Here is a 144179-nt window from a genome sequence, read left to right on the forward strand (position 1 = left end):
TCTGAGAGGTTTTCCCCAAATGTAACCTTCTCTCTCAACCAACATGAAACAGCAACTCCAGTCAATTAGCTTCTTCTCATGTCCATCCACAAAAGTATTTTTTTTTATATACTGATGAACATATTTTATCACTTGTAAGTTAGCCTCAGCAGGATCCCTCACTATGGAGAAGCCATCATCAAGCAATAGGCAGATCAAAAAGTTTTGCATAAATTGTGTGTTCTAGCTGGTTAAGATCACACTTACTATATATTTGGGTTCTGAAGGGTGCCTGAGCCCATTCCTCTCAGTCAGGGGATTGTCACCTTGATGTTTGATCATATAGGATGGGGATATAAATGAGAGGGAAAACCTGTGCATAAAGGTTCATGACACCATGGGCTGGTTTACAATTGAACTGGAATTCCAATTAAGCAGTAGGAAGCTTCTAGACCCAAAAAAGGTAGATAGTTTGGCTGTTGTGTTCGTACAAGTGAATGCACAGGAATAAAGGTTAACAAACTACAGACCAGTGAGCCTGACTTCAGTGCCAGGAAAAATAGTGGAAACTATTCTCAAGATCAAAATCGTAGAGCATATAGAAAGACATGGTTTAATGGATTTACCCAAGGGAAGTCTTGCCTAACAAATCTGCTTCATTTTTTTGAAGGGGTTAATAAACATGTGGATAAAGGTGAACCAGTAGATGTAGTGTATTTGGATTTTCAGAAGGCGTTTGACAAAGTCCCTCATGAGAGGCTTCTAACAAAACTAAAAAGTCATGGGATAGGAGGTGATATCCTTTCGTGGATTACAAACTGGTTAAAAGACAGGAACAGAGAGTAGGATTAAATGGTCAATTTTGGAAAAGGGTAAACAGTGGAGTGCCTCACGATCTGTACTGGACCGGTGCTTTTCAATATATATATATAAATGATTTGGAAAGGAATACGACGAGTGAGGATATCAAATTTGCGGATGACACAAAATTATTCAGAGTAGTTAAATCACAAGCAGATTGTGATACTTTGCAGGAGGATCTTGCAAGACTAGAAGATTGGGCATCCAAATGGCAGATTAAATTTAATGTGGACAAGTGCAAGGTGTTGCATATAGGGAAAAACAACCCTTGCTGTATTTACACGTATGTTACGTCCATATTAGGAGCTACCACCCAGGAAAAAGATCTAGGCATCATAGTGGATAATACTTTAAAATCATCAGTTCAGTGTGCTGTAGCAGTCAAAAAAGCAAACAGAATTTTAAGAATTATTAGGAAGGGAATGGTTAATAAAATGGAAAATGTCATAATGCCTCTATATCACTCCATGGTGAAACTGCACCTTGAATACTGTATACAATTCTGGTCACCACATCCCAAAAAAGTTATAGTTGCGATGGAGAAGGTACAGAGAAGGGCAACCAAAATGATAAAGGGGATGGAACAGCTCCCCTATGAGGAAAGGCTTAAGAGGTTAGGGCTGTTCAGCTTGGAGAAGAGATGGCTGAGGGGGGATATGATAGAGCTCTTTAAGATCATGAGAGGTCTTGAACAAGTAGATGTGAATCGGTTATTTACACTTTCGGATAATAAAAAGACATGGAGGTATTCCATGAAGTTAGCAAGTAGCACATTTAAGACTAATCTTTAACCTTCATTTTATATACTTTTTAAATTTTATTTAAATGAGAAAATTCTTTTTTACTCAACGCACAATAAAGCTCTGGAATTTGTTGCCAGTGGATGTGGTTAGTGCAGTTAGTGTAGCTGGATTCAAAAAAGGTTTGGATAAGTTCTTGGAGGAGAGGTCCATTAACGGCTATTAATCAAGTTGACTTACGAACAGATTTCAAAATTTATGCACGGGCGTAGATATGTGCGCGCAACCCGGTGCGCACAAGTCTAAGCCCAATTTTATAGCATGCACGCGCAGCTGCACACATGTTATATAATCCAGGGGTCAGCGCACACAAGGGGGTGCACATTTTTGCACCTTGCACGCACCGAGCCCTAGGGAAGCCCCGATGGCTTTCCCTGTTCCCTCCAAGGCTGCTCCAAAATCAGAGCGGCCTCGGAGGAAACCTTTCTTTGCCTCCCCTCCACCTTTCTCTCCCTTCCCCTATCTAACCCAACCCCCAGCCCTATCTAAATCCCCCCCCTACCTTATTTCAGAAAGTTACGCCTGCCCAAGGCAGGCGTAACTTGCCACGCCGGCTGGTTGCCGGCATGCAAACCTCCGGCACGACTGCTGTGCCGGAGGACTCAGGAACGGCCCCACCCCGAACCACCACCACACTCCCGGACACGCCCCCGGACTGCCACCGCGTCCCCGGACCGCCCATTTTGGAAAGCCCCAGGACATACGCGTGTCTCGGGGCTTGTGCGCACCGGTGCATGCAGAGACAGCTTGGGGCAGCTTTTCAGGGGTTACTCGCGTAACCCTTTGAAATCTGCCCTTAGGGAATAGCCTCTACTATTATTTGCATCAGTAGCATGGGATCTTCTTAGTGTTTGCATAATTGCCAGGTTCTTGTGGCCTGGTTTGGCCTCTGTTGGAAACAGGATGCTGGGATTGATGGACCTTTGGTCTGACCCAGCATGGCAATTTCTTATGTTCTTAAAAAAAAAAAAATATATATATATATATATATATATATATATATATATATATATGCTGGTTAGTCCAATAAAAAGGTCTCACTTTATAATTTGTTGATTTTGTTTTTATTTATTAACCTTTATTTTGGTCCAAAAAAGTAAACTGATATATTTTAATGAATCTGCATAAACCATGCAATAAAAGCTCCTGTACTCAGTCATGCCATTTCCATGTTCTTTTCTGATATTTAACAACTGACATATTCCTTTTCTTTATGCTGTGAAATCCTTGTTATTCTGTCATGTCAATTATGTATCTTATTGCCAGCCTAACACCAATACCCTGGTGACAGGGGAAAATGTTTCTTAAAATGAGTTGTACTGAACTGAATAATAAACAAGTATTCATGAATTTGCATTGAAAATGGAACAAGGTAATAACACATCTGGTATTTACCATAATAATTGCTATATTTTAGGATATATATGCCTATTCTTATTATATTTTGGGGGCCCTTTCTTTATACAGCATCCAGCATAGTATTTCCTCTTTTCATAAATGTTCTAGAACAGCACTTTAGGCTACAGCAGCAGGAAATGTAAATTAATTTTATGTGTGGTATTTGCTTTGGTCACCCTTTACTGATGTGCGGCCAAGTCTGTGAGACAAATGTCTAGATTTTAAAAAAATGAGAGGAAGAAAGAACCAGATATTGCAGCATAGCAAAAAGGTAGAGACCTTCTCCAGATTCTAGTTTCATCATTTTAACAAACCATAGATCAGCCTTAACATGGAGTATATTCCCCTTCTCCTTTTTCTGTTTGATGCTCCCTCAGTTTGGAAATTCTTTCTGCGATATGCAGGGATGGAGACAATTGTGGGTAGGGTTTGGGGAGCCTGAGGGCCAATACAGGAAAGTCTCATAAGAGGCAGCACATTCCTCACTGCATCCTCTTTGAGCTGTGTGGCCAACAGCACAGTTCACGCACAAGGAGACACCCTAGCCCATACACTTATTTGCCCATGTCAGCTTTCCAGTCAGATAAGGCTGACTATAGTTTGGCTGGAATGTGACAGCATACTAACTATGAATACACCCTGCACTTAATGATGGCAGCCCAGTATAGACCAACAACACTAGCCAGATCACTCAGGTAGCTTCTAGAAGCAGTGCACTATAGTCAGTCATTTATCCACAGCGGGATGTTTCCTAGAGTTCAAACTGAGTCAAGGGCCATGGACCCGATCCAAACAATAGACCCGGTTGCAAGTACAACAACTGGAGAGTGGCCTTGGAGTGGCCTCAGAGTGAACTTTCCTTCTGCCCCCCACCTTCCCCTCCCTTCGCCTACCTAACCGCCCCCCAGCTCTACCTAAACCCCCCCCCCAACCTTTATTTTGAAAGTTGCGCCTGCCTCCGGATTGCCCAACCTAGTAAGGGACTTTGCGGTTAGTTCTGTCCTTGTGGGTTGAGCCAAATACAAGCCATAAATCCCTGATGTGCACCATCCTATTCTGCATGATTACCTGCTTGCCCTATGGTACTGTTTGCCTTTGGCGATTCTGGACCATTTTGAACTGGTCTTGTTTCAAGCCACCTTTTGCATTGTATTCTTTGCAATATGTCACGTGAGCAAACTAGTTGCCAAGGTCAGTTGTAGACACGACCATACCGGGCTTCGAGCTTACAATGTTTCCATCACTGATGGAAAACTGACTCCAGATATGGAGATCTGGTTACATGTCCCGTTGCCAATGCAGCACACTATGGGGCACTCAGGCCCCCCGAGAAGATACATTTTCTATTGCATGCCAACTCATTCCCTCTGAGCAAGTATCAATTTAACACTATCCTTAAGCACACCTTGGACATGGCCAAACTGAGGTAAGAACAGTTTGGAACTCACTCCTTCCGAATTGGGGTGATCTCCAGTGTGGTGTAATCTTGTTTGTCGGGAAGTACCATCCAGCTTATCGGCAAATGGTGCTCCCTGGCATATCTGTCTTATATTAGACAGGAAAACAGATCCCTGGGACTCGGCGCACTTCAGCAATTTAGGTAAGGAATCTCACAAACCGGTCTTGTCCCCAACCTTGGCAATTTCTGTTAACACCTTCTGGCTTTTGAGCCCCCACCAGTGACATTGGGTGATATGGATCACTGGACACTCACTTGTGTTTTAGGTGGAGCAGCACGTAAAGAAAAATTCCATTGGCGGACAGCTTGGTGTAGTGCCAATGAACGGGATAGTGTGATGGCTGGGTCGGAGAGGCATGCATTGGGACCAGCTTGTCCCCCCATTGAGGCAGCAATTAACAAGATTTGCCTCTCTAGAAGTATTAATCATACACCTAAGCAGCAATAATTTGGAATCCATACCAGGGCACTTGCTCCTAGACAATATGAGGAATGACATTGCAATCATTTTGTCCTTAATGCCCTGCACCAGGCTCATTTGGTTGGAGATCATCCCTTGTTGCCAGTTCCTGAACTCTGAGGCAGTAGATGAGGAAATTAAACAAATTGGCAAATTCATTGAATGATGGGGTGGCTTTTACATGAGGCACCATGACTGGATATGCATGGAGTTGTTCTACAATGATGAGGTGCATCACTCAGACATGGGAGAAGATCTGTTCATGAACAATTTGAGCATGTTGTTGGGCTTCTAGTCTTTGGCTGTGATTTGTGTGAGGGAGGGTTCCTGATAAGCCATATGGCTATCTGAACCCTATGGAGGGGGTACCTGAGCCGGGGGGGGGGGGGGGGCTGCCAGTTAGAGGCAGTGCACAGCATGTGGTATTTCCTACTTTGGTGTGATGGGACTGTCTGTTGCCAGGGCCCACTGGACCCAGAGCAGTGGCAGACCGGACGCCCCACCCTTCACTTGGACAGTCACCTTCCTTGGGCAAGGCGGATGACCAGAATAGCCTGACAATAACTACCTCCTGGAGGGCAGGGCCTTGCTCGATTGCGGCAAGCTTTGGGACAGAAGTGACATGCTGCCTGCCCAGAAGGGGCACTTGGTCAGCTGTATCTGTGTTATTGCTCAGGTATACAGTTGTGCTTGTATATTTGTTATTGTTATTAATAAAGTTGAGGCCAATTTTACTCCACATCTGATCTCTATAGTACTTTTAATCCATGAGTGTGTGCTGCTGTCGCTTCACTCCGCGGCTGCCCTGCATGTAAAAAGCAGTCAATCTAAGGGTTTTCTGGGGCAGATGCATTTATACACATAAGTTGCTATTTTTAAAGACATGTAGATTTTCCAGTGTACTCATTTATTTATTTATTTTGAGTTTTTCTATACCGGCATTCGCAATGAGAATCGCATCATGCTGGTTTACAATTAACAAGTGGTGAAGGAAGATAAAAATAATAAGAAACATTAACATGTGCTGAAAAAAGGTTGCAGCTACAATAAAACAAGGGAATTACACAACTTGGAGCAGTGAAAAGGAGATAGGAATTTAACAGAGAGAACAAATTTGCCAATTAATGGTGTGAACAAAGTTATGGAATTTGCAAAGTTATTGAATTACCATGTTGAGGTAAAGTTATTAATTTTACATGTAATTTTTACTCATGTAATTTTACACCTGCTAATGATGTAACATAAGTAATATTAAACATGCTTATTGTGTACTATTGGCTGGATGGAAGGTCTGGGTGAACTGCGGGGAGTACAGGCTGAAGAACCAAAATGGTCTCAATTTATTTTTATTTTATTTATTTGTTTTTTTATATCGACATTCAAAAAGGAATATCACATTGGTTTACATGATAACTTGTGGGATAATGTGGTAACAGGTCATATTATCTTTACATTGTAACAACAACGGCGTTAATGACCTGGAGAAAGATTAGAAAAACTAGTGGAATAATTGGTAAAATTGGTAATATCAATTATGCATGCATGTTTTAAAAAGAAACTGATTTAGAGTGAGTAATCCCTACTTTATTTTTGCACATAAAATATATGCTTGTATATTTTTGAAATAGGTAGGAAAATTGTGTACGTTCAATCCATTGAAATACTTACTTTCAGTGCATTGCATATATTCACACATAAGCATAAATATGCATATTTTATAATATGCTCATTTGTGATAAGTATGGGTTATAAAATTCTATCACAAATTTTCATATAGACATAAGCATGTGTATGCCACCACATGCAGTTGTTGGAATGTTATCCTCCTTATTTTGTAAAATATATTATGCCCCCCAAACTATAGAGGGGGGAAAAAAAAGGAAGGTCTATGTGACAGCTGTTAAAGCAGACACTGAAAATGTGTCACAGTGAGTTTTTTGGAACAGTGATATAGAAAATTTATGCTTGAGAAACAAATTTCAGTCCTTTTTGAATCCATTATCATTTTGGGTTAGTGAGAATGGATCTCTGAATCCATCTTGTCTGTTCATATATTCCCTTTGAAAATTGCGGCAAAATCGATGGGTAAAAAGTACCTACAGACTTTGCACCAATCTGGGCACTTTTAGAATTACCCCAAATTTTTCAGTGCTGTCTAGCTATTTTTGTTGGTTTTGAATGCTCTTCCAAGCATATTCCTTCATTGCAGGTTATAGGGCCTCATTTTCTAAAGTATCGCAGGCCTGCGATACTTTAGGGAATGAGGGGCAGGGGCTGAAATGGTGGGTGGGCCTGCGCTTCCGGTTTCACACCCAATAGCGCCACCTTAGACGGTGTAGCTATTGGGTGCTAACTCGGATGCGAAAAGGGCCTTACCATTTCGTCATCCATGGCATCTTCACGGAGTTGGCCCCAGTGACATGCCGACTCCTCCTCTTCCGGGGCCGACTCCACCCCCATTTTGGTATCGCACGCGATAAGGGACATTTTGCGTGCAAAACGTCCCTTATCGCTTGTGATCCGGGTGGAAAATGAGGCCCATAGTGTTTTATATATGAGTGTGTAAACTATCCAAAAAAGTGTTTGAACTTATCTAATTAGTTTGTCAAACTTTTGCCCCTCCCAAAAATAAAATAAATGAACATTCCTCAAATTGATAAACTTGTGCTGGCCTGGTTCCCCATGGATCAGATTCAAAGGATGGCCAAATTAAATGGAGCCATTACAAAGGCAATAAATCTATAATGTTAGAAAAGTAAACAAGAATAAGAGGAATAAGAAACTGGTCTGGTTCTCAAAGGAGGTGGCTGAAAAAATAATGGCAAAAAGAACAGCGTTAAGAATTATAAAGACCCCAAAAACAGGAGCATAGGGAAGAATACCTGGAGAAACTGATGGAGACGAAGAAAGAAATCAGGAAAGCAGAAGGTCAAGTGGAAGAAAGGATTGCCAAAAAGTGAGGTGATAAAACTTTTACAGATATATCAGAGAAAGGAGGAAGGCCCAAAGTAGTATAGTAAAATTGGAAAGTGACAAGGAACTATGTGTGGACAGAGTTGAAGAAATGGCAAAAATATTAAACAAATACTTCCAAGACCGGTGCTAGCTTTTTTGTTGCCCTGGGCAAATAATTACTGTGCTGACCCCCCCCCCCCCCCCCCCCCCCCCCCACACACACACACACGCACTCCTTCATTCAGTCTCTGTCCCAGGCCCACCAAAAAAAACCCAGCTCCCTTCATTGATACATACTTTAAAAACTGACTCCAACCCCCCTTCCCCCATATGGTATTAGCCCTACTGTGATGTGTATTGGGTGTGGGCATGACCAATAAAATCCCAAATACACTAATAACTTCCTATTAGGAAATTGCCTCCCCTTAGTCACACATGCAGAATATAAACAGACCCTTACCAAATACAGAATAGAGCAACCATAAAGTAGAAATACAAATACCCAGACAAAAACTGGTGGAAACCGCAAGAAGCCAGACACTCTATACAATACAACAATGAAAAAACAGAACCATCACCATTCCTCAAACATCAAACAATAAAATCAAGAAATAAAATAAATACATAATCATAATACTAAAAACATACTAATAAAAAAAGCTGATGAATAAAAGATCAAATAATTTAAAAAACTCATATACAAGTTTTTTTTTTAATGTTTCAAACACCAATAAAATATTTCAAAACAGCAGACACTTCAAATAACACCTGAGAAATAAAACTAAAAAGGATTTTTAAAATTCACATTCTCCAGACCTGGGAACTTTGATTTACAGTCACCCTGAGATTGTCATGGAATAGTGGGAGTGGAATGCACAAACTTTCTTCTCTCTTTCTTATATATACATACACACACACATGCTCATATACATGCTTTCTCTCAGATACACTCACAGGTGTCTCCAGTTCTTCTTTGGTTGTGATCTACCAGCAGTGCCAGGCCGTCATCTTCATTTCAACTGCTGGCAGGTTTGAATCCACCTTCAGCACCCATTCTCTCTCTCTCTCATACACAACAGACACACACTTACACAACCAAGGCAGCTTTCATTCTCTCTCTCTCACATGCACATACACACACATACACATATACACACACACACACACACACACACACATACACACACACACACAACCCAGGCAGCTCCCATCCTCTTTTTCTCCCTCTCACACACACCAGCACACAACCCAGGTAGGCACCCATTCTCTCTCTCTCTCTCTCTCTCTCTCTCTCTCTCTCTCACACACACACACACAAACAAACATCAGACTAGCTCCCACTTACACTCACACACCCCAAGCCGGTTCCCATTCACATCCACCCAAATCATAGGCAGTCTCCCATTCTCACACATAGACTCCTTGCCCATCCCAGTAAGGCTCCCATACATACATGTGTGCATACACACGTACACCCCCACCCATCCCAGGAAGCCTCCCATCCACACATCCAGTCATCTGAGGCATCCTTTCATTCACATATACACATCTATCACATGTAGCCTCCCATTCACATACCATCTCATCCCAGGCAGGCTCCCATTCACACAAACACACCCATCACAGGCAGCCTCTCATTCACTCACACACATGCAGACCAGGCAGTTAGAGTCCATGGGTCATTCCTCCTCCGCCACTGCTTTCAGCCTTATTTGTTGGTGAGATCAGCCATTCTGCAGCTCTTCTTCATATGCTGACCCAGAAGTAATTCAGCACTCATGGTGCTAGCACTTCCTGTATTCTCATCTCATGGATTGAGACAACCAGTGGCACCAAGAGCCTCCTGCTTTTCTGCTGCCTGTTGGATCGAGCCACCCGACTGCACTGCAGGCCTCCTGCTTCTTTTGCAACCAGTGGACCGATCCCACTGGCAGCACCATAGGCCTCCACTTCTGCTGCCGCTGGTGGAATCAGGTCCACCAGTGGCAACATGGCCCTCTTCCTGCTCCCGACACTGTCCCACCAAGTGTACCACCCTTTGCAATTGCATGGTTTGCACACCAGTAGTTCCAGGCCTAAATAATTCAGTTCAGTGTTCACTAAAGAAGACCCTGAAGAAGGACTGTTGCTGGTTGACAAGAATGTAGATGGGGGTGGAATAGATGAAACTTAGTTTACAGAAGAGAATGTATGGGAAAAGCTAGGTAAACTGAAAGTGGACAAGGCTGTGGGGTCGGATGAGCTACAGCCCACAATACTGAGGTAGCTCAGAGATGTGGTGGCCAGTCTGCTGAGAAACCTGTTCAATAGATCCCTGGAAATGGGAGTGGTGCCACAAGATTGGAGAAGAGCACTGCTGGTCCCACTTCACAAGAGTTAGAGCAGAGAGGAGACTGGAAACTATAGGCCGGTTAGCCTTACCTTGGTGGTGGAAAATTAATGGAGACTCTGATGAAGGAAAGGATAGTGAACTATCTACAATCTGGTGGAATCCTGGACCCAAGGCATGCTGGATTCACCTGGGGGAGGTCATGTCAGACATATCTGACTGATTTTTTTTTTATTGGCAGACTACAGAATTGGATCGAGGAAGAGTGCCAGATTTAATTTACTTGGATTTTAGCAAAGCTTTTGATATAGTCCCACATAGACTAGTGAACAAAATGAGAGTGGGCACCAAGGTAGTGGTGTGGATTGCAAATTGGTTGACTGACAGGAGACAGTGTATATTGGTAAATGGAACCTGAAGAAAGAATGGTGTAAGCTGGAGGGCGACAGGGATCAGTTTTGGGACTGGTTCTGCTCAATTTCTTTGTGAGCAACAGTGCGGAAGGGATAAAAGGTAAAGTTTGTCTATCTGCGGATGATACTAAGACCTGCAACAGACTAGATTGCCTGAAGGAATAAAAAGTTTAAAAGTGTTTTAAGAAAGCTTGAAGACTGGCCAAGTATATAGATGCTGGGATTTGATGCCAAGAAGTACAGAGTCTTGCATCTAGAGTGTGCTATTCCAAAAGAGCTATATGTAATAGAGATGTGTATCATACCAACGATCATTTCTGGGTTTTTTCGGCTGTCCCGATCCGAAAAAAACCCCACCCAAATCCTTCAGATTTAATTATTTACAATCCCCCATCCTCCCGACCCCCCAAAAACTTGGTTAAAGTCCCTGGTGGTCCAGTGGGGGTCCCGGGAGCAATTTCCTGCTCTCGGGCTGTCGGGTACCAGTAAATAAAATAGTGCTGTGGCCCTTTGCCGTTACTATGTGATGGGCTATCGGTGCCTTTGGCCGGCCCCTGTCACATGGTAGGTGCAATGGATGGCCCGCACTGGCCATCCATTGCTCCTACCATGTGTCAGGGGCTGGCCAAGGCACCAATAGCCCCTGTCACATGGTAAGGACAAAGGGACATTGGTGCCATTTTGATTAGTGGCAGCTAACAGCCTGAGAGGGGGACATCGCTCCCGGGACCCCCGCTGGACCACCAGGGACTTTAAGCAAGTTTTTGGGGGGTCGGGAGGGTGGGGGATTGTAAATAATTAGATCTGAAGGGTTGGGGTGGGTTTGGGGTTTTTGTTTCTGTGTGCCCTTTCTACCCCCCCCCCCCCCCCAAAACCATTAGAGATGTGCTTCGTTTTTTTCTACCGGGTCGTTTTTCGGTTCGAATACTTCGTGGTATAATTCGGGTCGTCTTGTTTCGTTTTCGGGTCGTTTGCCCGAAAACGAAACGAGAAACCCGAAACCGGACCGAAAACGAAATCGCTTTCGGACCCTTGCTGGACCCCCAGGGATTATTGGCAAGCCTTGGGGGGGTCAGGAGCCCCCTCCTGACCCCCCCAAGGCTTGCCAATAATCCCTGGGGGTCCAGCAAGGGTCCGAAAGCGATTTCGTTTTCGGCTGCCAATAACCAAAATGGCGCCGATAGCCTTTGCCCATACTATGTCACAGAGGCTTTCGGCGCCATTGGTCAGCTCCTGTCACATGATAGGAGCACAAGATGGCGCCGATGGCCATGTGACAGGGGCTGACCAATAGCGCCGAAAGCCCCTGTGACATGGTCGTTCGGGCTATTCGGCACCATTTTGGCGCGCGGCTTGCACTGGCACGAACTAGGGCACGGAGGGCATGGCAAATGGAAGCCGGGACTCCGCTGGACCACCAGGGATCTTCGTAAGTCTTGGGGAGGGATCGGGGGGTGGTGTATTATAATTAATTTAAATTTGGGGTGGTTTTTAATAAAAAAAAATAATTTTTGCCCCTCTCCCCAGGCAAACCCGAAAACGAATTTTCCCCCGAATTGCGGGGAAAATTTCATTTCCGGTTTCGGGGGCTCCGAAATAACGGCGTTTATGTCGTGTTTCGGATACTCCGAAACAGAAACGAATTAGGAAATTTCGTTAAATTTCCTAAATAGGGCGAAAAACGAACCACATCTCTACAAACCATAAGAAAACTTACAACATTTTGCGGGGTTTTCCTATCATTTTCAGGGACCCCCGATACATGATGAATTAGGAAATATCATACGATATTTTAATTCGTCAAAATAAATGATGCACATCCCTAATATGTAATGGGGATTTAATACTAATGTGCACAGACTGGGACAGGGCTCTTGGGATGACAGTGTCTGGCGATCTGAAGGAGGCAAAACAATGTGAGAAGGCAATAGCTAAAGCCAGAAGAATGTGGGACTGCAAGATAAAAAGGAGGTGGTGATGCCCTTGTACAGGTCCTTGGTGAGACCTCCCCTGGAGTCCTATGTCCAGTACTGGTGCCACATCTCAAAAAGGATAGAGGCAGGATGGAGGTGGACCAAGAAGGAATACCAAAATGGTATGGAGTCTGTATCAGAAGACTTTGGAGAAGAGGCTGAGGGATCTGAATATGTACACCTTGCAAGAGCTATCAGATATCTTAAAGGTTTTAATGATACACAAACTTCAAACCTTTTGTGTTGGAAAGGAAACAGTAGAGCTAGGGGACATGAAATGAAAATTCAAGGTGGAAGACTCAGAACCAACATAAGGAAATATTTTTTTTACAGAGAGCGAGGTGGATGCCTTTAATGTCCTTCTGGAAGAGGAGGTAAGGACAAAAATAGTAACAAATTCAAAAGGGCATGGGATAAACACTGTGGATCCCTAAAGGCTTGTGGATGATAATGAAGGAAAGGGTCCATGGGGGTAACCAGAACAGAGTGACCATTAGTACTGTTATCAGAAGGCATAGAGAATTACTACCCTTAACCAATCAGTCTTGATTATTTTGATGCAACTTCAACTTCATTCTCTGCTTAACAGAAAGGGTCGGGGAAGGGGTATTGGATTCTGAAGACAGCCAATGCTGGGCCCTGACGTTTACAATCTGGGGGTACTAATATGCTGACATTAGGGATAAAGCACAAGACTGCTTCTACAGCCAAGTCCAAAAGCAAAGCATGTTGAATCAGCATTGTCTGAATTATCAGGAAGGTTGCTCACTATGTAAAAATGTTGCTAGCAGAAGTTTTGTTATGGATTTGACAGTTGTTTGGTTTTGATTGTAAGTATTACTATCCTTAACATAAGGCATGGGGTAACCTGTACAGAGCGGCAGTTACTACCCTTAGCAGACTCATGGGGGTAACCTGAATGAAGTGGCAGTTTATACCATAAGAAACTTGCTGAACAGACTGGTTGGACCATTTGGTCTTTTTCTGCTGACAATACTATGGGGCCGATGCAATAATTTTCGCAGGAAGCGGGCACTGACTTTTCAGCGCCCACTTTCTTAATGCATGTATGGTGCCGGCAAGGGGGGCACCATGTAATAGGCAAATCAGTGGATCTCGCTAGCAAGGAGGTGCTAGGGTCGCTTGTGTGACCTTAATGCCTCCTTGCTAATGTGACCCTGCGGCGCCGAGTTTATCGGCGTCGGTCTTCATTACTCGGCGGTCTGTCGAGGTATTTCATTTTTTGTTTGTTTTTTTACCGGAGAAGTACAGAAAAGCAGTCTTTTCTGCTTTTCTGTACTTCTTTTCTATGTGCTCTACAACATGCGCTCAGCTATTAATGCCTGCTCAAAAGGAAATCTAGGTAGCATGCCTTAAAATATAGTTCTGAATAAGCAATTTTAAAATAAATTATTAGGATAAGTTGTTATATTTGCGCACAAATCATTATTAAATTACATTGAAGAACCATAAACTAAAATTCTAAACTCTCTGGTAAACTATAGTAACTTAAACACCGAGGGGCAGATTTTTAGAGGAGCGTGCATGGGGTACATTTGTGCGCGCACCCAGTCTGAGGAGAGACCCGATGGCTTTCCCCGTTCCCTCCAAGGCCGCTTCGAAATTGGAGCAGCCTTGGAGGGAACTTTTTTTTGGTGTCCCCCCCCCCACTTTCCCCTCCCTTCCCCTATCCAACCCACCCCCCTGCCCTAACTAAATCCCCCCCTACCTTTGCTTCCGAAGTTATGCCTGTCGACCGGCTGCCAGCACGCCATCACCCGGCAGAGGCCACTGTGCCGGAGGACTTGGCCCTACCCCCGGACCACCCCCAGACCACCGCCACACCCACAGTCCCTCCCCTGGTCCACCCCTTTCTCGAAGTCCCAGGACATACGTGCGTTCCGGGGGCTTGTGCGCGCCACTGAGCCTATGCAAAATAGGCTTGGAGCGTGCAGGGGTAGGTTTTCAGGGGTTACGGGCATATATTACATGCGGTAACCCTTTCAAAATCTACCCCTAAGAATTTCTAATAAGTGCTATGCACAATGACTTTTCTTTGTAACAAGAGATGTGGATGGCATTTAGACTTTTGATAAAGAAATCAAATATTGCATTTGCATCTGTAAAATGTCCCAGACACTTGTTTAAATTAGCATTGTCCTTTTGTTAATACTAGATGTGAAAATGTCAACCCAATCGAATATTTTATGAGGACAAAGTTTTGTAGAGGAAAAAACTATAGGGATATGTATGGGAAATGTTTTCCTCAAGTTGTTTCATTCCCTTTATTATTGCATTTTTTAAATTTAATTTACATTTGTTTAATTACTTTATACATGTAAATTCAGTATTGCACACATAAAGTCAAGTTTTATCAGTGTAAGTACAATTGTATGCATGTTAAAAGGTTATGGATGCAAAACAAGCAAAATGAATGAAACCTCAGAAAATTCCTACAAAACTGTAGGCATGTTTTGTCATTTTAAAACAAATAACATAAAAATATCAAGGACATATGATATATCTTTTTTTTTTTTTGTTTGCCATCTAAATGTTACAGGGAAGTGCAAAAAAATTATAAAGATGATGGAATGGATCTCTTATGAAGAAAGATTAACTAGGTTAGGGAGTAGCTTGGAGAAGAGACAATAGAGAGGGGATGTTACAGAGGTTTATTAAATCATAAGTGGGTACAACAGGTAAATAGGGAATCTAAGACTATGGGAACCCTCCATGAAACTAACTGGTAGATGATTTAAAACAAATTATAGAAAACAATTGTTTCACTGAATACAAAATTAAGCTGTGGAATTTGTTGCTAGAAGATGTGGTCAAGGCTTCTACCATAGCTAGGTTTGGACACATTTCTGGAGGAAAAGCCCATAAACCATTATTAGCCAAGTAGACTTGGGGAAAGCCATTGCTTGTAGCTGGGAGTCAGCCAAAAAAAAAACAAACAAACAAACAAACAAGGATCTAATAAGAACATAAGAACATGCCATACTGTGTCAGACCAAGGGTCCATCAAGCCCAGCATCTTGTTTCCAACAGTGGCTAATCCAGGCCATAAGAACCTGGCAAGTACCCAAAAACTAAGTCTATTCCATGTTACCGTTACTAGTAATAGTAGGTAATGGACTTCTCCTCCAAGAACTTATCCAATCTTTTTTAAACACAGCTATGCTAACTGCACTAACCACATCCTCTGGCAACAAATTCCAGAGTTTAATTGTGCGTTGAGTAAAAAAGAACTTTTTCCGATTAGTTTTAAATGTGCCCATTGACCAGACCTTTCAAGGTTTATGCCACTGAATACCATTCAACACTTCCTGTCAGCAATGAATTGGGATATTGATGTCTTTGCTGCTTACTTTACCTTTCAGTCAATAATTTTGCTGCTTCTTTACCCCATAGGCAGTCTGTGCCATCCTCTTTTATGCTGCCTTTGTTGCTTGTTTTGCCCTTCACTCAAAACCTAATGTCATCTGGAGGGAGAGATGGACAGCCACAATGTCGTAGCCAATAATGTCATGCTCATTACATCTCTCAATGGTTTTATACAAACAATATAAAAACAAAACAATTTAACAACATAAAATGATAAAACACAAACATAAAAACATAAAAACAAAAAATGATTTTTTCAAGCCAAAAAATTTGACATCAACCAATATCAATATATATCACTATTCAAGTAAATAGAAAAAGGCAATATCTGACCATATGGATGGCATTCTTCAGTTGTCCATAGAATGGCTGTACTATCCAGAAGGAAATCACCCAAACTTTAATTTTTATGCCAATCAATCCTTTTTCAATCAATTTGAATAATTTTAAATAATTTAACATTTTCATATTTATATAACTGCATCAGCAAGACTGACAACGTGCCTTATTTCATTCAAAAGTCCATCTGGACAGCTCAATCATTTGCAGTAACAGTCTCAATTTGTGTACTTTTTGTTATGGCTGAATTCACATAATTCCAATCTACGTTTCATGGCAAACATACAGAAACATCAAATCACAATTTTAGACATACAGATTTCTAAGGTTGCTGATGGTTTTGTGATGTCTTTGTATTGCAAACCAGTTAGTGGTAACACACTTCTTCATTTCTGAAGTGCTCATCCACGCTCATTTAAAGAAAAATTACCGATGGTCCAATTTTTTAGGATTCGGAGATTATGTTCCTCTTTAACAGAATATCACCATCAGACAATAGAATTGAAAGATAGGTTTCTTGCCAAGGGTTAACCTAAATGTTGTATTAAAAGAGCCTATTTAAGAGAGAGATATTAGACATGTGCATTCGTTTATCACGAATTAGGCAATTTCGTTGAAATTGCCTAATTTGTCCTGGTTCGGCGGACCCAAACCCCGAAACAGATTTTCCCCAAACTTCGGGAAACATTTGTTTTTTGGGTTAGTGCGGGGGGGGGGAAGGGGCACATTTATTTAAAAAAACAACAAAAAACACCCCAACCTTTCAAATTTACTTATTACAACCCCCCATCATCCATATCCCTCCCCAAAACTTACTAAAAGCCCTGGTGGTCCAGTGGGGTCCCGCGAGCGATCTCTCCATTTTCTAAGATGGCGCCAACTGTCCATTGCTCCTACCATGTGACAGGGGCCAACCAATGGCACCAGTAGCCCCTGTTTCATCATAAGGGCAAAGGGCCACTGGTGCCATTTTGATTCCTGGTAGGCCCAACAGCCAGATGGCCTGAGAGGGAGAGATCACTCGCAGGACCCCGCTGGACCACCAGGGCTTTTAGTAAGTCTTGGGGAGGGATTGGGATGGTGGGGTGTTATAATAAAATAAATTTGAAGGGTTGGGGTGGGTTTTTTTCGATTCGTTTTGTTTCCGATCTGTTTCGCCGAAAAACAACCCACAGGAAAACAAAATTTTCCCATGAAGCACCCAAACCGAAACCTGACCAGACACTGAAAAATGAAGCTCATCTCTAATAGATATATCTACCATGACTGGTTATTTACCGCGATTGACAACTGAAGAAGATACACTAACGTGTTATTCCATTTTCTCCATTCATACAGACAAGAGTTTTCTGTCAAAATTGGCATATACTGAAAATGTATAATGAATTTCAGAAAATGCCATGATTTACCTATACAATCAGGTTTGAGAGATCAACTTGTACATTCAGATTCTATTGTTAGGCTTCCCCAAAATTTGAAAGGTTCACACAAACCATGAGACACATGTTCAATTTGTCACATTATGATGGACACTTCCACTATATATTTTCAGTCATCTAAATACACAGGAGATTTGTGACAACATACGACATGTTTATTGGCTGGAGTAATACATGTTATAAGATGCGCAAGTGACAAGTTCTATGTGGTAAAACACAGCGGTCGCTAAAAATGAGAATAATGAAACATTGTTAAAATTTGCTAATAAACTATATCAATGCTCGCCTGGTTTCACATTGTGCAGAACATGCCCATAGGTTTAATGAATTGAAAATGTGCATGTTACAGCAAATCAAACCACAGTGGTGACAGGTGATTTGAATTTTAAATTTTTACGAGCTAAACAAAGATGGATACATTTTTTGAATACTGTATACCCTGATGGCCTTAATTCAGGACTGGAATTGAATGTTTTTTTATGATCAACTTTTGCACAATTGTATTGTTTCACTTTTCCTTTGGTTTTTAGAATGCTCCATCTTCAAGCAACTAGACATTTGTCAATAATGGCTTATAAAGACAATTGCTTGGAGTTTCGATTCAATTCTTATGACATCATCATGGCAGTAGTTCTGATTGGTTAGGTGCCACTCAGCGTTGATTTAAACTGATGGTCAGTGCGCTGGCCATTTCTGTTTCTTTAATGAAGTAGGATGAGAAGTGGAGTCTAGTGTAAAGGGTATTTGTGCCAGTGGAAAGATAAGTAACTTAAGGCATGTGCGACTAATTGTTCTAATAGTTGCTGTTGAATGTTGGTATTTTTAGAGCACTTTATTGAGTCGGATGAATAATTTTTAAATGACTGTGTGGCTCCTGAGGAAGCAGTTTATGTGAAACATCAGCCATTGTAGAGTCACAGTCATTTCCAATGCTAAATTTTAAATGCAAAACAAAAAGTACAAAAATTGAGACTATTACCACAAATGACTGAGCTGACTGGTTTGCCTTTTGAGTGAAATAAGGCACGATGTCAGGCTTGCTAATGCGGTTATATAAATATTCATTTTAAATTATTCAAATTGATTGAAAAAGGATCGATTGGCATGAAAATTAAAGTTTAGATGATTTCCTTTTGCTTTGGTATATGATTGGTTGAATCTGGAAATCTTTTTAGCTCTTTTTTGTTTGATCTGCACTATTCAGAAACAATGTACTTATTTATGTACTTATTAATGCTTATATTCCAAATAAATCATATTGCAGGAAAAGTAAATAAGGTTGATTCATTCAAATGTTAATTCTTTGTTGTTCTCTCACATGTTTTATTTTGCCTTGCAGGAGAGAAGAATTTATTTGACAGCAGACCCACCAGAAGGAAAATGTTGCATGATCTCTAGATTATTGCTAATTTATATTTCTATTGATTTATGACTTTCTTTTTCATACAGATAAATTATTTGGTAATCCTGTACCTCCCTGAGAACTCTCATAGAGGCAGACTTTAAAACATATGCGTGGGTGTACATTTGTGTGCGCAACCCGGCATGCACAAATGTACACCTGATTTTATAACATGTGTGCCCAGCTGCACGCATGTTATAAAATCAGGGGTCAGCGCACGCAAGGGAGTGCACACTAGTGCAAATTGTGCGTGCCAAGCCCTCGGGGAGACCCGCTGGCATTCCCCATTCCCCCCACCTTCCCCTCCCCTCCCTTCCCCTCCATGTCCTGCCCCCAGCCCTAAAGAAACCCCCCGTACCTTTGCTTTAGAAATTACACCTGCCAGAGGCAGGCATAAGTTGAGCATGCCAGCCAAGTACGGCGTGATCCCCTGGCACAGCGGCAAATGCCCGCTGTGCTGGAGTCCTCAGCCATGCCTCCTGCCCTGCTCCCGGAGTGCCCTGCCATGCCCCCGGAACGCCACGCCATGCCCACGGACCTTCCATCCCACCTCCGTCCCGCCCCGCCCCGCCCCCCCCCACCCATTCAGAAAAGCCCTGGGACTTACACGCATCCCGGAGCTTTACGTGCATCACCGGGCGTTTTGAAAATAGGCCCAGCGCGTGTAACCCCCCTAAGTGTGTAAATCATCCTGAATTTACGAGCGTAGGGCTTTTAAAATCTGCCCCATTGTGTAGCAAGCAGCATATCCTTGTAATAAATTTTAAAAAACTAAACTTGATAATTTTATGAAACTTTTATGTAGATTTTAGTTACTGAAGTTATTAAAGGAAAGCTGGGATATAGATGGACATTGGCAACTTGAGATTTCATAGAATAGTGAAATACACAGGCCCCTTTCCAATCAGTTCTCCTGAAGAAATTTAATATTTCATTCTGGGTGAAAGAAAAACACTTTTGTGAAAATACACCTGCAAAAAGAGACAGACTAAAATAACCAGGAGCCAATCACTAAATATCTCAGAATTTTAAAACTCAAATCTTCAAAACATATCACACTGTTTTCTTTCTTTTTCTTTTCTTACATCATTACCATTTTATGCTGTGCTCATGCAGCCTAAAAATGTCACGTTTTACACCTAAATTATACTATAAATGATGAGACACTAAAGAGAAAAGAACAATCATATTGCAATTAAGCATCGATCATCAGAAACTCACCACAAAAGGTGATCATAATGTTCATAATCAGCAAAATGAGAAGAAAATCAGGAAATGCAAGAATTAGAAGGCTGGTCAAAACAAAGTATGCTGGGATTAAGACTATTTTGTTTTTCATTTGTTTTTCATTATTTTTCATTTTCTTTTCCTAGGAAAATTGGTTTCATTTGAATTTCAAGGATACCTATGCATTTCTGGATTCCATTGATGGATTATGACTGTACTTTTCTCTATTTCATATCATTTGTAGCAGCATTTACATGTAAAATGTGACCTTTTTACCATAAAAACATTAGGAAAGTGAGTAAAGAAAACAATGCAATATGAGACTTGTTTTGAAGATTAATTATTTTTAGGTGGCAGAGAGATTAAACATTTTTAGATATTTTCAAGTGATTGGTGTTCTCACTGTCATAAAGAAGGAGGTTAAATTAATTCTATGCAGGAGACAGTGAGATCTCACAATCTTGCAGATGTGCAAAAAAACCCATCTGCAACAAACAGCCATATCACTCTCTTTGTACATGTTGCCTTTTTTATATTGCTTTAATATAGTTACATAGCTGCATAAGTTCAAATAAGACCAGAAGTCTGTAGAATCCAATCCTCTACTGATTGTCTAACAGTTATTTTTTTTAATATGACAATACAGGATGAGTCTATAACAAACTATTCATTGGCAAGCAATTCTCAAGAAAAAAAAATAAACATACTTCACATACCCAATTATGGTGATTGACTCAGAAGCACTGAATTAGCACTTTTCCCCAGTGTACAGTCATATCACCATAACCACTGAACACTTATCCAATTTACTTTTGAATTGATTTTATTCTGTAAGCACAACTCCTTCTACTTGCAGCATGCTCCATAATTCCCCCACTTTTTGCACCATATGTATAAAAGGAGCATTCCTTGTGCAAAAAATGCATGCTTGATTTTTCAGTCCATCAAGTCTCTTCTGTATTCCTCTTGCCTTTCAAACTCAGAAGTTACAATACAGAGTAACCCAGGGATAGGCAGCCTAAAACTTTAATTTTTGTCATTTTAAGGTGTTTTAGTGCGTGAAAATATTTTTTTTAGCTAGCACTAATATCTGTATAGCTTGAACTAAATCAAATTAGTGCACACTAATTCAATTTAATGTGCACTTACAAACTCTGGTGTGAATTTTCAATGACTTAACCTATTTAAAGGCAAATTTTAAAAGTCCTGTGCATGCCAAAGCTGGGAGATATGCGAGTATCTAGGGCCGGTGCATGCCATGTGAATTTTAGGAAGTGTTTGAGTACGCACATATGTACTGGTATGTGAAAAAATGGGAAAGGCAAAAAAGGGGCGTGGCATGGGAAGGGTCTCGGCAGGGCATGGGCAGGACATGGGCAGTCTGAGTATCTAACATGAAATGTGCATGTAAGTATTTATATTCACAATTGCTTGCCGGGGTCCCCTAGTGCGTAACTTTGCTTCTGCTATGGATGGCATGTAAGTAATTAAACAAAAAAAACAATGCTAGTTAGTTGCCTTTTAAGGACTGGGACTAAAAGTGTAAATAGGAGCTATATTAACAAGGTGCTTAGGAAGTCCTATCGTTTACCTGGGTGAACTGGAAATGGATGGGGAAACTGGAAATTGTGTCAGCTAATGTATCTAATAAAATCCCCCCATTTCCGCGGTAGAGCCAACATTTGCATGCACATGCGCATGTCCATATAAAATTGTGCGCACATGTACACGCATACAGCTGATGTTATATCATAGATGCATATAAAAGGGCTGCTTCTCTGGGGGCGAGCTGGCATACGCCTGCGCAATTGTCGCAATCATGCTATTTTATAAATCTTAAACATACACATGGATTTTGCTTTCGCGCTCACATTTGCACCCATAAATAGGGGGTGGTCTAGGAGTGGGGCAAGATTTAAGCACATAACTTGCTACTTTAAAAGACATGTACATAAATTTTACTTACGTAATTTTACACTTGCTATTTATCTCATGTAAGTGGTATTAAACATGTTTATTGTATACTAGAGTTGTGAATCGTGTCCTCGATCGTCTTAACGATCAATTTCGGCTGGGAGGGGGAGGGAATCGTATCGTTGCCGTTTGGGTGTTTAGAATATCGTGAAAATCGTTAAAATCGTGAACCGGCACACTAAAACCCCCTAAAACCCACCCCCGACCCTTTAAATTAAATCCCCCACCCCCAAATGCCTTAAATTACCCTGGGGTCCAGCGGCGGTCCGAAACGGGCCGAAAACCGGCACACTAAATCCCCCTAAAACCCACCCCCGACCCATTAAATCCCCCCCATCCTGAACCCCCCCAAATGCCTTAAAGTACCCTGGGGTCCAGCGGCGGTCCGAAACGGGCTCCTGCTGTTGAAGCGTGTTGTCTTCAGCCGGCGCCATTTTGCAAAATGGCTGCCGCAAAATGGCGGCGGCCATAGACCAACACGATTCAACCGCAGGAGGTCACTTCCGGACCCCCGCTGGACTTTTGGCAAGTCTTGTGGGGGTCAGGAGGCCCCCCCAAGCTGGCCAAAAGTCTCTGGGGGTCCAGCGGGCGTCCGGGAGCGATCTCCTGCCGCGAATCGTTTTCCGTACGGATAATGGCGCCGGCAGGAGATCGACTGCAGGAGGTCGTTCAGCGAGGGTTCCGGACCTCCGCTGAATGACCTCCTGCAGTCGATCTCCTGCCGGCGCCATTTTCCGTACGGAAAATGGCGCCGGCCATACGTGTATGGCCGGCGCCATTATCCGTACGGAAAACGATTCGCGGCAGGAGATCGCTCCCGGATGCCCGCTGGACCCCCAGAGACTTTTGGCCAGCTTGGGGGGGCCTCCTGACCCCCACAAGACTTGCCAAAAGTCCAGCGGGGGTCCGGAAGCGACCTCCTGTGGTCGAATCGTGTTGGTCTATGGCCGCCGCCATTTTGCGGTGGCCATTTTGCAAAATGGCGCCGGCTGAAGACAACACGCTTCAACAGCAGGAGCCCGTTTCGGACCGCCGCTGGACCCCAGGGTACTTTAAGGCATTTGGGGGGGTTCGGGAGGGGGGGGATTTAATTTAAAGGGTCGGGGGTGGGTTTTAGGGGGATTTAGTGTGCCGGTTTTCGGCCCGTTTCGGACCGCCGCTGGACCCCAGGGTACTTTAAGGCATTTGGGGGGGGGATTTAATTTAAAGGGTCGCGGGTGGGTTTTAGGGGGATTTAATGTGCCGGTTTTCCTGCCCTCCCCCTTCCCCTGATTTAGCTATGGACCACTGCTGGACCCCAGGGTAATTTAAGGCATTTGGGGGGGGGGTTTCGGGAGGGTGGGGGATTTCATTTAAAGGGTCGGGGGTGGGTTTTAGGGGGTTTTAGTGTGCCGGTTTTCCTGCCCTCCCCCTTCCCCCGATTTACAATTTTTTGACGATAAATCGGGGGAATTGATATTGTATCATGGCCCTAACGATTTTTGACGATTTAAAATATATCGGACGATATTTTAAATCGTCAAAAAACGATTCACATCCCTATTGTATACTATAGGACCAGGTGGGAGGTCTGGGTGAACTGAGGGGAGTTCAGGCTAAATAACCAAGCATGACTTCGAGAAAGACAGGGGGAACTGATGAAGTAATTGATAAAACTTATTTCACTTACACACACATGTTTTAAAATATAGAGACGTACACACATAAATCTTGATTTACATAAGTCCCATTTTATTTTCAGGTGTAAAATATATGTGCTTATATGCATTGCATGTGTTTGAACTAAGTATACATACTGAATGTATGTTGTTGGGTATAAATATGTATAGTCTGTGATACATGCAGGTTATAAAATACCATGGTATGCATATATATGCCACTGTGCACGGTTGTTTGAAAGATAGCAGCTATGGCTTAGATTCATCAAAATGCTATAATTATCACATGGATAATGTCCATGATAAGGAAAAGGGGTATGGCTATGATAATTCAAGTTACCATGCCACATTAGCGCTTTGCATAGATACTTTATCGCGCCGTGCATTAAAGTTAACATACCCAGTGATATTTGTACTTCGCAAGTCGCAAAATCCCCATATAGGCATTTCTCACCTTTGGGGAGGAGAGAGAGAGAGAGAGACAGACTCTTTATAAGGCTTTCATAGTACTCAACTATTTAAACCACTACTAGCGGTACCCGGCCACGCGTTGCAGTGGCAGAGTCAGGTTCTTTACCCTCCCTCCCCCTTCCCCTTGCTCATTTACCTCAGTCACTCACTTGTGCAGTCTGGTGAAAATGTTTTGAGTATAAACGATTTTGAGGTAAAAATTGGTTTAATAAGTATGGTGGTAAATGTGTCCTATGATCCTGTTCCTAAAATTTAAATTTGGTTTTCTCAGTGGTTGCAGTCCCCCTGAGGAAGCAAAAGCATGTGAAACAGGGGCTGCTTGTCGGGGTCAGACCACGCAAATTTACATCCACAGTGAAGTTGAAAACGGGCATTCGAAGGATAAGAATTGCATAATAGTAGCCAGCTTTGCCATCAACTTGCATTATTAATGTGTTAATTGGATATACTATGCTTATTAGAATTAGAAAGTAGGAGTGGGAGTTAGGTATACACAGATTGTAAGTGGGTATATCCACAAGGAATTTAAGTACATGTTGTATTAAAAAGGTATTGTAAAATTGTATAGGCTCATTGGAGCCTTTCATGCTGGCACTACTGTGTATTCTGATGTTTTTAAGGTGTGAATGAGTGTATGTGTGATTTTATATTTTATGGACACATTTCCAAAACATTTTTGAAATTTATGAAAATAAAGCTTTGCACTTTTCTCTTAATGGTTGTTATGGTATATAATATAGAGAAAATAGTTCTCGTTACCCTGTGAGTGTACTTTCTATGTGTTAAAACATTTCACACATCCAGTCATCCTGGGGCTGCCCTGGCTCCAGGTCCATGAACCCCAGTTTGATTAGCATTCCCTGCAGTTGGTGCAGTGGGGTTCCAAATGCCAGAAGACATGTCTACCTCAAGTATCTCCAGCTGTCTATGTCTTGAAGTCTACCACCCTATCTGGTTTGCCTGCCCACTATGCTGAGTTCGAAGACATTTTCTCGAAGCAGAAGGTGGACACTTTGCCTCCACTATGCAAGTTGAATTGCTCCACAGAAATTCTGCTGGGCACGATTACTCCCAAGGGCAGAACTTATCCATTGTCTCATCCAGAAACCCTAGCCGTGTCTGAGTATATCAAAGAGAACTTAGAAAATGAGTTCGTTCGTCCCTCTGATTCTCCCACTGGAGCAGGCTTTTTCTTTGTCAAGAAAAAGGACGACAGTTTACGCCATTGTATTGACTATAGAGGGCTCAATGCCAGAACCCACCCTTATCAGTGAACTGTTTGACCGTCTTCAAGGGGCACGGATCTTCAACAAGTTGGATCTGAGGGGTGCATACAATCTAGTACGCATTCAACCTGAAGATATCTGGAAAACTGCATTCAGTCTGAGGGATGGTCACTATGAATATACCATGATGCCCTTTGGGCTATGCAATGTCCCAGTGGTCTTTCAATGCCTTATGAATGAAATCCTCTGAGACCTCTTGTACTCATTTGTAGTCATATATCTTGACAACATCCTGATCTTTTCCAAAGACCTTGAATCCCATCAAGATCATGTTCAGATTGTCCTCCAACATCTAAGAGAAAATCACCTTTATGCCAAGTTACAAAAGTGCCTCTTCGAGCGAAATCGCTAACCCTTACTAGGGTACTTCATATCTGATTGATGTTTCTCCATGGATCCAGATAAAGTCCAGAGGATCCGAGACTGGCCCCAGCTAGTAGGCTTATGGGCCTTACAACATTTCCTTGGCTTTACTAATTTTTATAGGAGCTTCATTGCCAATTATTCTACCCTAGCTGCTCTGCTCACTGTCATGACCAAGAAAGGGGCTAACACTCATGTGTGGACTCCCAAAGCACAAGCCACCTTTCAGATGCTTTAAGAAGCATTATGTTCTGGTTCTTGTCTTCAGCATCCATACCCAAGATGCCCATTCGACATCAAAGTTGATGCCTCTGCAATTGGAGCAGGAGCCATCTTAAGTCAGTTTCTCAAAAGGGTAAATTGATACCTTGCTCATTCTACTCGCACAAGTTCTCTCCTATAGAGCAGCACTACACCATTGGTGACCGAGAACTTCTAGCCGTCAAGTTGGCACTCCAAGAGTGGTGCCCCTGGTTGGAAGGGGCGCAACATAAATTTACCATTTGCACTGAACATAAGAATCTTGAGCACCTTAAAGAAGCTCAACTCTTGAATCCTAGACAAGCTCGATGGGCGCTATTCTTTGAATGCTTCAGTTTCATCCTATGTTATCGCCCAGCTTCCAAGAACCTCTGTGATGATGAACTATCAAGATCCTTCAAACCAGAGGATGTTCCTGATGTTCTCAGATACATCATAGATCTTGCCTGCATGTCCCTTGCTATGACCTCTACAGTTCCAGTTGGGAAAACTGTCGTTCCACATAGATTACGTGAACGAGTTCTGAAATGGGCCCATGATTCCAAGTTGGCAGGATACCCGGGTCATAACAGGACCCTATAGATGTTTCGGAGATATTACTGGTGGCCCAATATGGTGCAAGACTCTTGTAACTACGTAGATTCAAGTCCCATATGTGCCCAATAGAATCCATCCACCGGACAGCCTTGGGGCCTACTCCAAACACTTCTAGCACCTACCAAGCTATGGTCCAGCATCTCAATGGACTTCATCACAGACCTACCTTCATCTCAGAACAATACCGTAATCTGGGTCATCATCGACGGTTTTTGAAAATGGGTCACTTCATTCCCCTGCCGGGCCTCCCATTGGCCCCAGAATTAGCCAAGTTGTTCCTGAAGCACATTTTCCATCTCCATTGACTCCCAAAGGAAATCATATCCGACCGAGGACCACATTTTGCCGCCAGGTATTGGCACTCTCTATTCAAAAAGTTTAACATTGCCTTGAATTTCATGTCGGCCTATAACCCACAGGCCAATGGTCAAGCTGAAAGGACCAACCAGACCTTGAAAACATTCCTTTGTTCCTACATGAATGACCAGCAGGACAACTGGTCTGATCTGTTACCCTGGGCTGAGCTATCACATAATACCCACGTCGCTGCTTCCACCGATGTATCTCCATTCTCTGTGGTATTCGGACGACAACCTCGGTTTCCACTTCCACTTCCAGTTCCTCTGACTATTCCTTCTTCAGCCGTGCAATTCATGGCCCACACCATTCACCAGGTGTGGAATCAAGTCAAAGAATGCCAGCTGGCCCACCTTTCTGCATCAAAACTTCATGAACTTTGGAAGTCTACCAATGCTCAGCTGTCTCATGCAGCGGCCGCCTCCAAGAGGATGTCGGATAAGCATCGTCGTCCTGCTCCAGTATTTAACACGGGAGACCGTGTTTGCCTGAGTACCTGTTACATACGTCTCCGGGACCCATCTATGAGACAGGCTCCTAAGTTTATTGGACCTTTCTTGGTCAGCGAACGCTTGGGTCCAGTCACTTATTGCTTGCGGCTTCCAACCAGTCTCCGTATCCATAATTCATTCCACGTCTCCTTGCTTAAACCTGTGATCCACTCTTCGTTCCATGCTGCCCCCTCTCAACCACCCACAATAGCATCTGAGGATGGCCAATTTATCAAGTACGGGAAGTTCTTGATGTCCGTCGTAACCACAGGCGATGGGAATATCTGATTGCTTGGGAGGGCTTTGGTCCGGAGGAGAACTCGTGGGAACCATCCGTAAACATCCTGGATAAGACCTTACTCCAGAACTTCCATCTTTTACACCCCAGTAAGCCTGGTCCTTCTAGAAGAGGGCGTAAGACGGGGGGGGGGGGGGGGGTACTGTTGCGATCCCGGACCGAGGCGTTCCCGGCCGGGATCTCTTAACAGGCCAGACAGGTCCCTCGTCAGCGGCCCGCGCATCGCGAGGGCCACAGCGCGTCTCTCCCCACATCAGGAAAGCAGCATCGGGGAGAGTGCGGCAGGACCCGCCCCCTTAAAGGGGCAGAGGCGGGAAAGTCAGGTCGGCCCCGCAGGTGATGTCAGACGCCCGGGGAGATTTAAACCTCTCCCCGGGAAAAGCTCTCTGCCTTTGCAACAAGGTTCTCCTGGTGCTGTTGGTGTTTTGCTTTGACTTCGCCTACCTTGACCCTGCCTGGATTGGACTCTGCTTTGCCTGCCGCCTGCCCTGACCTTTGCCTGGAACCGGACTCTGCTTTGCCTGCCGCCACCCCTGACCTTTGCCTGGAACTAGACTCTGCTTTGCCTGCCGCCTGCCCTGACCTTTTCCTGGAACTGGACTTTGCTTTGCCTGCCGCCTGCCCTGACCTTTGCCTGGAACCGGACTCTGCTTTGCCTGCCTCCTGCCCAGACATTTGCCTGGAACTGGACTTTGCTTTGCCTGCCACCTGCCCTGACCTTTGCCTGGAATCGTACTCTGCTTTTCCTGCCGCCTGCCCTGACCTCTGCCTGGAATTGGACTTGCCTTGCCTGCCACCTGCCTTGACCTTGCCTGGAACTGGACTTCGTCTTGCCTGGCAACTGTATTGAGTTACTGCTCCGCTTTCCAGGAGGGAATTCATCTGGACATCTCCCCGGTGAGTACCCCCCGGACCAAGGATCCACAACTGGTTGAGTTTAGAACACTCTCTACTACTGTTAGATTCTGCAGAAGGGATTCTCAAGTCTACATCCGGCAGATTAAAATCTCCAAAAATCACCACTTTTCCCTTCTTTCCCATCTTTTGGATGTCTTCAACCAGATCTCTGTCAAGTTCTTCCATTTGATTTGGAGGCCTGTAAACCACCTGGTTACTGAAGGAGCTGAGAAACTACCAGCCTTCCAGAAGTGAAGCCAGACAAGAGCTCAGAGCTCTTGGAAGTTGAGGAATCACAGCAGCCATCTCAATCACATGAAGGTTTCTTGCCCTTCAGAGGGACAATGCTGAAAGGGAAAATAAAAACAACAAAGGTGCTGAAGCCACAGAAAAGCCTATGAATGGTATGAAAAGAAATGAATATGTTCACTGGTTCCTCTCCAGGCTGGCAGAAGAGAAGCTTGACTTACAAATATAGACACAGCTGAGTCCCAGGAAAGAGAGAGAGAATCATCTGATGGGTGCTGCAGTGACTTTTGGGCCAGAGAGCTCAGGGAGGAGGTTTACAAAGTGCCCTGAAGAAGCCAGTGTAGAGTTGCCAGTTGAAAGACACAGATTGGCTGGAGGAAGCGAACATGAGGAAGCCAATGAGAGGTAGTGTAAAAAGTCCAGAAAGAAGTGTGGAGAAGCAAGAGATTGGTATTGCAGAGTGCCCAGAGAGAGGCACCTCTGAAATCCAAGCAAGAGGTGCTGCAAAGAGAACATAAGAACATAAGCACATGCCATACTGGGTCAGACCAAAGGTCCATCAAGCCCAGCAACCTGTTTCCAACAGTGACCAATCCAGGCCATAAGAACCTGGCAAGAACCCAAAATCTAAGTCTGTTCCATGTTACTGTTGCTAGTAATAGCAGTGGCTATTTTCTAAGTCAACTTAATTAATAGCAGGTAATGGACTTCTCATCCAAGAACTTATCTAATTCTTTTTTAAACACAGCTACACTTAACTGCACTAACCATATGCTCTGGAAACGAATTCCAGAGTTTATTTGTACGTTGAGTGAAAAAGAACTTTCCCGATTAGTTTTAAAAGTGCCACATGCTAACTTCATGGAGTGCCCCCTAGTCTTTCTATTATCCGAAAGTGTAAATAACAAATTCACATTTACCCATTTCTAGACCTCTCATGATTTTAAACACCTCTATCATATCCCCCCTCAGCCGTCTCTTCTCCAAGCTGAAATGTCCTAACCTCTTTAGTCTTTCCTCATAGGGGAGCTGTTTCATTCCCTTTATCATTTTGGTCACCTTTCTCTGTACCTTCTCCATCGCAACTATATCTTTTTTGAGATGCGGGACCAGAATTGCACACAGTATTCAAGGTGCGGTCTCACCATGGAACAATATAGAGCATTATGACATTTTCCGTTTTATTCACGATTCCCTTTCTAATAATTCCCAACATTCTGTTTGCTTTTTTGACTGCTGCAGCACACTGAACCAATGATTTCAATATGTTGTCCACTATGACTCCTAGATCTCTTTCTTGGGTGGTGGCTCCTAATATGGAACATAACAAATTTGATTACCTCACTCATCGTATTTCTTTCCAGATCATTTAGAAATATATTGAAAAGTACGGGTCCCAATACAGATCCCTGAGGCACTCCACTGCCCACTCCCTTCCACTGAGAAAATTGTCTTTTAGCCAGTTTGTAATCCACGAAAGGACATCGCCACATATCCCATGACTTTTTACTTTTCCTAGAAGCCTCTCATGAGGAATTTTGTGAATTGCCTTCTGAAAATCCAAATACATTACATCTACTGGTTCACCTTTATCTACATGTTTATTAACTCCTTCAAAAAAGTGAAGCAGATTTGCGAGGCAAGACTTGCCTTGGGTAAAGCTGTGCTGACTTTGTTCCATTAAACCATGTCTTTCTATATGTTCTGTAATTTTGATATTTAGAACACTTTCTACTATTTTTCCTGGCACTGAAGTCAGGTTAACTGGTCTGTAATTTCCCAGATTGCCCCTGGAACCCTTTTTAAATTTTGGGGTTACATTAGCCACCCTCCAGTCTTCAGGTACAATGGATGATTTTAATCAAACCGGGCCCAGGTCTCCAGGAGAAGGCAGCTCCTGTTTAATATTTCTATCCTACCAGTCAAGAGAAGGCTGTTTCTGTCAACTATACTTTCCTCAGGTAAAGTTTGTGCCTAAATACTGTTGATGTGTATGTTTGCTGCTGAAGGTAAGCAGCTGTTCTGTAAACTTTGTGGTGATTTAGCTAATATACACATAACTTTGATAAGATTGTCTTGATGCTACCGATTATTCTATCTGTCTTTTTTAGAAATCACCTTTCTATAATATACAGGATCCAATAAATGATGTAATTTCATTTTCTGATGGCATATGGCAGTTATAAGGACTTCTCCCATGGTTCCTTCTATTGAGATGCTGTGAGACTTTGTGTTCATGAAGATTATGGTACAAGTCCACTTAAGCTAAGTACGTTTATTTTATTTCATTTATAAGCTATAATGACTGACAATATGCATTTGTTTTTACATATAACGGTCTATTGAAATCTACAGATTATGATTTTTATTATATAGAACTGAAGCAGCTCATGAGGAAGCATTTTCGAAACATTGGCCAATGTTGGACTTTATTAAGGAATTTTCTGTGACTGTTGTCCTATGCTTTTATTATCTTTATATAAAAAATCTTTATAAAAATTTTAGGATTCAGTGTCCTGATACATGACTGAGAAGACAGAGTGGCCCATGCAATGAAGGGCACACTGACTGGCTTGCTACTATCTTTTAGGACTTAATTTTTTCCAAACAAAGAAAATGTCTTCAAATATCTCAAATGCAGGATGGTGGGATTAAAATTCTTGGCTTTTGGATGCCCTGTATTCTGTATATTCCTTTAAAAATGCCACCAATAGGTGAGGAAACCTATGGTCTCATTTCAGAAGCCTGAGATCTGGCCCAGTCCCCTGGTTCTTATTCCCCAAAGCATAGTGCTCTAAGGAAAAGGATATACCAAATGTTTGCACTGCATAACTTGCTGCCTCATGTACGGGGTACTATGGCACTTCTTGGAGGTTCTCTGTTGTGCTCTGCTTTTGGCCATGGTGCCAGCACACCACATTTAGGTGTATGAATGGCATTCAAAGAGCTATGCTACTCACTTTAGATGTCAGTAGTATACACTGATACAGACCAGTATGGAGGTCATACTAACAGCTACAGGGCACACTCAGCTCTGGAATCCTATTTCTCTCTATGACTGAGAACCTCAAGAAGAAGGCATTGGACCTCTGCTGGAAGCACAGGAGATGGCTGGACTGTCTTTGAGCCTGGTGGGATAGGGCTGAAGGTTAGTTAATGATATGACGATCAGAGAGATTTATATAAGGTCTGTGTATATCCTGTTTTCATCACCAGCCACACTATAAGCCTACCACTCTGCACCTTCCTGTTGCTGCCTTCAGTGTTACCAATCCCTCATTCACAAATGCCTACATATAGGCATTTCTCAGGATCATGGGACTCACAGTCATGCAGTGTTACCAGGATGGCACTCTGACCTAGCAGGAAACCCTTCAGGGTTTTCATATCCGCTCCTAAAATAGGCATACTGAATGGATGTGTCCCTATCATATACATGAATGTGTTGCCTCATGGATCTAGATGCCTTGCCATATTGACCACAGCCCTATGCTTTCAACCATGCAGAAAGTCAAACTCTGTGCCCATATCACAAGTGAGGAACCATCATGTAACAATGTTGAAGTGAAGCTTCTGTTTGGCAACAAATTATTGTATGGCCTTGCCAGCTCATGTCTGATGTGGGTGTCCCATAGCTATAAGCACTTCTCTTTGCCAACACCTCTCCAAAAAAAGAATGTCCTCTTACTGCCTGCATGTCACATCCAGGAGCATATGAGCACACCTCATTACATACATTTGCTATACCTTGGGCAGATGAAGCCACCTTGTCACTGCTGTCAGATGATGATAGAAAGGATATGCTAGACAAGGAAGATGGCAATGATGTCCTGGCCTCTCTCACTCAGCCAGCCAATGCCACCACTGGGGAGGAACATGGCACTCCTCCCCCTCCACTATAAGGGGATGCAATGGTGGTGGCCCAACCTCTCTACCCCCAACTCGACTCGTGAGTCCTAGGCCTAAAGGAGAAGAGGAGGAGGAAGTTGATATCCTTTTCTCCATCCCTGTAGGGTCTCCCTGTTTTGCTCAAGGTGATATGGATGCCAGGACTCAAAACAGCCATCCCTTGCTGCCAAGGGAGGTCCACATCCTTCTCATCCTCACCTACCTTCCTCTGCTGCTTTAACTGCTCCAAGCAATGAGCCTCTTTCTCTGCAATTTTTGAAGGAGGGGTGGAGATCATGATGGATGAGATGAGGGGGATACAAGTTGACCACAGGACTCTGCTGGTTATGGTGGAAGATCTTTTACACAGCCACCTGCACCTGACAGTGGCTGTGCAATTTATTTTTATTTTATTTCTAATAATTTATTTCCCACTCCCTCAACGTTCAGGGTGTGTTACATGTGTTATATAAAAACATACATAATAAAATTATCAAAATCAAATTAAAACATCAATATTGTAGACAATGACATATAAACACTACTTCATGGCTACCATCTGCTAGCAGCAGAGAGCTGTAATAAAGAATGCTTGAAATAATCATAAAAGTTGAGGTTAACTATATCTAAGCTGTTCCCTATGTCCATTATAATTTCATGATTGATGCTTTTACATGTTAACTTCAGAAAAGATGTAAGATAATCAAGAGAAATTAAACCTAGTGCTGGAACAAAGTTTTTCAAATTGTATACAAGGACAGATGTCTTATTAATGCTCCAATTACTTAACACATATTGACAATCTTCTTATCAAAGTTTTATGCTGCCTGAAAAGCCATCTTAAATAAGAGTTTTTTTCAAAGAGTTTTTAAACACTTTAGGCTCTCTTATATTATGTACTGCAGCTGGGATGGTTTTCCAAAATATAAGACAAGCTATGAAAAAGTCCCTTTGTCATAGGCAACTCATGGAGAGGGAATCTTGAGAAAACTAAATGGAAGAACATAATGTTCCAGAGGGAACATATAACTTCAAGGCAGAAATGATCCAAGGAAATGTAACATTATGAAGAAGGTTGTGGACAATAACAACTAGTTTATATTGAATATATGCCATTGAACTGGCAACCAATGGAGTGATTGCATGGAGTGTATGTTCACGCATTGCTGCTCTTGTAAGTAAACAAGCAGCAGCATTCTGAATTAATTAATGTGATTTTATAAGATTCTATGGAAAGTCAATGTATAAAATATATAATGAATTGCAATAATCAATGGAATTTAATACCAAAGATTGTAAAACTATTTTGAATTCCAGAGGCTCAAGCAATGGTTTAATATGATGAAGTAAACATGCAGGAGCTTAGCAATTAATTCTGTACATCCATTTTAATGTGGGGTTGCATTGATAATGAGGGATCCAAGATAATTGTTATGTTATGAGTAAAGTCAATAGTGGACCCTTGGGCCGGCTGAGGTGGACAGCGTCCACAGGAGTTAATAAGCCGGGAGGCGGCACTCAGCTGGAGCGGACTGATGGCGTCTTCACCCTGGAAACCCAAGACCCCCCCAGGAGGAGCCCGTAGGGGTCCGAGTCGCTGGGACTTAGGAGAATCGTGAATGAGTCCAAGGTCTGTGGCTGGCTGAAGACAAAGGAGAATTGTGAAGACGACCAAGGTTCGAGGCTGGCAGAAGACAAAGGAGAATCGTGAAGAAGACCAAGGTTCGTGGCTGGCTGAAGACAAAGGAGAATCGTGAAGAAGACCAAGGTTCGTGGCTGGCTGAAGACAAAGGAGAATCGTGAAGAAGACCAAGGTTCGTGGCTGGCTGAAGACAAGGAGAATCAGGAACCGGAGCTGGAGTCAGGATATGTAGACAGCAAGTAGAGCCCAGAGCTGGAGCCAAGGCACAGCAGGACCAAACAGAACCTGACCTGGAAGCAAGGCACGGCTGGGACAAGCTGGAACCGGAGCTGGAAGCAAGGCACGGCTGGAACAAGCAGGAACCAGGGCTGGAAGCAAGGCACGGCTGGAACAAGCAGGAACCAGGGCTGGAAGCAAGGCACGGCTGGAACAAGCAGGAACCAAGGCTGAAAGCAACGCTGGGAAGCAACTAAGCACACAGTAGAGTGACCTCGTTGCAAAGGCAAAGCAAGGAAGTCAGACGCTGGTTTAAATAGCCGGCCAGCGTCTGACGTCAGGAACGGGGCGGTTCAGCACTTCCGGGTGCTGGACCTTTAAGAGCCCCCTGCTCGCGCGCGCGCGTTGCCTGGCAGTGGGAGGAGTCTGAGTCGTCCCTCGGCAGCGTCTCCACGTGGAGAGAGACGCTGCCATGCGGCCCTGCAGGCCCCAGGAGCAACGGAACGCGGCGAGACCGGGAGAGGCAGCAGAAAGGTAAGGACCCGGTTGCTAGCCTAGCGACCGGGACCGCAACAATAATGCCAATAATTTGGATAGTTTTCACTATGATTAACTCATGATTATCAAAATGAAGTGAAAATGGTATATAATATGATGGATATCCTAAATTAAATTAACACTTCAGGTTTATTTTGGGATTTGTTTTTTTAATTCAATAGCAGTTTATGATTGGACAGCTATGTTCTGATTATAGTCAAACATAAAGAGGCAAATCTAACAGTGTTTATCCAAGTGGATTTTAGTGGGGAGTAAAAATGTATATTATCTGCATAGAATTTATATGACACACCTAAAGTGGATAGTAAAAGACCTAGTGCTGTTAGACATTGCAGAATGTCACTGATACTTCAGATCCTTGTGGATCTCCTATGGGAATGGAAAATCAATTGGAAATGGTAAATGATATTCTGATCTATTTCATACAGTTGTATAGGTAGGACTTAAACTAGGATAGTACTGTTTGTGAGTTCCAAGTTTCCTTAAACAAACAAGAAGATTGTTTTGATTCAATTTGTTAAATGCTGCTGTAATATCTAATAGTATTAGCACATATGCCGTGCCAGATTCAAAACCATGCAAAATAGAATCACAATTGGCCAACAGAAGAGTCTCAGTGCTATTAAACTGTTAAAAGCCAAATTAGTACTGATCAAGAACTAAGTTATTATCAAAAAATTAGGATTGTTTCAGTCCTACATTTTTTCAATTATTTTGGCAATGAGTAGTAATAATTTCTCAAATTTTTGTCCAATCTCTTTATCAGCCAAAGGTTTCTTTAAAAAGGATTGAAACAATACTTGTTTCAACATAGGTACTGTGCCTGATGATAAAGATACATTTAAAAATCCTTGCTATTGATTATGCTATATCATCTCTAACAACTTTCAGAAGAACAGTAGGGTATCGACTGAGCAGACATGAAGGGGTATTTAGTCTGTTAATGGTTTTTTTGTACTATTTCAAGATGTGAAACTTCTTCAAAGCTGTCTGATACTGTTACTGCTGCAATATTATGTATTTCCACAGCACGATCAGCAATTGGGAAAATACTGCTCAAGTTTGCAATTTTATTTGTGAAAAAGCTAGTGCATGAGTTAGAGATCTAATAATGCGTCTGTTTTGGGAGAGCTTGTCTATGGAACTTGAAATCTCTCAGCACTGACTCATCCAATATGGTTTCTAGAACACACAAGCATTTCTGTTTATCCAAAAAACCAGGTAGTAGGAGGATAAAAGGAGCTATTTGAGATACAAATGGAAAATTACTGGCCGCTGGATTACCTTCAAGTGTTTAAATAACAATGCCTCACACTAAGTGGAAGGCAAGAATTAGGGAGATGTCATCATCTTCTCCCTTGTCTGAACCTTCCCAAATGCAGATTCCAGCTTTTTTCACTCGAGCATCATCTGCATTGAATGCAGAGGAGGTGGCCGCTGTGGGATCTGATTTGGAGCAGGTATCAGACCCACTGGCAGAAACATCTCTGAGCCCTGGAGCATCAAGTATTCCTCCTCCACCTCATCATTTACCCATGGACTTTTTTAAGATTGGAACTGTATTAGAACAAAATGGAGTAGGAACCCAATCTACCGTGGGAAAAAGGGAATCAGGTGAAGCAGAGGTAGTGTGTTGCTTCTGGATAAGCCTGCAGAAATCACTTTAGAGTCCCTATGGACCGCAATAAAATCCCTAGAAGGGGCAATTATTAACTTGACAAAACTGACCATGGACTCTAATCAACGCTTCAACACCATTGAAGCTTCCCTTGAAAAAAATAAAGAAAATGTTGAGCAGATGGGGACAAATGTTGAGCAGATGGGGACAAGATTGTGCAAGTTAGAGAATTGGCAGCACGATTTGTAAGAGCCGAGATTCTCTATGAAAAAAAGTTTGAGGGGATCGAGAATACATTAAAATATCTAAATCTCAGAATCCTAAATTTTCCAAAGCATGATTTAATATCGGCTTATGAAATGTTTAAAGAATATCTTGTACAAATATTGAAAATGCCATTGTAAACTTTGCCGGTTATATCTAAAATGTATTATGTATCTTTAAGAAGTAATACAGTTTCAGGGAATAAGTCAGGTGAAGGCCAATTAAATTTGTCTGAGATAATTGAGTCTAATTCTGAGACTGTTATAATGAATAGATCAATATTGCATGATTCATTTTCGTTTGCCTCAGATAGAAAATCAGTACTTAGACTATACATGCGAAATCAATTGTTATCGTTTCGTGGGGATAAAATATGGATCTATCCTGACTTTTCTAGAGTAACACAAGTAAGGATAAAGAAATTTCTTGATATGAGAACAGAAGTAGAATCCATGGGAAGGAAAATGTTATTAAAATTCCCTTGTAAGTGTGAAATTTCATATCAAAATCAAAAATATGTATTTATGTATAAATAGATTATGGTATCTGAATACTGTAAACAAATGTTTGTATTTGTTTATTTTGAAATAAGCATTAAAAAAAAAGAAGCCCAGGTAGGTCAGGAGGCCTAGGGGAGGTAGGCCCTCCTTGTTTGCACAAATGCTCTGGACCTTTACTGGAAAAGGTTCAGCTATAACCCCAAAAGACTGGTGAATAAAATGAGAAGCTTAGGAGTGAGTGCCGAGGTGGTAGCATGGATTGCAAACTGGTTGACGGACAGAAGACAATGTGTGATGGTAAATGGAACTCTCTCTGAAGAGAGAGCGGTTTTAAGCGGTGTACCGCAGGGATCGGTGTTGGGACCGGTCCTTTTCAATATCTTTGTGAGCGACATTGCGGAAGGGATAGAAAGTAAGGTATGTCTTTTTGCGGATGACACTAAGATCTGCAACAGAGTGGACACGCCGGAAGGAGCGGAGAGAATGAGACGGGATTTAAGGAAGATGGAAGAGTGGTCGAAGATATGGCAGCTGAGATTCAATGCCAAGACGTGCAGAGTCATGCATATGGGGAGTGGAAATCCAAATGAACTGTATTCGATGGGGGAAGAAAGGCTGATGTGCACGGAGCAGGAGAGAGACCTTGGGGTGATGGTGTCTAATGATCTGAAGTCGGCGAAACAATGTGACAAGGTGATAGCTAAAGCCAGAAGAATGCTGGGCTGCATAGAGAGAGGAATATCGAGTAAGAAAAGGGAAGTGATTATCCCCTTGTACAGGTCCTTGGTGAGACCTCACCTGGAGTATTATGTTCAGTTCTGGAGACCGTATCTCCGAAGAGACAGAGACAAGATGGAGGCGGTCCAGAGAAGGGCGACCAAAAAGGTGGAAGGTCTTCATCAAATGACTTATGAGGAGAGATTGAAGAATCTAAATATGTACACCCTGGAGGAAAGGAGGAGCAGAGGTGATATGATACAGACTTTCAGATACTTGAAAGGTTTTAATGATCCAAAGACAACGACAAACCTTTTCCGTAGGAAAAAAATCAGCAGAACCAGGGGTCACGATTTGAAGCTCCAGGGAGGAAGATTCAGAACCAATGTCTGAAGTATTTCTCCACGGAGAGGGTGGTGGATGCCTGGAATGCCCTTCCGGAGGAAGTGGTGAAGACCAGAACTGTGAAGGCCTTCAAAGGGGCGTGGGATAAACACTGTGGATCCATAAAGTCAAGAGGCCGTCAATGAAGAGTGGGTGGCTCGCCAGAATTACGGCTACTGCCTGGAGTTAATACCCTTATTCAATAAACATACACATGGTTACTGTGACTCCAACATCGCTCTAAGCTTCAACAGCAAGAGGAAATGTGGAAAAAAGGATTTGCACTCACAAAGCGGGGAGTAGCTGGCTTGTTACTGCGGTTACTACCCCAAACCAAATAAGCCTGATACTTCACTTTCAATGCATATCCAGCATAGCTCTCTGCTTCAACGGCAGGGGAGAAGAAAAACTGATACTTCACGCATATCCAGCATAGCTCTCTGCTTCAATGGCAGGGGAGAAGGAAAACTGATACTTCACGCATATCCAGCATAGCTCTCTGCTTCAACGGCAGGGGAGAAGAAAAACTGATACTTCACGCATAACCAGCATAGCTCTCTGCTTCAACGGCAGGGGAGAAGAAAAACTGATACTTCACGCATATCCACCATAGCTCCCTGCTTCAATGGCAGGGGAGAAGAAAAACAACCAATAAGGGCTGAATAACATAGTCTGGGTAAAACAAATAAGCATGGGTGTAGCTTGCTTATTGCGGCGGTTACTACCCCTACTACCTCAAACTAATCAAGCTTGATATTTCACTTGGATGCAACTCCATCACTGCTCTCTACATTAATGGTGGGGGTGGAAGGGAAATAGAACCAAAGAGCTAAGAGAAACAGAGAAGTATGAGAAAAAAATGTGTGAAGCTTGCTGGGCAGACTGGATGGGCCGTTTGGTCTTCTTCTGCTGTCATTTCTATGTTTCTATGTAAAAGCTAAAAGATATATAATAGATATAGGCAACCTTGAAATAGTACTGTATGTGTATACATTGATGTATGATATGTGCATTTGTGCGTACAAGGAGGGCTTAACTCCCCCCCCCCCCCCGGGCTTCCCTAGAGTAAGTAGTGAAGCAGAAGGTATAACAGAGATCAAAGAGCTGTTCTGTTAGGCAAACAGGATGGTCCACTGACTGTGAAGAGAAATACCCCCAGAGCATGCGTCTGAAGTCTGTACACACTTCATTTTTGCATGGTTGCAGGTGGCCAAGACTCGAAGTATTCATTATCTAGTGGCCTCCAAAGGGCCAAGTGCATATAGGTGCTGCATGGTGTCTCTGAGAAGGAGACAGAGGAGGGGAAATGGAGCTGCTTAGGAACAGCAGCAGTAAAATCACACCATGACGCTAAAGGATGAGGAGGAGATTCCATGTGAAACCACTCTTTTGGGCACACCAAATCTGAGGCAGCTAGCTGGTAGCCAGTAGGAGGCCAGACCTTCTGAGAAGATCTTCTCATCTCAAGATAAGATGCAACTCTTGCTGCGAGAAGCATAATGGACATGGACTAAAAAGTGGTTGAGAAGATAGGAGGCCTCCTTATGGAGATACGGGGCTTGCATGAAATAGTGAGGAAGGAGATGTGAAGCATATGTGATACCATCAATGTCCAGACTGCAGTGCGGAGGAAGATGCTGCAATGAATGCCTTCTTGGCAGCTTCAGCCATCACAGCTCTCTACCATTTAATGGTCCATTGGATGCAGCCGCCACCACCAGCTTTTGCTGCACCACCAAGTTCAATGTCCCCTTTTCAGGCTCCTCATCTACCTGCACCAGTGACAGATACTCTACTTGCACTCATAGTGCTACTACCTTCTGATATGGGACCACCACCACCTCCTCCAGCCAAGCAGCCTATAGCCTCACCGCCATTTCTACTTGATAAGAAAGATGCTACCACCTCTCACAGGGCATAGGCATAGGAGGAAAGGCTGACAGCAGCTGTAGACGCATCCAGCACCTCTAAGCTCTTAAAACTATGAGCTCCTGAGCCATCTGAAGACAGTTCCTCATATCACTGCACAGGAGTGCTAGACTCTAGATCCATAAGGCTCCTAAGGTCCCCCCAGGCCAAAAAAAGGGTGGCCATAGAATTACTAATCACATTTTTTATACTATTGATCACCTGCAGCACATTATGCAAATAAATTCACATTCACCTGCAAAAATGTCTTTGTATCACAGTGTTCCTTTACTTTATAGCCTGCTGTTGACTCATGCAATGTATCTCTTGTAATTCCTCCTGACTTAGCTCTTATTCTTCCTCTTCATCTGGATTTTCTTCCACTCCCTCTGGAGAAGGCAGGTAGCAGTATGAGGCAGGCAAGAAAGATCTCACGAACTTAAGGGGAGTTATAGATAAGACATCCCCCAAATCATTCCAGGCAGAGGAAACACGTTTTAAGTAATCCAAAGGTTCTCTCAATGCAACCCTGGACTAATGGTAGGCCCTGTTATAGAAAGCCTCTACAGCAGTCTGTGGGTTAGCCACTGGATGCATGAGCCAAGTTTTCAGTGGATAACCTCTATTATTTATAAGGGAGAAGACAGAGAAGAACATTTAGATATGCTGTTGGGTTGGCAACAGGGCAGGGTCAGAGCAGTTCTCCCAAACCTAATCTGTAGTCCACCTATATATTTATTTATTTATTTATTTATTTATTTATTTGAGGTTCTTTATATACCGACATTCGTTTAGTAACATCATGTCGGTGTACATTCAACAAAACTTTAGCAGCAGCGCTGGAACAGAAGAAAATAGCGGCAGTGCTTTACAATTAATATTCAACTTAAGAGGACATTAGGAGATTATAACCAGGAAAAATTGGAACAGGGAATGCAAACAGGGAAGGGGAGGGAGAGGGAAAATAAAAGGAAGAATTAAGAAGAATATATTAACGTTAATACATAGGGTAAAAACATTAAATACATGAGGTATGATAGATTACTAGGCATCAACTTTATAGAGATATTAGAGAGGAGTACTTTATGTAACTCGAAAGGATAACGCATAATTACAAATTTACATAAGTTTGGTCTCAGGGAAAAGCAAGGGGGGAGTAGCTGTAGGTGAAGGTGGTTGCTTTATGTGAAGGCTTTTAAGAATAACCATGTTTTAAGTTTCTGCTTGAATTTTTTTGGGCATAGTTCTTGACGAAGGTCAGGTGGCAAACTGTTCCAGCAGGAGGGGCCAGCTAAGGCAAAGGCACGTTTTCTGGTTATATGAGGTTATATATACGGGTTGTTTTTTTTTTTCTGGTTATATGAGGTTATATATACGTTTTCTGGTTATATGAGGGAGACAAAAAAAAAAAGGTTAGTTGGTGTGCGGTGCTGGTGATTGAATCATTCCTATCTAGAAGCCAGTCTCCAGTGATGCCAGTAGCACCATGAATTTCTGACTGCAAGTGGATGTATTCATTGTGAATGGATCCTGAAAAGCTGCACAATGTTCAGTATAATACCCTTAGCATCACAGACTACATGCATATTGAGGGAATGGAAGTCTTTGTGTTTGCAGTAGGCTGTCTTATCAGCTCCCTCTTCTCAGATAGGGGTGTGAGTGTAATCAATAGCCCACAAGACTGAGAGGAAGCATGCTATTTGACAGAAATCACAAATCAGTCATGATTTTTTGTTGGTGTCTTCTCCAAGGGACAGATATAAAGTATTGAGTATTCCTGAGCAATGTTGACAGGAACTGATCTATGCACAGAGAGGTGGCAGCTGGTTTATTCCAACCATGACTTCTAGAGGATCTGGAAAGTACCCATGGACAAAAATGCCACAGAGTAGTAGTGACTATGATGTGTACTGGTAAGGCATGGCCCCTTTGGGTGGTAGGATGCACGTCGTGCTTTAATTGCTGGCAGAGGTACAGTATGCTTTCTAGGGTTGTGCATTCATGTTAAATTAATTTACAAAATTCAGTGAAAAGGGAACAATTCATTACATTCAAGGGGCATGAAATGAATTGTTTAATTCATTTAAAACTTCTGATTGGGCCTAAGCTTAGGCCTGAGGCCGAGGCCTCACCTAGGGCATTGGCTGAGGCTCAAAGCAAGGGCTATGGAGTAGGCCCAAGTGTGACACTGGGAACTCAGACGAGACCCAAGCAAAGGCCCTGAACCCTCCAAAAACGTATCTAATCTATCTGCTATCCGAAGTATGACCCAGTGCCACCAGTGGCAAAAAAAAAAACAAAACAGGACACCATAAGAGGGGCAAAGCAGCATGCTGCTTTTCCCCTCTCATATTGCCTTTTGGATGTTTATGACACTTTTCCCCTTTTACAATGCTTTGGGGTGTTCCTGCTACTGTTGGAGATTTAGAGAGCACGGGAGCGAGTGAGAGCGAGAGAGTTACACAAACAGGCCATCCACTTAAAATACTAAAGTCCTCCTTGATATAATATAGCAAAGTGAAAAAATATTGAACACTTATAATTAAAAAAATCTTTTTTTACATATACATGTATTAATTTATAGCAAAAAAGCATTATCAAAAATATTTTTTTTGCAAAAACTCACTGTCCATAGATATTGTTATACACATATACAAAAATAAATAGAATCCTTGACCAAAACTAGTTGTAGTTCATAAAGATATTATCCAATATTTAGTTTCTATGGTTCCCTTCAGTACATAAAAGTCAAAGAAATCATGAATATGCACGTATGCAACTTGGTTCAAAGTGGTTTGCAATTGGAATTTGTTTCTATAAAAAAAACTTGCTTTATCATTGGATTCCTTAGACAGCCTTGCTTTTCCAGTTGCTCTTGCTCTTTAGCTTCTTAAATAAACTTGCTTTCTCGACAAAAGGACCTTTGTTTCACCATTCTACTGTCATCCTCAGGAGGAACACAATACTGCATGTTTAAACTAAAAGAAGAAACACGCACAATTATCCCTCATCTATCCTGCTCCCAAAAAATAAAGGTTTCATTAAATATTCATTATGCCTACCCTAATATTGCAAAAACCCTTATAAGCCTCACAGCATCATGACTCACAAAAACAGCTTAAACAAACATCAATTGCAATCTCTGCATTTAGGGATCCTACTATACAAAACTAACTTATCAGCACCAAAAAAGACGAAACACATTTATACCCGAATAAATTTTAACAAAAGATATACCCACACAGAACTTACTATATTAACTCTTCTAGTATACTTCTTTCAACAACTGAGGAATGCGTTCGAGCTGACTTGTGACTCTTTAAATATATCAAAATGTTGGTACGTAGCTCATGTCACGTAGCCTCAACTTCAAAACAAAATATCACTGACTTTTTTACTCTAAGTTTATTTATTTATTTATTTATTTAGAATTCTTATATACCGACATTCTTGAAAGAAGATATCAAATCAGATCGATTTCCAATAAAAACTGAACTATTGCAGCTGTGGCGTTACATTGAAACAAGTTATCATAAACAATAACATTATGAGTAAAATTTATAAGTTTATTAAAGCAAGTACAATGAATGTCAAAAAAAACTTTAATTAAAAAAGAGTACATAAAAAAACTATTCGTAGTAAACATGCAAAGCAGCACAAAAAGAGGCATGAGAAACCCTAAGGTGAAAAAAGAGGAGCAAAGGGCATGAACAACAGTGGCATTAACATCTCTTGGCATTGTGAGATGGCAATGCAGCCTAAAAGAGGCATGAATTCCTGAAAGCAATGTGAGAGGTGAAAAGTAGGACCAACAATGGCATAGCAATACAAGCAGTTAGAGGGTAAACAAAGAACAGACTACAGGCTGGACTCTGGTAAAATAATTTTGTATTTGTTTAAGTTCACAACAAAAAAAACTTTGGAATTCTATGCAGTTTTACCAAAATAAATGTAGCAGTGCAACTTGCAATTCAGTAAGGATCTCTCTATGGAAGCTTCTTTCTTTCTCTTCCCCTTCCTCCCCTCTAGGCCTTGCTTCTTAACCCAGGCTAAGGCATACTGCTCTGGACCAGAACCCCTTGTGCTGCTGGTCCTTAAGAAGAACTGGACCAGGCACCTGTGGTTGGTACTTTAAGATGTTCTGGGGTATTTTCTTATAGACTCCCTCACATACCTTTCCCCTCAGCTTGGCCTTGTCAGGCTGTGTGTCAAGCTGTATATGGGCTCAATTCTGGTTCCTCCTCAAAGACATCTTCACTCTGGGTGAACTGCTCTGGTTATCCATGAGCTGGCATTATAAGGTTAAAAACTAGGGACAATCTCATAAGAAATGCCATACTGGGTCAGACCAAGGGTCCATCAAGCCCAGCATCCTGTTTCCAACAGTGGCCAATCCAGGCCATAAGAACCTGGCAAGTACCCAAAAACCAAGAAGATCCCATGCTGCTGATACAATAGCAGTGGCTATTCCCTAAGTCAAATTGATTAATAGCAGTTAATGAACTTCTCCTCCAAGAACCTATCCAAACCTTTTTTGAGCCCAGCTACACTAACTACACTAACCACATTCCCTGTCAACAAATTCCAGAGCTTAATTGTGCGTTGAGTGAAAAATAATTTTCTCCAATTTAGTTTTAAATGTGCTACATGTTAACTTCATGGAGTGCCCCCTAGTCTTTCTATTATCTGAAAGAGTAAATAACTGATTCACCTTTAGCCGTTCTAGACCTCAACCCCCCCCCCCCCCACCCCCCCACAGCTGTCTCTTCTCCAAGCTGAACAGCTCTAACCTCTTTAGACTTTCCTCATAGGGTAGCAGTTCCATCCCCTTTATCATTTCGGTCACCCTTCTCTCTACCTTCTCCATCACAACTATACCTTCGAGATGCGGCAACCAGAATTGTACACAGTATTCAAGGTGCAGTCTCACCATGGAGCCATACAAAGGTATTATGACATCGTCCGTTTTTATTCACCATTTCCTTCCTTATAATTTCTAACATTCTGTTTGATTTTTTACTGCCACAGCATACTGAGCTGACAATTTCAAAGTATTATCCACCAGGGATGTGCAGAGCAAAATTTTATGTTCATATTTCTTATGTCCGAAAGGGGGTCCCACTTGCGGCCAATATGGACATAAAAAAAATCCAATGAGTTGGGTATATGTACATATGTGCAAAAAAAAATTTAAACCCCCTCACCCTCCTTAATCCCCCCCCCCAGACTTACCACAACTCCCTGGTGATCGAGCGAGGAGTGAGGACGTCATTTCTGCAATCCTTGGCGAGAAGCATGTGACGTCGGCGGCACGTCGAGTGACGCGGCGTCACGTGATTCCCGGCGAGTTCGCGCCGGACGGCTCGTTCGGCCCAAAAAGAACTTTTGGCCAGCTTGAGGGGGCCTCCTGACCCCCCCAAGCTGGCCAAAAGTTCTTTTTGGGCCGAACGAGCCGTCCGGCGCAAACTTGCCGGGAATCACGTGACATTGCGTCTGAGTGACGCGGCGCCACGTGATTCCCGGCTCGTTCGCGCCGGACGGCTCGTTCGGCCCAAAAAGAACTTTTGGCCAGCTTGGGGGGGTCAGGCCCCCCCAAGCTGGCCAAAAGTTCTTTTTGGGCCAAACGAGCCGGGAATCACGTGACGCCGGCGTCACTCGACGTGCCGCCGACGTCACATGCTTCTCACCAAGGATTGCAGAAATGGCGTCCTCACTCCTCGCTCCATCACCAGGGAGTTGTGGTAAGTCGGGGGGGGGGGGGGATTAAGGAGGGTGAGGGGGTTTATATTTTTATTTTGGCTCAACAATCGCGATTTCCCACATATCGAACATATCTATGTTCGATATGTGGGAAATCCGATCGTTTATGTCGAATCAATTTTTTAAGTTAAAAAAAAATATGAGTTGCGTTTTACTAATGCGGTCAATCCGAATGCACACCCCTATTATCCACTATGACGCCTAGATCTCTTTCCTGGGCATTAGCTACTAATATGGAACCTAACATCGTGTAGCTACAGCATGGGTTATTTTTCCCTATATGCATCACCTTGCACTTATTCACATTAAATTTCATCTGGCATTTGGATGCCCAATTTTCCAGTCTCACAATTTCCTCCTGCAATTTATCACAATCTACTTGTGATTTAACCACTCTGACTTGCCTTGGGTAAAGCCATGCTGACTTTGTTCCATTAAACCATGTCTTTCTATATGATCTGTGATTTTGATCTTTAGAACTCTTTCCACTATTTTTCATGGCACTGAAATCAGGCTAACTGGTCTGTAGTTTCCCGGATCGCCCCTGAAGCCCTTTTTAAATATTGGGGTTACATTGGCCACCCTCCAGTCTTCAGGTACAATGGATGTTTTTAATGATAGGTTAAAAAATGTTAACCAATAGATCTGAAATTGTATTTTTTAGTTTCTTCAGAACACTAGGATTCATACCATCTGGTCCTGGTGATTTGTTACTCTTGTCAATCTGGCCTACTACATCATCCAGGTTCACAGTGATTTAGTTCAGTTCATCTGATTCATCACCCTTGAAAACCATCTCTGGAACATCTCCCCAACATCATCATTAGTAAACACAGAAGCAAAGAATTCATTTAGTCTTTCTGCAAATGCTTTATCTTCCATAAGAGCCCCTTTAACCCTTTGGTTATCTAACAGTCGCTGGAACAGCCACTGGAACAGCTGCTGGAACAGAGAGTGCATGTTGTTTGGAGATGAGGATTGAGTGTGGGTTGGATTTGCATGGAACCAGCATCCACAAGAACATAAGAACATAAGAAATTGCCATGCTGGGTCAGACAAAGGGTCCATCAAGCCCAGCATCCTGTTTCCAACAGAGGCCAAAACTAGGCCACAAGAACCTGGCAATTACCCAAACACTAAGAAGATCCCATGCTACTGATACAATTAATAGCAGTGGCTATTCCCTAAGTAAAATTGATTAATAGCCATTAATGGACTTCTCCTCCAAGAACTTATCCAAACCTTTTTTGAACCCAGCTACACTAACTGCACTAACCATAACCTCTGGCAACAAATTCCAGAGCTTTATTGTGCGTTGAGTGAAAAAGAATTTTCTCCGATTAGTCTTAAATGTGCTACTTGCTAACTTCATGGAATGCCCCCTAGTCCTTCTATTATTTGAAAGTGAAAATAACCGAGTCACATCTACTCGTTTAAGACCTCTCATGATCTTAAAGACCTCTATCATATCCCCCCTCAGCCGTCTCTTCTCCAAGCTGAACAGCCCTAACCTCTTCAGCCTTTCCTCATAGGGAAGCTGTTCTATCCCCTTTATCATTTTGGTTGCCCTTCTTTGTACCTTCTCCATCGCAAGATGGAGGCTAATATTCAGCAGAGAAGCGTTTTGAAATTGTGAGATCCATTGATGGCTCTGTGAAGCTGGTCTGAACACAAATGTGATAAATAAACTTTCCCCTGATACAGGTGGCAAAAGAGCCGCCGAAACGCCATGGCATCAGATATTTCTGAATAAGGAAGATTCATGTTTGTTTGAAATCAAGGTGATTTGCACATCTCATAAAGAAGGATTGTATTGCCTACACAGGTGATATGGATAAAGTTGGAGCATTGACGGTGATTTGGATACCTTACAATAGAAAGCATTTGGAACTGTGGAGGTTTCACGGCAGCAAAGTATTGAATTGCTCCTCTATTTTGAGGGTTTTAACAAATGAAGGAGATAATGATGTTTAAATAATCAGTTGTATAGTAATATTGTTAAAGCAAAAGGGTTTATTTAAGATATTGATTAGATCACCCTTTACTGAAAGGGTTTTTTTCCTTGAAAATAAAGGTTAAGATGCAGGGGTTGAAGGGATTATAGGTATGTGGTTTGTGTGAGTTTGAATATGAATCGGGAGAATTAATGAATGGGGGTTTTATAGAAATATGAACATTATTGATTGAAAATTTATACAGTTGAAGAAACAATAATAAATTGACAATTAAAAGAATTAATATGAGTATAAGTTCATTTGGTGAGCAAAAAATAGGGACCTTGTTTTTTTATGTATTTCTTGTACTATTGGATGACAGGGTTAGTCGTTATTATATAGAAAGTATATGCATCTAACAGTCCAACCAACTCCCTCACAGGTTTCTTACTTCGGATATATTTAAAAAGTTTTTATCAGTTTTTGCCTCTATGGCCAACTTCATTTCAAATTCTCTCTTTGCCTGTCATATCAATGTTTTAAACTTAACTTGAAAATGCTTATGCTTTTTCCTATTTTCTTCAGATAGATCCTTCTTCCAGTTATTGAAGGATGTTTTTTTTGGCTAAAATAGCCTCTTTCACCTCACCTTTTAACTATGCTGGTAATTGTTTTGCCTTTCTTCCACCTTACTTAATGCATGGAATACATCTGGATTGTGCATCTAGAAGCAGTATGCAGATGAGCCTTCCGGTCCTCTTTTACTGCAAAGGGTGTGGGCCTTCTGGAAGTTGAGGCTGTAGAATTCAATCCCTGGATCGCTTGCTGTGACCTCTGACATCCTCTCCCAGGGAATGCTGAAAGCAGTATGCAGATGAACCTTCCTGTTCTTTTCTACTGCAAAGGATGCAGGGCTTCTGGAAACTGGGATTGTGGAGTTCAATCCCTGGATCGCTTGCTGTGACCTCTAGAGTCCTCTCCCAGGGGATGCTGGGAGCAGTATGCAGATGAGCCTTCCGGTCTTCTTCTACTGGAAAGGATGTGAGGCCTCTGGATGCTGGGGCTGTAGAGTTCAATCCCTGGCTCGCTTGCTGTGACCTCTGACATCCTCTCCCAGGGAATGCTGAAAGCAGTATGCAGATGAACCTTCCTGTTCTCTTCTACTGCAAAGGATGCGGGGCTTCTGGAAACTGGGGTTATGGAGTTCAATCCCTGGATCACTTGCTGTGACCTCTGGAGTCTTCTCCCAGGGGATGCTGGGAGTAGTACGCAGATGAACCTTCCGGTACTCTTCTACTGCAAAGGGTGTGGGGCCAATGGAAGCTGAGGCTGTGGAGTTCAGTCCCTAGATTTCTTGCTGTGACCTCTGGACTTCTCTCCTGGGGGATTTTGGGAGCAGTATGCAGATGAGCCTTCTTTTACTGCAAAGGGCATGGGGCCTTTGGAAGCTGGGACTATGGCGTTCAATCCCTGGATTGCTTGCTGTGACCTCTGGCGTCCTCTCCCAGGGGATGCTGGGAGCAGTATTCAGATGTGCTTTTTGGTCCTCTTCTACTGGAAAGGGTGCGGGGCCCCTGCAACCTGGGCTGTGAATTTCAATCCCTGGATCGCTTGCTGTAACCTCTTGAGTCCTCTCCCAAGGGATGCTGGGATCAGTTTGCAGATAAGCAATCTGGTCCTCTTCTGCTGCTGGGAACTGCTGGGTAACAATAGCAAGAATGGAAAATGGCAAGATAATAACAAGACAATGAGTACAAGAAGTGTGGGCATTAGCTTAGTGTACTATTCAATCAGACCTCCTGCCTCCATATGAAAATTCAAGCAAACTCATAAAAGAATGGTTTATCTTAAGAAACACCAAATGTTCTACCAACTCTGGTGCCAGTCAAGCATGTTGAGAACTCATGATGTCTTTTACCATTAAGAATTTCTATTTACTTTTCCTGCCAATTGTTGGTCTTTACTGAGGGCTTTGATGCTCCTGATTAGAGACACCAAATACTCTTTAGTCACTAGCTGTTTAATATCCTGTGATTTAGGGAATCCAGGGCATGATTCTCCTGAAATAGTTTTTGCAAATACTGCCTTCTTTACCTCAGAACAGTAATGGAGGAGCATGGTCCTATCTCTGGGTGCTGCACATCTGCGGCTCTTGTTTTTTGTTGTGATATAAGACATCAAAGATTATTGGATAAGACCAATAATCACAAGAGCAATAAGGGAATGGAGTTTGAAGAAAATGTCCAAGAAGATATGAAACCATAAAAAATAGCTGGGAGCTTAAGTTAAAAACATTAGATGGGCAGGACAAGACCAAACATCATCAAGTACCACAGAGGAGAGGGATTTGAAAAACACAAAGAAGAGAACTGGAGCAGCAGAGGAAGCACTAAGGTACCAAGACTGGCTTGGAGTGATGAAGGCAGCAATGGCAGTGGTGGTTAAAATCAGAAATAATAGGATTACAGCAATATAGCAAGGAGAATAGAAATAGATCCCCAAGGTATACCTCGAGGGATGAGGAAGGAGGAGGAAGAATTACATCAAAATCAAAGGCACCAAGAGGGGCAAAACTGTACCTAGAATGTCATGAATGAACTAAGAAATTGTTCAGCAAGTATGCAAAGCAATAGATGGCTACCTGGTTGAAAGTAAATTTGTATAGGTTCTTGTTACTGATTTATATATATATATATATATATATATATATATATATATATATATATATATATATATATATATATATATATATATATATATATATTCTCTGGTTTAGTTTCCTATAACATGATATAAGCCAAGGTAGTACCTAACTGCCCAGGTTTCTCCCATTACCCACTTAAGAAATTAGGTGTCTTGTACCATGACCAGTGATCCAAGGGCTGTCAGATGTCTCTTTGATGCTGGGGTCTCTTCCTCTGTTCTCACGTGCTGGGCTGACTGCTGTCAAAAATCTGTCCTCTGCCCTGGTCCTTTATATAATGCTTTCCATGCAATGAGCAGCAAGGAGTATGTGTCTCTTGATTCATTGGTTAGAGCCTGAACACAAACCTATTCCCCCCTCAAATGTCAGGGTGCCCAATTTGTTCCAGATTACTTTGGTCAAAAGAGACCAAAATGGTTCATTGCAACATTCATGTTTGCTGATTTCATCTCCCATATTATGGGGATGTAGCAAGTCATTTTAATAAAGGGCCATTTCTGATAGGTTCCATATAATGCTGTCTCTTATTAGAATCAGTTTTTGCAGCATCATGGGCTGATCAATATCTGGCAATTCATCCATGACTTCAGCCATAGCTATTTGCCTGTTTCCAACTCTGTTATATTTGCAGTGACCACTTACAGTAAACAGTTGCAGTTAAAAATAAAAAACTGGAATCATTGCAAAAATGTCTCTCATGGAAAGTCCTAAAATATACAGTCTTTGGGTTTTAAAGAGAGAGAGAGAGAGAGGCCTTAAAAAATGACCAGGATTTTAGGGGTTTTGGTACATAATGGGACACCTCAAGGCTTCCCTATCTTCCTGTCTCTTTCCCATCAATTAGTAATCTCCCCCAAAACTTACCATAACAAAACCTTAAAGACTGTCAGAGTAGAGGATGCCTTCCTTAGTAGAAGGAATATGGTTGATCTTACCAGTGGACTAGCATATACTTCTGTCAAACTGTAAAGATCAATTCATGCATTTGTTATATTTACAAAGCAAGAAACTGTAAATAGCTCCTTAAATCAGTTAGTTGTATAACTGTGGTGATTAGAGAACTATTACATGCTGGTGAGCACTTACCCCCAAGGTTACAGTACAGGAAATTGCAAATATTTCATTTCATTTCATAAAATGTATTGATCGCCTAACACAAAGTAGGCCTAGGCAATGAACAAAAATACATACATAGTAAAAACAATAATAAACAAACACTTCAGTCAAACATTTCTGTTTCACAGAAACTGGAGAAAAGTACTACCAAATACTAGTATCTATGTCCCTAGATCAAGTTATATATTATTCATCAGTTGACATTAACGAGAACTCATAGCAATTACTCTACTCACATTATTCTCATTTTTCTAATAACCATGTTCTCACATTCTTTTCTTTGATAACTGAATTACACATACTTCAGGCTGTTACATATTATAAGCACGATGGAGTAAAAACTCTTTAAATTCTAATTTAAATCTTTTAACATCATCCAAAGACCTCAATTCCACATGAATGAGATTCCACTGAGTAGGAACTGCTATGGAAAAAGAGGTCTCCCTTGTACTAAACAACTGAACATTTCAAACTGAAGGGATCTCTAAAAGATTCAGTTGAGAAGATCTCAAACCTCTTACAGGTTTATAAATTCATAATAATGCATTCAGCCAGTATGAAGAATGAGGCAAGAAGCTTATAAACTATCATGCCAATTTTAAACACAATCTGCTCGGTAACTGGCAGCCAAACTGGCAGCCAAACAGCACAAAGTTGTCAAAACCTCCAAGATGTACAGAGTGGGGAATCACAAACTGCACAAAATGATCAAAACCTCTAAGGCCTGGAGTGTAGAGAATGTCAGACAGCATAAGGTCATTAAAACCCCAAGGCATACAGTAGAGGAAATCACAAACAGCACAAAGTAATTAAAACCCCTAGGGTATACAGTGTGGGGAACCAAAAACAGCGCAAAGTTGTCAACACCCCCAAGACAAATAGTGCAGTCCATCACAAACAGCACAAAGGTGTCTAATAGGGGTGTGCATTCATTTGCAATGTATTGGTAATCCGCAACGTATAGGGCCATATTTGTTGTATTCGTGGGGAAGCGAAACGTATCGTGATTCCCCACGAATACAACGGATTTTCACTGAATTATTCGGTCATCTAAAGGAGCAAATTTAAACAAACCCCCCACCCTCCTGACCCCCCCAAGATTTACCAAAACTCCCTGGTGGTCCAGCGGGGGTTCTGGGAGCCATCTCCTGCACTCACGCCATCGGCTGCCGGTATTCAAAATGGCACCAATAGCCTTTGACCTTACTATGTCACAGGGGTTACCGGTACCATTGGTTGGCCCCTGTGACAAAGTGAGGGCAAAGGCTATCAGCGCCATTTTGATTACTGGCAGCCAATGGCGTGAGTGCAGGAGATGGCTCCCGGACCTCCCGCTGGATCACCAGTTAAACACTGTGTTTCACTGAAAGGAGTTACCGTGTTGAAATAAAAGAACTTTAAATGCTACACTATGACCAAGAAAAGTCTTATTTGTGCTTTTGGTGTATACAATGAAATTGTCTATGACATTTGTTGTTTTCAAAATGAAACAATAGAAAAAAACACAATTTAATGTTTTTTCTTCTATTGATTTTATCTTCTTCTGAATAGTGCATACTGTTTGGAAACAGTGTGCATTATTTGCAAAATAGTGTGCACTGTTTCTGAATGGTGCATACTATTCAGAAATAGTGTGCACTGTTTCTAAAACATTATTAAAGGAATGGAGAATAACATGAATAATGTCATTATATTTCTGTATTGCTCCAAGGTGAGACTACACCTAGAGTACAGTGTACCATTCTGGTCACCACATCTCAAAAAAGATTTAGCCAAACTGGAAAAGGTCCAAATAAAATGATAAAGGGGATGGAACATCTCCCTTAAGAAGAAAGACTAAAGAGGTTAGAGCTGTTCAGCATGGAGAAGAGATGGCTGATGGAGGATATGATAGAGGTTTATAAAATCATGAATGGAATAGAAAAGAAAAATGTGAATTGGTTATTTACTCTTTCAAAAAAATCAAAAACTAGGGGGAACTCCATGAAGTTAATAATTATCACATTTAAAATAAATCAGAGATTATTTTTCACTCAGTGAACAATTTATCTCTAGAATTTGTTGCTGGAGGATGTGGTAAATGAAGCAAATACAGCTAGGTAAAAAAAAAAAGGGGTTGGAAAAATATTTGGAGGTGAAGTTCATTAACTGTTATTAAACAGATTTGGGAAAAATGACTACTTATTAGGGATGTGCGAAGCCAAAACCTATCAGTTCTGGATTTGTTTTTGGCCCGCCACAGGAAATTTCGTATTTCCTGCGGTTCGGGCCTTTAAAATTTGGGGAGACCCAACTTTCATTTTAGTGTGCACTAACGGGGTTAGTGAATGCTAACATTTTTTCGTTAACGCGCACTAAACCCAAAAATGAATTTTTCACAAAAATCGAGAAAAATTCCTTTGGGCCAGGACGAATTAGGCAATTTCGTTGAAATTGTCTAATTTGTCCTAGACAAATGCTCATCCCTACTACTTATCCCTAGCCATTAACAGTATGGGATCTATATACTGTTTGGGATTCTGCAATTCCCCCTTTTAAAGTACCTTAGGATGTTTGTGCCAATCTTGGTGCCCATGTGCCCCTTTTGTACTTCCTTTGACGGCACATCCCACTGTTATAGGTGCCCTCTTTCGAAGCTTTGGGATGTTCTTGACATGCTTGTATTTGCTTTAGTCCTCTGACAGTGTTTTGTAGAACTGCCATTGTTGGTACCTTTTTATAGGGGTGTGCATTTGTTTCCTACGTATTGGTAATCCGCAACGTATAGGGCCATATTTGTTGTATTCGTGGGGAAGCGAAATGCATCACGATTCCCCACGAATATAACAAATCTTCGCTGATTTATTCAGCCATCTAAAGGAGTGAATTTAAACAAATCCCCCTCCCTCCTGACCCCCCAAGACTTACCAAAACTCCCTGGTGGTCCAGTTGGGGGTCCAGGAGCCATCTTCTGCACTCACGCCCTCGGCTTCTGGTATTCAAAATGGCGCAGATAGCCTTTGACCTTACTATGTTACAGAGGCTACTGGTGCCATTGGTCAGCCCCTGTCACATGGTAGGAGCAATGGATGGCAGGCGTCAGGGTCAGGAGGGTGGGGGGTTGTAAATTCAATTTTAGCCAGGAAACGAATAAGAATTAAAGCATGAACATATTGGGGGCCCCCCTTGCCGAGTGCAACATATCTGCCCCCCTGACGAATACGAATCCCGAATGCAACGTATGGCGTCCCTCTGCACATCCCTACCTTTTTACACCTTTATAGTGCTTTTAGCTATTCATACCAGTTTTGGTGCCTCATTGCCACAGTTTTGGGGTCTTGGAGACCTCTTCTCCTTCTGATGTTGCCTACCTACAAGTTTCATTAGAATTCATTAGGGATGTGAATCGTTTTAGGACGATTAAAATTATCGTCCGATAATTTTAATATTGTCTTAAACCGTTATGGAACACAATACAATACAGATTCTAACGATTTATCGTTATAAATCATTAGAATCATGAGCCGGCACACTAAAACCCCCTAAAACCCACCCCCGACCCTTTAAATTAAATCCCCCACCCTCCCGAACCCCCCCCCAATAACTTAAATAACCTGCGGGTCCAGCGGCGGTCCGGAACGGCAGCGGTCCGGAACGGGCTCCTGCTCCTGAATCTTGTCGTCTTCAGCCGGCGCCATTTTCCAAAATGGCGCCGAAAAATGGCGGCGGCCATAGACGAAAAAGATTGGACGGCAGGAGGTCCTTCCGGACCCCCGCTGGACTTTTGGCAAGTCTCGTGGGGGTCAGGAGGCCCCCCACAAGCTGGCCAAAAGTTCCTGGAGGTCCAGCGGGGGTCAGGGAGCGATTTCCCGCCGCGAATCGTTTTCGTACGGAAAATGGCGCCGGCAGGAGATCGACTGCAGGAGGTCGTTCAGCGAGGGTTCCGGCGCCTCGCTGAATGACCTCCTGCAGTCGATCTCCTGCCGGCGCCATTTTCCGTACGAAAACGATTCGCGGCGGGAAATCGCTCCCTGACCCCCGCTGGACCTCCAGGAACTTTTGGCCAGCTTGTGGGGGGCCTCCTGACCCCCACGAGACTTGCCAAAAGTCCAGCGGGGGTCCGGAAGGACCTCCTGCCGTCCAATCTTTTTCGTCTATGGCCGCCGCCATTTTTCGGCGCCATTTTGGAAAATGGCGCCGGCTGAAGACGACAAGATTCAGGAGCAGGAGCCCGTTCCGGACCGCTGCCGTTCCGGACCGCCGCTGGACCCGCAGGTTATTTAAGTTATTGGGGGGGGGGGTTCGGGAGGGTGGGGGATTTAATTTAAAGGGTCGGGGGTGGGTTTTAGGGGGTTTTAATGTGCCGGTTTTTCGATTTTTCGATTTTTAACGACCCGCAGGTTATTTAAGTTATTTGGGGGGGTTCGGGAGGGTGGGGGATTTAATTTAAAGGGTCAGGGGTGGGTTTTAGGGGGTTTTAATGTGCCGGTTTTTCGATTTTTCGATTTTTCGATTTTTAACGATTTTTAACGATTTTTCACGATATTTTACCCCCCCAAACGGCAACAATACGATTCCCTCCCCCTCCCAGCCGAAATTGATCGTTAAGACGATCGAGGACACGATTCACATCCCTAGAATTCATTAGAAAACCCCAATTTTGAATCTCAAAATAGGCTGCATTGCTTCCCTCATTGACTTTAATTGGAAACAAAATAAATGAAATTAACAAACATTTCTTTTTTTATTTAAAGCAAATGAAACAAAAGAAGGTAACCTACAAAACAAAGAAATAAATGGAAACAAAAAATATGCTTCTGCTCATCCATATGTGTGTGTGTGTGTATGTGAGAGTATATATATATATATATATATATATATATATATAAGATTTATAATTGCCAGTTTATTGCCTACATTTCCCTGTAAAACGAGGCATATGCTGCATCTTTGATAGTATGTTGGCGATTTATTCTTGCCATGATACTTCAAGAAAAGAAATCCTGTACTAATGTGTGTAAGTGCACTCTCATTGTATTGATAAAAAAAAAAAAAAATAAAACTGCAACATATTTCTCTCTCTGAAGCCCAAGCAGATATTTTTCTTACCAGAATGTGTTTACTGTTCATTCACAACAGGGGGGGCATGTTTTGCATGTAAATAGCAGGTGGTTAGGGAGAGTTACTTTGACAGCTACTGTCTTGAGCTGCCTCGACATCTGTGGTTTAATAGAGTGGCTCTGTATTAAGTGAACTTGCTGATGAAAGGCAACCAAATTAAGTGAATTTTTCATCTCAGTTTCTAGCATGCTATACTGGGACCATTCAAGGTAGAATGAAGAAATGATTAAAAAGAAATTGCACTGTGATTCCACTAGTGATTGACATAAATGAACCTCTAAAGGCAAACAGGAGGGTAGTCATTTTAAACAGTGCATCTCCACTATCAAGTACCAGTAGAATTCCTTTACATAAATAACCAAGGGCCGAATTCGAACAAATTTTGGACTTAGAAAAATGTTCAACAGAAAAATATTTGCAGAAATAGTGCACCAAAAATAATACAAATTCTGTGTTAAACAAACATGGTTCAATGTGCATTCATATCTATGAAATATCACATAACGCTCCTTTATCCAAGGCTTTAGCAATGCTCCTATTCCACATTTCACATTATTAGTTTCATTTCTATATGGATACGTTTCATTATCCTTCTCCTTATATACCTCCATCAGTCCCGAGATGATCATACTTATCAGAAATGGGCGGGGGCAGGGGGGAGCACAACAGTAAGCTTGCTCAAACTCTGCTGTCATTATGAGTAAAAGGCACGAAGTAAAGCGGTATGGCCTCATTCCAACTCTAAGAAAACCTTTTCATAACTTTATAAATGTACTTTCAGGTTTGTTACTATAGAAATCAATAAGAAACAGAATAAAAAAATAAAACACAAATCCATTTTTCTGTGTTCCAAAATATGTCAGTTTAGAAATGATGTTCTGTATTTCAGAATACATTCATGCTGCAATACAAACAAATATTTGAAAATTAAATAAAAACAATATGCATACTGTTACATATGTCTTTGCCAACAAAGAACAATGTATATGGCCTTAATAATCATGCATGTAAAAGAAAACACATCTAACATAATAGACATGACAGGAATTATAGATCGAAGAAGTTGTTGGGATGGGAAGACAATACAGGCTATATCGTCTTTTTCTGCAGTTATGTTTCTCTGTTTCTTTAAAGCATGGAATAAGCATAGAGGATATCTGAGGGAGTAAGAGGAACTGTAAAGCTTTTTGTAATGTCACTAACTATTTTATGTTTTAATTTTAATGTTTTATGTATGTATGTTATCTGTTTAGAACAAATGTTATTGTATAATGTAGACTATATGTATTTTAATAAAATAAAATAAAAATAGTTGTTTTACATAGGAGACAAGATAGGCTTTCTATGCCATCACATTTCTTTCTTTCTATGTTTCTATGATAAATGCTATCAAAAGGGTACATTAACCCCTTCACGTAATAAGACAAAGGCCAACTGGTGCCATTTTTTAAAATGGCATCGACTGGCCAGGGGCCTAGGAGGTGCTTTGGAATCCACTAGACATCAGAAATTTCTTCACAGGTATGGGGAGTCTGCAGGGTGGGGGTGGGCCACTAGACTATCAGGGTCTTCTTGCATAGAAGGGGTGGGGTAAGGAGCCACTAAATTACCAGGGATTTCTTGTAATATTGGGAGAGGTCTAGGGATTGCCAGGGAACAGGGTGGTAGGTTTCCTTTGGGGGGTGGGGGTGGGAGAAGATTGGGGAGGTTGTTGGAAACCTGGGGGGATTTTTTGAGAGAAGATAGGGTGTTGGGTAGGGGGACAGGGCCTCACTGTTCAATTTTAACCTTGCAATTTATGATTTTTTTTTTTTAAGCCTCCTCGAGGTTTTGCACATGGCAGTGTATCTAGGGCTGATGCTGGCATTTTTAGAATAAGGCAGTCCTGAATGAAGGGAGCCAATATCATGGGCCAGATTTTAAATGCCCTGCGCGCATAAATCCAGCCAGATTTATGCGCGCAGGGCCCTCGCGCACCGGCGCGCCTATTTTGCGTAGGCCGCCGGAGCGCGCACAGCCCCAGGACACGCGTAAGCCCCGGGGCTTTGTAAAAGGGGCGGGGAGGGGGCATGTCCAGGGCGGGACCGGGGTCAGGGGGTGGTTCGGGGTGGGACAGAGGGCATGGTCGAGGCTTCCGGACCAGCCCCCGGGTTGGGTGATGGCGCGCCAGCAGCCCGTTGTCGTGCGCAGATTTACGCCTGCTTTCAGCGCCGGGCTCAGCACGCGCAGGTTGCACAAATGTGCACCCCCTTGCGCGCGCCGACCCCGATTTTATAAGATACGCGCGGTTACGAGTGTATCATATAAAATCCAGCGTACTTTTGTTCGCGTCTGGTGTGCAAACAAAAGTACGCCCTCGCGCAAATTTAGAAAATCTACCCCCATAAGTTTTTGCCCTTTCCCCACAATATTTTTTATTCCTGCTTTTTCTAAGATGAAAAATATTGCAAGGAAAAAGTTATGATATTTTACCAGGGAGGGACCAAATATCAAATCAACACCCCCTGTAGGGGTGTGCATTTGTTTTGAACGAATACACATTCCGCAACATATAGATCCCTATTTGTTGCATTCATGAGTCCGTGAAACGCATGGCAAACCCCACGAATGCAACGTATCATTACCAAATTTTTCCCCATCTTAAGGAGCAAATTTAAACAAAACTAACTAAACCCCCACCCTCCTGACCCCCCCCAAGACTTGCCAAAAGTCCCTGGTGTTCCAGCAGGGGTCCTGGAGTGATCTCCTGCATTCGTGCCATTGGCTGCCGGTATTCAAAATGGCACCGATAGCCTTTGCCCTTACTTTGTCACAAGGTCACCGGTGCCATTGGTCAGCCCCTGTCACATGGTAGGAGCAATGGATGGCCGGCGCCATCGATTGCTTCTACCATGTGACAGGGGCCGATCAATGGCACCAGTAGCCCCTGTGACATAGTAAGGGCAAAGGCTATCGGCGTCATTTTGAATACTGGCAGCCGACGGTGCGAGTGCAGGAGATCGCTCCAGGACCCCCACTGGACCACCAGGGACTTTTGGCAAGTCTTAAATTTAAACGGTTGGGGAGGGTTTTTTTTTTTTTTTACAACTTTAATGGGAAACGAATACCGACTTCAACTAATGGACGGATCGGGTTTCCTTCCCATTGACCGAATGCAAAGTATTTGGGTCCCAACGAATACAAATACTGAATCCAATGAATACCTTCCGTCTGCACATCCCTACCCCCCTGAGATACTTCTCCTTTCCCATGGTAAAATATAGCACCATAGTAAATGACCCACCAAAACAGCACATGACATCATTAAACAACTCTAAAGCTAAAGAAATCAATATTCAAAGCCATAAGTTATCCATCTAAACAGCAAGTTTTGAATATTCCCTTTTCTTAGCAGGCTAGTGGTTAGGCAGATAAGTCATTAACTGACTAAGATTTAGCTAAATAAGAAAGGGGCATAATGGGTTGAAGTTGAATTAGCAGAATAATTTAATTGGCTAATTTCAATATATCGAGTTAGCCAGATGCTACTTGGCTAACTCTAGAGATGCCTGAGAGCAGGTCTAGAATGTATCCATTTTCTGATTACGGTCAATTAGATATAAAATTATTCCGCTATTGTTAGCTAGATAACATTAGCCTTAACCAGCTGTATTCAAAAGAAAACAGCTGGTTAAGTGCAGAGCAGAAGAGTTAAAAAAAAAAAGATAGTGAGCCTTGTGCCCTATTATAGACACCTTCATTCCTCCCTCTGAGCTGCAAATGATCGGCTCTGCAGGACTGACCATGCAACCTTCCCCCCAAACCCTTTCCATCCTTGGTAAGTTAAAAAAAAAAAAAAGTGGTTTTGATCTCTCATAACTCCTGCCCCACCCAAGCCACCCACTGGGTTAAGCAATTTCTTTAAAAAAATTTTCAGGGTCAGCCCCACAGGGCCAATCATTTAGAGCAAAGGGATAGGGGCAAGAGGGCCTATAATAGTTTTTTAACAACTCTGCAACTCAACACACGTGGTAGATTTTATAACATGTGCACGTAGTTCCCGGCGCAAGCACATGGATCCGCCAATTTTGTAACATGCGCGCACATGTTATAAAATCGGGTGGCCGTGAACGCAAGGGGAGGTTAACATTTGAAATTTCCACGTGGCAACGCATTCCGGGCTTCCCCAGTTCCCTCCCAGTCTGCTTCAATTAAGGAGGGAACTTCTCTAACCCCTGCCTAACCTTCCTTCCCCTTCACTATCCTCCACGCCCCCTAAAATTAATCTACTTTGCCTGATTTTTTTTATTGTATTATTTGCTGCTCCTCAGGAGCAGAAGTAATTTAGGCGCACCAGCTAATGGGCCGCTGTCCTAGCTGGTCTCCAGCCTACCCCTTTGAAGAGTCCCATCACTTGTGCACGTTCCGGGGTTTACGTGCATGGCTGGGCCGATTTGGAGCAGATTTTAAAAGGCCTATGCACATAAATCCCAAGGTTTACATGCAAGGCTGGGCCTTGTGCGTGCCGGGCAAATTTTCAAAGGGGCCTGACCACGTGTGTAAACCCTGGAATGCGCACAAGTGCCGGAATTCTTTGAAGGGGCGGGGTCTGGGCGGGGAGGGGGGGCAGGATGGAGGCCGGCCGGGATAGTGGCTATTAGCCGCTGCCCCAGGGAAGTGTGCACAGCAGCCGGCCGCTATGCGTAAATTACTTCTGCACCTCCTCTACTTTCCCCTCTATCAGCGATTGCTCATGCGCTGCTTTACACTCACCTGTCTGTAATTGGGAGCCATCCTGTGCCATCACTCCCACCAACATGGGGTCCTACATCCACTCACACCTCTTCAACCTCCTCTCATCTACTCTCAGAAACCCCAGGCGAGAAATTCCTCTCCCTCCAGGTCTCCTATAGCGATGTACCCGGGACCTGTAGAAAAGAAGCATAAGAAACAGCCACAATGCACCCCACAAATGAAGTCCCTACCCTAACAACAACCCCTCCTTGGACCCCCACCCCATCCCTACCAAACCCTCCATCTCTGTGAATGCCCTCTGAGTTCCTCTTCCCCCAGAGCATCCATATCCAACCACCAACACCTCTCCCTCCTCTACTTCCAGCTCCCTAAACATTCACGGACCCATTCCATTCCAAAAAGAACCACCTGCCCCTTCCAGCCACCACCTATGCTATTCTCCCTACTAGTGTATATGTTAAAAAGTATTGGAACCAAAATGGATCCCTGGGGAACTTCACAGGAAAGTGATTGCACGATACCTTAGATAACTTGGTGCCACAACTTTCCTGAATAATATAGTATAGTTGATTAAATAGGACTCACACCACTTGAGGGACATCCTTCTCACTCCTACATCAAAGAATCTTTGAGGATCTACAGTATCAAAAGACACTTTCATATCTATGAGGCCCATAAAGACATCTCTGTCACTGTCCATTTTGACTCATGATTCATTAGCCATAGCCAATGCTATCAAAGCTGCCTCCATACTCTACCCTTGCCTAAAGCCTGACTGCCTTGGACACAAAATATTTGTACTCTCCAAAAATGTTAACAGTTGCATAAACATCTCTTTTTCTATATTTTTTGCAATAAACAGAATATTCAAAACTGGTCTATAGCTATTCAAATCAGCAGAATCAAAGGAGCCTGAAACACAAATCAATAGAAAAAAAGGGAGGAAGAATGACATTGAACTCTGTTTCAGCAGACATGAGTACAAGACACAGTTGCCAATAATTCTCATTTTGACTTTAGGATAATCACTTCTATCTATTTTGCTATCCAGAAACTATTGAAAACAATATATTATTTTTCTATGACTTACCCATTCAAAAATTCAGTTATTTCAATATTATTAGCAACTACCCAACTATATAACACACACATTCTCACAGTGCCAATGATTTCCAACAACAGCACTTGCATTTTTGAAAATGTCATACCTTTCTTAATAAATCTGCTATGTACTGAGTCACAGCATGGAGTTTGTGGGATACAGGAATCACCTCATCATATCAATCTTTTTTTATTTGCATCTTTAGAGTCAGATGTTTACCAACCATGCCTTTATTTTATGCCACAAACTGATTGATGATGGAGACGTGGTTTATCATGGAGCACATCATAGACATGTAAAATCAGGGGTGGGCCCTCTAACAGTTTGGGTTTTAAGGAAATCCTTAATGAATATACATGATATAGATTTGCAGACAACTGAGAGAGTGTGCATATAAATTTATCTTGCCCATATTAATTAGGAATATCCTGAGAACTCAACCTGTCAGAGAGCCCTTAAGGGCCAGATTTCCCATCGCATAATTAGATATTTTTGAAAGTAAGAGCAAGAGTAGTGAAACTTTCTCCTGTGTTTCAGAAATTAAAACCTCATTTTTAAACATTCAAAGGTACACTAAACAACTGCTCTGTAGATCAAGTGTTATGAGTTTGCATAAAAATAAGTAATGCATTGTTCAATGACCTTTGTATAACATGAATACTGTCAATATTGTCAAATGTAGGATAAACATTAATAAATGATCAAGTGCTCTGAAAACTCATGTGAGCAGCCCATAGCTGCTAGAGATGAGGTGTGCTTCAGACAAAAATATTATTTATACCAAAGTAAACAGAGAAATGACTGCTTACCTCAGCACTAATGAAACAAAAGTGATAAAAGTTACACATACACAGTTTTGACATAGTCTCTCTTTCCTGTTGGAGGATAGTGGCCTTAAGTGTTCCATAGCTGGACCTTCTGTCTGGGTTAACAGCTTGGAAGACAGCTTGGCTGCTGCCTGTGAGCAGATTGCATAGATAGATTGTCCATGAGTCTTATGGCCTACCTGTCAGCTTACCAGTTCTCTCAAAGTTCATGAGGGAACAGTCAGGATATTCTCCTGGCACCATTTTAAGTATTACTAGAAATACAGGTGTCGGCCAGGATGAAGCAGCTTCCATTTCTTATGCTGATGCTGGTTAAATTCTCTTCTTAATGTTATGTACTTTCTCTTACCGTGCTATGCAATCTAATCGTTCCTTGTAATTCCTCTCTCATTATTATATGTTCAATGTAAACCGATACGATGTGCAAACGGTTATTGGCATATAAAAACCTTTAAATAAATAGATAGATAGATAAATTGCTCTTGCGGCACTTACTGCCTGGTGTATTGATTCTTCAACATTGTTTGTTGCTGATGTTCTCCCTCTATGAGGGCCTGCAGAATTTGCTCCATTTAGGCTTACTGGACATTGGCGACACACAGAGGCTTTCTTGGAGGTCCTTCTCTGTTCAGGTGCTCACACAAACTAAAATTTTTCCCTTCTTCAGGGTCAAGAAGACAAAAAAAAAATTCCTGTCCTGTCCAGCTCTGACTACCTGGGCAGGACTAGACCCTTTAGCCCACTGTACAAAACTCCTAGACTGCTGCTGCAGTGAAGTCCCCCCCCACCCCCAATGTTCTCTTTTGTTTTTCCTGCTGTTGGTGTGGGACCCTGTTTGTGCAGCTGCTTAGAACAGGAAAACCCACTGCTACCACTATATTTAATGCCATTGGAGCAGCCTGTGGCTTGGGAATGTGCTGGAGAACAGAGGCACCTAGAGTTCAGCTGTATCTTCAGGCAAACTTTTATTATTTACACAAAAATAAACAAAGAATAGGCTGCTTATCTCAGCAGTAATGAAACAAAAGTGATAGTTACATATATATATTTTTGTCATAGTCCATTCATCCTACATCTTTCTGAGGCCTATTTCTTCCCTCCTGAATCTGACCAGTTATCCCCCTCTTAGGGAAAGGTTCCTGGGACCAGGATTCCATGCTGGCGTATGTTTTAAGATAGCCTGGGCCAGGTACTCTTAAGTTGTTCTGAGCTTGCATTCGGTGCACTCCTTCATATGCTCCTATAAAAATCCTTGAAAGAGAATGGAAATAAGAATAATATGCATTTCCCGTCGATAGCAGGGCTGAATTAGCCATGCTGTCATGGGGATCTGTCAATCAGGCCCGGGAGGCGGAGCTTGTCAAAGCAGAGAACAGAGCTTTGCTCTGTGCGGCTGCGCGTGTGTTCCCGCGCAGGAAAGTAACGGTATCTCCTCAGTCTGTTTTTTCCGCGAGCGGGATCGCACGCGGAGCTATTTTTTCTCCTCAGTTAAAAACAGAAATAAAATGTCAAAACCGGGGTTCAAACCCTGTCTCTGTGGAAAACGGATGTCGGTCACGGACGGACATGACCGATGTTATCAATGTCTTGGACCACATCATCATACAGAGAATTGTGAGTTTTGCTCGAAAATGTCACCAAGAGCATTAAAACAAAGGGCCTATAGGCTTCAGGAACGTTTTGCCTCTCGCGATCCGTCAGAGGCTCATTCATCGCCTGGCCCGTTCACTTCATCGGCTCCATCGAAAAAGAAGTCTTTGCCGTCTGTTCCTAAGTCCTCCACTCTAGGAGGTAAAAGGAAAACAAAAAATCAAAGGCCAGTGGGTTCTCATAAATCCCCTGTGCCCATAGAGCCGCAACATACCTCATCGGAGGAGGAACCCTCGGCGCCGAAGACTTCTGCGCCTATGGCACCAAATGCGCATATACCGGCGCCGAAGACAGAGTCTGCGCACAACTTAGCGATTCCGGTGCGCATGGCGCAGAAGAGACCACCGCGCCGACCAGTTATGCGCACGGCGCCAGAAACACCTATGCGCATGGCGCTGGAAACACTTACGCGCATGGCGCCGTAAACACCTGCACGCACGGCGCCGACTGTAAGGAAACTTATGCGCACAGCGCCGAAAAACCCTGTGCGCTTGGGATCAAAGAAATATGCGCATAAAACTACAACCGCGCACAATTCTACTTCCGCGCACAGATGTTCAAGTGCGTATGAGTCTACAGTCGCGCATACGCGCATACCTGCCCATACCTCTACATCTGCGCGTAAATACATATCCGCGCATAAATCTAAATCAGCGCATAGATCAAGATCTGCGCGTAGAAACCAAAATTACTCGCCTCAAAAATTAAAGAGAGAGTTGAAGCGAAAACGATACCCTTCACACAGCTCTTCTTCCGAGGCTGAAGTCACAGATACTGAGTCTTCATCTGAGGGCTATCATAAGTACTCACATCACTCCCATTCTAAAAGATTAAAAAAGAGGAGTGCTACATGGGAGATGAGTCCTTCGACTTCTAAATCATCTCATAAAGTTCCGTCTACTACGGCTCATTAAGAAAACTGGTACAAATTATTTCCTCTACCACTTTTTCAGATTCGGAAGACTTAAGAAATACTCCAGTCAATAAGACATGGAGAGATAGGGAAGTTCCTGCAACTTCACCTCCAACAACTATCTCACAACAACAAGACAATCGTATGATAATGCCCTCTCATACAAGAGAAGCATTTTTTCAATTGTCGCAGTCTCTAGCAGGATTTTACGAGACGCTTCAATCATCATTTAAAATGACTAATACTTCTGAGGACAATGCTACAAAACATAAAGCACAGTCTAATGAAGAGCAGTCGGCAGAACCACCGACATCTCCCAGGACAAACCAACCAACCTCGCCTACTCACATACAGGATACATATTTTGATTCTCCTTCAATACAAACATCCCCATCATCATCGGTGGGATGTCTGTCAGATACACAGGACCAACTACAGGAGCCATATTCCCCTCCTGAAGACCTTACGTACCCAAAATTCATAGAAAAAATGGGTACCATTCTGTTATGTTATGAGTAAAGTCAATAGTGGACCCTTGGGCCGGCTGAGGTGGACAGCGTCCACAGGAGTTAATAAGCCGGGAGGCGGCACTCAGCTGGAGCGGACTGATGGCGTCTTCACCCTGGAAACCCAAGACCCCCCCAGGAGGAGCCCGTAGGGGTCCGAGTCGCTGGGACTTAGGAGAATCGTGAATGAGTCCAAGGTCTGTGGCTGGCTGAAGACAAAGGAGAATCGTGAAGAAGACCAAGGTTCGAGGCTGGCAGAAGACAAAGGAGAATCGTGAAGAAGACCAAGGTTCGTGGCTGGCTGAAGACAAAGGAGAATCGTGAAGAAGACCAAGGTTCGTGGCTGGCTGAAGACAAAGGAGAATCGTGAAGAAGACCAAGGTTCGTGGCTGGCTGAAGACAAGGAGAATCAGGAACCGGAGCTGGAGTCAGGATATGTAGACAGCAAGTAGAGCCCAGAGCTGGAGCCAAGGCACAGCAGGACCAAACAGAACCTGACCTGGAAGCAAGGCACGGCTGGGACAAGCTGGAACCAGAGCTGGAAGCAAGGCACGGCTGGAACAAGCAGGAACCAGGGCTGGAAGCAAGGCACGGCTGGAACAAGCTGGAACCGGAGCTGGAAGCAAGGCACGGCTGGAACAAGCAGGAACCAGGGCTGGAAGCAAGGCACGGCTGGAACAAGCAGGAACCAAGGCTGAAAGCAACGCTGGGAAGCAACTAAGCACACAGTAGAGTGACCTCGTTGCAAAGGCAAAGCAAGGAAGTCAGACGCTGGTTTAAATAGCCGGCCAGTGTCTGACGTCAGGAACGGGGCGGTTCAGCACTTCCGGGTGCTGGACCTTTAAGAGCCCCCTGCTCGCGCGCGCGCGTTGCCTGGCAGTGGGAGGAGTCTGAGTCGTCCCTCGGCAGCGTCTCCACGTGGAGAGAGACGCTGCCATGCGGCCCTGCAGGCCCCAGGAGCAACGGAATGCGGCGAGACCGGGAGAGGCAGCAGAAAGGTAAGGACCCGGTCGCTAGCCTAGCGACCGGGACCGCAACACCATTCTACACCTAGAGGTCCAAAAAGAAACAGACCCTACAGCGGAAACTCTTGGACTTCTAAAGATATTTGATACTCAGGTGGAACCAACATCTCTTCCACCACAAGAAATCCTGCACTCCGTCTTACAAAAATCCTGGGAAACGCTTTATACAACTGCAGCTGTTTCCAAGGAAACAGACATGAAATTTCGTATGAAGAAATCATCACTATACACTCTACCACAATTACCTCACGCATCAATCGTAGTAGAGTCAGCGATGCAAAGGTTCAGGAAAACAAAGTTGCACACTACTTTCCCACCAGGGAAAGACAACAAATATTTGGATGAATTTGGTAGGAAAATATACCATAACTCGATGTTAACCGCAAGAATTATGCAACATCAGTTCTACATGGTACAATATCTGTATGAGGGTATGCAAGCTATGAAAGGTATACATTCCTCAGTAGCTGAACAGATACCTCAGCCTCTTCATGACATGGAAGAATGTTCTCGACACCTCTTGAGGTCAATCTATGAGGCACATGAAACATCATCCAGAGCATCTGCAGCAGCTATTGCAGCCCACAGACTAGCATGGTTACGTTCAAGTTCCATAATAGACGACTTACATGTGAAACTAACAAACCTCCCATGCACAGGAGATAACTTGTTCGGAGAAAAGTTCCAGGACGCAGTAAGTAAATTAAAAGAGGAATCTCTAGCAGTACAATCTCTAACATCGAATCCTATTTACTCGACTGCACGTCGTTATGTGGCATCTACTCGTATACAGCCTTATGCCAGACAACCCTATAGAGCTTATCAAACGTTTCGTAACTAGCCATACCCTTCCTACCAGCGTCCTGCTCCACAAACCAATACATCAAATCAACAAAGAGGTAAACCATGTAACCAGAGACAACAGGCACAACAGCTGCAAAGGCGACCTCATCTTTTTAGTTATTCAGCCGCCACCACAACATCAAGCTCCTCCAGGCAGAATTTGTTCTTGCCTGAAAGTCTGGGAAACAATAACATCAGATCAATGGGTTCTGGAGATAGTACGTCAAGGTTACCAACTCCAATTTCTCACAAAACCCAAATTGCCTCATCTTTCCACACTCAAGATTCACAATTCCCATCCACAATTGGGGGAGGAAATTGCTTCACTTAGCAAACAACAAGCAATTCGACAAATCCACCCACATCCCAATTTAGCAGCATTTTATTCCCCGTACTTCCTCATACCAAAGAAGTCTGGGGGCCTTCGCCCAATACTAGACCTAAGGGAGTTGAACAAATTTCTCATCAAGGAGAAATTCAAAATGGTATCGTTGAAGTCAATTCTTCCTCTCATTCAAACCAACGATTGGATGTGCTCCATCGATCTGAAGGATGCTTACATGCACATTCCAATCCATCCTTCATCGTGGCGTTACCTGTGCTTTCGCTTCAGACATCAACACTACCAGTACAAAGTTCTTCCCTTTGGCCTTTCGGCTGCACCCAGAGTTTTCACCAAATGCATGATAGTGGTGGTGGCTCATCTCAGGAAACAAGGTATAACCATCTTTCCATATCTGGACGATTGGCTCATAATCGCCTCAACTCCGAACATCTTACAGGATCACCACAATCGGGTGATACATTGCTTGCAAGAACTAGGGTTGGTGATAAATTTTCAGAAATCACATCTACAACCAACACAGCAGTTACAGTTCATAGGCGCATGCCTGGACACTAAGTGCAACAGAGCATACCTCCCAGACGACAGAATATCACATTTCCGTCAACTTCTACATATCTTGAAACATACTCACAGACCGTCAGCAAGACAAGTCCTGGTAATTCTGGGCCACATGGCAGCGGTGAATTTCATGGTTCCCAACACCAGGCTACACATGAAACACCTACAATGGGGTCTAAAACGACAATGGAAACAACATTCACAACCATTGACGCAAAAGGTATTGCTGACCGCAGAAATGAAAAAACATATAGCATGGTGACTCCTAGACTCCACCTTGTCCAAGGGAGCATTGTTCAGCCCCCCTCCTCACAATGCAGTTCTAACCACAGATGCGTCTCGCAAGGGATGGGGTGCTCACCTAGAGATTTACGAAACCCAAGGGTTATGGACACTATCAGAACAAAATCTACAAATAAATTTACTGGAACTCAGAGCGATTCGCAATGTATTGTGAGTCTTCCAAGACCACCTGAAGGGCCGCAGGGTCATGATCTACACAGGCAACCAAGTAGCGATGTTTTACATCAACAAACAAGGAGGGTCCAGTTCATGGTCCCTCTGCAAAGAGACCCTGACAATCTTCGAACATGCTCACAAAAATTGCATACATCTACAAGCAACTTACCTACCAGGAGTTGCAAACACAAGGGCGGACAGACTAAGCCGCATTTTTCATCCCCATGAATGGACACTCAATACAGAAGTAGTCCAGGATATATTTCTGCAGTGGGGGACACCTTCCATAGATCTCTTTGCAACAGAGATCAATTCTCAAGTTCCCAAATTCTGCTCGATAAGACCAAGCCAATTCAGGATTGCTCAAGATGCCTTCCTCATTCCGTGGATGACAGGCCTTCTCTATGCCTTTCCTCCCATACCTCTCATAACAAGAACAATTCAGAAGTGCATAGCGGACAAAGCTCAACTGATACTCATAGCCCCGGCATGGCCGAGGCAACCATGGTACAGTTTCCTACTTCGACTATCTATCAAGGATCCAATTCTATTACCAAATCGTCAAGATCTTCTCAGCCAAGATCAAGGAACACTACTACACCCGCTACATTCATCTCTACACTTGACAGCTTGGAGATTGAAAGGCTCCTTCTAACAGAACAAGGAGTTTCCACTTCAGCACAACTCATTTTGTTACAATCAAGGAAACTCTCCACCAGGAAAAATTATAGTTATAAATGGAAACGCTACTCTGCCTGGTGCACTTCCAATGGTGTACCACCATTGGACTGCTCCCCGGAATTGCTCATTGATTATCTTCATACACTATATGTAGCTGGTCTAGCAACATCATCCATCAGAGTTCACCTCAGCGCCATAGGCGCCTATCATAGACCAATCAATGACATTCCTATATCCAATCACCCATTACTGACTCGTTTCATAAAGGGTTTAACACACATTCGTCCTCCGGTATCCAAACCTCCAGTTCCATGGAACCTCAACATAGTTCTGGAACAACTCATGCTTTCCCCATTTGAACCTATGGACTCAGCACACATTAAATACCTCACTTGGAAGGTGGTATTCCTGGTTGCGGTAACATTATCCTCCATACTTGCAATTTCATGAACAGAAGGTAGTTCTACGAACTCACCCATCCTTCCTACCGAAAGTAGTTACCCCATTCCATCTCAATCAGACAATGGAATTACCAACCTTTTTCCCTAAACCTCATGTAAACGATAGGGAAAAACTACTGCACACACTGGATTGCAAAAGAGCTTTAACACACTACAAAGAAAGGATGAACTCGGACTCCCGTGTTTCTCAACTCTTTGTTTCCTACGACCCTAAGGCACCTGGACTGCCAGTGGCTAAACGCACCAGTTGGATAATGCAGTGCATCAAATTCTGCTACGACAAGCAGAATTTACCTTTACAGTCTACTCCTAAGGCTCACCAAGTCAGAGCAGTAGCAACATCCTTAGCACACCTGAAGGATGTGCAACCCATAGACATTTGCAAGGCAGCTACATGGTCATCACTGCATACCTTCACATCTCATTACTGCCTTGACCAACAAGCAGCCACGGATGCGAAGATAGGGCAAGCAATACTGCAATCTCTATCCTCCTGTCCTCGGTGACTGCCACACTGTCAAAGATCACGTCCAACCATATATGTCATAATGACGTGATCGGGAGCTTTGGACTCCCATGACAGCATGGCTAATTCAGCCCTGCTATCGATGGGAAAAAGCAAGTTTGCTTACCGTAAACGATGTTTCCGTAGATAGCAGGATGAATTAGCCATGCTGACCGACCCTCCTCCCTGGCAGTCACCAAGTCTTCGACTATACTACAGCTTTATTACAGACTGAGGAGATACCGTTACTTTCCTGCGCGGGAACACACGCGCAGCTGCAGAGAGCAAAGCTCTGTTCTCTGCTTTGACAAGCTCCGCCTCCCAGGCCTGATTGACAGATCCCCATGACAGCATGGCTAATTCATCCTGCTATCTACAGAAACATCGTTTACGGTAAGCAAACTTGCTTATATAGCTATGTGAAAGTAAAAGGCATCTGAAATAAAGTGTAATCAAAAGACAGAATCATGTTATGGAAAGAGTGCAAAAGAGGTTGACAAAAAGGGAAGATAAATAATTTTAAGGGTAAGACACATTCTAGAGTTCTCAGGGAGAATGATAAGAAACTGTTAAAAGGAAAATGGTCTTAAACAACTGAACTGATTATATAAAAAAATGTAATCCACCTTGAAAATATGTACTTGGCAGAATATAAAGTGGGATAAATAAATAAGTGAAAGGACAAATAAATACATAAATAGATGAGTTTTGAATAGACCAAAAATAGGGAGATTAAGGGAAATGTTTCTAAGTGGCTTTTTTCAAAAAAGTACAAAAAAAAAACCATGAGTAAAATAAGAGGATGTACTTATAGAAATTCAAGGAAATATGTATAAAGATTTTGAAAAATACCTGTGCATATTAATAGGGATGCTGTATGGCATCAGGTCCAAAAATTGAAGCCAAAGACCTTATTGAATAATATTTATAGTAGTCCATCCTTCTAAATGACATGAATATGCTTTACAAAGACATGACAAATACATTTAGGCCCCCAAGCTGTGTGATGTGTTTATTTATATACACAAATAATTTTTGACAATTGCAAACCATGAACACAAACCATTTAGAGACCACAACATAACTGGATGATTCAAACACCAACTGTGTAACACTATTAACTTGTATTAGAAGTAGTGGGCAGTATGTAGTGATTTGCTTTTATATGAAATGAAAGAAAAAAAGAAAAAGAAATGTTATTTATTTTTTCAAAAGGCCACTGCTGCTGCCACCACCAAAGCCAGCCACAGCAACTCTACCCTATCCACCCCTCTCCCAGTTGCTGCTGCTCCATGTGGTCTCTGTTTAAAAATGGCACTGGGGTCCCTGGGACCTGTGCCTTACAAAGATACCAATAGAATCTAATGTTCTGTGCATAGTGTGAAAGTGGCCCTCAAAGCCCTTTGAAAATTAACTTCTGAATATTTTTTTGAAAATTAACCTCTGTATGGACTAATAAATCAGAGTATAATTAGAACTCTATGAAACTCTTGTTTCTAAATAAAAGCAATTCCACGTTTGTTTTTTATATCAGATCTCTCAGTTTGGCTGTAATTCTCACCTCAAAAGTATTCTGTGAGACTACTTTAAAGTGCAAGAGTGAGTCTCAGGGAGCCGTATTAATATGCAAACTTCCTTACCAGATGTCTTAATGATTCTGTTCATAATATGCTTGATTTCATCAGAGGATTTAGTACATCAAATCTTTCTTTCAAAATTTCAGATTATAACTTAAAGTTTCAGTGCAGATGTTTAAAAACAAGTTAGAGACCAATAATAATTATATTAAGCTTATTATTTAATTCCCATGTCACCAGGACAACCTATAAAAGTCAGAACACATTTATTGCACCAGGCATAATCCTGTTTAGTTTCTTTTTCTAAAATTATATATATTAAGTATTTTGGCATCTAAATATAATAGATAATTCAATAACCCAAACAATTGCAAAGTCCTTCTCTTTGTTTCTGCTATTAAGTGGTGTATGGAACAGAAAGATATAGGAAACTTTGCAGTCTGTATATGCCATTTCTAGTTAAGAAAATGCCATACTGGGTCAGACCAAGGGTCCATCAAGCCCAGCATCCTGTTTCCAACAGTGGCCAATCCATTCATTACAGTTCATTACAGTGCAGTTATCAATGAAAAGCAGAAGGCACTAAACTGAAATTTATCTTAATTAATTTTATTTTATTGACCTTATTCAAAACATCAAATAATATTTTAATACAAAATGCATATAGTTGTACAGATGCTTATGTGTTTAATTAGGTTTCTTTAAAGTAAGAGTTTAGACAAGAAAGACTAGAAGAATCTGTTTTGAAATGCAGCCAGATAGATTAAATATGCTGCAGGATCTCTAATGTTCAGAGGGTAAAGAGGGAAATAGTTCAAAATCTCAGGGAAAGACAACATTTTTAGCAACATAATGCTTTCAATCAACATGTTATGACATTTGCATCATGCCACATGACAAAGGAGAGTATCCCATACTGAGCTGCCAAAAGTACTAGTAGGGATGTGTATCATTTTTATGACAAAAGGAAATATTGTACGATATTTCCTTTTTCGTCATGTATCGCGGGTCCCCGAAAATGATAGAAAACCCCACAAACGATTGTGTGGTTTTATCATTTTTTTTTTGTGGGGGGGGGGGAGGGAGAAAGGGCACACAGAAAAAAAAACCCCCAAACCCACCCCAACCCTTCAGATCTAATTATTACAATCCCCCACCCTCCCCCCCAAAAAAAAAAAAAACTTGCCTAAAGTCCCTGGTGGTTCAGCGGGGGTCCCAGGAGTGATCTCCCGCTCTCGGGCCATCGGCTGCCAGTAAACTAAATGGCACCAATGGCCCTTTGCCTTTAGCATGTGACAGGGGCTATCGGTGCCATTGGCCGGCCCCTATCACATGGTAGGAGCAATGGATGGCCTGTGCCATTTTTTAAGATGATGCCAACCGTCCATTGCTCCTACCATGTGACAGGGACCAGCCAATGGCACTGATAGCCCCTGTCACATGGTAAGGGCAAAGGGCCACCTGCGCCATTTTGTTTACTGGTAGCCGACGGCCCGAGAGTGGGAGATCGCTCCCGGGACCCCCGCTGGACCACCAGGGACTTTAGGCAAGTTTTTTGGGGGGTCGGGAGGGTGGGGGATTGTAAATAATTAGATCTGAAGGGCTGGGTTTTTTTTGGTAAATAATTGTAAATAATTAAATGTAAAGGATCGGGGTGTTCGCTAATGGGTTTGTGTTAGCGTGCACTAACGGGAGCTAGCACGCACTAACAGGAGGTAGTACGCGCTAACTTAGTGTGTGCTAAACCGAAAACAATTTTATATGATAAAAAAAATGATGATCCGCAGGAATACAAACTTTTCCCACAGGTACACGAAACCAAAAGCGGAAACGATCGGGCACCCGATGCTCATCTCTAAACAGTGCAGTACTTCCTGATGTATCAAAGGTTTCTTGGCTCTCTTCTATTTTGACTGCAGTGGACATTCAAAATCTTTAAGGACAAAAGCTCAAAGTGTTATTAATGTTTCTTAATTATCAGCATCTTGTCAGCATGCCATTGTAATAAGGGCAGCATTACAATTTGAAGTAGTTGTGCTATATTTTCATTCTTAATTGAACCAAAAAGATTTATTATAACTTGACAATTGTTAATTAAGGAAGTGCAACACACTAAATGGAATGGGATCAATATTCATCTGGGGACATGTGGCTCAAGTAACTAGTTATTTTCACCCTATTATCTTTAGCCAGATGTTCAGTAGCAGTAATTGGCTAAAATCTGGCTGATTATCTGGATAAATCTGACCACATAAAGGCACAGATTTTAAAACATACGTGCGGGTGTACATTTGTGCACGAAACCTGGTGCGCACAAATGTACGCCCGATTTAATATTGTGTGCGTAGCCCCCAGCCCTAAGCTAACCCCCCCTAAAAAATGTATCTTACTGAGTTACACCTGCCTTGGGCAGGAGCAAGTTGCACGTGCTGGCCGATGGCCGGCCTGCGATCCCAGGCACAGCATCAAATGGCATCTGTGCCTGGAGGCTCTTGCCCCACCCCGCTCCACCCCTTTTTCAAGCCCCAGGACTTGCACGTGTCCCGAGGCTTTATGCGCGCCTTTTGAAAATAGGCCCAGCACGCTTAACCCCCCCTACGTGTGTAAATCCTCCTGGATTTCTCCATTTTTTTCTTCCCTCTGCTGCACTATTATGCATTCCTCTACCTGGTGTTTAATGGACTTTACTTAGGCCATGTAGAGTCCCTCCTGCACTCTTGTGGTTTGCGTTGTCAAGTTTTGAGCCTAAAGACACTGTAACATTCACTTTTGGGTTTTCATAGAAATAAATACATATAGAATAAAATGGAAGACAAGGAGCCTGAAGTCCATCTATCTGCCACCCTACATTCCTGCTGCAGTGCCATTCATCCCAGTTGATCTTTAACCTTCCTCCAGTTTTTCATGATCAGGAATCTCTTATGCTTATCCCATACTTTCTTAAATTCTGCCAGTCTCCAACACTTCCCCTGGGAGGCCATTTCCATAGATCCATCACATCTCCATGAAGAAATATGTTGTGATTATTCTTCTGAGTCTATTCCATTGGAGCTTCATACAGTGGACTCTGGCATTAGAGCATTGTTTCCTCTGAAAATGCTTTGCTTTGTGTGCAATATTGATACCTTTGAGGTATTTAAATATTTCTCTTTTCTTCTAGAGTTAATTCTCATTTCATCAGAACTTTTGGTCCTATACCATGTTGGTACCTTTCATTCAGAGCTATGGTCTTCAGAAATAGACACGATATTGAAAGTGAAGCATGAGTCATCTTAAGGATGTGCAACTGCTTGTATTTTAAAATAGATCACATCCAACTGAGGACCACTTTTGGCAATTCATCTACCAGTTTGCCCAGTGTTCATCTAGGTCCTCCCAACTCCCCTGGTTCTTTAGCCTGCACCCTACCCAGTTTCCCCAGACTCCTCAAACCCCTCACAGATGGCTATAATTGTTTTTAACTTACACTTCCTCCGTAGCAGAAGTAAAGTTATGCAGCACTGGACTTGGGCACTTGTCCATCTACACAGCTACTTGTGAGCACATGTCTTGGTCCCATCCCAGAATGCCCATGCCCCACCCACATCATGCCAACACAATCTTACACCTGGCCCCTTTTTTCTCCGATGCCAGATATTAGCGCATCAGCAGTTGTGAGCACAGTGCCCACTTTATAAAATCAGGTGGATACCCACTAGTGCTAGAGGTATGAACATCTTCTTATTTTAGAGTGCATCCAGCTTTTAAAATTCACCTTAAAGTGCTTACTGTGTGGTGAATTTTAAAAGCCCAGCGCATATGAATAAGGCAGGCTTCTGCGCAAAGAGTGGATTATAAAAGTGTTACGGCACCGGACGAGAGTGTAGCCCCCTTGCCCGAGGTGAGGTTGGCATAACCTCACCTTGTCTAATACTAGACAATAATAGACAATCTAATACTAGACAATCGTCTAAACCTTAAGAAAATGGTCAACACAACCTCCAAAGACTGTTTCTTCAGATTACAGATTCTAAAACGACTTAAACCACTCTTATTCTTCCACGACTTCAGGGCAATCCTCCAAGCGCTACTGTTCGCCAAAATAGACTACTGCAGTGCCCTTTTCCTAGGCCTTCCCAAATCCACTACCAAACCACTGCAGATGTTACAAAATGCGGCTGCGAGATTGCTGACCAGTACCAGCCGCAGTGAACACATCTCTCCCATCCTCAGGAACCTACACTGGTTACCAGTTAATTTCAGAATTCTATACAAATCAATCACCGTAATTCATAAAACTATCCATCATCATCTTCAACTCGACCTGGAAATCCCATTCAAACTCCACTCCTCTAACAGACCAACTAGAGATACTCTCAAAGGCACCCTGAAATTTCCCCCTACTAAAGCTTCACGCCTCTCGATGACCAAAGACAGAGCTTTTTCGATAGCTGGCCCATCTATCTGGAATAGCATCCCTTCAAGTCTCAGAGTGGAGCCTTGCCTGTTAACTTTTAGAAAAAGACTTAAAAACTGGCTCTTTCACCAAGCCTTCACCGACCCACCAGACAATCACTAGTTGTCCTTCACGCTTACCCGTTATGATGATTATACTCACGAATGGACTCTGACTCTCACAGGTTAAAGCACCATTAAGCTTTAACCCATACGCCCTATGGCATCACTTCATATTTATTTCCTGCCTTATCTTCTTTCCAGCTTGTTGCAAGCTTCCAAGTTCTCTTCCCTGTTGATTGTAACTTTGACTCATTCCTACTTACTGTTTATCTTTCGTTTACTTGAATAGTTACCCCAGTTTTTTATTCTTGTTAATTGTATACCAATCCGATATGGTTATTTACTATGAAGGTCGGTATATAAAACTGTTAAATAAATAAATAATAAATAACCTGAGAGGGCGAACCCCCACAGGTCCCCACCATTGGAAGGCGAGGCGAGGCTGGTGCAGAGGGCTAGCTGGAGCTTCACCAATACCAACCCCATTCCCCACAGTTTGAGCCCTTGGGTTCAGGGGCCGGCTGGTCTTAGGTGGGCCCCTGTGAAGAGAGTGGTAACTGCCAGCAGAATCGTCCAAGGTCAGTCCAAGATCAGAAGCCCAAGAATTGCCGATAGCCAGTCCGGAGTCAGAAGCTAGAGGGTCGCCGATGGCCAGTCCGGAGTCAGAAGCCAGAGGAATGCCAATAACCAGTCCGAGGTCGAAGCCAGAAAATCCGTCCGCAGGAACCAAGGATGGGAGCTGGAGGAGGAAGAAGGCACAGAAGGCAGGAACAGGACTCGGAAGGCAGGAAAAGGACTCAGAAGGCAGGAACAGGACTGAAGGTACCACCGAAGCAGGAAGGATTCCACCGAAGTGAAGCAGACTCATTGCCAAGTCTCAGAGAACCCGGGGAAGCCTCCTTTTGAATACAGGGAGTCTTGATGTCAGCTAAGGGCTGGGCTGGAATTTCCCACCACGGCCCCTTTAAGAGGTGAGACTCTGGCATGCGTGTGAGCTAGGGGAGGCCAGGAGGAGCCGGGACCGGTGGCTTCAGATCCCAAGCAGCGGCAGGACAGCCTGGGGTGTGGCGGCACCGGCTAGCAGCTGCAGCACAGAGTCCAATGGAGAGCAGGAGACGCGGACCACGGGTAAGGGAAAACGCCCGCGGCCCGATCATGTCGGTGACCCTAACGAAAAGCCATCTGTATACACGCTTATCTCCTGCAGCACACATCTCCAAAGATTTAAAAAAGGAGTGGGGCATGGACATGGTCTGGGAGGAGCATAGGCATTTCAGGGTGTGAATCAGATATGTGTGCGAAAATACTCACACGCTCTGGAGAGTGCCAAAGTCCCTTGCCACTTTATTTCTGCCATGGATGGCATATAAATTAAAAAATCAAGAAAAATAGGCAGATCTGCCGGGTTTTAAGAGTTGGAGCTAACTGGGGGGAGTGAAAGCTATTAAACTAGTGGAGTATGGAGGACCTATCTCTTAACGAGGCGAACTGAGCACAATGGCAATGGCAACTAGGGATGTGAATCGTTTTTCAACGATTAAAATTATCGTCCGATAATGTTTATATCGTCTTAAATCGTTATAGAACACGATACAATAGAAATTCTAACGATTTATCGTTAAAAATCGTTAAATCGTGTTAGTGCGCACTAACTCCCCGTTAGTGCGCACTAACTCGATTTAGTGCGCACTAACTGAAAATGATACAAATAAACACTTTCCAGGTCACTGAAGGTCAGTTAGGAATGAATATATGTTCCTATTGGCTGGCTGCCCTCTTATCTATTGATATTACCAAGGTTACCACTGAGGTGATGGTTGGGGGGATGGGAAATGGAACTGGAAACTAACGAACACCAACAGAAAATGAAACAAAGTGTTCACACTTCCCAGGTCAGTAAAGGTCACTTAGGAATGAATATGTATGTATGTATTCCTATTGGCTGGCTGTGCTCTTATCTATTGATGTTAACAATATGGTTGGGGGGATGTGAAATGGAAACAGTTGGAAGCTTGACAAAAAAAGTAATGTAATGATCAGCACTCACGTGACTAGAACTTGTTTGTTTATTATTTTTGTTAGCAGGCACCTGAAATGCTAGTGCATGTTGAATTTGCCAATCACTGTGCATTTTAGAAAGGTGGTCCTGGCTGGAACTGTACACAGTTCAAATATATGTAATTGATTGTTGGTAAGTGTATTTTTTAAGTAGCCACACTGGCACCAGTATGTTTACTTTTCCTCCTACTTAACTCACTAGCTCAGCTTTGTAAGAAGGGCTTCTCTGCTTGTGTGTTGTTTTTGTTTGGTGTGAGGAGAGCAGAAACATCAGATCTTTATTCAATCTTCTACAGTCATCTCTTACAGTGCCCTATCCCTATTAATACCAGGAGTGTTGTGATCTTCCTGCACACAGTGCCCTAACCCTGATACCAGTCTGAGACAGCTCCCTCCCTGCATTACTAGTGAGAGGCTGGCTTCACAGACAGGGGGGAGCTGCCTGACCCTCACTCCTGACTTCCCCCATGTCCCAGCTAGTGAATGGTGTGTGGGTGAGGGGGGGGGGAGGATGGTGAAGTCTGAGACAGCTCCCTCCCTGCATTACTAGTGAGAGGCTGGCTTCACAGACAGGGGGGAGCTGCCTGACCCTCACTCCTGACTTCCCCCATGTCCCAGCTAGTGAATGGTGTGTGGGTGAGGGGGGGGGGGAGGATGGTGAAGTCTGAGACAGCTCCCTCCCTGCATTACTAGTGAGAGGCTGGCTTCGCAGACAGGGGGGAGCTGCCTGACCCTCACTCCTGACTTCCCCCATGTCCCAGCTAGTGAATGGTGTGTGGGTGAGGGGGGGGGGGAGGATGGTGAAGTCTGAGACAGCTCCCTCCCTGCATTACTAGTGAGAGGCTGGCTTCACAGACAGGGGGGAGCTGCCTGACCCTCACTCCTGACTTCCCCCATGTCCCAGCTAGTGAATGGTGTGTGGGTGAGGGGGGGGGGGGGGGAGGATGGTGAAGTCTGAGACAGCTCCCTCCCTGCATTACTGGTGAGAGGCTGGCTTCACAGACAGGGGGGAGCTGCCTGACCCTCACTCCTGACTTCCCCCATGTCCCAGCTAGTGAATGGTGTGTGGGTGAGGAGGGGGGGGGAGGATGGTGAAGTCTGAGACAGCTCCCTCCCTGCATTACTAGTGAGAGGCTGGCTTCACAGACAGGGGGGAGCTGCCTGACCCTCACTCCTGACTTCCCCCATGTCCCAGCTAGTGAATGGTGTGTGGGTGAGGGGGGGGGGGGGGAGGATGGTGAAGTCTGAGACAGCTCCCTCCCTGCATTACTAGTGAGAGGCTGGCTTCACAGACAGGGGGGAGCTGCCTGCCCCTCACTCCTGACTTCCCCCATGTCCCAGCTAGTGAATGGTGTGTGGGTGAGGGGTGGGGGGGAGGATGGTGAAGTCTGAGACAGCTCCCTCCCTGCATTACTAGTGAGAGGCTGGCTTCACAGACAGGGGGGAGCTGCCTGACCCTCACTCCTGACTTCCCCCATGTCCCAGCTAGTGAATGGTGTGGGGGTGAGGGGGGGGGGAGGATGGTGAAGTCTGAGACAGCTCCCTCCCTGCATTACTAGTGAGAGGCTGGCTTCACAGACAGGGGGGAGCTGCCTGTCCCTCACTCCTGACTTCCCCCATGTCCCAGCTAGTGAATGGTGTGTGGGTGAGGGGGGGGGGGGTGGATGGTGAAGTCTGAGACAGCTCCCTCCCTGCATTACTAGTGAGAGGCTGGCTTCACAGACAGGGGGGAGCTGCCTGACCCTCACTCCTGACTTCCCCCATGTCCCAGCTAGTGAATGGTGTGTGGGTGAGGGGGGGGGGAGGATGGTGAAGTCTGAGACAGCTCCCTCCCTGCATTACTAGTGAGAGGCTGGCTTCGCAGACAGGGGGGAGCTGCCTGACCCTCACTCCTGACTTCCCCCATGTCCCAGCTAGTGAATGGTGTGTGGGTGAGGGGGGGGGGGGAGGATGGTGAAGTCTGAGACAGCTCCCTCCCTGCATTACTAGTGAGAGGCTGGCTTCACAGACAGGGGGGAGCTGCCTGACCCTCACTCCTGACTTCCCCCATGTCCCAGCTAGTGAATGGTGTGTGGGTGAGGGGGGGGGGAGGATGGTGAAGTCTGAGACAGCTCCCTCCCTGCATTACTAGTGAGAGGCTGGCTTCACAGACAGGGGGGAGCTGCCTGTCCCTCACTCCTGACTTCCCCCATGTCCCAGCTAGTGAATGGTGTGTGGGTGAGGGGGGGGGGGTGGATGGTGAAGTCTGAGACAGCTCCCTCCCTGCATTACTAGTGAGAGGCTGGCTTCACAGACAGGGGGGAGCTGCCTGACCCTCACTCCTGACTTCCCCCATGTCCCAGCTAGTGAATGGTGTGTGGGTAAGGGGGGGGGGGGGAGGATGGTGAAGTCTGAGACAGCTTCCTCCCTGCATTACTAGTGAGAGGCTGGCTTCACAGACAGGGGGGAGCTGCCTGACCCTCACTCCTCCGGGGTATTGTGATCTTCCTGCACACAGTGCCCTATCCCTGATACCAGGGGTGTTGTGATCTTCCTGCATGCAGTGCCCTATCCCTATTAATACCAGGAGTGTTGTGATCTTCCTGCATGCAGTGCCCTATCCCTATTAATACCAGGAGTGTTGTGATCTTCCTGCATGCAGTGCCCTATCCCTGATATCGGGATGTGTGCAAGAAGATCACAACACCCCCGGTATCAGGAATAGGGCACTGTGTGCAGGAAGATCACAACACCCCTGGTATTAGGGATAGGGCACTGCATGCAGGAAGATCACAACACTCCTGGTATTAATAGGGATAGGGCACTGTGTGCAGGAAGATCACAATACCCCTGGTATCAGGGTTAGGGCACAAGTTCTAGTCACATTGACTGATCACATTACTTGTTTTGTCAAGCTACCAACTGTTTCCATTTCCCATCCCCCATATACTGTCAGTAGGAAACTTGGTAACATGAATAAATAAGAGGGCAGCCAATAGGAATACATATTCATTCCTAAACTGACCTTAACTGACCTGAAAAGTGTCAAATTGTATCATTTTCAGTTAGTGCGCACTAACTCCCAGTTAGTGCGCACTAACTCCCGTTAGTGCGCACTAACTCGAGTTAGTGCGCACTAATCGGAAAAAACGATTTTTAACGATTTTTTAACTAAAAAATCGTGCCTAAGACGATTTTCTTGCCCTGCCACACGATTTCTATCGTTAAGACGATATGGAAAACGATTCACATCCCTAATGGCAACAGGAAGCACCCTTTTTAAAAAACCCCGAGTTACGCGGTAGAAGCTGGATTTGCACTCACAGGCATGCACCCACTTAAAATTCAGAGCACATGTATGCATGGCTAGGCTATTTTATAATACATGAGCATATGTTATAAAATTGCCATGTCCCTGGGCATGGGCTAATGTGCGCTGGTTTGAAAGTGAGCTTATACGCTGGTTTGAAAGTTATCATTCCTTAGCATTAGTGCACACTATAAACAATTATTAAAAAAAAAAAAAAGCCCTATCACAGGAAAATAAAGACACCATAAAACAATAATATTTATGTGAAATAACAATTTTCCACATGCAAATACCTAAATTGGACATTTATGATGAAGATGTAATCCACCTAGCTTGATGGACTCACTGTGGGTAACATCAAGCTAGGTTGCAAGAACATTGTACAAATTTCTTTCTTGTGTGAGTTTCCTCACTCCGAAGGACATCAAATCTTCACAAGAGTGTACTGTTCTTTTCGTACGTCTCGCTCTGCATGTAAAAGTGTCCCCCTAACCCATACACTACTACCTAAACCTCACATTGAGTTACTAGGTGGGCCTCCTATAGAGATATAAGTAGCTAACTACTAGAAGGGCCTCAAAGATACTCTCTCTTTTTCTCTCAGTGTGCATTATGGCTTTGCAAAGCAAGCCCACTTTCACAAAATTACCAACTCCATCCCCTTTAAAAAATTAGCATCGTGTTATAGTGTTTTTCACATGCGAAAACACCATAATTTGAGTTGATAAATGACCCCCTTAGCCAGATTTAACTTACCTGACTAAGTAGCACCTTGTAACTTAGCCGCATAAGCCATATTTGGTTGGGTTACTTACCCGATCAGCGCTGAATATTGGGCCCAATGTTTTTCCTGTTGGATTATTATTTTACCTGTTTCATTTGAAAGTGAGCACATTTCCTCTTAATTCATTGTATGGTATCTAATTGTTGCATTGAACTCAGTTATTGGTACTCTATTCATGTAACTGAATCCATTTGGCCTTTGGCCTGGGCATCCCACAAGACTTGAGACATACTTCATCTGTGAATGTCAGATCATGTATTGTAGCTCAAACATCATTACCTCATAAAAGTATTAAATAACTGAAATGGAGCTGTTTCATTAATAGGATGTTTGCTTGCATATGCTGCACAGTAGAGCTAATATTAATTAAATTGAGAAAGTTTGATGGTGACTAAAAATGAGTGGTTCTCTGACCACTATTATGAACAAAAGCCTATACCTCAAGGAACAAAATTGTTTCCAATATTGCTAAATATGAATAGTATAGAGCAAAACTGCATTATAGAATATGGATATGAATTTGTTTATTTTTTTTATTACATTATGTGTATAAATTGTTAATGTTCATAAAATCATTTGCATGCACATATACTTTATGCACATATGTCATTGCATAAAATACATTTTGCATATGTTAGTAACAAAATGAAACAAAAAGTATAAAAAATGCAATGAATTAAAAAGAATCTGAAATAAATGAAGCAAAACAATTTGTTTCCCATTCATACCCCTAATATAGACTTTTCACAAAATGCTGATTTTTTTATACAGCAAGAAGAAAATGTTCAATCAGTTCTAGTGATTTAACCAAATCTGACCTCCCAAAACTTAGCTCTTGCTAAGTGGCAATAGCCACTTTAATTCACTAGGTAGCAATATTTATCTTTTGAAATTCAAGGTATGCTGTTTGGTTGCAATTGTGTCAGGGGAAGGAACAGTTGGCCAGAGTATTTTTTTTTTAGTTTAACGTACTATATCAGTGAGCACAGATAGCAGGCTTAAAACATATCCAGCTAGATTTATCTCAATTTTCAGCTACAGTCTAGCTAGCCTAAAACTCTCCCCTTTGTGCACCCCTTCGTGCAAACCTTTGTGTATATGTAAAAATGTATTTTTATGTTTCCTTTGTTAACTAAGCTGTTTCATTGTATTCGACTAAGGAATTTTTTCCTGCTTTTTCTGTTTCACTGTAAACCGGCATGATTTGCATTTAATGCAAGAATGTCGGTATATAAAAGTTAAAAATAAATAAATAACATAACAACTAACTGGGTTGTTTTCCAAAGTGATCTCTCACGAAAAGTCCCTTTTCACGTACGATCACTAAAAAGGGGCGGCATCAAGACCGGAACCACCTTTTATGATGGGGTTATTGGGTACAAAAGCTGGCAGCGACAGGACCGCAGAGGTGCGATCGCTGCCGGCTTTTGCAGGCCCGCCCCACATTAGCGCATGATTCAGGGAGCCCTGCAACATAGGAAAATCTAGCCCTAAGTCAACAATTGCTAAAAATGGACCCCTAAGTATTTGAACTAACTAGCAAAATGGAATGGTATCTACACAACAAAATTCTAAAAGCAAATAAAAACAAGAAACTAAAGTATTCAATAACTTTTATGAACATTGAATTGTTTATTAGACCAACATTTAATGTACAAGATCTTCCTTACTTGTTGTTGAGTTGCAATCTTGCTTTTGCTTTTCCATCTTTCTACCTTTCCCACTTTCATGCAAACATACTTAAGACAACGTAGAGAGTCAAATAGAATGAATACAACCACAAAGTATTCAATGTCCACACACAGCATTCAGCCTTGTTTTAAATGTAGTTCATATCGATAGAGCTTTATCACAGGGACATTTCAAACAAATAGCTGCAATGAGGCCATATGCGCAATGCTTGGAATGCACGAAATGACCAGGTCATCTTTAATCATTGGTCTATTACTTTAAAAAAATAAAAATCTATTTTTTTTGTTTTTTTTTTATTTTTAAGTGAAGAATAAAATTAGTTACTTTCCTTTATTGTTGGAAAGAATGGCAGTGGCAGCAGCTAACAGTCACAAAGCACCTGACATAATGTCATGTTTCACAAAGGACTGCATCAGGGGCACAAGGGGTTGATGAAGGTTTCAGATTTAAATGATCTTAGTGGTATCATCGGCTATGATGTCAAAGCATTTCCAGGTGATGCTTTGAATTTCCAGATCACAGATGGCTTCTTTGTTGTTGAGAACGCGGCCTTGGCAGGCCTTGCATTCTGTTGAGAGCGGGGGTGTTTAGTGTGCCCTTGGGCCTCAGCCTGGGCCTAGACCTTCGGGGCCGAACAGAGGGTTGACGGTGGCTCCGCATGGCTGACGGGCTGACCCTCTGCCAGGCCTGCAAGCTCCCAAGGCCAACACCCGAGGATGTTGGAAGTTGAATGGTCCTCCGACCATTCCGAGCCCTTTTGGACCTGCTGCGAACAGCATGGAGCAGCAGGCCTGGCCTGAGGTTGAGGGCAGACGGAGGCCTTGACACGTAGACAGGACTATGATGGATGCGGGGGCATCTCGGACGAGACTGGGTTGATGCGACGGCATCACAAGCATGACGAGGAACTTGATCCAAACAAGACAAGACATAAGGCAGGAGGGCATTGGCACTGTCTCTCAGGGCGCCCTACTCAGCCCACCCGCGGGACTGAGTCATGGACCACCCTGTCCCAGGAGAGAGGGACAAGCGCAGGAAAGACCCAGGCAAGGAGGAACTCCAATGACGAACCGGTGTCATCGGAAGCTTCCCCCAAGGCTGGCGGGAACAGAGGCTCAGGAGCACAGAGACAAATCCCACCTGCACGCCACTCCATTCTCGGGCACGACATCATCCGAGAACCACGGCTGTGCAGGGCGGAAGGCTCAGGAGTACCAGACGAAGACGCAGGGAAGAACATCCTGGCAGGCAGACACATCAGGATAAGTAAGATCATGGCGGAACATCAGGACATGGTCAGGGACCTCAGGCAAGACATCAAGACATGAAGATGTAGTAGCTCCACGAAGAACGGAAGACCTTACAATGCTCTGGCAGGCAGGAGCCTCCAGAGGGAAGTCACGATGATGCAAGGCAAAGACAGACTGAAGATGAAGTCCTTTTATAGGGCTGCAGACCAGCGACTCCCTGGGAGGAGTTTGGCAAACCCACACCTAGCTGGCCCTATAACTACGGAGAAGTGCTGCGGGCCAGCCCCTAGGGAGAAGGGTGTGGCACAACCAGGAAGTCCATGCAAATACAAGTAGCCTCAGGCAGGCCCCACAGATATCGAGGCCTCCCAGGCTCTGGAGCAAATCCTGGAAAGTTCGCAGGTGAGACCCTGGCTTGGAGTGCCCTCCAGGAAGAGTTAAGGAGCCTCCCGTAGCACCGCTACAGGAGGGTTCATACATTTGTAAGCTGAATTGTTAAAGGTGCTAATGACAATTGCTGTTTTATTGGTAAAGTGAGTGATGAACATTTCAGCAATGTTCATCCTTGGGATGGTGAGAGGAAGAGTAGAGGAGGTTGAGCTTGTTTGTCATTGTATAGGGTTTTATTTATGTTGGGTGGGTCTTTCCTCCATTTTCTCTCATATTTTCTCAGCTCACATTTTAGGGTTTGAAGTGTCATGTTGTACCATTTTGTGGATTTTGTTCTATTAGTTGAGTAAGGTTTCAGAGGGGCCAGTTTGTTGAGCGTTGAACTAAGGGAGGTGTTGCAGTGTTCTAAGAATTCCAGTGATCTAAGAGTTCTTCAGGAAATATTGTTTAGGATCGGAGTGAGGTTGGTTGCAAGATATACAGGGTCTATATGCCCACGTTTCATGATTATGATACTCTTTCCATGGGTGATCTGATCACAAGATTTGGGTTTGAGAGTGAAGTTGATAAGGAAGTAGTTACTCCAAGGTATTTCAGATATATTAGTAGTAAGATAATTTATATGAAAGCCTGAGGGGTTAACAAATACTAGGTCCAGGCAGTTACCTTTCTTATGCATAGAGGATGAGATGATTTGTTTCCAGCCACATGAAAGGAAGATATCGAACAAAATATTGGTGGAGGTTGAAATATGTGAAGCCAGTGGGTGGAGGTTGAAGTCACCTAGGATTATGGTTGTTGAAGGATTCAGGTTAGCTTCGCAAAGGGGGAGAGTGTTTTTGGCAAGGAGCCCAGGGGGGCTGTAGGTCAGACAGAGATTAATATGTTGGGTATTAAAACTGTACATCATCTGCATACATGTAATAGTTGATGCCTAGCCTGGCTAGTAATTTATTCAAAGGCAACATGTATATATTAAAAAGGATAGCTAATAAGGCTGATCCCTGTGGAATGCCTGATTCCATATTTATTTTGTCTGGGATGGAATTGCCGATCTTTTAAGGAAGAGGTCAACCACTTTAGAGTTTTACCACCAAGCCCAATTTCAGCTAACCTATCGAGTAGCGTGACATGATCAACTAAGTCAAAGGCCGCAGACAAATCTAGCAATATTAGTAAATAAAATTGACCAGAGTCAAAGCATCTCAGGACAGTGTCTGTCAAAGATAAGAGCAAGGTCTCAATGCTGAAATTTTTTCTAAAAATGTATTGTGCTGGGAAGAGAATATGATTTTCTTTGAGGTAGTTATCTAATTGTGACTGTACTAGTTTCTCAACAATTTTTGCTAATAAGGGCAGATTTGACATGGTCTGTAATTACTGAGGGCCTTCAGATCACCGTTTTTATTTTTTAATGTTGGTATAATAAATGCACATTTCAAAATTGCAGGTATATTGGCTTAAAATTGGATGTACAGATATGCGCGCCTAGGCTATTTGATAACATGCGTGTGTATGTGCACATATGTTATAAAATAATCATGACTCTTGGCACACCAACACACACATGTATATATACACCTGTGAGCCCATTTGAAAGTTACCGTTCCTTTGAGTTAATGTGCACTATTTGAGTGAACACTAGGGATGTGCATTCATTTTAGACGAAATAGTAAATATAGATGATATTTCCTATTTCGTCGCAGTTCGGGGGGGCCTGAAAATGATAGGAAAATCGTACGGAATTTTGTGTGGTTTTCTTATCATTTGGGGGTGGGAAGAAAGGGCACACAGAAAAAAAAAAACCCAAACCCACCCCAACCCTTCAGATCTAATTATTTATAATCCCTCACCCTATCGACCCCCCAAAGCTTGCCTAAAGTCCCTGGTGGTCCAGCAGGGATCCCGGGAGCAATGTCCCTCTCAGGCAATCGGCTGCCACTAATCAAAATGGCGCTGATAGCCCTTTGCCCTTACCATGTGACAGGGGTTATCAGTGTCATTGGCTGGCCCCTGTCACATGGTAGGAGCAATGGATGGCCCACGCCATTTTTTAAGATGGCGCCGGCTGGCCATTGCTCCTACCATGTGACAGGGGCCAGCCAATGGCACTGATAGCCCCTGTCATATGGTAAGGGCAAAGGGCCACTGGCGCCATTTTGTTTACTGGCAGTCAACGGCCCGAGAGCGGGAGATTGCTCCTCGGACCCCCGCTGGACCATCAGGGACTTTAGGCAAGTTTTTTTGGGGGGTCGGGAGGGAAGGGGATTGTAAATAATAAAATCTGAAGGATTGAGGTGTTTTGTTTTTTTCTGAATCGGGATAGCCGAAAAAAAAACTGGTCAGAACCACGGGAAACAAAATTTCCTGCGGTTCTACAAAAACAAAACAGGAAACGATTACCGGTACGATGCACATCTGTAGTGAACACACACTATTTGAAAAAAATGTGCACTACTTAAGTTGGTGCACACTTTCTCAATAGTGTGAACTAACTCAAATAGTATACACTAGAAGTGTTAGGGTGCCCAAAGATTTATTTATTTATTTATTTAGTTAGATATTTTATATACCATTGTTCCAAGTATAGATCACAATGGTTTACAAAAGTAACATTCATATTCTTGTTCAACACATACTTTGGGGAAACACAGACTTAGGTATACATGTTTAGGTATAACAAATACTTCGGTATAACATACTTGGTCAGCGCAATATTTATTTGGTTATAACACATACAAAGATGGTAACTTTTAAAAAGTCGCGGACACACATGTGTGCACATTCATCAGTCTGTGCACAGAGATGAGGCCATTTTATAAAATATGTGAATATAAGCACGAATATTATAAAATAGCCCGAACATGCACACATGTTCAAGCATACCTATGTACACAAATGCCCCTTCTACCATGAAAAGGAGAGGTGGGTTAAAAGATACATGTGCGTACACCATTATCAGTTTTTCCTGTTACCCCTAATTTAATAGCCTCTCTTCTCACCTCTTAGTCCTTACCCTCAAAACCGGCTGATCTATCTATTAATCTTCATTTTTTTACTTACACATCCTCCATAGCAAAAATAAAATTACGCAGTAGGGGACACTGGTGTGTCTGTGCGCATAAGTATTTACGCGCAAATTTGAATTTGAAATCCAGGAATGACCTTGCACTGCTCAGACCACAATCATTCCCCATCCCTTTTTCGGAATTTTTCATATGTGCATGTAGTGGGAGACGCGCGTTTACACAGGTAGCTTTTAAAATTGGCTCAGCATGCACCGGCCTGAATTGTGTGTGCATCTCCTGGTTTTGGTATGCACCAGGCTTTTAAAATTCAGCTTTATGCATGTGTAGAGGAACAGTGATATCGATGCCATTTTTTCTGCAGCCTGGAGCCACAACTGATCTTCGGTAAGTATTGCTATATTTGCTTCTAAACTTCCTGTAAACTGGAAAGTAAATATTGTATTTATATTTTTATATATATTTATATTTTAAAACTGATGCTAGCTCTCCAGGGGTGATTTGGCATATTGGGCCTATGGATATGCTCAGTATGCCAATCAAATGGTCGCAGGGGCCCCATGCCTGCTTGGCTGCTGTGACCAATGCCAGCCCCGCAGCATTTATTTTTTTAGTGAGCAGGAGCCTTGCAACCTGTTTCCAGGCTTCTCCATCCCCATCACTGTGTAAGCATTGGGAAAAGATCCCAGAGGTCTCCCCTTGCTAACTACTTCCTGGCTCGTTTTGGATTCTTGTGCCGCTACCTCCCCCCCCCCCCCCCCCCCCCTCAAAATTATCCCACTATGGTAAATAATAATGAAAGGGGAGAAAAAACATCTGGGCCTAATTATTGTATGTCATTATTTAGAGGAATTTCTATGCCACATATCCACTCTCTCTTTCTCTCTTACTTCTGTAATGTCCCTTCCTAAGTCTCTTTAGGTGAAATCTCTCTCTCTCAGAGACATCTATTTTGTCTGTCCTGAACTGTGAACCTAGATTCACAGACTTACAGCCCTCTCTGCCCTGCAAATCCCGGGTCATAGCCCCGAGTAGTTTCTGGCCCAATATTCCAATTCAACTTTTTAGTTATCAATCTAAATGACTTTTGAATATTGACATCACAGTGGCAGTTCACCAGCAGCAGTGCCTGTGAGAATGTGTCTGGTTTGGAAAGTTTTCCCCTTTCAGTTACTTATTTGCTGCTTTCTCTCTCTATATTCTATCCTTATTCAAAAGCCAGTTAGACAGCTAATGTAATAGTTAACCATCTAAATAGCTTACCCGGCTATATACAAACTTTATCTGGCTAAATTCTAGCCAGCTGCTCAGAGTTATCTGGATGACTTAGCCGACTAAGTCTGGTCGAGTCAAAAAGCTGTCCTAAAGTTAGCCAGCTATCTCATTATAAAATCCAGCTATATTCAATAGTGTGGCTGCACTGTTGAATATGCCTCCAAAGTTAGCTGGAAAAGTTTATCTGGCTAACTTTGCTATCCGGACTGTGTCTGAATATAGATCTCCTAATGTTTTCTTTATTTTTCTTAACAGGTGACATTGAAAATGAAGAATGATGCTATGTATCCCCTGTTTCTTCCCCATTTTATCTCACCCTCTTGCACCCTAGGGCAATCAGGATGTTAGTCCTGTCCTTGTGGTCTCACCAGTACATCCTGCAAGATTGCTGCAAATGTTTTTATATCTCTCTTGCAAAGGTTCCTGCAGGTGGCCTGGGGCATTCATGTGCAGCAGAAGTTGTTGAAGATGAAGGTATAGGGCCTGGAGTCCACTTTAGAACAGATGGCATCTCGACCAAAGGAGATGTTTTTGACTGTATAGTGGAATTCCAAAGACTGTGCAGCTTCACCTTCAGCATCTTATCAAGAAGGCTAACAGAATCAATGCTCCTGATTACCCATGGGATTCCTTTTTCCCCAAAATGTTTCCCTTCTCCATCATTTGCCTGTTTTAATTTTTCAACTCACATATTTATAAATGTGTAACACTTTGTAGGTAGCTTAATTCCCAGGGTACACAATCCAATTTATAGCTTACTTTTCCACAGCTTAGCTCTCAATCCCTGGGGAGGGGGATTCTTTTTACTGGGGGAAGCTCTTTCTTACGGCTCAGATAATGAGAAACGTTTGCCAGTGTGTGTCTTTAGAATGCAGGTGCTTCCCACGATAGGGGTGTGCATTCGTTTTCACCGTATTGGCGATCCGCAATGTATATTACACTATTCGTAGTATTCGTGGGGAAGCGAAACGTATCGCGATTCCCCATGAATACACGAATCTTCCCCGAATTATACAGCCACCTAAATAAAAGTTTAAACAAACCTCCCACCCTCCTGAAGCCCCCAAGACTTACCAAAACTCCCTGGTGGTCCAGCGGAGGGTCCCGGAGACATCCCCTGCACTCACACCCTCGGTGCCGATTTCATCATGGCGCCGATAGCCTTTGTCACAGGGGCTACCGGTGCCATTGGTCAGCCCCTGTCACATGGCCATCGGTGCCATCTTGTGCTCCTACCATGTGACAGGGGCTGACCAATGGCACCGGTAGCCCCTGTGACATAGTATGGGCAAAGGCTATCGGCGCCATTTTGAGTATTGGCATCAGACGGCCGGAGTGCAAGAGGTCGCTCCGGGACCCCCGTTGGACTCCCCAGGGACTTTTGGCCAGCTTGGGGTGGCCTCCTGACCCCCACAAGACTTGCCAAAAGTCCAGCGGGGGTCCGGGAGCGACTTCCTGCATGCCGGCCGTCCGATGCCAGTACTCAAAATGGTGTTGATTGCCTTTGCCCTCACTATGTCACAGGTACCGACGGTCGGCCCCTGTGACATAGTGAGGGCAAAGGCGATCAGGGCCATCTTGAATACTGGCAGCAGATCGCCTTTGCCCTCACTATGTCACAGGGGCCGACCGTCGGTACCATCGGTCTTGGGGGGCGGGTCAGGAGGGTGGGGGGTTGTAGTTCATTTTAATTTTAGCTGGGACACGAATAGAAATGCCCGTATTAACGCATCGGGGCGCCATACGGCCGAATGCACTGTATCTGCTCCCTGACGAATCCGAATCATGAATGCAACATATGGCGTCCCTCTGCACATCCCTATCCCACGATGCCAAGGATTCCAGGAGCATACGCATTGCCCATGTGTAGATGCATGAAGTGCTGCAGGTAGTCTGAACTCAAAAGATAAATGTGTCAGTGTGCGACTCGGTGAATGACATGCTGTGTTTCCCTCTGTCAGACTCTGTCTCTGGGGGTGCAGATGAACTCAGAGGTCCCTCCCTTACCAAAGCTAACCATACCTCAGAGCTTGCAGTGTATATTCATCCATTTTGCACACACTGCTTTTGGACAGCAGTGATCGAGTGCTTCCACCTTGAGAAGGGGCACCTCTGTGAGTTGACCCGACCGTATGTGCTGCAGTATGCATGGCCTCTGGCCTTCTACTCTAAAATTTCCCCTAGTCTGCTCATTGTTTGTACCTAGCATTGAGAGAGGAGCAGAGATGTGAAACTTGACAGTGTGACACATCAAATATGCAAACTTGCAAGTGTATGAATTAATTGACATTTGCCTGTAATACACACTGTTCATCCCCTAGTACTTGGCCTAATAGTCCAGTTATTTGGGGATGTACAGACTATCCTGAGCTTAAGCTGCCACTAAGGCTTGCCACTTTAGGAAGGTGTTAAAAAGCTCTCCACTGATTGTGGGTATGCTGGGATGGCAGGAATCTGGAGTGGCAAGGACCACCTAATGGCTTTGATGTTGTGCTGATTCAGATGGTTTGGATGAGGGTCTAGTGGCAGCATGTAGTAAGATACCCAGTGCAGGGGATTGTGTGTATTGAGGATGGCATTTGTTTGCTTGGCAGGTGGCAGAGACTTGGCGGCAGTCCTATTTGAGAGTCTCTTTTTGCAGTCATTGGTCTCCTTAGCCTCCTCTCTGTTGATCATATCATGCACAATAGAGATAGAGTTGCTCACTCCAGGCCGCATCATTTGACACTAACTCTATACTCTGTATATGATATGCTGGCAGGGTAGGGCTACCTTTTTCTGCCTTATGTAGGTCAATAGCTTTCCTGTGCATACTTAGAGATGGTGTGGCCATATCTGCTTTAGAGCCTAGGGGATTGGTTTTGCTTAGCACTTTCAGTGCTTCACTTGTACACTAACCAACCTTTCCTTTTGACACTGCTATGTACTTGGTGACTGTTGAAACAGAGTGTCGCCAAGAGAGGGAGAAGTGTTTTGTCAAGAATGTCCACAGGTGAAGAGCAGAGGGCCTAGAGGGCTGCTGCTGCTGTTTGGGACCAGGCAGACTTCCACAGACTGACTGCCATCCATGTAGTGGGCTGCCTTTGGGATCTGAATAATACCTGTAAAGTCATCCTTAGCTTACACATATTATACAGGTCCCCAAGCCATGACAGTACAGGGGTGCCAGCCAGTCTGTAGAAGTTTGCCTGGTCCCATGCAGCAGCAGTCTTCTAAGCCTCTACTCTTGGCCTGTGGACATTCTCAACATGACAATACTCCCTCACTCCTCCTCCCTATTTGTCACATAGCAGCTTACACTCAGTTCCAATTATCAGCAAGTAGACATCATAGTTGGTTTAGTGTGAAAGGTACAAATGGTTGGGTTCAGATAGCCTTGAGTCATGATACAAGTGAGGTGGCCGAAGATCAAGTCTTGTGTGATGATGACTCTAACTTCCCTTTATCACACACAAGCTGTACATGTACACAGTTTATTGTGTTGGGCAGCTAGCTCCTGTCCATCTCACATACAGGCCCAGGTAAGCAGAAGTTAGCTAAGAGTATGCAGTGTGAAGAAGGCAACCCGAGGCGATACTGAAGGTCCTCAGTAATAAACTTCTTCTTTAGCTTTTGCTGTCTTCCTTTTGAGCATATCCTGAGCATCCAGCTGAATGGCCTAGCCCATATGATCTTGCCTGCTACACAAGTGCAAGTTGGAATGTGCAAGGGCATTGTAGCATGTAAAGTCATGTGGCGGGCAAACCTTGCACCTAGTGAACCATTAACACACAAAAACAACCCACACACAATGAATGAAGCCAATCAGGAAGTGTATTTTTCAAACTAGTGACTACTTTATTAGCGAATATATGTAGTCCATTGTTTGAAATAAAATCAAAGTCTTCAGTAATCACACTCTACAAGGACAAGATAGCAAATAGCACAAAAAATTGTAAATTACATGAACAGCACATTCTGTGTAGACCTGTGCATACATAGTTTGAAATGGCATCATTACCTATACAGGCTTAGCATCTTATCCTTTTGGCACAATCATGATTACAACAAAGAAAATACAAAGCGGAAGAGGCACCCCAATAGCTACAGTACAGCTCAAATTTTGAAGCTGATAGCAGCCTTGCTATGTGATGGCTAGGAAAAGGCCCAAGATAGTCCTTGTTGAAAGATTGCCTAAGGATCAAGACAGCAGAGTTCAAGTGAAGACCCCAGACAGTCCATGATGAAAGAGTACACTCAAGGGGCAGCCTAAGGGCCAAGGCAGAAGAATTCTGCAAGAAGGCAGTAGGACCAGGACCAAAGAGCACAGCATGGAGGCAGGACGCCCAGGAGGAGACACAGCAGCATGGAGGGCACAGAACCAGGACCAAAGAGCGCAGCATGAAGGCAGGAGGCCCAGGAGAAGACACCGCAGCATGGAGGCAGGAGACCCAGGAAAAGACACAGCAGTATGGAGGCAGGAGGCCTAGGAGAAGACACCACAGCATGGAGGCAGCAACAGGATGAGATGAGATGAGATGAGATGAGATGAGACACCAGCATTCAGAGCAGGAGATGAGACATAATGGGAAGAGACAGCAGCTGGACCATGACTGGTGGCCGCATCAAGGAGGATGGAATACAGGCAAAGCATCGAGGATGGCTTTAGATTTAGGCTGCTGGACCACAATGGCTGACAGTAGAACATCGCTCCTGTGTGCTGGCACAAGAAATCTGTAGTGAGTATGGGCGTAGCAGGCTTCTTCCATCTAGCCAGTACAGAAACTCTGTAATGAGGACTGGCCCAGCAGGCTTCTTTCATCTAGCCAGCACAGGTACTCTGTAGTGAGGATAGGCCAAGTAGCCTTCTTCCATCTAGCTGGCACAGGTACTCTATAGTGAGGATGGGTCCAGCAGGCTTCTTCCATCTATCCAGCATAGGAACTCTGTAGAGGGGCCTGCCCAGGATTGTTGGTACAAATCTTCTGATTTGGTATTCAAGGCCACCTCCTTTGGTCCTTTATGGCCCCTTGCCATGTCGTAGCTTGCCACTTGAGGGGGGGGGGGGCATGTCTTTTGGGGGCCTACCTCTCAGGCATCTGTCAGCCCAGGGTCTGCTGTGGGGTATGGACTCTACTGATGCTGGGGAAGAATCCTATGGTTGCCCAGGCATCCTTTTCAGGATCTATGTCAGCACGTTCATCACACTATTGACTGCTGTGGCTAGCGTCGTAACATTCTGCATGTTTGCGGCAGTCTGATCTCACAGGATCTGGTATTGCCTGTTGATAGCCCTCCTGAGGTGCACTGGGTCTGCCCATATGTGTTGGAGGTTTACCCCATGCTTCTTTTCCAGCTAGTCTAGCTGCTCATGCATGGACTCCTCTGTTGGTGGCAGCGATGTTGTTAGTGCTGGTGCCAGGCCTGGTGTGGGAGCTGGTGGCGGTGATGGTGGTAGTGCTGTGATGGTGGTGTAGAGTGCATGAATTTGGGCCTCCAAATGTGGAATGATGGGGCTTCTGGGCCTCAAAATGTGGCATGGCAGGGCTTCTGGGCTGCTCCTGCTAAGTGAATGGTGCTTCAGGCTGGCACTATGGTGTGCTGGCTCAAGGTTGTGATGAATCTATTGGATCCATTCAAGGCCAGGTTCCTCCATGAAGCCAGAGGGGTTAGGGACACTTTGATTGGCTGGGTGAACCCAGGGATTGCAGTATCTACAATGCCCTCTGAGCCTGTGGGTGCTGCAGCTCCTCTTCCTCCTCACTCACCTTGGTCTGTCCATCAATCAGGAAGGCCCTGTGCAAAAGGGCTATTGTGCTGCTCATCCCTGGGGCTTGCTGCTTGGTCTCAGGGGCTTTCTGACTGGTTTCTGGGGCTTCCTGGCTGGGACCAGCAGCTTCATGGGTGAGAGCTATGGAAACAAAACATAAGACATAAGTACCCATGGCAGCAAGTATCTTTTTTTTTCATTTGGCATCAGAGGTGCACTTTGTTTCTTAAGCATTGTGATCATCTTATGCCAAATGATGTGTACACCCGTTGCATCCTGCCCACTTACAGGTGAAGTGAACTTACCAACTGCAGCTTGCATGGTATCCAGCTACTCAGCCATACCCTCAAAGACATCCAGTCCCAGACTTTGCATGAGGTACTCCTCCATGGGGATGAGGATGATGGGACAAGGGGCTCCTCCTCCAGTCCACTATATATATTTATTTCTGGCCACCACCTTGGCTTTCAACTGTATCTAGATGTCCCGGTACCTGTGGGCCACCTGATCCCCACTTCATTGGAATCCAGTACGCCTGGAGATGCCCTGGGCTAGATTGCGCAGATCTGGCCCTTGGATGCCTTTGAGGTCTTGGCCGCCCGGTTGCCAAACAGCATGGCATAATGCACCAGGACCCATGCAATGACCATCTCATTATCCTGCACACTGAACTTGATAGCCCTGAGATGAGGGCATCCTGCTGCCTGCCTGTCAAAAGGGGGTGCCACTTCCGCTTCCGGAGAGGTGACCTCCCTTTCCTCATTCTCACTCCCACTCCGCTCTCCCCTCTCCCCTCCCTTTCTCCCCCCTCCTGCCCCTGCCTTCCCCTCTGCCCTCTCTCTCTACTCCCAGCCTGCCATTCTCCTCCTTTCATCCTCACCTGCCTTTACCCCTTTCCCCTACTGCCTTCTCCTATCCCTTCCCTCCTGCCTACTCTTGTCCCTGTCCCTACTCCTACTCCTAGCACTCCTGCCCTCATCCTCCTGCCTCTGCTCCCTCCTCCCACTCCTCTCCTCATGCCTCTTCTTCCTCTCTCCCCACTCTTCTCATGCTTCATAATCCTCACTCCTCCTAAACACAAACAAAACTCCTCTACACTCCTCCACCAACACCACTCCTCTACTCACACCACTCCTCCTCATTTCTCCACTCACACCACTCCTCACTCCTCTACTAATGCCACTCCTCTTCACTCTGCCACTCCTCCCCCATGACTCCTCCACACCAAAAGACAGACAAACTGGACAAACAAAAATTTTCATTCCTACTAAGAAGACAAAAGACCAAAGTAAAAGGAAAAAGATGGCAAGAGAAGACCAGACAACACACTCAGGTAATTGAATCAGAAAAAGCTCCTACTCCTACTAAACTATTCACTAACTCTCTTCTCTTCTCTTTCCCACTCCTGTCACATCCTCAAAGAGCTAGCTGCAGGAAGCCGGGATATTTAAACTGGAAAAATAACACACCATGCAGTAATTTACGCTAGGTGCTTAAAATGATACAGCATGCGGTGATGCAACATGCAACACACTGATGCAACGCACCTGCACTGATTCAATGCACCATGTGTTATTTACCCATGCAACATGGGAGACTGCAAATTAGCCTATCCACGCCCCTTTTTATTGTGGGTGCTATTTTAACTTTATTTATAGCTTTTTGATATAACTAGGCCTACATTTTTAGCCAGCTAAGACAGGAGCTGGGGATGGGCAGATCGAGAAGGATTCTAGTTGGCTGGATAAATTAACTGGCTAACTGGATATTCAGAGACAGCCAGCTGATTTAACTGGCCAACTCTGGTTGAACCAGAGGACGCGTATAAAGAGCAGGCAGCAAAACACTGCACGGAGTGGCAGTAGCCACAGAGGCATTCACGGAGCGGGATGCCAGTGGCCAGTGGTTGGTGTTCACCTTCACGGAGCGGAAGGATGGAGGGCTGCCATCTCCCAATTAAAAAAAGAAAAAAAAAACAAACAAAAAAAAACCAGGGATGGGTTCATGGGCTATAGGTATTACCAATTATTAGGCTTATTCAATTACCAATTATTAGGCTTTTCAATATTTGATGATAGTTAATGTGACTTTCAAGGCATACTTCACTTTCAATGCATATCCAGCATTAGAGGTGTGAATCGTGTCCTCGATCGTCTTAACGATCGATTTCGGCTGGGAGGGGGAGGGAATCGTATTGTTGCCGTTTGGGTGTGTAAACTATCGTGAAAAATCGTTAAAATCGTGAGCCGGCACACTAAACCCCCCTAAAACCCACCCCGACCCTTTAAATTAAATCCCCCACCCTCCCGAACCCCCCCAAATGCTTTAAATTACCTGGGGATCCGGCGGTGGTCCAGAATGGCGGCGGTCCGGAACGGCCCCCTCAATAGAATCGTGTTGTCTTCAGCCGGCGCCATTTTTCAAAATGGCCGCCGCAAAATGGCGGCGGCCATAGACAAAAACGATTCGATGGAGGAGGTCGTTCCGGACCCCCGCTGGACTTTTGGCAAGTCTTGGGGGGGTCAGGAGGCCCCCCCAAGCTGGCCAAAAGTTTCCTGGGAGTCCAGCGGGGTTCCGGGAGCGATTTCTTGCCGCGAATCGTTTTCGTACGGAAAATGGCGCCAGCAGGAGATCGACTGCAGGAGGTCGTTCAGCGGGGGTTCCGGACCGCCGCTGAACGACTTCCTGCACTCGATCTCCTGCCGGCGCCATCTTCCGTACGAAAACGATTTGCGGCAAGAAATCGCTCCCGGAACCCCACTGGACTCCCAGGAAACTTTTGGCCAGCTTGGGGGGGCCTCCTGACCCCCACAAGACTTGCCAAATGTCCAGCGGGGGTCCGGAACGACCTCCTCCGTCGAATCGTTTTTGTCTATGGCCGCCGCCATTTTGCGGCGGCCATTTTGAAAAATGGCGCCGGCTGAAGACAACACGATTCTATTGAGGGGGCCGTTCCGGACTGCACCGTTCTGGACCACCGCCGGATCCCCAGGTAATTTAAAGCATTGGGGGGGGGGGGGTTCGGGAGGGTGGGGGATTTAATTTAAAGGGTCGGGGGTGGGTTTTAGGGGGTTTTAGTGTGCCGGTTTTCCTGCCCTCCCCCTTCCCCCGATTTACGATTTTTTAACGATAAATCGGGGGAATTGGTATTGTATCGTGGCCCTAACGATTTTTTGACGATTTAAAATATATCGGACGATATTTTAAATCGTCAAAAAACGATTCACATCCCTATCCAGCATAGCTCCCTGCTTCAACGGCAGGGGAGAAGAAAAACTAATACTTCGCGCATATCCAGCATTGCTCTCTGCTTCAACGGCAGAGAGCTATGCTGCCGCTTACCCAACTAATCAAACTTAATATTTCACTTGGAAGCAGCTCCATCACTGCTCTCTACATTAATAGTGGGGGTGAAAGGGAAATAGAACCTAAGGTTACTAAGAGCCAAGAGAAACAGATAAGTATGAGAAAAAAGAAGTGTGAAGCTTGCTGGGCAGACTGGATGGACCGATTGGTCTTCTTCTGCCGTCATTTCTATGTTTCTATGAACCAAAGGACTAACCTAAAATGTTACTGAATCTTACTTGTTGCATTTGATAAAGACAGAAAAGAACAAAACCATACAAATAGAGTTCCTCCAACTCCAGTTGATTCAAGTCTATTGAGTAGAAAGTTATGATTAAGGGTGTCATATGCTGTTGAGACTTCAAATAAAACAAGAATTATTGAACCACCATTATTCATTTCACAAAGAAGAAAATCAGTTACTGAAACAAAAAGATTTGGTTAATCCTAAATCTTTATTGTTTCTTATCAAGAATGTTCTGTTCCTCTAAAAATTTCTGAAATTATTGTAAAACACATTTTTACATAATTTAAGGCAAAGACAGCAGATGTGAAAAAGGTCAAATCTAGACTGGTTGCATTATGGGGCAGGTATTTTTATATCACTGGGTGAATACTTGCTCTCCTCAACAATACTGGGATCAAACCTTCTGGCAGGGAAGTGTTCACAGTATTAACTATAGGTTCCATGAAAACTTTCATAAGGCTTGGATTGAGTCAACAATTTTATTGATGACAAGAATCCTATTACATCTGTTTTAGTCACATTATAAAATGAGCACCAACAGGCTTTGAGAGATTTATCATTCAGTATCTTCAAAGGTGATCTGGAATATGAAGGAAACAAGGCATAAAGCAATTTTACTTATCTGCAAAATGATTAACCAATGCATCACAGTCCAGGGGTCAAGAGGTTTTCCAGATAGGTTTCTCAAGCAAGTGTTTCATAATTTAGAAGAGCTCCTGTAGGTGGTTTAAGGAACTTTGCAATCTGGTAGTTATAAAGAATTGTTTTTCTTTTTTATTGACACAATATCCAGGTTTTATATTATTATTTTTTTACTATTAGCATTGTGACACTTTTGTCATTGGTGTTCAGCATGCTATCATTTTCAAGAGCCAGCAATTGCTTTGTAATTAAGAGGGGCTCACCTAACGGGCCTTTGTGCTTTAGAAAACTGATGCCACCATATATAGCATCAGAGAACATAAAGCATTTTAAAGCTCAACTAATGTTTCTACATCTTTAGAGAGATGATAAGTTTGTTAGTAGTGTGACTCACTCTCTGACATGTTGATTGGATCTCTGTATGGTTTGTGAGCAAGTGGTTAAGTGGATATATGATCTACAAGCGCTGCATGCAATTAATGTAAACTCCAACATAAAATGGTCAGATTATGGTTCTTCCTGTGCCCATATTTCATAAATACTACCTGTATTTATCCACAAATCTGAAACATAGAGCAGGTGAAATGTATGAACCTCAGTGTACAAGCTAGTACACACATTTTTGTAACACTCAATGAGGAAGTCATAAGAGCATAAGAGCATAAGAATTGCCATACTAGATTACAGCAAAGGTCCATCAAGCCCAGTATCCTTTTTTCAATAGCGTCAAATTCAGGTCAAAAGTACCTGGCAGGATCCGAGAAGTTGATAGATTTCCATGCTGCTTATAACAGGGATAAACAGCGTATTTTCCCAAGTCCACCTTAATAATGGTTTATGGAATTTTCTTCCAGGAACTTGCTCAAATCCTTTTTAAACCCAGCTACACTAGCAGATTTTACCACAGCAGAAAACTCATATATTGATGGGAGTGCTCAACCACATGGATGTTAAAGTCACCAGTCACAATCAAGTATTTCATAGATAAATAGGGATCTTTGTTTTCAGTTTTTATTGTTTTTCCTGGTAATTTATCAGTGTTTAGTACAGCAAACAAAACAAGAAAAAAAATCAGTAGGAAAAATGATTTTTTTCCTTTGATTTTTCTTCCATTGTTGTTTGTTATACTAAACACTGATAAATTCCTTGGAAAAAAAAAATAAAACAAAAACTGAAAATGAAGGTTCCTATAGATAAATGAAGTCCTACTAATAATTCCACAACCAGGAATAGGGTAATTCCTCCCTGGCTTGGAGAACTATATAGAAAACAAAGGGACCAATCTTCCATTCTCACTACCAATTTTTCACAACCTCTGTTGTGGTTCTGGCCATGAGCACCGTGGCCAGGCCCTTACCTCCGGGCTCCCGGACCTGCTCCCGCTTCCAGAGGCCTGGGTTGCGGCCTGTTTGGCGGCGTCCCCGCTGGGGCTGCACCGCTGCGAGGTCTCCCTTGGACGCCAGGCTCCGAGGCGCGCGCGCACGCCACTTGGGCCCTTTTCTAGCCATTTCCTGCCAGTGGTGACTCCGCCCAACTCCTGACGTCAGACGCCACGGCCTTCATAAGCCGGCCGCGGCTTATGAAGGCCGTGGCCGGCTTATGCCTTGCCATTCTTTGCCTTGCAACGGGTTAGCCTCCCGGTTTCCTGTTGCGCTGTGCCCCGGAGTGACTCACCTTGCTTCGTCGCTCCGATCCTGCTACAGTACCTGCCTGATTCCTGCCTGCCTGCTACAGTATCTGCTTGGTTCCTGCTGCCTTGCTACAGTACCTGCTTGGTTCCTGCCTGCCTGCTATAGTACCTGCTTGGTTGCTGCTTGCCAGCTACAGAGCCTGCTTGGTTCCTGCTTGCCGGCTACAGAGCCTGCTTGGTTCCTGCGTGCCAGCTACAGTTCCTGCCTGGTTCCAGTACCCAAATCCTGCTATAGTTCTTACCTGGTTCCAGTACCCGAATCCTGCTACAGTTCCTGCCTGGTTCCAGAACCCGAGCCCAGTTACAGTATTGCTACTGTCCTAGTCTGGTTCCAGTTACCTTTCCTGCTACAGTTCCTGCCTGGTTCCAAAACCTGAGCCCAGTTACAGTATTGCTACTGTCCTAGTCTGGTTCCAGTTACCTGTCCTGATCCACAACCCGACTAAGTCCCAGCGGCCGGGCCCCTATGGGCTCCTCCCGGGGGGGGCTTCGGCTTCCAAGGGTGAAGCCACCTAAGTCCCAGCGGTTGGGCTCCTATGGGCTTCTCCCGGGGGAGCACCAGCTTCCAGGGTGAAGAGCATCTATGTCCTGCCTGAACATCTGCCTCCCGGCCTGCTATTCAATAGAGATATTGACCACCTTTCCCAGTCTCCAGCAGGTCGGCCCAAGGGTCCACTAAACAGAGACTCCCATAACAGATTGCAAGGCCATGGACTCGGCGGATGCACCCGCTCCCTCGGATCTGCCCAGGATGGCCCGGCAGATGCTACAGCACCAGAGCTGCATAGATACCTTGGCAGCCATGGTGGAACGGCTATCCTCACGCCTGGAGTCCTTGCCTTCCGCTGGCAGGGTCCCCGAGGGTTACAGCTCCTCTGTGATTCAGCTACCGTACCCTCTCATTATGCTGGTGATTTAAGGGCCTGCTGCGGCTTCTCGAACCAATGTTTTGTACAGTTCTCCTTGTTGCCTCAGCAGTTTCCCTCAGTTGCGGTGAAAGTGGCATATATCCTGTCCCTGCTTGATGGGAAAGCCTTAATTTGGGCTTCTCCCCTCTGGGAAAACAATGATTCTTTGCTAATGTACTTACAACAGTTCATCACAAACTTTCGCCAGGCCTTTGATGAGCCCGCCCGAGTAGCCATAGCTACGTCTGACCTGCTGAAACTTCGTCAGGGGGCTCGCTCCTTGGCAGATTATGCAATGGACTTTCGGTCTTTAGCCCAAGAAGTAGGTTGGCATGATGGTAGTCTTAAGGCCATCTTCCTGGAAGGCCACTCCGGATGCATAAAGGGTGAAATTGCTGCTCGAGATCTGCTGGAGGACCTCAACGCCTTGATTGAGATGGCTGCTGGTATTGACCGCTGCCTACAATGGACCAAGGAGCAATGCTCCTCTCGCCATAGTCAGGCTCGTGGGCTGAGACCTGTGCCCTCGTCCAAGATTTCTCGTCCAGACGCTCCCACCTGCGAACCTATGCAGCTGGGATGGGCCCCGCTTTCTGCTGAAGAAAGGCAATGTTGCCATTCGTTGAAGTTGTGCTTGTATTGTGGCCAGAAGTACCACTTCTTGGCACGCTGCCCGGAGCGTGTGGAAAATGACAAAGCCTAGGAGGTCGGGAGGAGCTCCTCCTAGGCTGTGCTACAGCTCCTCAATGCAGTCCCTGTTACCTTGGAATATCCTGGAGGCTCCTTTGAGACGATGGCGTTCCTGGATTCCGGAGCCGGAGGTAATTTCATCCTGCAGGACTTAGTCTCCCAGTTGCGTATCCCTACGCATAGATGGGAGATCCCATTACGAATTACCTCTATCCAGGGGACGCTTCATCCAGGACCTGTCCAGATGTCCACAGCACCCATTACGGCCCGCACCGGGGTGATCCATTTGGAGGAGAAAGCCTTCCTAGTGTTGGAGAAGGCTGTCCACCCTGTGGTGCTAGGGTTGCTGTGTTTACAGAAACACTCGCCCACGATTCAGTGGGATACGCTACAGATTATCAAATGGAGTCCTTTTTGTCTAGCTAATTGTATGAAAGTGCCTAAGACTCCTGCACTTCCCTTGATGCACTCTGCCGTGGGTCCTCCTGCACCTTATGAGGACTTTACGGATGTGTTCTCCAAGACCAATGTGGAGATCCTTCCGCAGCATCGTCAGTGTGACTCTGCAGCTGGCTTTCCAATGGATACTGAGAAAGTGGCGGCTATTAAGAATTGGCCCCGGCCAAGGGGTCTTAAAGCGTTGCAACTCTTCCTTGGCTTTTCCAATTTCTACCGTAACTTTATTCCCAATTACTCTCGTATTGTGGCACCCTTAACTTCCCTCACCAGAAAGGGGGCTAACGTGGTGGATTGGCCTGCCTCATCCTGTCAAGCTTTTGAGGCCCTTAAAGAAGCCTTCCTGTTAGACACCTGCCTTCGCCATCCGGATCCCAGCCGGCCCTTCGTGGTGGAAGTTGATGCTTCAATGTGGCCGTGGGGGCCGTACTGAGTCAGTATTCTGATTCTGGACAGCTGTTGCCCTGTTCATACTTCTCAAGGAAATTCTCCCTGGCAGAGAGCAACTACTGTGTTGGTGACAAAGAGTTGCTAGCCATGAAACTTGCCCTGGAGGAATGGAGACAGTGGTTGAAAGGAGCTAACCATCCGGTTACGATTTACACCAATCACAAAAACCTAGCATTCTTTAAGCAAGCCCAATGCCTGAATCCAAGACAAGCCCGGTGGTCGCTGTTTTTTGACCGGTTTGACTTTATGTTACTCTACCAACCCGGCTCGAAGAACGTTCGAGCGGATGTGCTCTTGCACTCCTCTGAGGTCGAAGAGACCCTGATACACTCCAGTATATCTTGGACCCTGAGAAAGTAACTCTTGCTGCAACCTCAGTGGCCTCCCAAGAAAAGACCATCGTTCCACGTTGCTCCCGGAGAGCAGTTCTCGCCTGGGCTCATGACTCCCTCACTGGGGGCCATGCTGGTTGGAAAGGGACTTTAGACTTGTTAAACCATTTCTACTGGTGGCCAACGGTGAGACAGGACGTCCAAGCTTTTGTGGGCTCATGCCCTACCTGTGCTGTTCAAAAGCCCCTCATAGGGAGGCCCAGGGGCCTGTTGCAACCATTGCCCAGCCTTGGACACATATCTCCACCGATTTCGTCATGGACCTTCCTGCCTCAGGAGGTAATTCGGTCATTTGGGTAACCGTGGACCGATTTTCCAAGATGGCGCACTTTGTCCCTTTCCCTAAGCTACCTTCTGCACCTGACCTGGCCGGCCTGTTTGCCCAACATATCTTTAGACTTCACGGTCTCCCACAGGATATAGTCTCCGATCGAGGACCACAGTTTACAGCTCGTTATTGGAAAGCCCCATGCAAACGCTTCAATGTGCAACTTAGTCTTTCGTCAGGGTTCCATCCTCAAAGTAATGGGCAAACGGAACGAGCCAATCAAACCTTGAAGACTTTTCTTCGTGCCTTCGTGAACGAACGACAACATAATTGGGCTAAGCTACTCCCGTGGGCGGAGTTCTCGTATAATAATCACACGCATGCTGCTACTGGAAGTTTGCCGTTCCTCGTTGTTTATGGGAAGCAACTTCATCCGCCCCTACCTTCGCCTGAACCTAGTGCACTCCTGGCAGTGCAACTCTCAGCTCGCCAGCTTCGTTCCTTGTGGATCTCTACCCAGGAAAAGATCCGTAAAGCCGCCCTGTCCACCAAGAAGTGGGCAGACCAGCATCGTCAGCCAGCACCCATCTTCCTTCCAGGAGATCGTGTCTGGCTTAGCACCAGAAATCTACAGCTATGTATTCCATCTAGAAGACTAGCTCCGAAATTCTGTGGGCCTTTTCGAGTCGCCAAACGAGTGGGAGCAGTCTCATACCGTCTGCGTCTACTCTCCTCCATGTGCATACATGACGTGTTCCATGTGTCATTGCTGAAGCCTCTTGTGTTATCCAGGTACCACTACTGGGCTCCTGAACCACCGGATCCTTCAGTACCGGATGAGGTCACGTATCTGGCCCGGAGGTAAGGGCCTGGCCGCAGTGCTCGCGGCCAGGCCCTTACCTCCGGGCTCCCGGACCTGCTCCCGCTTCCAGAGGCCTGGGTTGCGGCCTGTTTGGTGGCGTCCCCGCTGGGGCTGCACCGTTGCGATGTCTCCCTTGGACACCCGGCTCCTTGGCGTGCACACGCGGCACTTGGGTCCTTTTCTAGGCCATTTCCCACCAGTGGTGACTCTGCCCAACTCCTGATGTCAGACGCCGAGGCCTTCATAAGCCTGCCGTGGCCACCTAGTCTTTGCCTTGCAACGGGTTAGCCTCCCGGTTTCCTGTTGCGCTGTGCCCCGGAGTGACTCACCTTGCTTCGTCGCTCCGTTCCTGCTACAGTACCTGCCTGGTTCCTGCCTGCTACAGTACCTGCTTGGTTCCTGTTGCCTTGCTACAGTACCTGCTTGGTTCCCGCCTGCCTGCTACAGTACCTGGTTGGTTCCTGCTTGCCAGCTACAGTGCCTGCTTGCCAGCTACAGAGCCTGCTTGGTTCCTGCGTGCCAGTTACAGTTCCTGCCTGGTTCCAGTACCCGAATCCTGCTACAGTTTCTGCCTGGTTCCAGAACCTGAGCCCAGTTACAGTATTGCTACTGTCCTAGTCTGGTTCCAGTTACCTGTCCTACTACAGTTCCTGCCTGGTTCCAGAACCTGAGCCCAGTTACAGTATTGCTACTGTCCTAGTCTGGTTCCAGTTACCTGTCCTGATCCACAACCCACCTAAGTCCCAGCGGCCGGGCCCCTATGGGCTCCTCCCGGTGGGGGGGGGGGGGGGGGGGAGGGGGGGCTTTGGCTTCCAAGGGTGAAGCCACCTAAGTCCCAGCGGTTGGGCTCTTATGGGCTCCTCCCGGGTGAGCACCAGCTTCCAGGGTGAAGAGCATCTACGTCCCGCCTGAACATCTGCCTCCCGGCCTGCCATTCAATAGAGACAATGACCACCTTTCCCAGTCTCCAGCATGTCGGCCCAAGGGTCCACTAAACAGATACTCCCATAACAACCTGATTAAAAAATGTACTGAAAATGTATATAGGTTAGGCATAATCTACAAATTACTACCACCCTGCCACCATATTTGTAAATTTAGGGCTGTGATCATATGCATATCCCAGTTGGCAAATAGCATCCAGAATTTGTATTTCAACATGGCTATGTCATGATTTGGTTGCACAGAGAAGATTACTTTCTAATCTAGTATAAGATCAAATATGATTTTTCACCCAGCATGTATTTATGTGAACCACTATTTATAAATATTTATATTCCACAGTTTCCAAATTTAAAATTTGCCAGGACAGACAAAACTAGAAGTTTTGTAGCCACTTCAGACTTCCCTTTGCTCAGGGGAAGGGAACTATTTGGGGGTTTATATAAAGACTTGCTATCTGCCAGAAAATACTCGACTCAGAGAGAAATAGAAACATGTTGGCAAAGCTAATTCAATGAAGGACCAGGTTTTGTGTAGTTCTGTCAGATTGTAGATGTTTGCAAACTCTAAATATGCAGGGTTCCCTCTTTCTACCAGCCCATCTTTTGGGAAGAGGTATAGTGGAAGATGGTTGACTAGTAGCATCCGTACCTGACAAAAGCTCCTTCCTCCTGGAAGCACTGAGATTGACTTCCTGTTCCAACTAGTCTCTGTAGCCTCCCAGAGCATTTGGATGTTATTGGTTGAAAGCCTGAAAATGATTTCCAGAAAAGGGAGGGGGGAGGGGTGTGAAAAGCACTGATTTTCAGATTTTCATTCAAAACATTAAAATCATTGTGCTGCTGCAGCTGCCAAAAATAGAAAGATGAAGCAAGAGACTCTGTTAGATGTCAAAGGTAGCAAATTGATAAAGTGCCAAAACTGGAAATTTTATTTAATAAAAATGCAATAGGCATAAAAAATCATGATTACATTGTGTTAAACAATTGTCATTTATTATTTTCCAGTATTTATACATATTGCTGAGAAAGATCTACAAAATACAACTGAGTTATTTCTGACGGTATTGATAATTTATTACAATGAAGGACAACACAAAAACTGTATATACAAAACAGAAGCAAACAAGATTAATATTCTGTAGCACTGCATGACAGCAAACACCTTTCCAAACTAAGCAGTCACATATCCTGTATGTCATTTGCAACTAGTGATTGTTTCAAATGGGTTTGGAAAAATATTTCATCAAATAAAAAGATAGCAATGTTTCCTCAAACATAAGGTACAAAAGAAAATCATCTCAATGTATGCAAATCTCTTTTGGCTAGCTGTTGAATATTCTGAATGTATATTATTTACTTAATGCAATAGTTTTTTAAATTCAGAATTTCATAGTTATACTCACTAAACAACCAATGTTTAAAATATATACATTTTTTAAAATGTCTCTAGCAAAATTGAATATTTTAATTTGTTTTAATGTTGTTTAATTTGATTTACTTTTCACCAAGACACAGTGCATCATCCATCAGATGGTAAGATAGGTAAAACCGATGGCAAATCAAACCTGAACATATGAAAATTGAACTTATTTATAATAGAGGTCATTAAAATAGTTTTACCTTAGAGAATTGAAATAAAAAAAAAAATTCATTTTGAGTGTATAAGGCTGGTCACTTTTAAGCCACAGGTAACCTATGGTGCCATTGACTTCCATGGCACCAATCATAGGTTACCATGACAACATGTGGCATATCCACAGGATGCAGCAGAATGCTGGCAGCTTCTTGCAACCTGCAACGTTGAGCTCAGAATGTTCAGCGATTTCATCTGTAGTAATACATAGAAGTTGTTGATTTAATATGTGATACCACACAGTGTTTTGTGATATACTGCATCACACTGAGTGAACAAAAAGTAATAGTACTTACAAGGATATTTAATAAATTCAGGTAATTAAGGCTTACTATCAACGTGCATTAGTATTACAGTCCAATCTATATTTTATTTTGGCAGAAAAAAAATATTACACTTAGTACTGTATCAGAAAGTTTTAGAGGTTAGCACAATTTGTTAAGAATGACATTTATAGCTTTTGATTTTTCTCAAGGGGTTAGTTTTTAGCCTAAGGCTTGTGTACTATATGTCTATCTTTCTCCTTAGAAATATAGCATAACTTATTCTGTTGAAACCTTCAAATATACATTTTTAATATAGAAAGCTTTATATATCTTCATGAAAAATCAATTTCTCCATTTGTGATTGCCTTGTTTATAGTGTGATCAAAGCTGCAATCTTTCATTAGAACTTGTGTGCAGAAAGACATATTCATAGTGATTTCACTGTCTGCAAATCAAACATAGTTTTGGTTTTCTCATACTGAGACATCGGACATCATAATATTTGTAATAAATTAATTTCATTGGGCATACTGCCTCTGGGTTCCATAAACATTTGCAAGATTAATTTAAATATCCATGTTTAGGGACTCAAAAGCATGGGAGTATATGTTACTCAGAGCCAGCACACTGAGTCTGAATGGATAGTATTTTGGTCTAAAATTAACATAACAGCAGCTGTGTCTAGTGTGTAACAAACATTGTATTTTATAGCTCACAAAGTATTATGGATACTTATGTTTAGTCACAATGACTCCAATATGTATTAGTTTTGTAGCCCTTGAATATACTTTTTGTGTTCTAACATAGTAACATAGTGTGATGAAGGGGGATAATACAGCCACAGAAGTACAGAAAAAGTGTCAACCCCCACTGAGGTAAGTAAAAGGCTCACAGAATAAAACCTGGGTAACTTCATTCCTGGGAAGGAGATGAAAGCAGACAGATGTGTGCCAACCCCTAAAGTGACAGGCCAAGAGTGGAATATATGATGGACGGAGTCAGTCTCCAGAGAGAGGGAGGCAATGGAATATTAGGGGTGTGCATTCATTTTTGCCGTATTGGCGACCAGCAAACATATCTTGCCATATACATTATATACATGGGGAGGCGAAACGCATTGCGACTCCCCACGTATGTACTGTATTATCCGTTTAATTCGGTGTGCCCAGCGGCGCGCGCTTTTCTTCACCCCCATTAGCTACTAGCTAGCTTAGGATTTTCACAAAATGGAAGGAAAAGGGTCGGACAGGTCGGCATGGATACCGGAATGCAGCGTATCCACGCTGACATTTTGTGAAATGCACTGAATGCAGCCAATCGCGCTGTCATTCAGTGCTCTCTGTCGATTTTACTGATGAGCCAGCACTATATAAAGATCAGCACAAGGAGAGCCACACATTTTATTTCCAGCGATGCTGTGGGAGGTGGGCTAGGTGTAAGAGGAGGCTGCACTGAGAGATAGGCAAGTTAAGAAAATAAAAATCTAATTATTCTTTATTTTGCTGCAGTGCCAGGGCCAGCTAGTCCTGTTTCTTTCAAGCTGTTTATTTAGGTGATCTGACTGAGAAGAGAAGCTGTGCCAGGGAGAGAAGCAGCTAACACTCACCATCAGGGTGTTGTGGCTGGCTTGGAGAGATATATTATTTTCAATTTCATCCATTTTTTCTGGAGTGACAAAAATTCCAACTTTTTTAAACTGATTTTTTATTATTCAAGTCACTTAGGGGGTCATTTAGTAAGGTTTTCTCCCATATTCTGTCTATGGGAAAAATGCATAGTAAATGACCCCTTAGTCTCTCTGTGCACTGGGCTTTAGTGGGTAGTGGTTAGTTTAACAGACTGAACCTTACTATTGGGTGGGTCTCTGCAGTCAAGTGCCCAGGGTGTCTACCTCATTTGTGCTTACAAGCAAGCAGCTTCTGTGTGCACACCACACACATTAGTGCACAGCTAGGAACCATGACAGTGGGCAGTGGGTATTTTTAACATACTGAACCTAACATTTGGTGGGTCTGTGCAGTCAAGGGCCCAGGGAGTCTGCCTCTTTTGTGCTTACAAGTAAGCAGCATCTGTGTGCACACCACACACATTAGTGCACAGCCAGGCACAGTGACAATGGGCAGTGGGTATTTTTAACAGACTGAACCTAACGTTTGGGTGGGTCTGTGCAGTCAAGTGCCCAGGGAGTCTGCCTCTTTTGTGCTTACAAGCAAGCAGTGTCTGTGTGCACACCACACACATTAGTGCACAGCCAGGCACTGTGACAGTGGGCAGTGATAGGCACTACTCAGTGACATTAAATCCATAATGTCAGGGAAAGATAGATATAGTCGAGTGATTGGGACTGGCAGAGGAGGCACCTCAAAAGACACTAGTGCAACACCACCAGTACAGTTAAAAAGGCATCTGCACAATCTAAACTCTTTGAAGGGGCTGGCAGTTTCATCCTGAAAAAAAAATGAAATCTAACCATGATGTATCCCCATCGCCACCACATGTTTCTGGCCCTGTAGTTTTGGAGGTGAGGGAAGGGGAGGCAGAGTCATGCCAGACAAAATGTAGACACCCAAAAGCAGCAGGGGGACAGAAGTCTCGACTAACACTTAGCGTTGACAAGGTAGCACAGTCACTGTTTGCTTCTGATTCAGATGAAGAATCTTCTTGTGTGGGATTCTCATCAGAAACGGAAGAAGTAATAGGTGAAGAATCTTCGGTAGGATCAGTTAGTCCTGTCTTAGCCTCCACTTCAGTGCAGCAGGGGAGAGATGAAACTGATGAAGAGGAGGAAGAGCAGTCAGCACAGGCACAGAGTGTGACTGAGGCCCCCCTGACATTGCTTCTCAGGGTGCACCCACTACCTCAACTCCAGTGGCAGCTTCCATCCCCAAGGCTTTAGAGAGGGGAGGATCATGAAATACATCTGCAATCTGAAGCCACTTTAAAGTGACGGAAGACCCGCATTATGCTTGGAGTAATTACTGTGCCAGGCTATTAGTAGAGGCAAGCAAATGGGACATCTATCTAATTTTGGCATGAACTATCATATGAAGAGGCAACACCCAACAAGATACTGCCATCTGGGGATGGTGGCAGTACCAGTCGGGGGACCCCTTCCAAGCAGTGTGCAGTGGTAGAAAAGCAGTAGAGTCAGCCCACGCCCTCATCCCCTTCTAGCAGTCAGGTGGCAGGCCAGCAACCCCCTGACATGTGGCAGAAGCGACAATCCACCATGGAGGAAATGGGGTAGAGTGCAGTAACGCTATCCCGGGGTAGGAGGCAGGCAGCCTCAAAAGTTGTAACCAGGACCATTGGGGAAATGATTGCCCTTGATGACCAGCCCTTGCAGTTAGTAGAGAATGTGGGTTTCAAGCATTTTCTGAAGGTCATACTTCCAAATTACAAAGTCCCTTTAAGAACCACTTTTAGTAGAAAGGTCAACCCCAGCCTGTACAAGCAGTGTCAAAGTCACATGCAAGCGCTGCTAGCTAAGGCAGGGGGAAGAGTGCATTTCACCTGTGATATCTGGACCGCCATGAATGCTGCACACTCTTACCTCTCTCTGACAGCACACTGGTGGGACATGGCTGAGGCAGGGGCAGCCAACAGCTCTATTACTGAAGAAGTATCAGGGTGGAGGTGGGCTTTACTACACACCCACCTGACGGACCAGGCCCATACCGCAACCAATATTCTAGCATGCATCAGACAGATGCTGGAGGGCTGGCAACTACACCAGCGAGACAGGAAAACTCAGGCAGGGTTCTTTGTCACAGACAATGGTGCAAACATGGTTAAGGCAATAAACGACGGGCGCTTTAAGAACATCCGATGTTTTGCACACACTCTGCATATGGTAGTGAAGTCAGCTCTGGGACTGGATTCCAATGACAAAGAGAATGAATACCTGCATAGGTTAATACACAACTGCAGTAACATAGCAGCGCACTTCTACTGAAGTGTGAAGGCGGGGTTGATTCTCCGAAAAAAGTAGACTGATTTGGAGATGCCTCACAAGCGTATCATTCAAGACAGTGCCACCCAGTGGAATTCCACCTTTATGATGCTGGAGAGGTTAGTGGAGCTGCAGACAGTGACACCCCTTCATGAACTTTCTGGTACAATGGACATAGGTGTACAGAATCCCCTAGGGCATCATGATTGGTTAGTCATGAGTCAGCTGGTAAAAATCCTGCAGCCCTTCAAGGATGTCATGGAGGAGCTGAATTCCAGAAGTTCCACCTTGGCTGACATCATCCCTATAGTTCATCTCCTGGATGAACGTTTGGAGGCCTTTAAACAAGAAGAGGGAATGACAGTTGAGGTGCTGCATTGTCTGGATGTTTTGCAGTAGCAGGTGAAAGAGAGATTAAGGCCTTTAACAGAACAGAACACATACATGCTCGCCACAGTCTGTGATCCCCATGTGAAAGGGAAACTCGCCCTATAATACGATTGTCTCTTATTGGTGAAGGACCTGCTGTTTTCAAAAGTCTGTGAACAGGAGCGCCATAGGCATAGACAGATTAGGCTTCAAGCAGAGATGGAAATAGTGGGCACTTCGGAGAGTTGTGCTGCTAGCCCAAGCAGGAGCAGCACTGTGTCAGCGACAGATAGAACCTCCTCCTCCATGTCAGAATGCCCAAGGCATGTTGCGCATAAAGATTCATCTTTTGTGCAACGGGCGAGAGAGAAAGCAGCTGGCATGAGTGACTCTCAGCCCGCCCAAGCAAAGGAGAAACTAGCACAGCTGTCAGTGACACGGTATCTCCCAGAGCCGATAGAGAACATGTAGACAGATCTGCTGGCATATTGGGCACACAAGTCCAGTGTTTGGCCACACCTAGCCAAAGTGGCTCAGCGATATCTGTCATGTCCACCAACCAGTATGCCCAGTGAACGTGTCTTTTCAATGACAAAGGATATCATGAGCCCTCACCGCTTAAGGCTGGCACCAGAGTTGATGGAAATGCTAGTGTTTTTGAAAGTAAACCTGCCTTTGCTTGGGTTTCCACATTTTCCCTGTGAATGGCTGATGAATAAAAGCAATTGAAAGCCTTGCAGCAGTTCCAACTGCCTCCTTTGCTCCAGATAATATAAGCACTGCAGCACATGTACCTGACCTCAAATGCTGTGCCTGACCATCCTCTGCCCAGGCCGTACGTCCCTACAAGGGCCTGACCTCAAATGCTGTGCCTGACTATCAACTGTTCAGGCCTTATGTTCCTACAAGGGTTTGACCTCTATTGCTTTGCCTGTCTGTCCAGGCTTATGTCCCTAGGTGGGATTGACCTCTGTCCTTGACTGCTGTGCTTGTCCGTCCAGACCTTATGTTCCTACAAGGGTTTGACCTCGATTGATTTGCCTATTTGTCCAGGCCTTATGTCCCTAGCTGGGATTGACCACTATTCTCGACTGCTTTGCCTGTTTGTCCAGGCCTTATGTCCCTAGCTAGGATTCACCTCTGTCCTAGACTGCTGTTCCTGTCCATCCAGGCATTATATTTCTACAAGTGCTTGACCTCGACTGCTTTGCCTGATCGTCCAGGCTTTATGTTCCTACAAGGGTTTACTTTGATTGCTTTGCCTGTTCATCCAGGCCTTATGTCCCTAGCTGGGATTGACCTCTGTCCTCAATTGCTTTGCCTGTTCGTCCAGGCCTTATGTCCTGGACGAACAAGGTGGGATTGACCTCTGTCATTGACTGCTTTGCCTGTTCGTCCAGGCCTTATGTCCCTAGGTGGGATTGACCTCGGTCCTTGATTGCTCTACCTGTCCATCCAGGCCTTAAGTCCCTAGGTGGGATTGACCTCTGTCCTCGACTGCTGTGCCTGTACATCCAGGCCTTATGTCCCTAGGTGGGATTGACCTCTGTCCTCGACTGCTGTGCCTGTACATCCAGGCCTTATGTCCCTAGGGGGGATTGACCTTTGTCCTTGACTGCTTTGCCTGTCCATCCAGGCCTTATGTTCCTACAAGTGTTTGACCTCAATTGCTTTGCCTGTTCGTCCAGGCCTTATGTTCCTACAAGAGTTTGACCTCGATTGTGGAGATGTCATACCCATGCATGACAACAGAAGCGATGACGAAAGGCCTTCTACCAGCTCTCAAGTGGAAAAAAAGGCAATGCACCGACCACTGCAATGTGGGTGAGTCTGGAATACATGGGCAAAAGCCTGATTCAGTGCAGGTAGCAGTAATAAAAAAGTCTAAACGCAGGTCTAAGCACAAGCGCAGATCTAGTTCTAGTTCTAGCACCTCTTCCTCATCTTCATCGTCTGACTCCTCTATCGATAGTGACCCGCACACAAGTGCTAACCTTGTAGACAGGGATTCCAGAGGTCCACCAGTGCTAAACACGCTGTCTGAATTATAGGAGGGTGTGCCAAAGAGACTGAGAAAGAAAATAAAAAAACGAAAGCACATTGACATTTTTTCCATCCTGCATGGGCAGCAAAAACCCGAAGAGAGAAAGAAGCGTAGAGCCAGATCAGCAACCCTGGGCAAAGAGTTGAAAATACCAAAAACCATTGTCAACTGGATGATAGCTTTCATGCACATGACGAGTGTGGTAGGGCATCGAGATCCATCACAATACGGTCCCATGTTGAGCTATGCTGTCAACATTTTACGGGCATATCAGCAGCACGAAAGTTGGGCATGGCTCAACTATGATGAGCAATTTCGGGACAAGATGGAGGAGAATAGATTCATGACTTGGGGACCCAAGACTTTAGTTTATGGATTAACCAGATTACCCAAAAATCTATGGAACAAGGAACAAGGTCAAGGCTTACAAGGAGGACATTGCCTGCTAGGTTTGCGGCAAGACAACCACTGAGACAAGATAATACCAGCTGGAGGTATAACAAGACAGTCTGTACCTTTCTGGACTGCAAATTTAAACATGTATGCACAGGATGTGCAGCACCTCACCCTTTCACAAAATGTCCCAAAAAAACAGGCTTCGGGGAGTAAGCCAAAAGTGACCACAACCAGACCACTTTGAAAAAGCACCCTCGCCCATTAGATTGGAAGCAATGCAACCATAGTTGGATTTATATCCATATCATCAAAAGGTCCATAAATTAGCCCAAGGTTTTTGTCATGGTTTCGTTATACCTTTCCAATGCTGCATAGAGGAAATACATACCGAAAACGCATCTTCGGCAACAAACCACAAGGATATAGTTCAAGCCAAGTTGGAGGCTGAAATCGCACAGGGTCAAATAGCTGGTCTGTTCACTAAACAACCTTTTCTGCACATGTTTCTCTCACCATTGGCTGTCATTCCAAAAAAAAAAAAAAAAGGGAAATATCAACTGATACATAATCTATCTTATCCACTGGGTCAGTCGGTAAATGACCATTTGCCACAGGAGGAGTGCTCAGTGCAATATGCTTCATTTGATTCTGCTGTAGCATTGGTGCAAATGTATAGATATGGGGCCCTAATGGCTAAAGTGGACATCAAATCTGCATTCAGGTTACTGCCTGTACACCCCCACAGTTTTCCATTGCTGGGCTTCAAATTCAATGACCTCTATTTCTTTGACAAATGCATGCCCATGGGCTGTTCCATCTCATGCACTTACTTTGAGCTATTTAGCTCAATCCTGCATTGGGTAACGGCACAACGCACAGCATCACACAACATTATTCATTACCTGGACGACTTTCTTTTCATGGGGCCGACAGATGCAAACGCATGCTACAACCTCTTAGCTGAATTTCAGAAGATTTCTGAGGAATTTGGTGTTCTATCTCCCTCTAAAACAGAAGGCCCGAGAACTATTATCTCTTTCCTAGGAATTGAAATCGATTCTCACAAGATGATCGCTAAGTTGCCGGAAGAGAAGGTTACCAAGTTACGAATAATTATCCAAGAAGTGAATACAGCTAAGAAGATTACCCTTCATGTTGCTCAATCCATTCTTGGTTCACTAAACTTCACTTGCCGTGTCATGCCTATCGGAAGAGCATTCATGAGGAGACTCGCAGCGGCAACAGTGGGAGTCCAACGACCCCATCATTTCCTACAGCTATCAAAAGACATCCGAGCTGATTTCCGGATATAGAACTCATTCCTCACCAACTTTAACGGAATATCAGTGCTACAGGGCACACCACTATCCAATTTGGATTTAAACATTCACACCAAAGCATCAGGTGGATGGGATTTTGGAGGACTGGATATCACAAGGTCTACTAAGAACATAACTTTTCTGGAACTCTTTTCTATCTGGGTAACACTTGTCCTGTCCGTGAGGGTATAGAGTCCAACAGGATAAAGATCATACAAGAGACTAAATGCTCAGTAGAATCTATATGGGTATAAATCCCATGTGTGTTGGGTAAGAGTATAGTGATAGGAGTATACTACCGTCCACCTGGACAAAATAGTCAGACAGATGATGAAATGCTAAGAGAAATCAGGGAAGCAAGCCAATTTCCAGTGCAATAATAATGGGAGATTTCAATTACCCCAATATTGACTGGGTAAATGTAACATCAGGACTTGCTAGAGATATAAAGTTCCTGGATGTAATAAATGATTGCTTCATGGAGCAATTGGTTCAGGAACCAACAAGAGAGGGAGCTATTTTAGATTTAATTCTTAGTGGAACGCAAGATTTGGTGAGAGAAGTAACGGTGGTGGGGCCACTTGGTAACAGTGATCATAACATGATCAAATTTAAACTAATAACTGGAAGGGGGACAATAAGTAAATCTGCAGCTCTAACACTAAATTTTAAAAAAGGAAACTTTGATAAAATGATAAAAATAGTTAGAAAAAAATTGAAAGGTGCAGCTGCAAAGGTTAAAAGTGTTCAACAGGCATGGACATTGTTTAAAAATACAATCCTAGAGGCGCAGTCCATATGTATTCCGCGCATTAAGAAAGGTGGAAGGAAGGAAAAACGATTACCGTCATGGTTAAAAGGTGAGGTGAAAGAGGCTATTTTAGCCAAAAAAACATCCTTCAAAAACTGGAAGAAGGATCCATCTGAAGAAAATAGGATAAAACATAAGCATTGTCAAGCTAAGTGTAAAACATTGATAAGACAGGCGAAGAGAGAATTTGAAATGAAATTGGCCATAGAGGCAAAAACTCATAATAAAAACTTTTTAAAAATATCCAAAGCAAGAAACCTGTGAGGGAGTCGGTTGGAACATTAGATGACAGAGGGGTTAAAGGGGCTCTTAGGGAAGATAAGGCCATTGCAGAAAGGCTAAATGAATTCTTTGCCTCCGTGTTTACAAATGAGGATGTTGGGGAGATACCAGTTCTGGAGATGGTTTTCAGGGGTGATGAGTCAGATGAACTGAACAAAATCACTGTGAACCTGGAAGATGTAGTAGGCCAGATTGACAAACTGAAGAGTAGCAAATCACCTGGACCGGATGGTATGCATCCTAGGGTTCTGAAGGAACTCAAAAATGAAATTTCTGATCTATTAGTTAAAATTTGTAATCTATCATTAAAATCATCCATTGTACCTGAAGACTGGAGGGTGGCCAATGTAACCCCAATATTTAAAAAAGGCTCCAGGGGCGATCCAGGTAACTATAGACCAGTGAGCCTGACTTCAGTGCCGGGAAAAATAGTGGAAACTATTCTCAAGAACAAAATTGTAAAGCATATAGAAAGACATGATTTAATGGAACATAGTCAACATGGATTTACCGAAGGGAAGTCTTGCCTAACAAATCTGCTTCATCTGAGGCAGATGTAGTGTATTTGGATTTTCAGAAGGCGTTTGACAAAGTCCCTCATGAGAGGCTTCTACGTAAACTAAAAAGTCATGGGATAGGAGGCAATGTCCTTTCGTGGATTGCAAGCTGGTTAAAAGACAGGAAACAGAGAGTAGGATTAAATGGTCAATTTTCTCAGTGGAAAAGGGTAAACAGTGGAGTGCCTCAGGGATCTGTACTTGGACCGGTGCTTTTCAATATATTTATAAATGATCTGGAAAGGAATACGACGAGTGAGGTTATCAAATTTGCAGATGATACAAAATTATTTAGAGTAGTTAAATCACAAGCAGACTGTGATACATTGCAGGAGGACCTTGCAAGACTTGAAGATTGGGCATCCAAATGGCAAATGAAATTTAATGTGGACAAGTGCAAGGTGTTGCATATAGGGAAAAATAACCGTTGCTGTAGTTACACGATGTTAGGTTCCATATTAGGAGCTACCACCCAGGAAAAAGATCTAGGCATCATAGTGGATAATACTTTAAAATTGTCAGCTCAGTGTGCTGCAGCAGTCAAAAAAGCAAATAGAAAGTTAGGAATTATTAGGAAGGGAATGGTTAATAGAACGGAAAATGTCATAATGCCTCTATATCGCTCCATAGTGAGACCACACCTTGAATACTTTGTACAATTCTGGTCGCCGCATCTCAAAAAAGATATAGTTGCGATGGAGAAGGTACAGAGAAGGGCAACCAAAATGATAAAGGGGATGGAACAGCTTCCATATGAGGATAGGCTGAAGAGATTAGGGCTGTTCAGCTTGGAGAAGAGACGGTTGAGGGGGGATATGATAGAGGTCTTTAAGATCATGAGAGGTCTTGAACGAGTAGATGTTACTCGGTTATTTTCACTTTCGAATAATAGAAGGACTAGGGGGCATTCCATGAAGTTAGCAAGTAGCACATTTAAGACTAATTGGAGAAAATTATTTTTCACTCAACGCACAATAAAGCTCTGGAATTTGTTGCCAGAGGATGTGGTTAGTGCAGTTAGTGTAGCTGGGTTCAAAAAAGGTTTGGATAAGTTCTTGGAGGAGAAGTCCATTAATGGCTATTAATCAATTTTACTTAGGGAATAGCCACTGCTATTAATTGCATCAGTAGCATGGGATCTTCTTAGTGTTTGGGTAATTGCCAGGTTCTTGTGGCCTGGTTTTGGCCTCTGTTGGAAACAGGATGCTGGGCTTGATGGACCCTTGGTCTGACCCAGCTGGCAATTTCTTATGTTCTTATGTTCTTATGTGGAGCTAAAGGTTAAGAAATAAACACATTATTTTTTGGTGCAACAACCAGGCAGTTGTGCAGAATCTGCCAAGTGCCCAATGGTGGTCAATTTACTAAGGGAAATAGTTTTAGAAGCATTACATAATAACACCACGCTGCACACTAGACACGTGCCAGGAATATGTAATGGTGCTGCGGATTCCCTATCCCATGCTAAATAGCCTTTGTTTTATAAACAGGTACCAACAGCAGACGAACTGGGAACACCAATGCCAGCGCACTTATGGAACATTGAACACCAACTACACAGGACTTAATATGCAGATCTGTAGCACCATCCACTTGGAACTCATACTGCAGTGGCTATGCGGTTGTTGCCTTGTTCTTAAGGGAGAGTGGTTGGCAGCAAGGCCCTATAAGTGAGGACATCATGGTCAGATACATTGACTCTTCAAAGGAGGCCGGAGTAACAAGGAACACCGTACAAAAATACATGGCCGGATTGGCATTTTTCACCAAAGCACATGGTTGGGGTGATCCCACCAAGTCATTCATTATCAAGAAAATGATGACTGGATGGGCACAAAAAGCTGGTACAACCAAGGACAGCAGGCATCCCATCACACACAGCATGCATAGGATGTTATGGATACAGTTATCATCAATCTGCTTTTCTGCTTTTGAAACAGCACTTTTTCATCTAGCATTCTCACTGGCATTCTTTGGAGCATTCCGAGTGAGTGAACTGGTGGCTGCCAACAAGGAAGATGATGGAAATAGTGGACTGCTAGCGAAGAATGTAGTGTACACTCCAGAAAAAATAACAATTACTATACAGAAATCAAAAAAGGATCAAGAAGGCCGAGGCACTACATTATCTCTCGAGAGTTCCTGCATGCGTTACTTGTCCAATAGATAATATGAGAAAGTATCTGGTGGCGCGGCCCAAGGGTGGAGTGCACCTGTTGATACATGCTGATGGTTACCAGATTTCAATTCTCCGCAATCCTAAGAGCTGCGGTTACAGAGATGAAGCTGGACCCAAAACACTTCACCACACACTCTTTCAGAATCGATGCCGCCACAAGTGCAGCGCAGGTTGGACTTAAAATGGACACAATCAAGAAAATTGGCCGCTGCAATCTAATGAGGTCAACTCCTATGTCTGATTGGGAGAGTAGACACGGCTAACAAGATTTGTTAATTTTATCTTGCAGATGGGCGGCAGAGACAGAGTATTGCATGGATAATCGGTCACTCGTATGTCCGATAGGCGGCTAAAAGAGCTCATGAGAGGCCATACGGAATACACTTGGGTCTGGCGTCAAAAGGTTGGGACATCGAATGGATGGGAAAATGGATGGAAGGAAGGCATGCTATGGGACCAGTTGTTGCCCTTCATATGGCGCCTGAAGCAAGAGAGGGCACCGCCTGATGTCATAATACTCCATATGGGAGGCAATGACTTGTGTTCAAGGACATGTAAGCGCTTGGTTCAGATAGTTAAATCCGACCTGGCTAGTATACTAGAGCTATTCCCTGGTGCCCTGGTATGCTGGTCAGATATTATTCCCAGACCAAAATGGAAACAGACAAAATTATGGGGGTGAGGGAGGAAGAAGGTTAACAGACAAATTGGTTCATGGCTACAAAAAATGGGAGGACATCAGATAAGACATCAGTGGGCTGACAAAATGTCCCCAGGGCTGTTCAGACCTGACGAAATATACTTATCGGATATTGGATACGACATTTTCAATAACACCTTCCAAGATGCAATTGAGGCACAAGACAAGTATATTGGCCACAGCTTCTTAGTGGGGGACACGAGGCAAGGGTACTCCCTACCTTGTGTTTTGGCGGGTACCTGGGCCAGTTGGGACGTCATGAGGCGGCGGTGACAGCGCCCTTTGGTGATGCTCGTGGCCCCTTAAAAGGCTGTGGCAAGTTCCAAGCGATCCTTTTGGATAGCACGGCCGGCAAAAACCCACCCACTGTGTTCAATCAGGCTACCAGTAGTTTATGTATGTTAATAAGCTCAGTTTGATGTATATCAATGTTTGGGAATTGTCGCAGCTGAAAGGGGCGGACGGGTACCCATGTCGGTTGGGACGGATTACATGTGGTGCTGGTGTCATCACACAATGGCGGGGTAGCCGTTGGCGCCGGGAGGCGAAAAAGGTGATGGCCCCCTGGCTCGGGAACAAGGCGGGGGGTCCACAGCCTCAGGCTGCTTTGCTTGGTTCAAGCGGTGGTCTGCGGCATAAGTACACTGCTGGCCCGGGTATCCTATTAAAGTTATCATTGTTATCTTTAAAATAAAAGCTGCGGCCATTTTATACCAAGGACAGAGTCTACGTGATTACTATTATACAGGATAACGACTGAAAAGGGTAATGGGGAGGGGTCACATAAATTGAGATTGGACGATGGACAAAGGAGCAAGTGGCAGCTGCTAACGTTAAAAAAATGGTAGTTCATCTGTGATTTTTCCATACATAGAAATATACATGTTCATATTTTGGGGTAGATTTTAAAAAATTGCGCGATCGCGTACTTTTGTTCGCACACCAGGCACGAACAAAAGTACGCTGGATTTTATAAGATACGCGTAGCCGCGCATATCTTATAAAATCTGGGGTCGACGCGCACAAGGGGGTGCACATTTGTGCAACCTGTGCGCGCCAAGCCCAGCGCGCGCTGCCTGTTCCCTCCGAGGCCGCTCCGATTTCGGAGCGGCCTCGGAGGGAACTTTTCTTCGCCCTCCCCCCACCTTCCCCTCCCTTCCCTAACCTAACCCACCCCCCCGGCCCTATCTAAACCCCCCCTTACCTTTGTTGGCAGATTTACGCCTGCTAAAAGCAGACGTAAATCTGCGCCTGCCAGCAGGTTGCTGGCACGCCGTCACCCGACCCGGGGGCTGGTCCGGAGGCCTCCACCATGCCCCCGGGCTGGCACCACGCCCCCGGGCCCACCCCCGAAATGTCGTGACACGCCCCCTAAGTGCTGCGTCGTTTCGGGAACGCCCCCGACACGCCCCCTCCCTGCCCCTTTTAGAAAGCCCCGGGACTTATGCGCGTCCCAGGGCTCTGCGCGCGCAGGCGGCCTATGCAAAATAGGTGCGCCGGCGTGCAAGGGCCCTGCGCGCGTAAATCCGGCCGGATTTACGCGCGCAGGGCATTTAAAATCCGCCCCATTGGATATAAGGTAACAAGAAAAGTTGAATTAGCACATGATCAGTGCTCACAATTTCACAGTTATGCCAATGCAACCAAATCTAAACAGAATGTGAAAAACGCCCTAATAGATTAATCCCTTTTTTTTTTCAACTTGTTGTGATGTCAATGTTTATTAAAGAAATTGCATTATTTAATGTAGCTTTTCAAAAAACATTCTTATATGGTAGCTCAGAAGTAGTTTCCATGGATATTCTCTGCAAAAATAATTTACCTTGCTTATAAAAGAAATGACCAAGAGCTCTGTATTTTTTCTATGTCAGATGTGCTCATGTATACAAAAGTAATTATGGCAGCACTAGGGTGGCAGTATTTTCTTAGAAGATTATCCAACAGACAACTGCAGGTTATGCATTCTCAATCCACAATTGTCTGGCACTTACTTTCTAAGGAAAATGACCAAATTATTTGTAAAAACACAATTTGACATCCAAAACAAAAGGATAGAAGCATAGGAAGACAAAATCATTTATTTTCGTGAAATGTGGGTTGGGAGACAATTCCCAATCAGAATCTTTCCCATCTATATTTCTGGGTACATTTAAATAAAAAACTAATTCTTCAAAATTTAAAATTAATAGTCTTTTATAAATCCAATATTCTGTTTGATGTTTCCTTTATATATTGCATATTAAGAATAAAATAAAATCAATAAATCTTTAGTAAGAAAAATATAGAACTAACAATATTCCGCATTCTACTATAAACAAAAAAAAAAATCATCAACATCTTAAAATAATATAAATAAAGCCCAGGATCATCAAAACCAAGAAGAAATTAGAGATTAAAAAAAATACATCATCAAGCAAATATATATCTGGTAGGCTAAGAAGATACTTTTATGTTCACTTTAAAAATATATGTCACTATTACATTCATCTGATAGCAGGAAAACTGGGCAACCCAGTAATCAACAGCATGTTGATAAATTAAAGTCCCTAATACACCTCCCTAGAGTAGCTCTAAAAGTTACAATATACTTATAAGATTTGCATTTCTATAAACATTGTTAGATCCACTCCCAAGCTAGTTACATAGAAATACCCTTAGGGGCGGATTTTAGCTCAATCCTGCATTGGGTAACGGCACAACGGACAGCATCACACAACATTATTCATTACCTGGACGACTTTCTTTTCATGGGGCCGACAGATGCAAACGCATGCTACAACCTCTTAGCTGAATTTCAGAAGATTTCTGAGGAATTTGGTGTTCTTCTATCTCCCACTAAAACAGAAGGCCCATCAACTATTATCTCTTTCCTAGGAATTGAAATCAATTCTCACAATATGATCGCTAAGTTGCCGGAAGAGAAGGGTACCAAGTTACGAATAATTATCCAAGAAGTGAATACAGCTAAGAAGATTACCCTTCATGTTGGTCAATCCATTCTTGGTTCACTAAACTTCACTTGCCGTGTCATGCCTATCGGAAGAGCATTCATGAGGAGACTCGCAGCGGCAACAGTGGGAGTCCAACGACCCCATCTTATAAAATCCAGCGTACTTTTGTTCGCGCCTGCTGCGCGAACAAAAGAACGCGCTCGCGCAAGTATTTAAAATCTGCCCCTTATTTTTTATACTGATTAATATAGTGGGTATATTCTGAAACAAATCCTTGGACCCTGGATTTAGTGTTATTAATGACAACTATTACTTATTCATTCTTACATAAAGTGGTGTGGTTGCCTTGTTAGTACACTTGAATACACAGAAATAATGGTTAACAAACAAAAGACAAAAAAACATATTAGCTAATAGCTTTTTATGGGACTAAATACATTTCTTAACTAGATTTTGAGTGTTAAAATGTTCTTCTTCGGGTCATCTGACTGTAGATGTTATGCAATAAAATTCACAGTAAAGAAGTGTACTGTGTGAATGAGTAAAAATTTACTGTAAACAGTAGAACACCACTTAGTGGGACATGCAATGTTTTACTATTTATATGCTACATTTTTTCTACACTAGCAGGGCCATGGGACTAGTATGAATGGAAAACAAAAAACTATGCCATGCCCACTTGTTTTATTTACTAATGAGCACAAACTGAAATGACCAATTTGCATGAAGTATCTGTTCTACCCTGCAGCCTCTATCATGAGTTGCCCTACCCCATCCAATCCATGTACAGGTGAGACCCTCTTCAATCATGAACAGATGAGATCCTCCAGTATTAAAAGAAGGATCCCTCTATGGGGCAATCCCCAAATTGTTCCTCTAATTCCTCAATGTCAACTAAGAGTCTCATCCAGAACAACTCTCCCTTTCTCTCTTTCCATCCCCAAGGAATGAAAGAGTCCCTCCATGGCAACCAGGCAACCATCTCCCACTCTCAAACTTTCAAAACTTAGTTTTCTTAGCAGGCTAGACCAGGCTCCCTTTGCCAACACTTGTCTGAAATGGCCAGCCAACTTTCTAGAGGTCTCAGCATTATCTATCTGCAAGAGGGAATTCACCACTGTCCTGTCATTTCTGGTATCAAGCTCCAAATGATGGCACTTAACAGAGCCTGGCAATCAAGTTGGCATGCTACAAGATGGTATCATTCAGCATTTAGTGGTTGAGATGGCAGGAAAGGGTCTGCAGTCCTCTCTGTTATGGAGGAATGCTGGGACATCCAGCATGGTAGGTGACCGTTTTAGAAAAGTAAGTAATGGAAGAAGGTGTGTGTGGGGGGAGGGGAGGGGGGAGAGATTTGACTAGCCTGCACAGAAAATTCTTACTGTTTTAGTGGGGTGAGGGTTAGCAAAGGGTTGCTTGAAAGCAGCTATTTCATTCTATATGTGTGTGTAGGGAGTGGATACTGGATAATCTTTGAGGAGGCTCCTTATATTGGCATCACAAGATGTAAACTTTGTCTGGGGAGGGAAGGGGGGGTGGGGATGAATTATATTGAGTAGAGAAGGCCAAATGCAAAAATTTCATTTTGGCTTGCTTTTTGTTTTGGAGGTAACAATCATTTATTTGATTTGTTATAGATGAAAAATGTGTGCTCATTCATTCATTTCCCATTAAAGTTAATGGGGAAAAGCAATGCAGCATATTTTGGGTTCCCAAATTGTTTTCAAATATTTTTAATGAAACTTGTGGGTACACATAAGAAAGGTTGTTGGCACTCCAGCACATTAATTCTGTGTGAATATGGCACCAAAAGTGGCAGGAAAAGCCCAAGGTACAATAATGGGGCAACAAAGTATCAGTAGCAGTAGGACTTCTCTGTGAGAGGAACAAAGCAGGAACAAGTGTGGCCAAAATACTACAAAGCTCGAAAAGAGGACAAAGAGCACCAATGACAGTGGCATGAACTTGCTAAGGCATCAAGAGAGGGGCACAATGGTACCAAGTGTGGCATGAACTGCTTACGGCATCATAAAGGGAAATAAAGCACCAAAAGTGACAGGAAAAAGCCCAAGGCTTTGGTAGAGGGTCAAAGCATCAGAAACAGTGGCATGAAGACCCAAAAGCACTATGAAAGACACCATGGCAAGAACACCACAGAACTCCAAATCAGGGGAAAAGGGCAATGAAAATATTGATGCAAAACCCTAAGAATGGAGAAGCCAGCAAAAATCCCTTGAGGAAGCATATCGAATCATTTGAACAAGAGGCTAGTGGTTCAAGCTTGAAATTGGTTTTCCTCTTTGCTGTGTTATAATCTCATCCTTGTCAGTATCATTTGCCCCTCTACCTCCTCACTGGAGGCTAAGATTCTACTGAATAGAGGCCCCAAATTGTCTTCAGACACTTAAAGGTGAATTTTAAAAGCCCTATGAGTGCCAACGATGGGAGATATGTGCAGATGTTGGGCCGGTGCACACCACGCGGATTTTAAAAAGCGCACACCTCCCAGTATGCATACAAAAATGTTATGCTGAAAAAAGGACAGGGCATGGATGTGGTCTGGGGAGAGCATGGGCATTCCTGGATTTATGAATGAAACCAGTGCATAAGAATTAATGTGCACAAGCATGCGCCGGGGTCCCCGATTGTGTAACTTTAATTCTGCTGCGGATGATGTGCAAGTCCTAAAACAAAAAATATTAGGATAGTTAGCAGGATTTTTAAATTAAATCCAGTAACAAATGACAAAAGAAAAATGATACACAAAAGAAACACTGCAGACCCTTAAGGATTATTGCTTCTCAAGTAATGAAAGCAGTATTTGCAAAAAGTGATTTAGAAGAAGAACTAAGTCCTTGATTCCAAGAATCAGAGAATACTGAACCTTTAGAGGCTAACTTTTGAAAAGCTATGCGGACGCACATGCACGCGCATGTGCTGGTTCATACAAATGAACACGACCATTTTATAACATGCCCATACATGCAAGTATGGTATAAATTCAGCTGTACATGCATTCATGTGCACCTAATTTCGTATGGACACGCTTCTTTATGCAAATGCTGGCTCTACCGAATTAGAGTGGGGATTTCATTAGATACGTGTGGCGACACAATTACCAGTTTCCAAGTCCATTCCCAGTTCAGCCAGGTAAAGGCTCCTGACTTCCTAAACCCCCTAATTAAAATTCATCACTATTTCCCTATTAGCCACGACCATTCAAGCCCCGCTAATTAGCCCTGAATGTTTTATTTTAAAACTTACACGCCATCCATAGCAGAAGTAAAGTTACAAGGTAGAGAACCCAAGCGTGCACTTGTATGTATAAATACTTACATGCACATTTCAAGTGACCTTCCTGGAATGCCTATGTACTACCCATCCTCCACCCAGATCATGCCCTAGCCACACCCTTTTTTCATTTGTGCACGTAGTGGGAGATACACATGTAATCTGATGCTTCCTAAAATCTGCACAGCATGCACTGGCCTGGCCTGAGACACATGCATATCTCATGGCTTTGGCACGCATAGGGCTTGTAAAATTCACCTTTTAAGTTTTTCAGTCATCCGGCCACTGTAGCAGTGCAGGAGCCCCTGAAGTAGTAAGTGTTATGTTCCCAGTAGGGGTGAGGATTTTTGGGGGGCGAGAAAGGGGTGTGGGGAGTGCGGGGATCTTTCACATAGTGGCATTAAGGGAGAGTGGGGGATTTCAGGGAGGTGGTTGTCTTATTTTTAATATATTAACAGAATGGGGACAGTGGGGTGGGGTGAGGGGAGTGATATCTGAACAGGACACACAATTAATAATTTTGGAGGTGTTGCGGGGTGAGGGTACATGGCCCAATAGCACCTTATAAAAACTTTTAAAAACAAGGTAGGAGATAAGGCTCCAAGCCTGTTTGCAATTCTTCTTCTTTTTTATTTGTTGGGCTATATAGCATGACTTATTCTGTTATGTTATGGGATAGGTGGCGATGTCCTTTCGTGGATTGCAAACTGGCTAAAAGACAGGAAACAGAGTAGGATTAAATGGGCAATTTTCTCAGTGGAAGGGAGTGGACAGTGGAGTGCCTCAGGGATCTGTATTGGGACCCTTACTTTTCAATATATTTATAAATGATCTGGAAAGAAATACGACAAGTGAAATAATCAAATTTGCAGATGACACAAAATTGTTCAGAGTAGTTAACTCACAAGCAGATTGTGATAAATTGCAGGAAGACCTTGTGAGACTGGAAAATTGGGCATCCAAATGGTAGATGAAATTTAATGTGGATAAGTGCAAGGTGATGCATATAGGGAAAAATAACCCATGCTATAATTACACAATGTTGGGTTCCATAATAGGTGCTACAACCCAAGAAAGAGATCTAGGTGTCATAGTGGATAACACATTGAAATCGTCGGTACAGTGTACTGCGGCAGTCAAAAAAGCAAACAGAATGTTGGGAATTATTAGAAAAGGAATGGTGAATAAAACAGAAAATGTCATAATGCCTCTGTATCGCCCCATGGTGAGACCGCACCTTGAATACTGTGTACAATTCTGGTCGCCACATCTCAAAAAAGATATAATTGCGATGGAGAAGGTACAGAGAAGGGCTACCAAAATGATAAGGGGAATGGAACAACTCCCCTATGAGGAAAGACTAAAGAGGTTAGGACTTTTCAGCTTGGAGAAGAGACTACTGAGGGGGGATATGATAGAGGTGTTTAAAATCATGAGAGGTCTAGAACGGGTAGATGTGAATCGATTATTTACTCTTTCGGATAGTAGAAAGACTAGGGGGCACTCCATGAAGTTAGCATGGGGCACATTTAAAACTAATCGGAGAAAGTTCTTTTTTATTCAACGCACAATTAAACTCTGGAATTTGTTGCCAGAGAATTTGGTTAGTGCAGTTAGTATAGCTGTGTTTAAAAAAGGATTGGATTTCTTGGAGGAGAAGTCCATTACCTGCTATTAAGTTCACTTAGAGAATAGCCACTGCCATTAGCAATGGTTACATGGAATAGACTTAGTTTTTGGGCACTTGCCAGGTTCTTATGGCCTGGATTCACCACTGTTGGAAACAGGATGCTGGGCTTGATGGACCCTTGGTTTGACCCAGTATGGCATTTTCTTATGTTCTTATGTTCTTATCTTTTAAATATATTTGGATAAGTATCAAGTTATCTGGTCACACAAGGCTGGATAACTTTAAAACTGCTCTGAAGCAGGTTTACATTATCCAGCTAACTTACCCCTAGATTCATCAAAATGCTGTAATATAGCAGGTCTAATGCATTCAATATGAAATTGGGCGTGTTCATGCAAATTGGTGCTTTTTGGCATTGCAGAAGTAATTAACGCACGTCATTACGGCACGCTGTGCGCCTTTGCTGTACGACATGCGTCTTCGCAGTGCTAGGTACGTCATTGTATGCCTCAGTACGTTATCACGCGAAACGATATTTTCTCCAGACTATAAATACTCATTTCCTGCCCCTCCTTCTTTGAGGGTGTGTCAGGAGTTGGAGTAAGAGAAGAGGAAGTTAGCGGTCTTGAGGAATTCTTATGGTAGTATTTGGTGATTTCTGACTGACTTGTGCTGTTTCCTGTTGTCATTTGTTTCCCTTTACTTTGGTCTTATGTGATATTTGTTGGAGTGAAAGAAACTGTAATTCCTGTCTGTCATTATCTGTGGAGTACAGGAGGAGTGGAGGAGGAGGAGTGTGAGGAGAGAAGGAGGAGTGGAGGAGGAGTGTGAAGAGTGGAGGAGGAGCAGAGAAGGTGTGAGGAGTGGAGGAAGAGTATGAAGAGCAGAGGAGGTGTGAGGAGGAGCAGAGGAGTGTGAGGAGTGCAGGAGGAGGAGTAAGGAGTGGAGGAGGAGTGTCAGGAGTGTGTGAGGACTGAGAGCATGAGTGTCAGGGGCGGAGGAGTGTTTCTGAGAAGGAAAGAATGGAGGGTGAATGGCTTAGGAAGAGAAGAGAGAAGAGGGGGGAGGATAGCAGGGGGAGGAGGAGGAGGCAGAGGGAGTGGGAAGAGGAGGGCAGGAATGCCAGGGGGAATAGGTGTAGGCACAGGGAGAAAAGTAGAGACAGGCAGGAGAGAAGGGATAGGAGGATTGAGGTGGGAGTGGGGAAAGGGGTTACGGGTTAGGGGTTAGGCAGGAAAGACTGGTAGGAGTACAGCAGCATAGGGTTAGCCAGAGAGGGCAGACAGGAAGGGAGTTGGTAATGCAGGGTCAGTTTGGGGGCGGGAGGGACGGGAGAGGACAGCGGGACAGAGAGTAAGGGCAGGAAGGACCCTCTCCGGAAGAGGAAGTGGCACCCTCTTTGGCCAGGCAGCCAGCTGTATGGCAGAGACTGCGTGCAATATGGTTCAGTGGTGCAGAGAATGAGCTTCTGATAGCTGGGGTCCTGCAGAACCACACCAGTCTATTTGGTAACAGAGCAGCCAAGACATCTAAAGCAGCTAAAAGCCAATTTGGAGGAACATTGCCCAGGCCATCACTCAGCACAGCGGCATTCAGCGAAGCAGGGAGCAGGTTGCGCATCGGTATAGAGACATCAAGGCCAAGCTGAAGGCAAAGGTAGCAGATTGATCAAAATACATGCGTCAGACTGGAGGAGGAGCCCCCTGTCCAATAGTCATCATGGAAATGGAGCAGCAACTGATAGAAAGGCTGGTACCAGACATGTTCAAGGGCATGGATCAGTGGCTAGACACCATACGAGCTGCTGCTGGTAAGTTCAACTCAACCTAAAATGGGCAGACAGCAAAGTGTGTACACAAAGGTGGGTCTTTTACTAGGCATTTTTCCCATTACAGAAGAATGGCAAAAAGTGTTTAGTAAAAAAGCCTCAGATATTGCCATTAGAGGCTAACTTTGTCCTTCATTCATGAAACCTTTTTCACATACACACAGAATAGGAAAAATGCTTTACTGAATTAGGCACTGTAAATAAACAAAGTGCACCTCTGATGCCAAAAAAAAAGTTATAATGGTAGCATATGTACTTATGTACTTTTTTTTTCCCTTCTGTATTTCCACACTGTCAAGCAGGAACATGCCAGACCCAGCCAGGAACTCCCAAGGATGAGCCAGGATGCTCCAGGGTAGGGATGTGTAGAGGGACAGCATACATTACATTTGGTATTCGTATTCGGGGGGGGGGGGGGCCGCAGATGTGTTGCATTCAGCAAGGGGGGCCCTGATCCATTCATGCATTCCATTCTTATTTGTTTCCTGGCTAAAATGTAAATAACTAGTAGGGATGTGAATCGTTTTTTGACGATTTAAAATATCGTCCGATATATTTTAAATCGTCAAAAATCGTTAGGGCCACGATACAATACCAATTCCCCCGATTTATCGTTAGAAAATCGTACATCGGGGGAAGGGGGAGGGCAGGAACTTACTTACTTGCCCTAAACCAATGGCAGGAAAACCGGCACACTAAAACCCCCTAAAACCCACCCCGACCCTTTAAATTAAGTCCCCCACCCTCCCGAACCCCCCCCAAATGCCTTAAATTACCTGGGGGTCCAGCGGCGGTCCGGAACGGGCTCCTGCAATTGAATTGTGTTGTCTTCAGCCGGCGCCATTTTTCAAAATGGCGGCCGCAAAATGGCGGCGGCCATAGAGCAACACGATTCGACTGCAGGAGGTCGTTCCGGACCCCCGCTGGACTTTTGGCAAGTCTTGTGGGGGTCAGGAGGCCCCCCCAAGCTGGCCAAAAGTCCCTGGGGGTGCTGAACGACCTCCTGCAGTCGATCTCCTGCCGGCGCCATTTTCCGTACGGCAGGAGATCGCTCCCGGACCCCCGCTGGACCCCCAGGGACTTTTGGCCAGCTTGGGGGGGCCTCCTGACCCCCACAAGACTTGCCAAAAGTCCAGTGGGGGTCCGGAACGACCTCCTGCAGTCGAATCGTGTTGGTCTATGGCCGCCGCCATTTTGCGGCCGCCATTTTGCAAAATGGCGCCGGCTGAAGACAACACAATTCAATTGCAGGAGCCCGTTCTGGACCGCCGCTGGACCCCCAGGTAATTTAAGGCATTTGGGGGGGGGGTTCGGGAGGGTGGGGGACTTAATTTAAAGGGTCGGGGTGGGTTTTAGGGGGTTTTAGTGTGCCGGTTTTCCTGCCATTGGTTTAGGGCAAGTAAGTACTTCCCTCCCAAAGTTGATGAAGTATTAAGGCATTTGGGGTGGGGGATTTAATTTAAAGGGTCGGGGGTGGGTTTTAGGGGGTTTTAGTGTGTCAGCTCACGATTTTAACGATTTTCACGATATTTTAAACACCCAAACGGCAACAATACGATTCCCTCCCCCTCCCAGCCGAAATCGATCGTTAAGACGATCGAGGACACGATTCACATCTCTAATAACTAGAACCCCCACCCTCCTGACCCCCCAAGACTTGCCAAAACTCCCTGGTGGTTCAGCGGGGGTCCAGGAGCCATCTACTGCACTCGGGCCGTCGGCTGCTGGTATTCAAAATGGCACCAATAGCCTTTGACCTTACTATGTCACAGGGGCTACCGGTGCCATTGGTTGGCCCCTGTGGCACTGGTAGCCCCTGTGACATAGTAAGGGCAAAGGCTATCGGCACAATGTTGAATACTAGCAGCCGATGGCCCGAGTGCAGGAGATGGCTCCCGGACCCCCGCTGGACCACCAGGGCCTTTTGGCAAGTCTTGGGGGACCCTCCAGACCCCCACAAGTCAAGACTTTCCAAAAGTCCCTGGTAGTCCAGTGGGAGTCTGCGAGTCATCTCCTGCACTCAGATGGAAAAAACTGGCTCACCATCTGCTGACAACAGAGTTGCTGTGCTGTCTAGATGGAAGAAAATGACTCACCCCATACTGCAGGGTATCATCTCTTCTCATCTCCTGCAAGAGCTGGCTCCATGCTGCAGGGTATCATCTCCTCTCATCTGCTGCCTCCAAGCTGGTCTTACTCATCCTATGCCTCCTGCCTCCAAACTGTTCCTTGTTGTCCTGGCCTCCTGCCTCCAAGTTGCTCCTTGTTATTTTTATTTATTTATTTATTTTATTTATTTATTTTATTTATTTATTGTTGTCCTGGGTCTCCTGCCTCTAAGTTGTTCCTTGTTGTCCTGGGCGTCCTGCCTCCAAGCTGCTCTGTCTTTTGCTCCTGCAATGCTGGTGATGCTGTCTGCATTCTGACTCCTGCTGCATACATGGTGAACAGGATTGCTCGTTCTCCTGCTCCTTACATGTTGAACCATTTGCTTGTTCTCCTGCTGCTTACATGTTTTACTGTTTGCTGTTTGTCTGTCCTGCTGATTTCATGCTGAGCTGTGCTGGCTGGGGCCTTTGGCTCTCTTCTTATAAAGCACTTTTTGAACATGCAGTATGTGGGGCTTTTACTCACAAATTGATTGTCTGGCCCTTTGCCTTTCCTCTTAAAGTGCAATCTTTGAACATGCAGTGTGTGCGGATGTTTCTCACATTTTGCTGTCCTGGCCTTTTGCTTGACCTTTTTGCGTGAACTCTTTCAACATGCACTGTGTGGGCCCTTTACAGTAATTTTGCTGGCCTGGCCTTTTACCTTTCTTCTTTGAGTGCACTCTTTCATCGTGCACTCTGTGGGGCCTTGACTGTAATTTTGCTGGCCTGGCTATTTGGTTGTCCTCTTTGAGTGCACTCTTTCAACATGCACTGTCTGCGGTATTAACATGTACACAAATGTGTGTGATTTATGCTGCTGTGAATTCACAGCTATGTTCTAGTATTAGGGCTGCAACTTTCTCTTTCGGGGGCCTATTTGCTGAAGGATTTTTCCAGGTATTTTTACATGGCAAAAATGCTTAGTAAATATCCCCCATTGTAATAGACTGTAATCACCATTCTGTATGCAATACCTGTACATGTGATGATGGTGTTTATATATATTACTGTTCAGGTTAACACAGAATGTGCAGTGAATTAAAATGTACACTGTTCGGTGTTATGACCTATCTTGTCTTTGCAGAATGAGATGAACAAAGCAAATTGTATAATTTCAAGTAGAGATGTGCCATTGGCCGGCCCCTGTCACATGGTAGGAGTAATGGACTGCCAGCACCATCTTTAAAAATGACGCGGGCCATCCAGTTCTCCGACCATGTGACAGGGGCCGGCCAATGGCACGGATACCCTTTCACATGGTAAGGGCAAAGGGCCATCGGCGCCATTTTTATTAGCGCAGCCGATGGCCCGAGACCGGGAGATCGCTCCCGGGACTTCTGCTAGATCACCAGGTATTTGTAAAAAGTTTTGGGGGGGTTCAGGAGGGTGGGGGAAGTTAAGGGGTCAGTTTTAAAGGGTCGGGGTGTTTTTTTTTTATCAGGCCATCGGTGCCATTTTTATTAGTGGCAGCCGACGGCCAGAGAGTGGTAGATTGGTCCCGGGGCTTCCACTGGACCACCAGGTACATGTAAAAAGTTTTTGGGGGGTTGGGAGGGTGGGGGAAGGTAAGGGATTAGTTTTAAATGGTCGGGGTGAATTTAGGGCTTGTTTTGGTGTGCCGGTTTTCCCGCCCTCCCCCCAAATAACTCCCGTTAGTGGACACTAACCCGATTAATGATTTTTTGACATTAAATCGGGGGAATTTCTATTGTATTGCACTCTTTAATGATTATTGATGATTTAAAAAATATCGGACGATATTTTAAATCATCAAAAAATGATTCACATCCCTATTCTGGGGAGAGAAGATGAGAACTGGGACCAGTTCTGTTGTCCTTTTTTGGATGATACTAAAATCTGCAAAAGAGTTGACACACCTGAAGGTATATATCTATTATTATTTTTTTTGTTAATTTTTAACAAAGTTTTATACGCTTTTATATTCTTAATTTATCAAACTTTTTAATTATTAATATTATGATTGTATTTTCTTTTACTTTATTTATTATATAAAGAAAATGTGAACCATTGTGAAGTTAAATTCCAAATATTGGTATATAAAACTGATTGAATAAATAAAATAAATAAATAAAGGAGAGAGAATAAAATATGATCTAAGAAAGCTAGAGGAGTGGTCAAAGATTTGACAGCTGGGTTTCAAAGTCAAGAAGTGCAGAATCATGCATTTGTGGTGGAAAGATCAAAAGGAGTTCTCTGTGATGAGTGAGAAAGCTTGATGTGCATGGACAGGGAAAGGCACCTTAAAGAGACAGTGACTGATGATATGAAGACTGTGAAGCTATGTGACAAAGCAGTGGCTAAAGCTAGAGGAATGCTGGACTGCACAGAGAGAGGCATGAGCCAGCAGGAAGAAGAAGGTGATAATGCCCCTGAATAAGTCCCTGGTGAGATATCACCGGGAATATTGTGTTCAATTCCAGAAACCATATTTCCAAAAGAATAGAAACAGGATTGAAGCAATTCAGAGAAAGGCAAAGAAAATATTGTGAGGTCTGCACTAAAAGATTTATGAGATGAGACTGAAGGACTTAAATATGTATATCCTGAAGGAGAGGAGGGACATGGGGGATATGATAGTCTTTTAACTATCTGGAGGGTAATAATGAAACCTTTTTCATTGGAAAGAAATCTATAGAAATAAGGGAAATAATATGAAGCTCCATGGGGGTAGACTCAAGAACAATGCCAGGACACATTTCTTTATGGAAAGGGAATGCCCTCCCAAAAAAGATAGTGAAGACAAGGACAGCCATGGAATTCAAAAGGACTTGGGATAAATACAGTGGATCCCTAATGGCTAAAGAATGGAAATGAAGAAAATGGGATAATCTGTGTTAACATGGAGCAGCAGCTACTTCTCTTATCAGAAGTCATGGTGGAGGGGATAATCTGCACAGAATGGCAGTTACTACCCTAAGAAAAAAAAGCTTGCTGGGCAGACTGGAAAGATTATTGGGTCTTTTTCTGCCATTATTATTTACTATATTACTATGTTAGGTTTAGAAGCAGGACTCCTTTTTTCTCACTACTGCTACTCCTTTTACTTTTGATAGGCCAGGCTGGCTCTGCAGACCTAATTCTCTGCCCCTATCTTTCCCTCCTCTCTCCTTTACTCACAGTGGCATAATAGAATTTGAAGAGGCTACTGGAGTTTTGATATCACAATATAGTTTCTGGATGTATTGTACCATTCACCAGTACCTTTGTTATACTGACTTAGAAGTGAATTTTAAAGGCCTGGTAAGTGTATTTGCGTGATGCATACACAGGTACGTGCTCAAATCCTGATGTGCAAATATCTTGCATCAGAAAGAAAAGTGCATAATGTGCGTGAGGCGTGGATGTTCCGGGGTGGGGTGAAGAGATACGAGCACAAATACTTATGCGCTTCGGCATGTACCCAGGTCCAGTGCTGTGTAACATTACTTCTGTTATTAAGGAAATATAAGTGTTAATAAAAGTATTTCCAGGCATCGCTGAATGGTTTGAGGGGTCTGTGTGAAATGGGGGGAGTGCGGGCTAATAATAAACTAGGAGGGTTTGGAGGACCTTGCTCTATACTGGGTGAACTGGTGGATGAAAGTTGAAACTGGTCAGGGTGTGGATGTATGCCCTTATAAAATCCCCTCACTTATATGGTTAAAACCCAACTTAAATGGATGGGCATGCACAAGCTTAAAATTGGGTGCACATGTACATGTTCCCATCCTATTTTATAATATGCACGCAAATGTGTACATATCTTATAAAACAGCTATATCCCTGAGTGTGCACTGACATATGCGTGAGCATGTGTGTCCACATGCACTTTTGGACATTACCATCCCTATGTCTGTCTGTAACACAGACTAATTCAAATTGACAAAATGAGTTCACTTCTGTGCTTAGCAAGCACTGTCGAAAGCAGAGTTAGCAGCTTGCCAGTGGCAGCAACTCAAGGAGGCTGATGCAATAATGTTCAAGGAAAGCTGGCACTGACCTTTCAGCGCCCGCTTTCTTAACACACGCATGGCGCCCGCGACCTTAGTGCCTCCTTGCTAACGCGACCCGCCGCAGCTGCTGATTATGAAGAGTGACACTGGTAAACTCGGCCTCGGTCTTCATAACTCTGCGGTCTGCCGAGTTATTTTATTTATTTATTTTTTACTTTAAAAAAGAAGTACGGAAAAGCAGTTTGTTTAATAAGTTGAGTCTGCCTCTGGGCAGGCGTAGGTTGTGCACACCGGCCGAGTGCCGGTGCGCGATCCCCCGGCACGGCCACTGTGCCAGGGGCCTTGGTCCCGCCTCGCCCCCGCCCCACCCCTTTCACAAAGCCCTGGGACATACCAGCATCCCGGGGCTTGTGCGTGATGCCGGGCCTATGCAAAATAGGTGCAGGAGCGGTTATGCGTGTAAATCCTGAGGATTTATGTGCGTAGCCCTTTCAAAATCTGGCCCTAACTGCTGTAACCACATCCTCTGGCAATGAATTCCAGAGCTTAAATATGTGCTGAGTAAAAAAAGAATGTTCTTTGATTTGTTTTAAATTAGCTACTTGCTAACTTAATGGAATGCTCCCTAGTCCTTCTGTTATCTGAGAGAGTAAATAACCAAATTACATTAATCTGTTCAAGTCCTTTCATGATTTTGTAGACCTTTATCATATCCCCCCTCTTCTCTAAACTGAACAGTCCTAATCTCTTTAGCCTTTCTTCATAGGGGAGCAATTCCATTCCCCTTATCATTTTGGTCACACTTCTCTACAGTTTCTCCAGTGCAACTATATCTTTTTTGAGATTTAGTGATCAGAATCACACACAGTATTCAAGATGTGGTCTCACAGTGGAGCGATACAGACATAATGACATCCACCATTTCATTTACCATTCACTTCCTAATAATTCCTAACATTCGGTTTGCATTTTTTGAGTGCCACAGCACACTGAGCCGACGATTTCAATCTATTATCCACTATGACAACTAGATCTCTTTCCTGGGTGGTAACTTCTAAAATAGAACATAACTTTGGGTAACTTCAGCAAAGGTTATTTTTTCTCTATTTCCATCACCTTACAGTTGTCCACATTAAATTTCATTTGCCATTTAGAAGACCAATCTTCTAGTTTCACAAGGTTCTCCTACAATTTATCACAATTAGCTTGAGGTTTAACTGCTCTGCATAATTTTGTATCATCTGCAAATTTGATCACCTCATTTGTTGTGGCCCTTTCCTGATCAGTTATAAATATATTATAAAGCAACGGTCCAACTACAGATTCCTGAGGCACTCCACTGTTTAACATTTTCCACTGTGAAAATAGAACATTTAATTCTACTCTCTGTTTCCTGTCTTTTAACTAGTTTTCAATCCATAAAAGAACATCACCTCCTATCCCATGACATTTTAGTTTTCTTAGAAACCTCTCATGAGGAACTTTGTCAACTACCTTCTGAAATTCCAAATATACCACAACTACCGGTTCACCTTTGTTCACATGTTTATTCACCCCTTCAAAAAAATGTAGGAGATTTATGAGGCAAGACTTCCCTTGCATAAATCCATGCTGGCTGAGTCCCATTAAATTACTATATAAATTTGTTGTGCTTTTTTTCTTTATAACAATTTTCATGATTTTTCCTGACACTGAAGTCAGGCTCACCTGTCTATAGTTCCCTGGATACCCCCTAGAGCCCTATTTAAATATTGGGATTACTTTGAGTTTTCAGGTAAAATGGATGATTTTAATGTTAGGTTACAAATTAATTGAAATAGGTCTGAAATTTCTTTTGTTATTTCTTTCAGAACCCTGTGATATGTATCATCCCATCCAGGTGATTTACCACTCTTCAGTTTGCCAATCTTGCCTACCACATGTTCCAGGTTCATGTGATTTGGTTCAATTCATTTGAATCATCGCCCTTGAAAACCATCTCTGAAACAGGTATCGCCAACATCTTCAGTAAACACCAAAGCAAATAATTTGTTTAGTCTTACCACAATGGCCTTAAGTGCCCCTTTAACACCTTGAACATCTATCGGTCCAATCATCTCCCTCACCGGCTTTCTGCTTCAGATATATTTTTTTAAAGTTTTTATAATGAAATTTTGCTTGTATAGCCAACTTCTTTTCAAACTCTCTCTTAGCCTGCCTTATCAATATCTTACATTTAACTTGCTATTGTTTACACTTTATCCTAATTTCCTCTGATGGATCCTACTTCCAAATTTTAGAAGATCTTTTGGCTAAAATATCCTCTTTCACTTCAGTTTTTACCCCTGCCAGCAATCATTTGACCATCCTTCCACCTTTCTTAATGTGTAGATTACATCTGGACTGTGATTCTAAGATGGTATGTTTTAACAATGTCTACACCTGTTGCACACTCTTAACCTTTGGAGCTGCACCTTTCAATTTTTTTAAACTATTTTTTTCATTTTAGCAAATTTTCCATTTTGAAAGTTTAGTGCTAGAGCCATTGATTTACATACCGTTCCCCTTCCAGTCATTAATTAAAATTTAATCATATTATGATCACTATTGCCAAGCAGCCTCACTTCCGCCACTTCTCTCACCAAATCCTGTGCTCCACTGAAAATTAGACGTAAAAATGCTCCCTCTCTCATCAGTTCCTGAACCAGTTGTTCCATAAAGCTATCATTTATTCCATCCAGGAACTTTATCTCTCTAGTATGTCCTGATGTTTTACTTACCCAAATCAATATTGGGGTAATTGAAATCTCCCATTATTACTGCGCTACCAATTTGGTTAGCTTCCCTAATTTCTCTTAGCATTTCACTGTCTGTCTCATCATTTTGGCCAGGTAGATGGTGGTATACTCCTATCGCCATACTTTTCCCCAACAAACAAGGGATTTCAACCCATAAAGATTCAATTGTACATTTAGTCTATCGCAGGATCTTTACCCTGATGGACTCTATGCTAACCCAAATATAAAGGGCCACCCTGCCACCCAGTTGCTCCTTTCTATCAATGCAATATAATTTGTACCGTGGTATAGCATTATCCCATTTGTTATCCTCTTTTCACCATGTCTCTGAGATTCCAATTAAGGGGTCAATTTTAAAAGGGGCAATGTGTGTGAGGTTCCTGATTCACGCACATTGATGTTCCAATATTATAACATGCCTGCGCCAGCACAAGCATGTATAATATTTGATGGCCATGCACACATACGTGCAGGATTTTAAAATCCATGTATCCATGTATGGGTGGTGCATGCAGGGAGAGTGAATATTCAGTGAATATCCATGGTGACGCAATCGGGCCTGCCCCAGTTCCCTCCCAGTCCGCTCCAATTTTAAAAAGTTAGACTGGGAAGGAATATCCCTACCCCCTGCCTAAGCTTCCTTCCCTTTCCCCTCTCCACCCCAATCCCTAACCCCTATCTACCTACCTACCCCAATTTTTTTTTAATTTCACTACTTACTGCTCCTTGGAAGTAGAACTAGTTTCTGTGTGCTGGCTGGCTGCTGGCGTGCACTTCCTAGAACAGCAGCTAATGGCTGCTGTCCCAGCCAGCCTCTGTCCCTCCACACCCAGACCTTGCCTCCCCAGCCCGCCCCTTTATCAGGGCCCAGCACTTGTGTGCATACCAAGGTTTACGTACGTGGCTGAGCCCATTTTAAAATGCGTGTGGAGCATGCAAGAAACGGCAATGCATGTAAACCCATTTTTACACATACAGGCCTTTGGCCTTAAGTCTATGTCATCATTCACTGCTATACACTCTAACTCTTTCAACTTATTTCTTGGACATCTGGCATTAGTATACAAAAAATTCAGAGTGTTTTTTTTTTTAACATTCTGCTTTTCAGTTGAAAGGGATAAATTGGAATTTTTTACCTCAAGTGAGTCTTTAATTATAGGCACTGGGACTACTTTTCTTATTATTGGAACCTCTCTGTTGAGATGCCTTAACTCTAATGCTTCATTAGTAGGGATGTGGAATCTTTTTCCAAAATTAGGCAATTTCAATGAAATTGCCCAATTCAGAATGGTTTGGGAGAACCAAAAAACGATTGAATTTTTCTGAAATTTCGAAAAAAATTAATTTTCGGTTTAGTGCACTAACTCCCATTAGTGCACACTAAACTGAAAATCGGGGCCCCCGGAAAAAAAACCCCGAACCGCAGGAAAAATGAAATTTCCATGAGGGGCCCGGAAACGAAGCCCAACACGAAATTCAATCCCAAAGCTCATCTCTATTCAAGGATACCTCACTCCAAACTATGTGCTGCTGAGCAACTGTTGGCTTTCCCCTTTGATTTAGTTTAAAAGCTGCTCTACCTCTTTTTTAAGTTAAGGTGGAGCCCATCCCTTCAGAAAAAGCTCCCCCTTATCCAAAAGGTTCCTCAGTTCCTTAAAAAACTGAACCCCTCTCCCTTACCATTGTCCCTATGTCTTACCCAGGACACTAAAATGTTCAAGAAGCAATAAAAGCCTTTTTGCTTGTGGATGTTTTTCTGTAACCTGCTCTAGTGCATTATTGTAATGACTTCTTAACTTTTTTATGTATGATTTTATAAATCTCACCCTAGACTCCTTTGGAGCAGTAGTTCCTAAATAAGCAGATAAATAAATAAATAGGCAGATTAATAAACAAATAAATAGATGTGTTCTTATTTGCATATGAATGTGCACTAATTTTAGCACATATTAATGTGATAGAGAATCTTTTCAACATATGTATTAAGGCCTTACTGCAAAGCATGCTGCTTTTAGCATGTTAAAAATACATTAATGTGCATGTTAACTTTTATGCATAGATCCCTTTGTACACCATTCTGCAAAGGTAATTATGTCCTGAATTTTACAAAATTCCAGAGTTACAAAATTGACTGAATATCCAAATGTATTTGCTCTGTGGAATTTTTCTCATGCTGAAAAAGTTACATATGAGTTAGCGTGTATTATATTTGTCTTTTAATGTCATGTATATTTATTTCAAAATATTTCTTAAACATCCAAATTTTACAGATTAAACAATACTGTGTATTATAAGTGTAAGCCTCTATACATTTTATTCTGATGTTCTAAACTTCTCCATATTCTATATTTAAACAGGATTTTTTCAT

The sequence above is a fragment of the Rhinatrema bivittatum genome, chromosome 6, assembly GCF_901001135.1.
Source record: "Rhinatrema bivittatum chromosome 6, aRhiBiv1.1, whole genome shotgun sequence".
NCBI classification, from domain to species: domain Eukaryota; kingdom Metazoa; phylum Chordata; class Amphibia; order Gymnophiona; family Rhinatrematidae; genus Rhinatrema; species Rhinatrema bivittatum.